Source organism: Amblyomma mixtum, chromosome 3 (genome assembly GCF_055824585.1).
Source record: "Amblyomma mixtum isolate Tamu chromosome 3, ASM5582458v1, whole genome shotgun sequence".
In the NCBI taxonomy this organism is placed as follows: Eukaryota; Metazoa; Arthropoda; class Arachnida; order Ixodida; family Ixodidae; genus Amblyomma; species Amblyomma mixtum.
Window position 1 is genome coordinate 256420807 of NC_143014.1, and position 123193 is coordinate 256543999.

Sequence of the window (123193 nt, forward strand, 5' to 3'; positions counted from 1 at the left end):
AAAAGAACAACTAAGAGTATGCATACTCTAACCTCTGACTCCGAGTGGGATTCGTACCAAGGCCGGCGCAAGAGAAAACTGTGTTTACAGATGCTTTAGGCTACTCAGCTATCTTCTAAGCTTCTTTTCATGGTTGTTGCATAGAATATTTTGAACCTCTCTGACCCTCCTCATGCCTTACTTGACCGCGTCGAATTCAGCGATCTCGGCGTAAGGCCTTGTGCCACCATAACTCCCTTTCTCCGGCCGCACATGAAAATTCCAGACGGTGCACACGTCAAGAAAGGGGAACCAGTCAGGAAGTTGAACTTGCGCAGCGTATTCCTCCTGCGCTGTTGTGCACTGTTGTCTGAACAGTCACCTCGTAGAACGCGGCGGTTCTGCGCGTTCATTCATCATGCGGGTTTGCCACACGCTAAACAGTGCTATGAAAAAATGAACGGCGGCGCAACAAGGACACTAACAATTAAGGGACACCACATGCGCATGTGGTGTCCCCTTTCTTGTTAGTGTCCTTGTTGCGCCGCCGTTCATTTCATCATGCACCAACTCGCCCCTCAGGCCATTCTTCTGAAACAGTCCTATGAAAACGAAGAGTTCGCACGGAATTCCGGAGTTTTTCATCGCAGACTAAATGTTATAATGAAATGTATGATATCAATGGGTTTTTTAAGAGAATGCTTAAGTATGTCCCAAACGAACGCTGCATCGAGACAAAAGTATTATTTTATTGCTGAAATGGTTTCTCGTTGCTCGCACAGGTAGAAATGCACTGACCATGGCTCAAACGTACCTTTGGCGCGAAAGTATGTACGCCCTAACATGTAAGGTCCTTGTCTGAAGCGTTAAAAAGGTTTTTTTGGTCAAACTACAGTCCAGCCCACTTAATGAACCTGACGGTCACGCATGTTCCGTGCGTTATATCTGATGTTCGTAGCAACTGGATTCTTCGTACAACAACCAAAAATACTAAGGCCGCTAAATGTTTCGTTTATTTCTTATAAAACTGCGTTATGCGTGCCTACTTGTGCACAGCAGAGACTGTCGCGGCTCTTTCCAGGCCATCAAGGGCGGTCATTTAATCCTCGTCGAGACCTTGTTGCCAACTATAAAATTTCGGGGCGGGGTATAACTAATCATGGATGAAGTGTGCATGGCAACTTGTGACAGGTCGGCTACATAAATGAGACTCTTGGCAGTAGGTAGAGCTCGCACTTGGTGTTGAACGTCTCCGTCAGAGCAGGCGCTTCTGCGATTTTGTGGTCCGCAGGCACGTAGTTATCCGAGGAAACATCTGATCGGCTATGGATCAAAGAAGCGTTGCCAGAAATTTGCATGCGTCTGGTCACGGGTGTTTTCGAGCTTCTTCTCTCGTTCTTGAGCTGATGCAGCGGCAAAGTAGCGCAGCGCTTGTGACGCAGAATGCATCCGTTGCACTCTCCGCTGTACGACAATGCCTGCACATGGTAGCGGTGCAAAGGATGGAGACGAATGGGCAGGCTATGCATACCACGTGTCCGGCATGGCCAGCAAGGATTTCAGAATTATGAAATTACTGCTGTTAGTTGATTCGCGACCATGGTCAGTAGCTTTGCTTTTGACGATGCCCCTTTCTCACGCGCACCGCGCTTCTTCCATTCGGAATGCTTTGCCGAGACGGCGAACGCGTAGGCAATGATTGCCCTCGTAGGCCATCGACGCGGATTTGGCCGGCGGTTACTTACTATTTCAATAGACAGTTATAGTATATCGTTACCATGTTTATTTTACCGTTGACAGTGTTACCGGACGCCGGACTTTCCGATTAAGGTCGGTTCACACGACGGCCCGTTCGCCCGCGGCCCGCGCACTACGTGTTCATGTGTCACCATATTGAGAGGAGCGCTGTCGGCCCGCTGCCTGGTCAGCGCGCCTCTCAATGTGGTGACGCTTGAACACGTGATACGCGGGCCGCGGGCGAACGGACCGTCGTTTGAATCGGCCTTTAGCGCTGCGCACGGCAGTGCCGCCCTTTAATTCCATTTCTGGGTTGACGTGTTCTTTCCGGGGCGATGTCGTGAAGGTTGAGAGGCCCTGTTTCATCTGCTTCTTAGCGAAAGAACGACCTCTAAAACCTCGGCGTAGTTCACCGCGCCACCTCGTTCTTTATAACCGAGTGGTGTGGCCAGAGTTTTTCGCTGTATCTGACAAGAATTTCCGTTACCCTTATGCAAATTTTCACGGTAGCACTACACCCGCTCGTAATAAGCGAACGTTCGTTATACCTGTGGCCATTAAAGTGGTTTGCACTGTCCATCCGCTGACTTCGCTTTAGTACACTAGTATGAAGAAAGTCTAGATAAGGCTGTAGATGTATGGGTAGAGGAAGTAATGACCGATCGCAAAATTTGTCATCTTCCTTGTGGAGAGGCCGTACAGGTAAGTAAAAGCGAAGAGTGAGAAAAACGAATGAATCAGCACAAAGTTTTCTCACGAGCACGTCCAGAAAAGACAGGCGAGCAGTTAGTCGCCTATTAAGCACAGCTGCCAGAAAGGGGTTGGCTGTAGTTTTGAAAATAAATGCCTGAAACAAGTTGGTGGACAAATGGTGCACGCCAGATTAACCACTTTTTATCACTCTATCAAGGGCGCAAGAAATTCTATTGACGCAAAGGTTGCCTTTGATAGCGCCCCAGGAAAATTCGCAAACACTCTATGTAGTCCAAGTATATCTTCTTCCTTGCACAATGCTACAGTTGCAAAAATGTTTCAGCTCAATGTCGCAACGAAGAAGTTGCGAATTTGTGTCCGCGCAAAAACAAAGCGTTCTTAACTCATCCAAGCGTGTGTTTTTTATCATATTCTTTTTATCAGAAGAAAAGAGGTTGACGTCATCATAATAAGCCAATTTCGTAATTTCTTACTGCACTATAGTGAGAAGCGACGATTAGCTGTGTTTTTGAACTATAGGGGCCCGGGATATATAACGTGAGTCACAAAGTTGATGTCGAGTAGGTGATTTAAATAAAATGTTTCGTAAGTTCTGGATGTTAGGGAGAGCCAGTGCTCCCACGAGGCTGTCGTTGGGCGGCGGATGGGCGGTGGAGGGATTTTCGCACATTTTCTTACCATGTAGTAAAGGAAGGGGGGGGGGGGGATGGCAAGTCGGTTTCGGAGCGGCGGGAAGGCGTCTGTAGGTAGGTGCCGATACTTGACAGTTTAGTTTCTCAGTAAGGCGCAGGAACGTAAAGGGCGCGTGCTGCGTCAATTTTGAGGCCCCGTAAGTACACTGCGTACGAGAAAGTCCAAACTGACTCAAGCTTCAAGGGAGACCTATTACTCGCGCGACGGGGCCTCCCAAACTGCTCAAGCGGAAGGGTCTTGTAGATGCAAAATACACCGGCTTTTCGCCTCACACCTCATAAGGTGGATTATGGCGTATACATAGCCGATTTTCATTAATTTCGACTTCATTTCATTTTGCGGATCTTGCCGTAAATTCGTCTTTTTGCTGCGGACAATAAATAAAATGGTGAAAGTGAGAACACCTCGCATTAAACATTTTTTTTCATGCTTAAGTAAAGCAGTAAACACGACAAAAGGAAGACGGGAGACGACACGAGCGCTGACTAACAACTGGTTATCTTATTCCGGGAAAAGTATATAAAGGCGCACGACACAGGAAACAATGCCAAAAAACAGAAGAACAAAGGTTAAAACTTAAAAACCATACTGCGCATGCACTTCACTGTCAAATCATTACGTCTTTTTCAACAAAATTCGAAGGCTATCTTCCACAGTAGACGGCACTCCCCTATCTCCTGGAACTCACACAATTGCCAAGAAAGCCTGACTCCTTAACTACCAAATTGATAGATGGTGAAGCAACACACTCATATACTTCCTTCCTGATCACATAGGCCTCGACCAACTCCCTACAGATGCAAAGAGGGTTACTAAACAGGACACTTCTCTTATCTACTGGAGTAAGCAATCGTTGCACTCGCTGCAATGCAAAGCCGAGTTGTACGACACCGCTACTTTTTTCACCCATCAGTGATGTTCGAACAAATGCTCATTGCTTACCCACTTAGAAAGGCAAGTCTCCTCTTTAATCAACCTGATCGAATTTGTAGGGAGATGGTAGAGGCCTTTATGATCAGGAAGGAAGCAGATGAGCGTGGTCCTTCACCATCCATCAATGTCGTAGATAGAGTCTGGCTTTCTTGGCAACCGTGTGAGGTCCAGGAGATAGGGAAGTGCCGTCTACTACGGAATATAGTCTTTGAATTTCGTTGAAAAAGATGTCATGACTCTACTATGATGCGCATTCGCAGTATAATTTTTTAGTTTTCATCTTTGTTCTTCTGTTTTTAGGATTGTTCACTTTGTTCAGCGCCTTCACTTTTCTGAGAATGCAATAACCAGTTGTTAGTCAGCGTCTGTGTCGTCTCGTCTTCATTTTGTCCTGTTTATTGCGCTGCTTAAGCGTGAACTACCAACTCGCCCAGTTTTATGTTCTCGTAAACAAATCTTCGCATTTTTTATTTTGCATACCAATGTGCCAGCAAAAAGAAAACACATAGAAAGGTTGGCTGAAACCCATCAGCGTTCTAATTTTTTTTTGTCCTGAACCCGTTTGAACCCATTTGAACCGGTTCGAGACGGTCCGAACCGGTTCGAACCGGAACGGAATGGTCATCTGGAGCCGAACCCGGAACTGAACCCGAAAGGCGTGAACCCGAACCCGAACCGAACCCGAAAAAATACCGGTTCGACACCCTGGTTCCCACATTAATAAATTCTATTTTAAAATGTTCTACCGCACTCCTTGGCACCACAGCTGGCTAAACGGTAATTTGAGTAAAGAGCTATCGGTTGCCGCAAAGAAAATATGGTCGATAAAATTCAGTAGACTGACCCTTTAAAACGGCGTCCTTTGCCATAGGCCTGGCTGACTAACCCCAAACCGAATCGGTTGTTTAGGATTCCGGACACCTTGACCTGCAAAGCAAGCGCCAGCGCGAGTGGGCAGCGTAAACGGCGGGTAAACGGCGCGCGAATATAATTTTATTTACCTGAGCTAATTACACAAACGAAATACGAACTTCTTGCACGTAGTGCTGCCAGGGAATGGACACCTGGCTTACTACCCGTCGTGCGAGGTACTGTCGTGCTCTTACCTCGCACGCAGCTGGCGTTGCTTTGGCTTGGCCTGGCCAGTTATCGGGTTACATCTTCACAGCGGCGCGGCCGGCGTCCCCTCGCTACTCGCACCTTTCACAGCCGTACAGAGCAACGCGTTCTTCCACAGCCTGCCTTGGGTGCACCCGCGTGTACGCTGGTGCATTTTTTTTTCATATATGCTTGGGTGTTAAATTCTTGGTGCGCATTTACGTGAGGACGCAAATTATGTGAGTACCTTCTTGTTGGTTTGGCTGCAACAATTTTCCGAATTTTAAAATCCACTGGTTGGCGGGTATTGATTCTTTTTTTTCGGTCCTGACAGTATATTCGAGATTCTGCAGCACTCTTTTGACGGTTTTGACGAACTGTCGCCAATATGATGTTTTATTTTTTTTCAGAACTGAAATTGATGACAGCTAATTTACTGCAACTGCTGTTTGTAGCAGCTGCCACATGTCTATTTTTTTTATGAACTCTAGCAAATATCTTTAGAGCGATTGCAGTCCTTTTAAAGAATTCTGGCCTGTAGGATTGATGATCAATATTTGTGCAGTTTTTGGGCGAGTTGCAAACAAAATTGCTCTCAGTCGCATTTAAATGTTGCCAGTCTGTTCCAAAAGTGCTCCCAAATAGCCTACAAATTGCTCCATAACTGCTCCAAAATGGGACTTTTGCAGCTCCAAAGCTGCTCCAAAATAAGACTTTTGCTGCTCCCGTGCCTGCTCCAAAAAGCTGGAGCCTGCTTCCACCCCTGTGTACCGTATATTGCCGCGTATAAGACGACATTTTTTTATTGCGAAAGCAATGCTGCTCACAGTTTGAGCCCTTCAGCGTAGCGCGTCGGTGGACACGTTTGACCTTTAGCATGACCTTAGACGTGACGTCATACTAGCTGCGAAAAACCAGGGCCCCAGCTCGGCTCGTCAGTGTAGAGCGGCGGTAGACACGGCAGGCGGTGAGCCTCTCGCTTCTCCCGCTAGGAGCGCTGCGGTCGGAGTGACGTCATACCAGTTGTATAAACAGAGCTCCAGCTCGAGGTGGTTCTCGCTTCGGCGAGCGCGGCTTCGGCCGCTTATCTGTTTTTTCAGCAGCGTCCGCTCCGACGGACACAGTTGTTGCTGCGACGCGCGTCTTTTCTTTCCTTTTTCTCATTTCCTCTGATCTTTTAACTCTCCTCTATCTGCACGTGGCAGCGGTGGTGGCTCGGCTCGAGCCAGTAGGCAGGCCCGTGAAATTTCCTTTCATCCTTCTCTCAGTCGCAACAACAACGTCGGCGCAGAGCGGCGGTAGACACGGCGGATGCGGGCTGAAGAAACCGATGAAGTTGCTTTCGCAATTTCCGGGCTTAGCCAAGCTGAGCCTCTGCCAATTTTTTTTAAATGTCTTTCCAAAGTTGAGGGTCGACGTATAATCGGAGTCAACGTATATGCGGAGTCTTAAAGTCGGCCTATATGCGGGGTCAAAAGTAATTTCGACCGAATCGCGGATAATATCACGCCCCGTGCGCTCGTAATACCATAATAGTTGTCAGACACGGTACGAAAGTAGATCTGCTTAAAAACACTTGAATTTAATTGAGATAAGCACCAAAGGTTTGTTTTAATAAGATAGCAACTTCTTATCAACAAACCGTGGGCGTTCCATAGAAATATGACCAAAGCCGGTCGGGCTGTCAATGTTTGATACAAATAGGACAGCTACAAATCCAATCCAAAACTAGACCCCACGTGACCAGTCACATGAGCCAAGAAGCATTTTCGCGTGTTGTGCAACGTTGTTGTGTGCCTTTTGCCATTTCTGCACATCGCACCGCCTACGTGACAGCTAACAGCGGTACAGTGAACTAGAATATTATTCTAGTTCACTGTAACAGCGGTGTATGTGGTTTGTGTCACTGCCGGAGGGACGCTTTGCAAGATGCCACGGCAACAGTACAGCGCGGCTTTCAAGCGGCAAGTCGATCCTCTATGCCGAGTCGAAAAACAACGTCGCAGCGGGGCGGAAGTTCGACGTCTCAGATAAGTGCATGAGAGGCTGGAGAAAACAAAGAAGTAAGCTTTTTGAGTGCGCTGCGATACGCCGTTCCTTTCACGGGCCGAAGTCCGGACAGTACCCTGCTGTTGAGGAGGCGCTTCGAGATTGGATTCACGACCAGAGAAGCAAGAGCCTGAGTGTTTGCTACAATGACATTGAAACAAAGGCACGCGCTGTCGTGGAGGAGATGTGCATCCCACGTACAGAGTTTGAAGTGTCTAAGAAGTGGGTGACGAATTTCATGAAGAGGAACAGCCTAAGCCTAAGGCGATGAACAACCGTGTGCCAACGGTTGCCCGAAGCCTACAAAGAAAAACGGAGCGCCTTTCTGTGCTGCGTGAATGATCTGAGGGCAACACATTCATTCCTGCTTGGTCAAATAGGCAACGGTGACCAGACTTAAGTCTGGTTCGATGTGCCTAGCAATAGGACCGTGTCCGCAAAAGGGGAGCGCCAGGTCCGCCTGCTGACAATGGGCAACGCACAACAGTTTCACGATCGTGTTATGCTGTACAGCAAATGGGCACAAGTTACCGCCATTCCCTCTGTTCAAGAGGAAAACGATTCCAACGAAGAAAAAGTTCCTGCCAAAAGTCATCGTGAGGATGAATGAGAAGGGATTTTTTAATGATGAAATGGTCCTCGAAAGGTTTCGTCTCGTGCGGTGCAGGCATCCGGGGGTACTGGTGAAGCCTCGCAGCATGCTCATCCTGAACTCTTTCCGCGGCCACATAACCTCCCTTGTGAAAAAAGCGGTAGCGGATGCGACCTGCTCGTTATTTCGGGCGGTGGGGAAGCCATTCAAAGACCGCATCGGTGCATTCTACAACGAGTGGCTCCACCAAGAAAACCCAGACACCAACAGGGCGGCTGAAGCAAGCTTCTTTGGGCGAAGTGGCGCAATGAGTCAACGATGCCTGGTATGGACTACCAACAGACAGTCTCTGCGGCGTTTTCCATGTGCGGCATCTCAGCACCGCTTCCGACGTCCAGCGGCAGCAGTGGCTCATAAGATGATGCTCGCGACTGTGTCCTCACAAGCGACGAGTGAGAGATGTCTTGAACGAATAAATGTTTCTTTATGACTTGGCCTTCTGGAAAACTTTTTAGGTGAGCTGGGACTGCAGGGTGCTGCAGCATCGACCTAAATTCGGAGTCTCAACTTTTTTTGGCCAAAGTGGGTCGCGAGTTGGGGGTCGACTTATAGTCAGCAATATATGGTAACTAGATTCCCTACTTCCCCCACGACTGCCCGGCAGTGGCCGGGAGTGCTATGCATGGAATTTCCATGCCAATTATCTCATGCTGTACTATGTTCTCATTTAGCTCATCTCTTTCTGGGTTCACACTGTGGCTACACAGAAAGCTAATGAGAAGAGAGGTTGTCTGGCACTCTCACTTGCACTGGCACTTGTGAGCGTGGCAGGCTGTGGGTAGGCCATATACAAGAGCTCGAATAACAGCTTCACAGCCACATACTCAAGTGCTGAATAAGTTTACTTACCATGCCCAAGGAATAGTTTGAGAATTGATCAAATAATGGCACTCAACAGCACAATTGCGTATTTGTTTTTTTTTATTTAACTTCCTAGGCACATTATGCATTAAAGCTCTGGAACCTCAAATAAAATCGAACAACTGCATTTGCTATACATATTACATACCTCAGCAATTAAAATGCAATGCAGCTAAGGCACTTGACTCTTCTGGAATTCAGAGTGCTTGTCACTGCGCTTTAACAGTGACACCTTTGCCTTTTCCCGGATTTTCCATTTCAGACTTGCACTTATCATATGCTTTTGTCAACAGCATGTAGAGTCGATGGGAATGTCCGTGGCTGGTGGCCAGTACATGTTCAGCCTGCAAACATACCAAAATCACACTCAGCAATAGTAATGCTCCCGAAAATCTAATGCAGCAGAAGCAATATTTTTTTCTTTTACTTAAACCCAGACTAAGAAGTATACATTCATGTTCATAAATACACTTCCAGGAAAACTCGCATGCAGGATAGCATATTTGCAACTGCAGTGATTTGGTGATGACAAAGGAAAAGGTAGCACAGTCTTCACGAGTGACATCTTTCTGTCAACAAAAAGGCCACTCCAACCGCGAGTTTCAGTATGTCACCGCTGCTGCAGAGAATTTCGATAATTGTAGTTCGTAGCAGATGCCAAACGGCAAGCATGGTTGGAAACGCAGATCTCGAAGTAGCGATTTGTAGGACGCCCCACAATGGTATATTCGTAATTATCAAGACATTTCGTTGCAGATCAGGAGGCTCTGTCTCCTAGCTGAGTACTGTCGACTAGCATATAGCGCCGTCTACTCAGTATTATCACCAGCTTAGGGCAGTTGCTTGGCTGAGTAGGTTTTTCCATGCACATAAGGACACTTAGTACAACTCTCGTAACTGTATTAAGAAACCGCAAACACAAAACCATGTAATAAACGGCAAAACACTGTCATGTGGGTAGCGCTGCTTCTTTGGAGGGCTATTTGCTACAGCAGGGGCCACAGCTGGAAGTGGCTCAGTCTAGTACAGTTCTCTCCACAAGGCCAGTAGTGTTTGGGTGGTATGCTGCACTCATTATATGACCACCAAAGCCTTTGACGAAGCTCATAAATTCTTCAAAACAAACTGTGGTCCGTTGTCAGTCACGATGGTCCCCGATATGTCAAAACGGGAGAACAGGTCATGGAGACACTGGATTGTGTGATCCGCCGTGGTCTTCTACACAACGTAGACTTCCGGCATTTTTGAGTGTGCATGAACGAGTAACATTTTGTCTTTCAAGAGTCCAGCGAAGTACAAGTGAACTCTCTGCAAGGACAAAGTAGGCCATGACCAGGAATGAAGTGGAGCTCGCGCTGGTTTGTTGCACTGCTGCTGACACCCCTGACATCTCTTTTGCTTTGCTCCACCATCTGGATCAATTGCCTGCCACCAGACGTAGCTCCTCGTGAGTTCTTTGATTCTCAAGATACCAGGGTGACCCTGATGCAGTTCCTCAAGCAAGAAGTCCTGTTGTTACAGAGGCATGACTACTCTCATGCCGTACATCAAACACCCTTGATGGACTGCAAGCTCCAAATGCTTGTCGAAGAAAGGTTTCAAATCCTTCCCAGCAACAGCCAGATCTGCGACGGCCAGCCAGCACTTGTGAATTCCAATACCTTGCTCAGTAAAAGGTCATGCCTTGTTTCATAAGCTCTTGGCCTGTGATGGGAGGCGTTTCAAAATGAAGAAAATGGAAAGTCTTGCTTCTTCTACCAATTCCTGTTCACTGCTGTTGAGCAGCGACCGCAGTTGACAATCTGCTTCCGTGTTGTCACTAGATTCTTTTAACTCAAGGGTGTAATCTTAGGCTGACAACACAACCGCCCACCACTGCATAAGTACAGCTGCCAGCATAGGAATGCCCATTTTTGGGCTGAAATTCGCTTACAGTGGTTTATGGTCAATAACGAGAGAAGAATGTTCCCGTAGACGTAGAAATTAAACTTCTTTTTACGCCGAATACGAGGGCAACGCCTTTTTTCTTGATATGAAAGTAATTCTCTCGGCACTTGATAATGTGTGCAATGCATATGCAGCTGGTCGAACTGATCATTTATTCTGTTCAGAAGAACTGTGCCTATGCGGTATTGGGGTGTGTTACAGGCAAGTTCAAGGGGTTGCTTCAGATTGTAAGGGGCAAGAACTGAAGGGGAGGACAAGCCATAGCTGCTTTTATCTCCTTGAAAGCAAGCTGGCAGGACTCATCCCACATCCACTCTGTTGTTTGCTTTAGCAGCTTGTAGAATGGGTGTACCAAAGTCGACAGATGCTGAACAAGCTTGCTGTAATAGCTGACCATTCCAAGGAAAGACTGCACTTCCTGCTTGTGTTTTGGAGCAGGCGCACTCATCTAAGCTGATACCTTTACAGTAAAAGCTCGTTAATTCGACACTGACAGGACCGCGAAAAATTGTGCAATTATCTGAATGTCAAAATATCGAATGAACAACAAAAAACGTTTGCCGCAACAGGACGTACCTTTATTTGGCAAAGAAATCTGTTATTGTTGTCTTCTTTTTCGAGCAAATTTGAGAGACTATGATAGCTCTAACAGCTACCAGGTGCTCCGCGACACACGCACCGTCAGGGATTTGTTCACAGAAGTCCCCCCGCACGGAAAAGGCTTCTGCGGCTTCTTTCACCGTGCACTTAGGCATTTGGGGCAACTGCTCACAATCATCACCTTCCAACGAATCGTCGTTGGCAGCGCCTGTCACTTCATCAATTATTTCATCCTCGATGAGATGACAGGACACAAAGGCGAGGCCGGTTGAAAGCAGCGCAGTAAACACGCTGGCGAAGCGCGCAATTGCTAAAAAAGACGCCGCCATACGGTTCATGAACCGCGATTGTGGCAGAAAGAACAAACGGAAACGACGACACACGCCAAAACGAGACTTGCTGTCGATAGGGTTAAATGGACGACACCAACACGACGGCTGCGACACAACAAAGCACAAAGACGCCAGCCACTTCGGCGGCCGCTAACCTCACTTCCCTCGCCCTCTCTCACGCTGCTGATGGCGATGACCATACGGATGGTCTATCAGCCGTACAGTACACTGATCTCCACTAGGGGAGCTGGATGCCGCATCGGGCACCCAAAAGTGAAGCCACCGGAAGTAAGCGCCCTTGTCCCGGAAGTCAGCCTTTGGCAGTGCATGAAATCGGGCCACAGCACAGTTTTTCAGTTCCAGTTTTGTTTTCCTACTTAGCATTTCGTCTTTTCGTCGTTCTCGCCTTTTTACATGACAATGCCTACCTGTTGTGCCGACAAATGAGCGAGGAGACCAGCAAAGTCTTCGGGAAAGGCGTTTCAAAAATAAGGGTCCATTGCATCACAATGGGACGACACTAGCAGACGACAGGACGTCGCTACACGCAGCAAGTATGGAGCCTCGTCTACTCGGCTCGGTGTCGTCAGGTTTGCCTAGCTTCGCCAACTCTGCTCTTTACTGTGATGCTTGTTCCCATGCTCAAGCCCAAGTTATGCTATCAATGGCGGATAAATATAAGAAAGAATAGGTTGAAACATTCACCAGGCAGCTTACTTTGCAGCGACCATTTTACTGAAGTATGTTTAGTCCAAACCGGAGCGAGCGCTAGGCTACTATCTTGTGAGGTGTCGACGGTGATCGGTTGGTTCACATCAGCGCCTCCAAAAGGTATGGTTGGTTGGTTGGTTTATGGGGTTTAACGTCCCAAAGCGACTAAGGCTATGAGAGACGCCGTAGTGGAGGGCTCCGGAAATTTCGACCACCTGGGGTTCTTTAACGTGCACCGACATCGCACAGTACACGGGCCTCGAATTTCTCCTCCAAAGAAATTCAACCGCCACGGCCGGGATCGAACCCGCGTCTTTCGGGACAGCAGCCGAGCACCATAGCCACTAGGCCACCGCGGCGGCTTCCCAAAAGGTATGGTACTGCTTTGGTATGGTACAGCGTGTCATGTACTGTTTCGTATTGGAGTAAGTTAAGCCTGAATGGGCTTTAATTCGTGGTGCTTGGTGCAGTCGACTTCTAACAGCGCTTCTCATGCGCACTGAAGCATTCGTCTTTCTTGTCAGTCGTTCCTCTCGCGCTGTTCCTTTTCTTTGCTACACGAAAATTCGGTTTTAGGATGACCTATCCTCATCGTCATTCCCCTACTTCTCCTTCACGCTCGGAAGACAAGAACCAGGCAAGAACATAGTGTTTAATGCACATACTCCTTTGCTGCGGCAGGGTGAGACCTGCATGCCTGTTTTCTTCGGTTTCTTTGAAATTACAGGTCTCTGCACACAATGCTCACATTTCTCGCGTTCAGCTTGCTTGTTTCTTTCATATAACAGCAGACATTACACCAAAACAATGCAAAAAACTGAGAACGAAAGGGCGAAAGACGCGACTTTTTGCATTGAAATACACAGCAGACACCCGACTTCCGGGACAAGCTGTCCAACTTCCGGTGGCTTCACTCGCGCTCGTCTCGGAAAGCGGGAATGCGGCATCCAGCCCCCTAGTGGAGATCAGTGGTACAGTAGCGCCGCTTGTGGCAGTGTTTTTTCTTTTTGCTCTCGGCGCACCGGCTTGGCGGGCTGCGGAGTGAAGTCAAATTAACCGACACACGGCAAAATTTGTTCGAATTAACGAGAATTTCGCCCCATAGACTGTTATGTATAATTGTAGGGACCTCGCGTACGCGTCGAATTAACGAGCTTTTTACAGGGGACGTGCAAACCCCATTGCTACCAGATAACGGAGATATCTAGAAATCTTGATAAGACGGCTTCCAAATTGCGCAAGTGTTCTTCCTTGGTCTTGCCTGTGACCAGAATGTCATCAAGATAGCAACCAGCTCTTTCCAACCCTTTCCAAGTATTGTCCATGATTCTTTAAAATATGCTTGGGGTAGACGAAATGCCGGAAGCCAGATGATTCATGCTGTACAAGCCCTTGTGTGTGTTTAACGTCAGTAGCTTCCAGGAGCATAATGACCTGCTGGTAGGCCCTATTAAGGTCAATTGGGAAAATCCCTCGCCCCCCCACAAGCACTACTAGAAGGTTACCTATCCAAGGTAGTAGGTGGCGGTCTACTTCCAGACAGGGATTGCTGGTGGTTTTATAACTGCCACACAGCCAGAGGCTTCCACCCCTCTTTACCACTGGTACCAAGGGCATCGAGTAGTCACTTGTACCAACAGGTGTTATGATGCCAAGCTTCCAGCCGAATATATTGCAACCATTCTCCGCCGAAAAGTGCTGGTTCTAAATGTCCACGGCATACAGGAGAAGCTCCGTGGTCTGATCATTGTGGTTCATAACTCTCACCAGACTCTTAGATTTCACCAGCACTCCAGTATATGTGCACAGTTTTAATGAAGTTGGCTGTAGTTGCTTACATCCCTAAATTCGGGCCACGAGATGACAGATAGAGCTGCGCTAGTGTCAAGCTCCATTGTCAGCAGGATGCCGTTGATGTTCAGGGCCGCTGTAACTGGGGCTATGTTGACTGCTTGAAGTGGGACAGATGACTTGTTTTGGATGGATGCCAGCCTCTTCACTCGTCTCCATGGTTTTGTCTCCCTAGCTTTCTTTCCTTTGCGGAACACACGCTGAATGTGCCCTTTGTGGTTACAATTGTAGCATGTATCGCCATTATGAGGGCACACTTCACTAGAACGATTGGGTGAGCCGCATCAGAAGCAGACTGTTTTTCAACTCAAACCTTTTTCACATCTGGCGCCACGGGCGCGCTGTTATGCATGAATGCCACATTTTTCATTGCAGTTTCCATGGCTAGAGCTCTATCTACGGCCTCCTGGAAGGTTAGCTTTTAGTTCTCCATGAACAATAGATGCTGACTGTCTTCCCAGAGCAGGCTGTGGACAAAACAGTCCTGACGTACTTCATCCAGGAAGCTTCCAAATTTGCAACTCTGCATCAGGCTTTGAGGTTTAATGACAAATTTGGCACTGCAAAATTTCAGCACGCTCTGCAGTGACGGACGGTTGCAGCGTCAGGCAATCACCCAGGAGTTTCAGAAGACAGCCAAACTCTTGCAAGGACAGTGCATCCAGTGCTGCCAACAACCTGATGGCACATGGGTATTTGCACTGATGAGACTAAGAAAAGCAAGAACCTTCTTTTCGGTGGGAACATCGTTCACCAAAACGTAAGCCTTCAGTCTTTCCTCATACGAGCACCAGTTGCTCGTGGTCGTGTTGAAAGCTTCAAACTGACCGACACGACTCATGACTCACTTCAAGTTTCTGCTGCCGAAATGCTGATTTCAGGAATTCCACCGCTGGGTAATCTTCAAGGCAGGAATCTCTCTACAATGAAGCCAGTTTCCTCATGCTGAAAATTCTATACGATGCTCCCACACTCATCGCCAATATGTCACGTTTGGCATCCAGGAATTGGGCAGAGTAGGTGAAACATCGAACATTGTTTATTCTTGCTACTTGGCAGGCTGCAAATAGGTTACATTACTGAGCACGGTGGGTCCATACAAGTGGTCTTTTAAAGCCAGCACAGGCTATCAGATGAGCAACAGCCAAACAATGCGCATGTGCGTACAGTATGCAATAACACGTGTACGTTGTTTCACGTGCACACAACACCTCTTCATAACAATTTTTTTTGCCTGGCCCATAAACTTAGCAGTGGCCAGGTTCACCTACATCAACTAATGATCTCTCCTACCTTCACAAATGTGCTAGAGTTTCAAGAAGGCAATGAGAGTTGACACACTGCAGACTATCCTGGACATGAGATATGGTTGAAAGTCTTAGTGCGAGCAACGTGAATTTTTTTCTTTTATATTACCCACAAAAATGGGTGTTTTAAAGGGGTCGTGAAATGTTTCCTGAAAATTTTGAATGACGTGCGTATTTGGAACTCTGACCCTTCATTCTATAGTATACTTTGGTTTGTTTCATCATCTGGGTTGCCTGAATAGCGAAAAAAACTAAATTTCAGTTTCCCAGCACACGTCCCCCTGAACTCACAGCAAACGTCATCTTAAGAAGCCAATAAGAGGCGTCTGTCGTCAACACAATGTCGTGGCTTAGCGAGGCCTGTTGAGCCATAGTTGACCGAGGTCAGAGCACTATATTGACCCGAATGTGGTGTCAAAATGACTGTCGCCTGCTCAGAATGGAGTCTGCTAGCTGTTAGGCTGACACATGTGCGAAAACTTGGCCGGCGCGCCACACCAGTCGCCACTTGTGAACTGCCGCCTACTGCAAGCAGGGACACACGGAGCAGCAAGAATCTTTGCGCCGCTAGACTCAAGCCCGGCCCACAGCCGGTGTAACACTTTGCCACTGCACAGCAGCGCCTGCACGCTGCTTGACTTCTGAAGTTCACACCAGAAAAGGAAAAATAGTGATGTTATCAGAAAGACTGCCTGCTGTACTCGATCAGCGACAAAGCATGCCTGCCCATGTAGCGCGCTTTCGGCAACGGCACTGGACACGGGCACACCGGGCGACGAACTGCACTACTCTCTGGCTGCCCTGGTCGTTGCTAGGCCTGTTTCGCACCGAAGCCGTGGTGGACAGCACTTCGGAAGTAGCCTGGGTTATAATAAAATGCCTACTCGTGGCATCGCTTTACTGTCAACAGCATCGTCTCATCAAAAAATATGGTCACTTTTGTGATGCGCTCGGTGGCAGAGCTAGCAGCGCACGAGCCGGACCGTGACGGCCGGGCAGCAGCAGCTGAGCAGCAGTTGTAACAAGAAATTTGATCGTATTACAGTTGCTACTTCTACCAGCAACTCGGTATTGTTCAACGATCCTCAAAAATGATCTATTTTCCATACTTCTTGTTTGTTATTTACGTGAAGAACAATCTTTAGCTCATTTTTATCACGCCAGCAGACGGGATCCAGGCTGGCCAGCCAGCCTGCACACTCGATGTATTTCATATTCGCACCAGAAAAAACAAACAAGCCATGCTATCAGAAACGCTGCCTGCTATGTTCCAGCAATGACAGCATGCCCGGGCGATGAACTACGAGGCCCTGGTCGTCGCTAAGCCTACGTATCGATACGAACGATAGCCGCCTCGTTCGTATCGAGTTCATGCAAACAGAAAGTCGTCGAGATGGGCTGACCTTGCTCAGCTCGATTCTCTGACTCAAACCGCCGTTGTCAAGAAACACCACCTAAACAAGTTCACGTAAGCAAGGCAACATCGAGCCACTGATACTGGAGCCACAGAGGATAGAGAAGCAGAACAGGAACCGAAATTGGTCCCGGGTCAGTAATAGATTTAAGACCACATGCTGGAGCTTAACATAGTACAATTACGTGTGCAAATAATTGGAAAACTTTGTTTTACTTTCTGATTCTTTTATAAAGCTATTAATTTAGGGTAAATGAAAGTTAACGATTAACTCTACATTTCTAAAGATCTTAAAATGACGTAGTTGAGTAGTGCGTGTGCCGGCGGACGGCACCGCATGGTCGTTTCGTGAGTGCAAAAAGGCAGCGATTTAGGAATGGCTTTAATAAATGCAGACTCAATAATGAGCCGAAAATATCTCGGAATCAGCATGTCAAATGTTTATGGAAGCAGTAAAAATTAAAACCGGGCAGCTTCATTTTCTTTTCACAACCCCTTTAATGCGCTGTGTATATATGTTCCCATCCATTTATTTGTTTTATGAGTTTGTCATCTCTGCTGTTTTACAATTATAAATAATGGCGAAAGAGGCAGAAGTGGGAGATGCAAGAGATGCACTGGCGGAAAAGATGCAAGAGCAGTACACTGGATTCCTTTCTTTACAAATAAAGCATACCTACAACATGAGGGCTACCTTTGCTTATCAGCCTTAAGCCTTGGTTGGGTAGGACACTGATATTTTATACCACATAACAAGAGGGAAAAGGAACGACAGGAAGTGGACACACAAGTGCTTGTATGGCAATTTTCTGTTTATTCTCTGTCCTCGTTTTTTGCATTGCAGTGTATTTGTATTGTAACCCTGCATCAATCAGCAGTTTCCTACTATGATTCCTTAGGATTTAATTTGGACTGTCAACAGATGTTAAATTTGTAGGCTTCTGCATTTTATGAGTTTATTTAGAAGCAAAATCAGATTTTCTTCATTGAGTGCATCTCCCCATAGCAAGAAAAAAGAACGGAACTTTTCAAAGCTTTTATCTATATTACTCAGGAATTCTGGGTTTTCTGGGTCTGTATTTTCACTGAGTTTTTGGCTTTTGGCACACGTCATTTGAACATAAATAAGGATACAGAGTACAAACAGGAATATATTTATCACAGTCAATATCTACTGCAGAGTTCACAACTATATAGATTAGTACTTCAACAATGTAGCCATCGTGGTGGCTCAGCGGTTATGGTGCATGGCTGCTGTTCAAAAAGACACGGGTTCAATTCCGGCCGCAGCGGTCTCATTTTTATGGAGGTGAAATGCTAGTGGTCCGTGTACTATGCAATGACAGTGCACATTATAGCGCCTCAGGTGGTCTAAATTATCCGAAGCCCTCCGCTACGGCATCCCTCATAGCCCAAGTCACTTTGGGACATTAAACCCCATAAACCAAACAATTTTCATAATTTATGCCGATTCTTCAGTGTTATGGCTAGTTATTGCAGCAGTCACCTCAAATGGCAGAGTGAAACATTGGAACGAGTCCCTCACTGTTTGAACTAGATATGTGAGTGCAGAGTACATTCAGCATGCAACGTGAAAGAAACAGCTAGCTTTCTATCCTAGCTAAAGAAAAAAGCTAATCCCGTTTATGCACACCGAAATCCTAAAACTGGGAGTATTCCCATTAAATCTGAATCAATGATATCTCTACCAATAAAAGGTTTTCAAATTTTATTGAATGCACCATACTTATTTGCATAATGGACACACCTTCACGATTAAAATATAAAAAAACTGAGGTGCGCATTCATTGCACAGAGTAATATATTTAAAATTCCAACCAACCAACATAGATGGCATGCTCATTATGAGAGTGTGTCTGCTAAGCAAGTAAATACAGTATCGAAAAATGTAGAACCATATCAATTTATCACTAGAACACAGTCGGCTGGACACGTGCCAAAAGTGAAATCAAGCTCTAATGACATGCAGGGAACATTTCCCACAATGAAAAGCTGCAAGATTTATTCTATGTGGAGCTTTTGGGCAGCTCACCTTCTTAAAGTACTCCATGGCCTTCTCAAGTTGGGATGCGGCATGATACAGCTTGCCTATGCTATACAACAGCACAGTGTAGACAGGATTGTACTGTCCATAACACTCCCTGCAAAACAAAATACAGTGGTATAAGCTGTTTGGAGGCACTACTAAAAGATATTATCTGCACTCTTCTCAGAATTCACACCCATTACACAATAAAACTTTCAAAAATTCCCATGAATTGACCATACCAGCCGGCCAAGTGGCTTCACTGGAATCACATCAATCTCAGCAGCAGAGATTACTAAAATGCCTCAATGAATTGATTAGTAAGCAGTGAACTGAGAGGCCCTTCAGTTCCTACTGGTGTGCTCAAGTCAAGATACTGACCTGTAGCACGCCAGTAGGAATGCAATGAATGTTGGATAAGGCCTTCTGCCGCATTTTCTCAACTCTGCAGCTTTTTCACAAGGCTCAGAGGAGGAAAATAAGAATTTTTTAGAGATATAACAGCTACATTTTGGGAGAGTGGTAAAAATTTTTTTATTTTTGCCCACCCCTAAGCAATACCTCTAACGGGGTCTTTAAGGTAATAAAATGAAATGAAATGAAATTGCTAATATGCTCAAAGCATTTCATATAAATATACCAAGAAATAAAAAAATTTTCACTGAAAGCCGCATCTCTTCTTAAGATGGTTGAGCACCAACAGCACCAGCTGTTGCCTGTTCATGCGAAATACACTCTTTACACACAGTTCAAGTTTTGAGTTCCAACTCTCCTAAAACTGAATGAATCACACCAACCAGAGAAATCACATTTTTGAAAATCTAATTACGATTTTATCCGGCACACTTATGAACTTAATTAATGAGCCTTAGTTTTTAGCCGACAAGTTAGTGTGATGGAGGAATGCAACAACTTCCTCTATTGTGATTAAAGTAAGCATAATGAAGCTGCTCAAGTATCCGTTATGGTTTACTTGAAAGCATTTATAACATATCAGTTCAGATTCCTTCCACAAAGCCTATCATCACCGCCACATACTACTATCATAAACTTTTTTCACTACTCAAATGCAATGTCTTGTTACTATTCCTTAATACTGTACATCCTGATCAGTTGAAACAGCCACTTTCTTGCATGTGCAACACTGTGTGGTAAACTCCACGTTATCGAGCACTTCGTAAATCGCGCATGTCACAAAGCTGGGACCCACACTGAGGCCTCATAAAATAAGGAAAAAAGATACAATAATAATAGTAATATATGGCCATTCCACACCAAACGTCCAAGACGCTGCGCTCGACGATCTCCGATTTGTAAAAAAAAATTCATGGAAACTTAGCACAACGTGCATAATATAAGCTTAAAATATTGTTATGTTGCCCGAAAGGCTAGAACAAGCAAGGGTGACCAGAGCGCAAAGCGAACAACACAGGAAGCACCGAACAACAGTGCGCGCACACCAGTCAGGCACTTCAGTCACATCGTCTTCTGTGAATATCCGTTGCATGGCCCCCCGTCCGGAAAAACACCGTTACAGTGTACTGGAGCCGCTGCGGTGGCTCAGTGGTTATGGTGCTCGGCTGCTGACCCAAAATAAGCGGGTTCGATCCCAGCCGCGGCGGCTAGAATTTCTTTGGAGGAAAAATTCTGGAGGCCCGTGTACTGTGCAATGTCAGTGCACGTTAAAGAACCCCAGGTGGTCGAAATTTCCGGAGCCCTTCACTACGGCGTCTCTCATAGCCTGAGTCGCTTTGGGGCATTAAACCCCCATAAACCAAACCAAACGGTGTACTGGGTTACGTTGAGGGGCATGGCGAGAGGTAGGCTTTCAGGCGAGAGACTTGGACGATATCATGTTGAAGGTGGCGGGAGGAAGCGGCGGGACAACGTAGCGACGCACATGCCGGCTGGAAGCAGCTGGGAGGAGAAGCCGAAGTTCAAGAAAGGTAGAGACAGGTTGTTGGCTGTGATGGTGGCGATTGTATGGGGCAGGACAACACTGCGGGTCAGTGCGAGGTCAAGGATTGGCGCAACGATGTAGTCACCATCGGGAATAGGGCGAGAATGTGTGAGGGAAATGAAAGATAAGGCTTGAGAGGGCAGGTGGGCAAAGTCAGGGCAGGTCTACCGAAGCGATGAGTTGATGGGGTCAGGATCGAGTTGGGGAAGCTCAAGGTGAAGGACACCCTGCGAGCAGTCAATGATGGCAGAATGATCTGACAAAAAGTCTAAACCGAGGATGAGGTCATGGGCGCATGGGGTAAGGACGGTGAACTGAAGCGGCGTACTGTGGTCACGTATTGTCACGCGAGCGGTGCACAGTCCCTCGACAGCAGGTATGACACCATCTGCGACGCGCACACGGGACGTTGCAGGCGTAAGGACTTTGCATAGGTGACGGCGGAGGTCAGCACTCATCACGGAAATATGGGCACTGGTGTCAATAAGGGCGCGCACAGGAACACCGTCAACTGTAACTTCTAGTAGATTGGGTCGAGTCGTTAGTAGAGGGTTGGAGGTCCGAGTCGTTGATGCGGCGTCCCCTCTGGGAGCTGCATCACTTCGTTTTCCCGATGAGAGGGACGGTAGGACGCAGCAGTCGAAACACGAGGCGACTGCGGTGAGTGTGAGCGGCGGGCTAGCGGCGAAGGCGAACGGGAGGACTGTCGTTGGAGGTTGATCGGCGGCCTTAGACGTCTCTGATGGGCGACGGGGTGAAAAGCGGCGAGTATAGTTGGGACGGTAGTAGGAGGTGTCGCGTGGGGGTGATGTCCAGGGGCTGCGGCAGTGGCGGGCAATGTGGCCGATCCGAGAGCATTGAAAACAGATTGGGCGGTCATCTGGCGTGCGCCACTCATTCGGATCGCGGTAACGCCGTGGGGAATAATAGGTGGGACGGAAAGGGACTGGAGGTGGTGGCTGTGGGGACAAGTTTCCAATGGCGCACAAAGCCGGAGAGAGGTTGAGATGGGCGAGTTCTTGCCGCATGACAGCCTGAATAAGCGACACGGAAGGCAGTGTGTCACTAGGTGTGGTCGATGATGTTACCACAGGGGCTAGGGCTTCGAGTTCACGACGAACAATTCTTGTCACTGTGTCGGTGACAGGAGGAGAGTCTGAGGGCACTTGAGTTTGAAGTCATTGGTCCTGGCAAGAAGATGTAGCGCCTGTGTTAGGAAGTCGGGAAAACTGTTGAGAAATGCGACGGCTTTTGACTTGTTCAAATCGATGGCACTCCTTAATAATGCTGTCAACAGTTGTGCAGTCTTTGCAAACGAGCAGATGAAAGGCATCGTCAGCAATGCCTTTCAGCACGTGGCCCACCCTGTCGGACTCGCTCGTGGTGGCATCGACTTTGTGGCAAAGCGCCAATACGTTCTGTATATAAGCCATGTAAGTTTCCGTTGACGACTGCGCACGAGAAGCAAGTTGTTTTTTCGCAGTGATCTGCCTATCGTCAGGTCTTCCAAACAGTGCTCGCAATTTCTCTTTGAATATATCCCAGCATGTAAGTTCTTCTTTGTTGGTTTCAAACCAAACCCTCGCCGTTCCATTCAGATAGAAAATTATTTTAGCAAGCATTAACGTTTGATCCCACCGGTTATATGCGTTTACTCTCTCGTAAAGGCTTAACCAGTCGTCGACATCGGTGCCGTCATTTCCCGAAAAAGTACCAGGGTCGCGGGACGAAGCCATGACCATGAAAGGAGCAGCAGAAGTGGTTGGCGACTCGCCTGGTGGGGCCATGATGGTAGTAGCACCGGTTTGACGACTGCTTCAGAGCTCCGTGGCAGTGGGAAAGATACCCGCCACGCTCCAACAAAGATGTTATGTTGCCCGAAAGGCTAGTCACAAGCAAGGGCGACCACAGCGCAATGTGAACAATGCAGGAGGCACCGAACAACAGCGCGCGCACACCAGTCAGGCACTTCCTTCACATCGTCTTCTGTGAATATCCGTTGCAATATTTTTGCTGAAAAATATTTATTCGTGAGTTCAGCTTGGTTTAAATGTTTCGAAAAGGCATGAAACCAGGCAATGCTCAATAACTGATAAAAGGCCAGAATATTTAGAAAACACTCCACAACAGACCTCTCCCGGCCAACATCATTAGCGTACATGTTCCTGGTCTGACGGGCAAAACATGCGCCATACCGAGGAGGCTCTCACCGGGACAAGAAAGGCTGCGGGGTGTCTCGAATCGGGGAGCCAGGGCAGCGGGGGAGCGCTCGACACCAGCAAAACCAATTCAGAACTGAAAATGGACGATTTTGCTCATCGGGCCACACCTTTTTGACGTCACACTGTTTACACCAGGGAGAGGTCTATTCTTTTAATGACATTTGAACAGATTCTATCTTTCGATGTAATTCATATTATGTATTTTGGACAGTTTCAATATTTATTTTAAAATTTTAATGAAATGCAAAAATACTATTTTGACATTTTTTTAAATATCAACTTCCTCTCAGAAATTAAGAAATGGCCATCTTGCTTCCCTAGATGTCTTTACCTATAAACAATGTTACAGCAGATGGAACTCTATGTGTAGAAGCGAAATAAAATACTGAAGTTGCAGAAAAGTGCGTTTTGAACTATAAACACCAATTTATTTCACTCTGCAGTGGTCCAAGTAAAGATAGAAAAGCTGGCAAGTTTAGTAGAACCGTTTATTGTCTTTCATTTCTGAAGGTTCAATTGAGGTGATTTTTGTTTAAAGCGAGAAAAAAATTTTGAATGCCGTATTTATTTTATTACGCCGTAAGTTGTGTCATCTCTTTGTGCCTCTTCACCGCAGAGCACAGCACCGTCAGCATTGTGACCAGGTGAAATCTACAGTTCTCATTCTTAAGTGACATCTCCACTGCAGGCAGGCATCAGAACATTGGGTAGTCAAACAGATATTCATGGGAAAAAATTGTCTTCGCACTGCCGTGGCGGCACATGCACCAATGGGATTGTTACTCCGTGTGTTCATGCTGCACTCAGTCAATGTCAGAGCCATGACAGATGTGTACAGGGCGCGAGGAGGAAGCAGTCACGGTATCGCAGAATGTTCAGTCATATGAGAGTGAGGCACCTCCGTGCGATCGGGCCACGCTAACCGCTGGGCTGTCTCACATTACCTGAAGCCGTGGTGAGGACTCCACTCCATCATGTGCGCTCTCCGTGATCTTATTCAGACATAAATAAAGGACTGGTGCTACGGTTGCCATGCCGGCTGGTCGTTCCTTCCTCATGGTATGCATGAGACAGCACACTGAATACCCTCGTTTTTGTGCTCTTGACTGCCTGACGCCACAGCGGGTCCGTTCGAATTTCGAAAGCGAAAATGATCTCACTTATCGCATACCACCCACCGAATGGTACGCGATATCTGCCATACCTAGGCCCTAAAGATGCCCAACTGCAAGTGAGGGCAAACCGTAGTGGTTATCTGGCCACAAATGTGCCATGCCAGGTGCTGTGCTATGCGGTGAAGAAGCGTTAAGAGGCAACGCAACTTGCAGTGCAAGAGCTTCACTTCAACATTTTTTTCTCTCTTTAAACAAAAATCACCGTGACTAAAACTTCAGAAATGGCAGGCAATGAGCTGTTCTACTAAACCCGCCATCGTTTGTATTTTTACTTGGACCACCTCAGGGTGAAATGAATGAGTGTTTATGGTTCAAAACGCACTTTTCTGCAGCTTCAGTATTTTATTTTACTTCTATATATTCAGTTTCATCAGCTTTAACATTTTTTTATAGGTAATAGACACACAGGAAAACAAGGTGGGCTATTCTTAATTTCCAAGAGGAAGTTATTTTTTTTATGTAAAAATAGTATAATTTTTACTTTTGATTTAAATTTTGAAATATTTATGCTGTCTAAAAATACATTATCTGAATCATATTGAAAGCCAAGGTCTGTGTAAATGTTATTAAAAAATTTGTGGAGTGTTTTCTAAAAACTTAGATTTTTCATCGATTATTGAACGGTGCCTTGTTTCACACCTTTTCGAAATGTTCAAACTGAGCACACCTGATGAAAAATTTTTTTTCGGCAAAAGTATTTTAGGCTTATATTACGCACGTTGCGATAAGTTTCCATCAATTTTTGAACAAATCGGAGGTGCTTGAGCGCAACATCTAGGACGTTTGGCATGGAATGACCCAATAATAATACCGTATTTACTCGCATAATAGGTGCATAATAGGCGTCTGCTAGCAATCGTGTGAATACAGTATTTGTCACAGTGCGATTTTGGTGTGCGCCTATTATGCGCGGAAATAAAAAAACTTTTTTTCGCGACCAAACTGGGGGTGTGCGTATTATGTGAGTGCGCTTATTATGCGAGTAAACACAGTAATAATAATAATAATAATAATAATTTATTCACAGCCAGGTTTACCTATGCCACCCGGGAGAATAATAATAATAATGCAGTAGAGCCCCTGGATAGTAAAGCATCTCGGACCAGCAAAAATCTTATATCAGTTTTTGGTGATGGCATGGCTCTGAGGATGCTCTCTAGTAATTAAGTGGCTGCTTACTAAACACAGTGCTGGTTTACAAAAAAAAACACTCAAAAATACCTTCCGTCCTACTCTTATTGTCCCTTTATCTGATAATTATTTATTTTCAGTTGTCACATCTCATGTTACAGCATTTTCGATTTTCTTTACTTCTTGTCGAAGTACTGCATTGGCACACATAACCAAGGCTATAAATATAACACACGAGTTTGATTTCATGTGCAAACCAAAGTTTTGCATGAACACAACATCATTCTTCCGCAGCCTCAGCATCGTTTAAGAGGCAATCGTTAAGAAACATATACGACACAGTCGAAGCGTGGCAGTACCGTTTGCATAGTGCTGCCGCGACTCCATTTCTTTGCGCTGCCATGCTGCCCTGCGCTTCACGCTGCTGAGCTGCGAATGTTCACCCCATTTCTACCCTTCTGTACTGTACTTTTACTGTCTTTCCTTTCTCAGCGAATCGCACTGCTTTCTTTCTGCGTTCATAGCTAGCCTTACTTTTCTTTCCATGCGCGTCGCACACTTCACCTCACGGCCCCAAGGACTTCCAGAAGTTGACTTCTCCTCACAACTTCCGAGCTTGGTCTATATCGCACAGCATGGCTTTATTGTCTTTGGTATCCATTTGCCTCCGAATGTTGGCCTTGTGAGTGCCATGTCATAATTGCACAGGAAGTACGTCACCACGGCTAGACGCTCTTTACTATAGCCGTTTCTTGGAAAAAAATCTTTACTATAACTGAAAAAAAAATCTACAGTCTTCTACAGAAGGCGAAATGGGACCACAGTTTCTCTTTCAGAGTTTTTGTCATATCTGAATTTACTATAGCAGGGTTCTACTGTAATATTCAACACCACACAAAACCACCAATTGAACTGTGGCAACTCATATCGTCTCTACCATTCAGCAACACCATGAATCAAGCACACACATTAAGACAGCTGCTCAAGGTGCTGTCACCAACACACTTTGATATACAATTCTAATACCAGTGCCACACGAATGAATTTAATGGCATGAAGTGCTTACTGCTTTAAGTTTTAATACCATTCGTGCAGTGCCACACACTCAAATTTAATGGCACTAGCCTTACTGAGTTCGCCCCAACTCAGTTGCCTGAGCAATACATACTTTCGACCCTATTCTGCACACAGAAAGGCATGCAACTTTGTCACTAACTTCCTATCCAGTAGCAAATGGTTTATTCATAACTTTCACTCCCATGAGGCTTTAATAGGCAATTATGTAGCTCCCACCAATAGAATCAACAAAAAAATTACATTCTGGGGGATTATAGGGCGCATAGGTCTGGAAACCCGTGGCTTTTTGAATTCGGTGAACTCTTCAGCATGATTATGAAGCATGGTTATATTTCACTTAGTGCAAGTGTAGAAAAAATGAAGCAGCCAAAAACAAATCTCTGCAGGCTTTAAACTTAAAAGAGCATTAGGCCCCAAAACTTCATAGAGTGACAGAATAATGAAGAAGCCAAATTGTTGTGCGCCCTGACCTAGCAGCCCAGAATTGAACTCATATGTGCTGCTCACACACTGCATCGTGCATTCCAAGATGGTTGTGTGAGACATGTGACCTTTCTTTCCTTGATTCAGCGCCCCATGAACTTGTGGCATTGATAATACATGCTGCACGCTAAATGCATCATCCAACAAGTTACACAAAGTTATAAAAGTGCCACATGGCCTTTTGTGCTCATGCCTCCAAATGGGCTCTTGTTGAAGGTAAGGAGTCAGTGCAGCCTTGTAGTCCTCCAGGCCAAGACAGCACTTGGAGAGTAGCTCCATGGCATTTATATGAGCGTAGTCTCGCTCTGGCAGCTTCTCCTTGGTTAGGAAGGCTTCAGTCCACTGGCGCAGCTGCTGGAGGGTTTCCTTTTGCTGCAACACTGCAGCAGGGCAGAAGCACAACAACAGTGACCCTCTGTCTCAATTCAGTTTCCTGCCTCTTGAAAAGCAATGAAATCAGTGATTTTACTCATTTTTACTCCACCGATAATTTTTCAGTTATTAAGAGCACAATCACATAGATGGCACCCATTACATACCCAAACTCTTTTACTTTATTTCCATTGCAGTTACCATAATCATTGTGTGTTATTGGCTAGCACATAGTGGCTTCAATGCAGTTCTTCACAGATATCTGTGTGTTGTTGGCTTGGCTGAGCAGCATGCATCAAAACAAAAAACGGTGGGGGGAGGGGGGGGGAATATAGAAAATCCAACATGAAATCATGAGTACATAAGAAATTGGCAGGATTGCCTATTCTTGGTCTCCATGATTTAGCTGCACTTTCTGCACTAGTTCACAAAAATGAGCCAGTTCTTGTGTCGTGAGTGTAGACTGACACTAGTACTGTCGATGCTGTGGCCAAATTGAGTACAAAAGTGCAGAAACATTAGTCTCCTACGGTTGGTCGTTGGTGTTTGTCACATGGTTTGACATACAGGCAGGGTTGTGCTATCGGTATTGATCATTGCGTATTTGTTTGCTAGCTGTATTGATCATTGCATCTCGTGGAGCAGCCATGAAATTTATTAATTCGAAAAGGGATGAAGGCTTTGACACTGCCATTTCAGTTGTGTTGTGCAAAGTGGGGTGGATCAACCGTCAGAGTCAACGATTACTTTAAAGAGGCAACAAACGAAATACTTGGACTTTGAATTCAAGAGGTTATTAATTCAGACCCTCACTCAAAACGACCCTTGACAGTTTATATGACTGGTTCAGGCTGTCGCCATTCTATCCAAAAAGAGTTGCCTGATAACTTGGGCTTGTTTAAACTCCACAGCTCGCGCTCACTGTTGGCAGACGGTGTCGATGGAGTGACCATCACAGACTGGCTGGCAGGTGAAGATGTGGGCTAACAGGCGACTTCAAAACCAGTCGCTACTGTAAGCAGAGTTAAGCCCGTTGTGCTTTAAGTGGTGTGGGCTGAGTGCTGTTACTTTTCATTCCTTTTTTTACTCGCCCAACCTAATTTTTGTAAGCAGAGGTGCAGATGCCGCAGCGAGTCATCACAAACATTGTGATCACCCACATAATTAAAAACACCTCACCTTCCACCTTTTATACAAATGCTCCATCATGCTGCTTATAATAAAAATTACCGTCTCTCCCGTTATCGAGAGTTGAGGTAAGCATGAAATGGTTATGGGTATAGCAAATCGTACCACTGCCTTCAACCACATTTCTTCTTCCAACAGGGCAGTGCGATCAGCGTCTCTCACAGGTTTTTCTTCTTGTTGCGTTGAAGCGATCACCTGCAACTGTGTGGCAGTCCAGGTCCATGGCCGCCTTGTCACTTTCGTGAACAGCCGCATAATCATGGCACTGTCGGCCAGGGCGAGCAGTCTTCTGCTGTGGTGCAGAACTCACAAAGCAATCACTTTACGCAATACGCTTCCTACCTCTCCTTTCATCAGGCTCCGTTGCTAGGCTTAAGTAGCTGTGACAGTAACAGCACTGAAATGCAGAACGATGCAGAAGCATACGCGGCCACAACGCGATGCAGGCCTTACAAGTATGTAGAAGCAGTGCATTCGAGTGCTCCCCGAGCGTGTATACCTCCGCCTGCCAAAGGGGGAAATGCCATGAGCTGATGTTGCAGCACAGTGACAGACTTGATTTCGAATGCCCGAACGTGCTTCAAACTACTGCTGCCTCGACCGCCGGCATCAGGCAGTCTTCATGCATGAGTATGTCGGGCCGTGGCGCCATCCGTAGGGACAGTGCGGAAGCCGTTGTTCTAGCGTTTGTACACCGGTACTGTACAAGGGCTTAGAGAGTGGAGAACTCGTCTCGTTAATCTCGTTTGGTGTCTGGATGATCCCGTTTTGGATACCGGATGACTGAAAATTGGTGCCCGGATGACTGGAAATTGGTGCCCAGACGCTCTGTGTTTTGGCTTGACGTCACCTCAAGGTCGCCGACAACGGAAGCTAAAAGCATTTCATGCTTGATGTGTGCACACAAAAATGGTGTAAAGCAAAGTGCGAGATTGAACAGAAAGATCAGAACCCATATGTAGTATGCCTGCCAGCCAGTTGCTTACACGCATGTACAGACACATGCAGACACACACGTGCAATGTCATTTCAGCTGTTTGCTGAAGGCATGGCGCAGAAACCGAATCTAGCACGGGTATGCTGGTGTCTCAATGCCGGTCACTAAAACAAGCATGGATGCAGAGCCACCTGCCATGCCAAGCACCTTACACTACTTGCACGAGAAGATAACTCGCCAGGAGGCTAATGCAGAACTGCAGAACTGATGAATCTAGTGCCGAAGTACAAGCGGCACTAGCTGCACTAACAAATCAAGTGCAAGAGTGCTGCAAAGCCTGAACTGGTGCAGAAAGAGCAGCCAAATGGAGGAGACCTTCTGCATGCACAGCTACTAAGCTCCATCCATGATCTCACACTCAACATTTCACTCATTTCTGTTGTGCTCAATGTGGCATAATATGTTCCAGAAGCCATCTTTCAGCTTAGGCACAGTAAGTGCCACACTAAAAGGAGAAAATTTTGGAAAATAAACGTTTTTTAGGCAGAATTTGAATCACTCGCATTATTATGCAAAAAACACAACACAGTGATAATTTTGGCGGCACAATGTTTAGGCTTCAAGTTACCTAACACCAGCCTTCCCATACTGGTGCCTGCATTATAATGTCATGCAGTGAAGATGACAGACAGTTAGGCTGGCAGACAGGTATAGATTGTTGGTATCAGAATGACCAGGACTGTCAGACATGCTCTATTTAAAAAAGACTTGAAATTTTCCCGCTAGTCCACTTGGAGTGTCGTGAAGAGACCCAAACACTGCAGAATCATTAAGTGCGACCGCAATCTTTCGGAAACAATCCAGTCACATCCGTAGAATACATGCAATACAGCTAATCCTGAATAGCAAACAAAAATTTTTAACCACGTGTGGCTGGGTTATAATACGCTCTTTAGTATGTAAATGTAATAAGACACTGTAGCAATATCTACCATTGCTATTTGTGCTAATGGTCAGAGGTAATAAATGATAACAAAGAATCCAAGACAACTATAGGTTTATTCTTCTGATGGTTACTGCAACCCTTTAGATGTGCCACATTTACTAACCACCTGCACTGCACACAAACACAGCAGTGCTAATGTTGTTCAGTGATTTAGATTTACATATACAGCTGAATTAAAGAAAAAGGGGGGGGATGGGGGGGGGCAATCAACAGAGGCTGCTATAAGTAAATGTAGAGACCTGATCACTGAAGTTTGAACACTTAACAAGCCACTACTGCAGTGCATGCACAAAACCACTAAAAACCTGTCTTTGGAATTCCATTTTTTTTATTTTTTTAGAAATGTACCGCAATGTCATGAGGGTAAACCTGGTGGCATTACATTATAAATGAAAGAAGTCAAAAGGTATAATAGTCAGCCCTCACCATTTCCTTCGAGCTCCTTCATCTTTTCTTCCACAGTGGCGGTAAGTGTAGAAGACATCTCCGTTACACACTCGGGTACCTGGGTAGTGATCACAGACATTTCACAACTTAAGGCCCACAGTACATCTTAAATTTTGGTGCCATGTGCGCATACAGTGCAATGATTGCTTTTAGTCAAACATGGTACAGAAAAACGAGAGAATACAGACTGCCGTCATGCAGAGGATAATCCTATCCTGTGGACACAGCCTGGAGTTTTTTGGGTTCCAGGCTTCTAGGCTTGCATGAAAACTGTTCATGCAATGAGCCTGTCATAACATCTGGGATTCAATCATTGCATCAAAGCTGTGCTAATGACCCCCACATAGACATTGCATTGGAAATAAAATAGAACTTCACTGCTTGTCCCCAGTTCATATGTCCAAAATCATAAGAAATAAAAACTGGAGGGGATGTTTAAGCTCCGCCTTAAGGGTATGACGCAGTAGTGTTAATGGGTATGCCCACTTATGGGGAATTGGCCAATCTCTACATTACATTCACAGATTGCTGGGAGTCCTCATACCACTCCTGGTGCAGTGGTGCAGCATTTAAGCGATGCGGCACTGCCCCCGCAGGTGGCTGTTTCAAACAAAGTCATCAGTGGGGCTTGTCAGACTCCAGATGAGCAACACCTCTTGACCAATCATTAATGTAAACTGTCCACCTGCCCCGGTGGACAGTTTACTCACAACCTGGTGGGCAGGTTGTGATGAGATCACAAGGTCACATGGCCTAGGTTGCTTGTCCGAGGATTTTTCTCTCATGCTGTCGCCGCTGCCAATGACACCGCCCCCAAAATGTCAAGTAGGGTTACTGTTTTTCTTCTAGTTGTAATGCAGAACAGCGCCTCAAGAAACAGTATTTTCTGGTGTGCTCTTCTTCATAATGGACAACTAATTAAACCCAAACTTCAGTATTAATGGTTCTTCTGGTTAATACATTCCCATATAACATATCCCGAAAAGTATGTTCATGATGTTCCCAAATGCTGACTGTGTGATACCTTTAGCGACCACCAATAGTTGTGTTAACATATGAGCAGGCCAAGCCTGGGTGCATGCGACATCAACAGAAACCCAACAGCTGTACCATGGCGGCTGCTTAGTAGTGCATCAGTGCACGGGCCAAGCGTAAGGACATGCAAGACAAAAAGAAGCCCAGCGGCAGTCAGATGCCAGGGCGGCTTCTCTGTGGTACACAAGGGCGATGGGTCAAAGCATCCGAAAACGACGACAGTAAGACTGAAGATATTCAGGCTACTTTTGGCCCCGCCATCGTCAGACTGGATATGTTATAAAGTTTCTTTCAGTGTGGATAGAAGTATACAAGCATCAGAAGAGCTCTTCAGATCCTGTGCCAACAAGCACTAACCAGCCTTTATAGGAGGCGAAAGAAGCAATAAGTGCCTTTGTTCTGAATTCTTGAGTCTACTGAAAATCTTGGATCACAAGTTTCCCAAGGTGATACAGGAGAACCTCGATTAAACGACTTTGACGGGACCGCATGAAACCATCGTGTAATCCAGGTGTCGTGTAGCCTAAAATCTCGCACAACTGACGCATTCGCGTAATAAATACGTCCGCTACTGTGGCTTTCAAAAATTAATTAAAGTTCTTTCTCCGTGCGCTACAAAAGCACTTGTTTTCGTCCTGCGAGAATTAGCTCTGAGACCACACACAGCCGCCGGCTTTCTTCTAGAACCACTGTCACTCCGCAGCAGCAGGCAGCTGTCTGTACTAAAATTTGCTTCACAAAAGAAAAAATTGGTGTGGTTTAGCTCTGGTTAAACCTGGTTGGTTGTGAAAGCAATACAATGTTATGCTTGGTCACATCCGCTTGGCTTCATTCTGTTTAGCTTGCCTAATCCCAGCTCCTGAACTCGATACAGCTCATTTAGCTGCTTCGGCTTCTTGTCGTTTCCGCAGTCATTCTTCTCGTTGTTCCTCCGTTTCTTAGGCACGTTGTAACCTCTCTCTTGCATTTTTCCTAGCCTGCTTGGCTGTCACCTTAGAGTTAAACTGTTCAGAGGCAGTAGAGCAACTAGATTCAGATATGGACTCTTCGTTGGTTACTTCCATGGCGAGACTCCTCAAGGAGCACGGCACGACCGGCTGCTCCTGGCTACGGTAGAGAGAGCAAGCTGACGTCACGCGTCGCAATGGCAACGGAGAGGCTGACGTCGCACCATCTGTTAGGCACGGCGGTGGCTCCTCGAGGAGCAGAGGGGTCCACGGACCACGTGATGAGTGGTTAGACCTGGCGTAGTATTGCTTACGCAATCAACAAAAATTAGTTGCAGTTTAACTACTACTTAACCTGGTTAGAAAGCAAAAGCTATGGCGTATTGGGCAGCTATAAGCGGCTTGGCGTCTGTAACGCTGAGTGCGTTCCGGACACTGCAGAGGCAGCGCACCCACCCTGTCACCCTGGAAGGTGGCAGTTAATGGTTGATCGCGAGAGTTTGCTCACCCAATGAACGATGCGGCCTATTACAGCAGTGCTGCGTGTCTGCGACAATGTTGTCAGCACTAACGCATGCAGTCCACGTCTCCCTCTCATCACCCCATGTACCTATAAGTACGATTCAGTCATCCACTGACCAACGGAGCCAGTTATGTACACTTGCTTTCCTTAAAATCATCGAAGTGTAAAACGCTGTCAACGCCAACGAACACAATGAACGCCTACGGCGTATGGCTTCAGTGCCGCATTTCTGGCACAACGTTGTCAATGCCAACACATGCAGCGCACATCTGTCACTACCGCCACGTAGCTTAAAGCACGACTGAGGTGCCCACTGCTCCAAGAGGGTAGTTATGCGCCCTTCCTTTGCTTTCCAAGCTCCTGCTCCATTGGTTTCGTAGCTTAAAGTGTGACTAAGGTGTCCACTGTCCCAGGGACCAGTTATGCGCCTTTCTTTGGCTTTCGAAGCTCGAGGTCATTTGAAGGTAAAAACTAGGCAGCCAGCAATCAAAGCACGAGGTCCCGTAGTGAAGCTTTCACTTCAATAAAACACGATTATCGCCTGCAACACGAATGTGCCGCTTACTCCTAGCTCGCTCGACGTCGCTAGGCCTAACGTGCCCCGCACTGAAGCCGCAATGGAAAGCGCTTTGAAACTAGCTGCCGATGGTCACAGGAATGTCGAACTGTGTTACCGCATGTGCAATTACTTCATGCTGGAATGTAGTAGTAGTAGTATGTTTATTTGGTCATATTATGTACAATATGCCCCCGAGGTGAGATTAAAGGAGGTAGACTAATCATGCCTCCTGACAAAGCCTACACCCCGATTAACACATCATGGAAACGGTGGCTGAATGGACAAAAGATAAAAAACAATGAGCAAACATTATCACAATAGAAAATAGTTAATGATAGACAATAATAAATATCAATTAACAATAAACAAAGCATTTTATAATATGCACATTCAAAAAAGAAAAGGAAGACAAACAGACACACAAAATCTAAGTATACAGTTAGCTGAAATTTAACTGGGGGGAAAAAGAATCGTCAGTTTTTTCTTATATACAGACACACTATAACTTTCTAAAGCAATCTGAATAAGAGACTGGTAGGCATTGCACAATGATATAATTTGATAATCTGTTGTTTGTTTACCATAATTTGTTCTGGGTCTTGCAGTAAATAGGGCAACGGAACGTAGACCATACGCAATGTTTCTTGAATTGTAAGTATTGGAAAAAGAGCTAAAGTCATGCTTGACTTTATAAAAAATGTGAAGAGCCGAACTAAAATTGTATGAATGAAAGAAATTGCGAACATGAAATGTTTCGAAAAGATTTGCTTCAACAGATGAACTTGAACTTTTTAAACGTAGAGCTCTTTTCTGGAGTGAAAGCAATTTGTACCCCACACTAAGTTGCAATACACCAGGTGAGAATGAACAAGGGCAAAATATAATTTATATTTATATATAAAAATATATATAAATATAACTTGTAGTGGAAGGAGATGCCTAACACGATAAATAACATAAATAGATCTGGCCATTTTTAATATAATGTAGTTTATATGATCAGTCCAACCCAAATCGCTGCGAAAAAACACACCAAGGAACCGGCAACTATGGACTTGCTCGATGTTAGTCATTAAAAAATAGTTGGATGTGATGATCTAATGGTTTGTTTTTTGGATGGAAGAGCATAAATTTTGTTTGTTCACGTTTAATTGAAGTTGATTAACATAGAGCCAAACCGTTAACTCCTCAAGCCAGGCATTACACTGGTGTTCAAGTTCTAGGAAACTGGAGCCGCAAAAAAAGACATTAGTATCGTCGGCATACATCATGATATTAGGAGTTAATGGAATGTTTACAATGTCGTTAATATAGAGAATAAATAAAAGTGGTCCCAAAATTGAACCCTGCGAGACACCGAATTTTATCATACCAAAACTCGATTTTACATCATGAATCTGAGTAAACTAGATCCGTGCAGTTAGATAACTCTAAAAGTGAATTTGCCACTCCATGGATCCCGTAAGTCTTTAATTTATGGAGTAGTATTGTTTTTTGCACAGAATCGAAATCTTTGCACAGATCAAGAAAAATTCCAACAGAAGAAAGCTGATTTTCAAAATTGTTAATTATAGAGTTCTTAATATCTAACAGAGCAGATTCTGTTGATTTACCGGCCTGAAAACCGTACTGTTGGGGACAGTGAAGATGTTTAGCTTGTAAGAAATTGTTTAGTCGCCTGTAGAGTATACACGCTCAACTAACTTCGAAAACAGAGGCAATACCGAAATAGGACGGTAATTATTTGGGTCATTTTTATTGCCTCCTTTGAATAAAATGGTAACGCGTGCGACTTTTAATTTGCTAGAGAATACACCAGAAAGCAGTATTCTGTTACAAATATGCGTAAGAGGTCCAGCAATAATATTTACAGCACATTTGATAGGAAAAGCAGCAACTTCGTCATCTCCAGGTGAGCAGGTGTTTCTAAAAGAATTAATGATAGAAACAACTTCATCCACTGAAGTTACAATTCTCGAAGTTACAATTCAAATGAACGTACAATTCATTTCTTTAACGCTTTCTTCAGCGAAGCACGCGGAAAAACTGGCCAGGTGAGCCGTCTCGCACCGACGGCCGCCGGTCGCACACACAGAGTTCGGGTCCAAGCCGTCAGCAGGACCGTGACTACAGACCGTCGCGCGCTCACTCGCATCGTTGCGCGTACGTTTCTATCTTGATTCCGATCTGGAATCATCTTTGTTGACGTCACGGCTGCCAATAAATTGCTCTGCCAGAGTATCTCAATCCGGACTGTTCCCACCAGCCGTCGTACGAAGCGGGGCGTGCATATTTTCCGTCGTATAATCGAGGTTTTTAATGCATTATACATACCAGAGGTTTGCCGGGCCCATGCCAATTCGTCGTAAAATGTGGGTCGTTGCATGAATTGGGGACGCATATTTGGTTTTCTACTGTACGCCTTTCCTCAGCATATCTTGGAAAACCTAACAAAGAAATTCTACTGTATCCTTAATTTCTTCAAATGGACAAATGTTCAAGAACTTTCAGCAAGTCACGCATGTAGCAAAGTAATTCATGCTAGTAAACTTGAGAGTTGCTTTGGATTCCACGGTCAGACGTGTAGTGTAAAGAGGCACGTCTTTCCTCAGTTTGCCTCATATGATGACCAGACTGCGCCAGTAAACACAGTTCTGAACTCCTTTCTGTTTTTGCGTACCCGATACCAAAGGGCGCAACAGCAGCAAGTAAATTCCAGTGAATGATTTAGGGGGCTCCTCAGTCCTTCCGACAACTAAAATGCAGTTACAAAGAAGTACAGAATATAAAAGGAATATAAGGACAAGGAACAAAGTTAGCAACAGAAGCACATTGCCGCTTTTGCAACAAGAGATTTTGCATTTTTTAAGAAAAAAATGGCCGTATTCAGTCAGACAGAAATGTAAACATGAAAGGTAGTTCCCACTTCCTCTGACTTTACACTAGACCTGTGTGAACATTCGATATACTCTCAAATATTGGGTCAACCAGTGAAGTATTTCCTATCCAATTTGATCTGAATATTTGGTGCTCGAAATATTGAGATATTCATATCAAGACAATCATGGCTCTGTGATGCTAGCTTCGTGTGGTTTAGATTCAACCTCTGGACACTTCCTAGATGTGCGTGCCCTCTTCTATGCCAGAGCCAGTCAGCACGTGCACACAACAGCAGACGCGAGCAGACGCAAGAACAGCGCCCAGAACTGTACCTGGCAGGTGGCAGCCCCTGCACTACCCGTGATGCACACAGGCCAGAACTGGCACAGCAGCTCATATGACTTCTAGGGGACAAGTCTGAGCTGAGTGCAGCTGTCGCAGCCGCTCTTCTCTGCGCGAAATTCGCTAATCAAGCGCGATGGCATGAGACGATGCCAGCACGAGACACATGGTGATGGGTGCCCCTTTCCGAAGTCTGACGCGGGGTGGCACTGGGCGCACGACACATATGCCACACAGGTGCCCACGAATCACCACTTAAAAGCAACCGCTGTGCAAAAAGGCAACCGCCAAGACCAACAGTCAGAGATCTCACAAATAGGTCCCACACCTCACAATTAGATTGGCACCACATGTAGGTCTCATCCCCCTAATTTCCTATGCGTATTTTTACAACAGGTCGACATATCGTCAATGAGTGCAACAAAGCTTCAGTGCAGTCTGTCTTTCTTTCATGCAATGGCCTTGTGTGTTAGAAAAATACATGACATTGAAAATGCCTACTGTGTGCCAGTCAGACTTTTTTGAGTGCTAGAAGTGTTCAAAATATTCACTTCAAAATTATTCTAAAAATATTATTTTTTTCGAATTCACTTCCAACCAAAAGCCACTATTTGAACAAGCCTACTCTACACACTAATCTCCTCGGCACAGCATGCACATGAAAGCAAAGTAGCTGAAGCTAGTAAACTTGAAATAATAAACAAAGCAACTAAGCTTGCCGATGTAACTTATACTTAATAAATTCTTTAAGAGATATTTAACAGAGCAAAGAATAACAAAATCAGTTGGCAGGCTGCTTCATGATACTACCAATGTGACAGCATCAGAAGCTGCAAGGATGGTTCAGGCCTAGATATCGAAATCTTGAAACTAGACCGTTAAACAAACAGCCCTATGGTGCATACTTCTGCAAAGACACCTATGAATACAAAAGGAGGCTGAAAACTGGGGTATCTGTTCTAGGTTTCCTTAGCAGCTGAGAAATGTGACCATGATACAGCAGCAGCTCTAATGCTAGTGCCTGACCCCAACCCAGTCGAAGACTGAACACTACCAAAGAGGATGTCAGCAGGGCCAATTCAAGATGCGACAAGAAGCAGAGAACTGGGTGCTCCATAGACCCCTGAACCACGTCTCGTTTACCAGTGCAAAAGCCCCTTGCATGCAAATGCCCAAGTGTTGCTTTCTCCAAGTACTGACTGAAGCTAGCATCTAACTCTGGGAGACTGCACACAGTGTACATGCACATGACCAGTAACAATGAATGAGCTCATGCATAATGGCTAACGCAGTAAGTGCCAGAGTAGTAAGTGCTAGCATAAACATCAGTAATAAACCTATGCACAGAACTGCTTGCTACATAATCGAAAACAACCTCTTTGTTAACACTTTCAGGTACTAGTATACTTACCATTTCTCCAGAATTTTTTTTTTAATCTAAATAGTTCATGCAGACCTCAAGGTCTGAAATCCAAAACATCAATGCTTATTTTTTTAGAGGCATGTACAACTTTTCATACAAAGTGTTACAATAGCTGGAAATAGAAACACCGAGTACCAGGATCTGATTTGTCAAATGAGTACTTGAGGGGATCATATCTTTTTCAAAAGGTGCACATGACACTAGAAACACAGAAATAAATTATATTATGAGTGACAAAACCTGTCTACATAAGTATGTCAATGGACATGCTGCCAAGCTCACTGTGTTCAGAAATATTATGTACTGCACTCCCTGGAAAACATTAAAAAGCACACCAGTTGCAATAAGAAGAGCGCTAAATTCATATCAAACAAAGAAATCACTGTTAGCTGTAGCACACTCCCAGAAAAACTTGCAAATTCGCAGTGTAAGCAGTCGTTTGCGTAGCACCTGAAAGGGTTAAAGGCTGCAAGCTTCCTTCAGTCTGTGACCTCAAAAATGCAATTCACAGCCCCAAGCCTATGTCTGAGCATGTATTTTCTTGCTTCCATGTCAGCAGTCAGGAGAAGCAGATGTACTTAGAATCTAGAAGGTTATGCAAAACAATGGTAGAAGGGTTTTTGTTTTGTTTTTTTCAAGAACTGTTACTCTAAATATATTTACGATTCCCGGCCACGTCAGTCGAATTTCAATGGAGGCGAAATTCTAGAGGCCCGTGTACTGGGCAATGTCAGTGCACTTTAAAGAACCCCAGGTGGGCGAAATTCCTGCAGCCCTTGATCATGGTGTTCCTCATAGCCTGAGTTGCTTTGGGACATTAAACCCCCATAAACCATAACCCACCTAAATATATTTAGAACTCCCCTATGTACTAGGCTTCTTTTAGTCACAAGTTAACAATGAAAACACTGCCCAATACTGTTACCTTTTAAAAACCATACATAAACAGCACTCTGAGACCACTCCTCTGAACAGCACCTTAAAAACAAATTCCCACTCCAGTTCCAATTCATTTAGATCACAAGCAAAAGAAGAAAAAAATGATAAAAAAAGCAATCTGACACAGAAGATGTTTGTTTCACTTACTTCTTCCTGGAACAAGGCGTTATTCAATTGTGAATAGGAAATGAATGAAAGAAAAAAAATCTGTTATACTGTGGCAAACATGAATTCTTGGTTCGAATAATTGACACAGACAGCTACAGACAGTAGCAGAAAGATCTAAAGAACATAAAACTACAGGGAAGGAAAACGGGTTGTGCTAATCAGCTCAATAACCTAAACCTAATAAGCTGCAACCCTGCTGCTTGCGGAGATGACCATGAACATGCACAAGATACCAGAGAGGCATGTATTTCCCGCCACACTACCAGTACTGTTAAATGATGGAGTCATGAGCTCGACAAAGTGCATACATTCCTGGGTAGTCAAAAAAAAATTCATGCATGTTTTCAAGGTCAATGTATTGTCTGCTTAAGCTTCATTTATGATTCAAACATTTCAATGGTGAAAAAAATTATTTCGCACAAGGATCACTTTCCACTTGTCAATAAAGCAGCCTTGCACATAGCTTTGTATAATTTCTTGGGAGTGATCTCTTTACACATATTTTGACTGCATCATGCTTATTAGTGACAATGAATGTACTGGTTTGGTTTTTGGTTTGGTTTTTGGGGTTTAACGTCCCAAAGCGACTAAGGCTATGAGAGACACCGTAGTGAAGGGCTCCGGAAATTTCGACCACCTGGGGTTCTTTAACGTGCACTGACATCGCACAGTACACGGGCCTCTAGAATTTCTCTTCCAAAGAAATTCTAGCCGCCGCGGCCGGGATCGAACCCGCGTCTTTTGGGTCAGCAGCCGAGCACCATAGCCACTGAGCCACCGAATGAATGTACTGCACCTTTTTGCAATCACCACCTACTTCCTCACATGAAATGTCGACTACATAGTATTTGTGAAGCAGAAAGTTACATTTAGTGACCAGCTCGCCTGTCAGATCACAACAAACCATCTCTTTCATACATTGGCCAAAGTGGGCATCTAAAACATGGCCCAACAGCTTCCTTCAGGTCAGATTTGCAGAATGGTATATGGTAGTACTACAACATTAATATGAAAGAAGTGCTCTTGATAAGAAAGCAAAAAGACAAACGCACGCTGCTGCACTGGCTGCATGCTTCACACATAGCAGGACTGGCCGCAGTCGCTGAGGCCTTTCTAATGAACCATGTTAGTGCACCACTCCATGTAGTAGCTACTAGCAACGAAGCAGGCACACAAACAGTCAAAAGAAAGTGATTTCTCAGGAATAGAAAGCACAGAGGAGGAGCTGGAGGGCCAAAGGCTACCCATGGACTTGCACTCAGAGCATAAGAGGACAAGTAAGAGAGAAAGGAGGAGCTTCAATTCCATGTGGCACATCATGATGACTTTAAGAATTAAGGGCACATGAGCTAAAATACTGACCTTGAGAACACAATGCAGTGAGCAGAGAACATACCTTGTCGCAGCACCTCTCACAAGAGCAGCAGAAGTAGTACCGGCTTGATAACTCCTGCATCCTCACTTCCTTTGGAGCCAGCACATCAATGTAGCTTACTCTGACCTGCAATAAAAATAACTGGTATAAAATCATTATTACAATCGCACTACAAATGGCTGGAGAGAGTAAACGTGTTTCAATTCATTAAACGAAATGAAAAAGAAAGAAAGGCGAAGATATTTAGTAAATACACTGCAAACCCCCTCATACCACATATTTCAATAATAACACACACAAAATACAAAATATTAGTGAGTGAACATGCATCATAAAAAAATAAAAGTGCTTCAAAAGTGAGCACACAAAAAACACACAAAAAAAGATGGATGATTCAGTGTGGTTCAACAAATGCGAATTAGGCGTGCTAGCACTTCAGTTTTCACTTCGCTTTCAGTTTTGGTGCAAGTACTGGTTTGCAAAGTTCTCTATTTTACATTCATAGATTGCTGGGAGTCCTCACAACACTCCTGGTGCAGTGGTTAAACGAAGCGCCATTGCCATGCAGTGGCTGCCACCATTGGTGCTTGCAAGGTTGCTCTTCCCAAGTAACCTCTTGCAACCAATCATAAATTAATTGCAGCCTGCCACGGTAGGCAGTTTTCTCACAATCTGGTGGGCAGGTTGTGGTGACATCATAGGGTCACGTGAGCTAGGTAGCCCACCTTGCACCTAGGGGGGCAACCTAGGTTGCTCAATGTCAAGCAGGCTTCAGACAAACATCACCAAAATCACTGATTGCAGACTTAAGTGCTAATGCACTTTCCACAGCTGGCCATAAAGCCTGCCTGCAGGCTGCCCACAACCTGATGGGCAGGTTGCCACTTGCCACAGGCTTCAGACAGACAACAGCGAAATCAGCAAGTGTGGGCTTAAGAGTGCGGGCTTAAGAGTGCGGGCTTAAGTGTGCGGGCTTAAGTGTGCGGGCTTAAGTGTGCGGGCTTAAGTGTTAAGTGTGCGCTTAAGTGTGCAGGCTTAGGTGTGCAGGCTTAGGTGTGCAGGCTTAAGTGTGCAGGCTTAAGTGTGCAGGCTTAAGTGTGCAGGCTTAAGTGTGCAGGCTTAAGTGTGCAGGCTTAAGTGTGCAGGCTTAAGTGTGCAGGCTTAAAGGGGCTGCAAAACAGTGCTTGAAGGAATGCTGGCTATACTTCAGGTCGATTCTTTATGTCACACAGATGCTGACTCAAAAAGAATTGCAGGAATCGATGCATAGGAACAGGAGCTATTCAATGAAGAAATTTCAAAATACAAGCAAACAAAATGCTGCCCTCAACTCAATTTCGGCGGGGCTTCCCATTCCCATTCCACTTTCCTAATGACGACATTGGGAGGGGACCATTCACAACAGCCTATCTGAGGACGTTGCGGAAGTTTGCACACCATGGTTGCCAGTTCGCTGTAACTCATTCTTGCCAAGGCTGGCAGAATCGTTTCTATGGTTACAACTCAACCATGTGGTCGCCCAGCTGGCCCATCGATGCTTAATCGCCAAGTGGATGGCGCAGAAGGGAACATTGATCAATGGCCTTCCCTGACTTATCGAAACTCGAATGCGAGATACTTTCAGCATAGCGCGTGCCGCTACCGCCACCGTGTACCGTGCCCTGCCACTGCATGCTGATGACGGGAAAGTGGTGCCATCTGGTGGCCATGCCCGGTGATACTCCTCAAGCTGTCGATGCGCACTGGTAAATGTGAAACGAATGTCTTTTTTTCTGTGTGTCCTTCCTTGGAACCGATATGAACGCTTGTAGAATGCAATGGCTCGATCAGATCAACTCCGCCAAGCCGTTCTCAGATGTATAAAATGCGGAGGAATGCCTTAAATGCTGTTTTCTATTTTATAGATGTGTACAGAGAGATGCAAAGTCCTGTGTTGCGGAACAATAGCCAGAGCCTCTGGTGGCGTTTTTTTTTAAGTTTTGCTCCTTTTGAAGTGCTTTTAATTAAGGCAAACGAGCTGGTTTTTGTTGATCTAATATAAAACCCAAAAACATGGCAAAACAATATTCATTTAACACAGTTTACAGTGTATTTACCGTTTGTCCAATCATAAGCTACCGCCCGATGATGTCACATCCACTGCTGAAAGCCGCCACTGTGTGGTGATACCATCAGTGTCATGAATTTGTTTTTGCGAGCTAATTAAAATATTCCAGTGCTAATACAGGGTTCATAGCCACCGTGAAGGAAAAAAATTCAAGGGTTTTAAGGACTTTCAAGGCCCTTACAAAGAATTTTCAAGGACTTGAAACAAGACTTTTTGAGATCATAGAAAAAGACCACAACATGTTTTACAGCAAGGAAGCACATCTTTTACTGCACACAAGCAAAAGTAGGCACATTTTCCACAATCAATAGCTAACTAGCTTTTTTTCTCAAACGTATTGCCACAACCCACAAAAAGAGCCCCATTCTCAAACAGTGGACTCGTGATTAAGTTCCTGAAGCTTTCCCTTGAACTTGTCATCAATTTCTGCAAGCTCCAGAGTCTTTTATTTTGCTGTTTTTCTCAAACTGTTGGACTTCACAATGAAGGTGATGTCGCTTGTAGCTTCTGCCCGCTCAGCGTAGTTGTCAGCACAAGCTGTTAAATCGGCAATTGTTGCCTCCAGCTTCCTCCTCTTCACCTTCATGCCGTGTATTTCTTCTTCAATGTGGCTTCTCTTTGATGCCTTTGACTGCTCAATCGCTTCTTTTTTTTATCCTCCAAGTAGGCTCGATAGCGGTTGTGTGCGGCCAAGACAGATCTACGCAACTCCTTCGTTATTACAATGTTCAGGATGCCACCAGCCTTGCTTACTGCATCGTAAACGATTCGCTGCGACACATATGAGATCTCCTTCAGGTTTTCGACAGAGACGTGGCGGTTCACACTGAAGCCTCTTTCGACAGTTGCCTGCCCATGGCTCAAGACGAGAAGAAGTCGCACAACTTTCCACAAGTGCTTATAGGATGAGTCAAAATTCAAGAGCTCAAGGTAGAACTCGTCTAGGCTAAAAGAATGTTTGTCAAACTGCCGCAGGTTGTGTTTCTTCTCTTGCAGAAGTTCTGTGTATTCGCCTAGGACCGAATCGCGCTCATGCTCACCCAATCGTCTCACCGCAATGAGGGCGTCTAATACTTTCCTGAAGCCTGTGAGGCACTCATCTGGTTTCGAGGTCATTTGGCGAGGGTCTAGCGAAGACAGGCTCCTAACTAGATTGTATGCCAGCAGGCTCTTTTGCAGAATTTTCTTGACGGTACTAATAAGGAACTGTTTGCATTCCATCCTGAAGGCAAATACGTCCTTGGCGCTCACCTTTGCGGCTTTGACCATTTCTTGAGCTGCATGCCCAATGTCAACTTTCTCTGAAGATACATGGTTATTTGGATCTGCGAGATCCATTTTGAGCAAGCCAACAATTCCTGTCGAAGCTGACAGCACTGAGCACTTCATGAATCTCGTGAGAAGTTTCCTCACGAGACACTCCACATCTCTTTTTAAAGAGAACATCAGCGGTTTGTCCATTTGGTATTCCGTGAGGAATGGTTTCAGAATCATCGCAATGCCGAGAGCAAAGTTCAGTCTGGCCAACAGCAGAGGGTCCTGGCAAAATTCGCAGAGCTGTGTAAATGACGCACACTTTGGCAAGTTTACCTCTTTCTTTTTTGCACATTCCACATACCTTTTCACATCACCCCACAGCGCAATGGCACGTTCGATCACAACAACATTTTCTACCCAGCGATGAGCAACAAAGTTGAGAGGAAATGTCATTTGGCCTGTCACAGTAGAGAAGTCTTCCCTTCAAGCTGGCGCATCATGAAAAATGGCACTGAGGCTTGAAAGAAGATTCTCTATGCCCCACTTGCTGGCAACAACACCCGCCCTGTAAGCGTTATGTATTGTGTGTAGTCCGCAAGTGCCCAGGTCCAAACACTGAACTTGATGATTCGGCTGCAAGTGTTCTTGCATTTCCCAAAAACACTTTAAGTTCACATTGGGGCCATCCATAGAACGCTGGACAGCTTTCGCTAGCGGCAAATCTGCCAAGGCAGCCAGAAGCTTCTCCCGAAGGTCTTCGGCAGTCAAATGTCCCATGAACACCGATGTATAATATCTCGTGGTTACACGCTCGGGCATGGTACTCCAGTACCGCAAATGGATGTCCATTTGTTTTTTCTGCAGGCATTCATTCAAAGACTCATCAAACAGAACGGTGTAGCCATCAGATTGCTCCAATTCACGTTGTAGGCACGAGAGAAAAAATGGTCTGAGACCATGGCACACTACGTATACAGATTTTCTTTCACTGCAGGAAAATGATTTCGCGACTTCGCTATCAGGGAACATTTTCTTGAACAATAGACGATATGCGAAATGCGCAGCGCCATCTCTTGGCGCTCCGAGAACTAAGTCCTCCATGTTGGCTCGGTACAGAAAACGAAACTGCTGCCCAGCGTTGGGTTAAAACGGCTGCGCTTCGTTTGAAAAGTAAAATGCCGATGCAGTGTTGCGCTACCTTCTCCACTGTGAAAAGACACTACGATGCGTGCCAGAACTAGGTGCGTTCAAGCTTTTCGCTTTTCTATTTTTTTTACTCCGTCCCAACGTTTTAGTAACACAAAACGCCATGCGAGGTATCATGTGTCAGCACGCGGAACAGTGCGCAGCTTTCGCTTTCTGCGCTGATTTTTGACAAAGCTTTCGAGGTGATTTTCGTTTAAATTAAGATAGGGACCACAGCCTTTGTTGTCTCTGATCAAAATTAGAAGCCGATTTCGTGCATTTATCAACTCTCCGGTCGGGCGCGAATATATATAGACGCATACTTGAACAACGTAATACAGACGGTAATTTTTTTGAGCGGGCCAATCGCTCGTGCCGTGGCGAATTAAGTTCACTCGAAGAACCATATGCCGATTACTGCTTAGTTTGCTACGTGTTCAGTTAAGTTTTTCCCGTGTTCAATTAGTTTTAGAAGGGCGAGCAAACTCTCTGGACCATACGCATATGTTATACGCGTTAAGGAGTCTTTGTGAAGCAATACACCCTACGTATAAAAACTGAGGTGCGAATGCTTTATTTCTTGAGGATTCCTATACCTTCGATATCTGCGGCGACGAAATTCTTTAAAAAAAAAGAAGCGAATAATATAGCTACTTTATTATGAAGGAGGGATGCATTTCGAAGCTAGAAAGTACGTGCAACAATGTTCTGAAAACGGTTCAGGCCATCAGATTTTATTATCGTTGTGGCAAGCTCCAACAGCTTGCTTCGCAACAAAGCCATTTGTCCAAGTTTGGGAGTAAGCTAATTAAGTTTCGGAAGCAACCAAACATGCTAATTTCGCCCCTGCACACACAGCTTGACCAGCGTATCGAGTCCGTGCATATGCACCTACAGCTGTAGCATCTTTCTCTAATCAAGCCGCCGCGGTGGCTCAGTGCTCATCTGAAAAAAAAAAAAGCTGCGTCTTTGCTAACAATATTTTGAATTATATGTGCATGCCTACTTTCCTCTTGTTAATGTCGACTGACTGACTGCGTCTTAAGCAGGACGCGGTTTCAACGAATTGTGGCGAAAATCAACCGACGCCGGGCTCTGAAACGGTGACGTTGAAAACCGTGGATACGCATTGCACATTACAGTAGAGGAATCGAATTACGCAGCTGGTCGAGGGTCTTGTGTGATTATACTGCAATGCACGAAGCTCCTGGCGTCGGCGCGAACGAAAATTCGCACTGTCAAAGAAGTTTGTCAACACACGTGCGCACTCACCGCAAAATAACCGCTCACTACTCTACCAGATGAATTCGCGTGAAATTGGGAATAAAATAGCCATGATAATGCGTTATGCTTGAACTCGCGCTTTAATGCGAGCATTAAAACGACAACAGCACACGGTCACGGTTCGACTTTCCAACCCACTTTCGAGTGCCGATTATTGCGATCATCAGCGTCAGACTTCAAGCGAAGCTGAGGACGCGGTAGGAGTAAGCTGGCGCCTATTGAAAGCACCTACATTTGGTCAAAGATCAGCTGTGAAAAAAACGCAGCAGCTGAAGCTTGCCTGTTCAAATTCCACTCGCATGAAGAAAGTATGCATAGCAAACGATGCACCAGCTCGACGAGCTCAACCCAGCAAAGATGGAAACCGGAAGTTGTGGGCGCGGTGTTGCCAGACCGCCAAGCAATTTCGCATATCGTCTATTCCCCTGCGTGTGATGACGAGTTGTAGGAATAATGAGATATTACCATTTTCAGGGTCCACAGTATCTCCTTGTCGGTCACACACTCGTGCGCTTTGCACAGGCTGCTCACATCCGACGACGTTGATGGGGCCGGCTCGACGCGTTGCTCAGAAGCAATTGCCGTCAAGTAGTTCCGCATGGTACTATTCGCCGTAGTCACTTTCATGTTCGCAATGTGTTTTGCGCTCTTCATATGGCATCTGAGGGCCGATTCACCCATTGATGACACATCGAAGGTTTTCCCGCATGTCTTGCACTTTGCCCAATGAGAGTTTGACGTATCTGGAGAAATCCAGTCCCTATAAGCAGCACTGTATAACCACGACTGCTGGAACTTGCACTTTCCCGGCATATTGCAGATACGAAAGACGCAACAGCAATTATTTGTGCACTATTCTCTCTCACATCGAAGGTAGGCTTAGCTGCGGTCGTTGCCGCCACTGCAACCAACTGTAATCACGCTACTGCGTTGTGGCTACAGAAACGGATTGGATTGGATGCGTTGGTTGGCTCGAGTATGTTGTTGCCAGTCGTTCAAGACGCATCCGCTAAAAACCGGCTGAACGAAAGTCTACTGAAGAAATTCAAGGATATTTAAGGCCTTGAAAATAATTAAGGGTTATCAAGGCCTTGAAAATGCTATTTATGAATTCCAGCGTTTTCAAGGGTTTCAAGGACCGCTACGAACCCCGTAATAGCATCGCTATAACTCATTCTATACAACCAACAGGCAAAACAATGCACTGAGATTGTGTTTCGCGGCCCCTTTAAGTGCTAACGCACTTAAAACCTTGGGGGCCTTTTTAATCGCATTCTTAAAGAACAAAATGTGATGGCGTTTACGTTGCCAGCTCGTGTTCCTTATTTATTTGTCTGGGTTGTAAATTCTCCTGCGCAAACTACTAGCCTCTTTGGGTTTGAGCACAGGCTGTAGAGTAGCTTATGATAACCTGCGTTTTTGAATAAATAATTTAAACATCGGAACTTGCCTGAATTGTCTGGAATCAGCAGAAAACTGCAGTCATCTACGCGGAGAATTTTCGTCTAGGTGAGCGAAGCAGCATATTTGACAGTCTGCACCATCTGGGGTATTGCGAGACCTACCCCAGCTCCAAGCAGGGGTACTGGTTGCCTCACAGTTCGCCAGATGGCGCAGCCTCTCAAATCAGCTATCCCACTTGCCTTGATGAAACTTCTGTGTGCAGACTCCAGTTTTTCACTGACTCCAGGCAGTCCAGGCAAGTTTTGATGTTAAATTATTTATCGAAAAACACAGACTATCATAAGCTACCCTATGGCCTGTGCTCAAGCCCAAAGAGGCTAGTAGTTTGCACAGGAGAATTTTTTTACAACCGGGACAGACGGAACACCCTGTACAATGAAAGTTTAATGTTTGAGAGTTTCCCACCAAAACTCCAGTTGAAATGGTTCCACTTCCCTTACGTAGCATGCATAAGTCATCACCTGGAATGTTCCAGTACCTTTCATTAGATTACCACATGAGATTCGCTAATCTGACCCACTAATCCACCTTTATCCACCCACTAATCTGTTAGTCAACCTTAATCCATTTTTTTGGGATGGGCCCACTTCCAAAATTTGAGGTCCTTTGGAATATTTGGGGTGGGCCAACATCCAAATTTTGGGGGTCCTCTGATTTTCAAATCTGGCGGTGCCTTACGACTGGTCCACAAGTGGTCACACAGTGTCGATGATGTAACAACCCTCTCAATCACATTCATAGATCATGGCCAGTCGTTGCACCACTACTGGCTCCGTGGTGCAGTGGTTAAGCACTATGGCACTGCCCCGGAGGGAGGCTGTTTCAAACATAGCCATCAATGGGGCTTGTGAGAACCAGGTTGCTCTTCCCGAGGTCACCTAAGGTTCATGTGCAGCGCCACGGTGGGCAGGTGGCAACAGCATTGAATTTGGCAGCGATGAGCAGCTTGCTCACTATCCGATGGGCAGGCTGCCACCCGTCCCAGTGGGCCGGCTGTGATGATGTCACAAGGTCACGTAGCCTCTCTCTACCAATCAGGGAATTTCATGGGGAATTTCAAATTTGGCGGTGCTCTCTGACTGGTCAATTGGGGTCGCATGACACTGATAACACCATCAGGGAATGGGCTAATCAGGGAATTTAGTTATAGAGAAACCAGATACTTTTTCTGGGATGGCAGGCTAAATGTTATCGCATTAGAAAGGTGAAAAATAAAATGAACTAAAATTAAAGCGCCTTAATTAAAAACTTGAGAGGGCACTTAAGCTCTACCTTAAGGGTATGATGCAAGTCTTAATGGGTGTCTTCACCAGCCTGGGTTCCCCTCTGAGTATCACTTCACAGACATGCACACAATTCTTTCTTTCACCATCAGATAGCACTTAACCTACCCTTGAGAGCGCAATGCAATAGCATTAGAGATCCCTCTCATGCAAGAACTCCTTCTCTGTCGCCTTGGTTCTGCCCACATGTCCATATATGTGGAATTAGCCATGCCCTACTTTACATTCACAGATCGCGGGGAGTCCTCATGCAACACCTGGCACAGGGGTGCAGTGGTTAAGCAATGCGCCATTGCCCTGCGATGGCAGGTGCAACCACTGGTGGGGCTTATAGGACCCAAGTTGCTCTTCCCAAGCAGCCTCTCACCAATCATTGATTTAACTGTCACCTGCCACGGTGGGCAGGCTGTGATGATGTCACAAGGTCACGTGACCAAGGTGGCCAGTGGGCCACCTGCTTTTCTCGACATGCCGACGACGCCAAGGTTGCCGGTGAACGAGACCCTTGAAGCTATCGCGTTGAAATCTGTGCACATATCAGCACTGCAGTGAATGTCTTCACAAGGTGGACAGTCACATGCACCTTACAGTGCCAGCAACAGCTCGGAGCCTTCAGTGCATAAGGAATGGCAAGAGGAGAAGGAAAGCTTTGAATGTGCTGAGCAGCAATTTTTTTTGTGCTATCAAACTTTGATATAACAAACCCAGATATTACGAACTATTGGCCATATCAAACTCTTCCCAAATATTTTTTAACAAGCACAACCAATTTTTACTTTATATATTAAATGCGGCTGGCTATAAAACGGATAAGCGGTGCCTGCTGAGATGGCAGGCGGAAGGCTTCGCCGCACTACACAGGTGACTGATGGTGGTACGGCAAGTGTTCGTGGCACTTTTATCACGTACCAATGTTCCTTTATCGCAGTTGCCAACAGCGCCATGGAAGATAGAGCGGCGTGGAGGGTGCATAGTCACACTATCAGTTCGCATTTACGCCTCTCTTGCCCATCGACAGTCCCTCGAAAGCAGCGGCATCGAGGTTGTAGGGCTGTATAGCCTTGCAGTAACCATCATGCACTCGTGCCTGCTGACACAAGGGTGGTGAAAACAGCGATAGCTTTCGTTGTCGCGTACCGTTTTGTATGTGACACGGCCATATGCACGGAAGTCACACTAGCTGGTGCTTGGCCTGCTATTGCTGGCAGTGTACTGCGCAGGGAAGCCAACCTGGCACTAGGTTTTTAATAAAAGTCACCCCGTTTCTTTAGTAAAGATCGCCTTACTTAGCAAAGTGTACAAGTTCCAAATCCGAATTGGGGCCATGAATTGCAGATTTAGCAATGAGGGGAATTAGGCCTGAGTTGCCGCTCATTCACTGGTTAAACTGCACTGTTCCTGCTTGCGTTTTTTGCAAAATTTTAATGCAATACAGCTATGGGCCCTGTGTCGCAGAAAAGCCGGTGTCGTCGTCAGCTGTGGCCAAAAAATCTCCAAAGGGGAAAACTAGGGGGGACAAGGGGGGGGGGGAGACCTTGTGACTTCATCATAACTTGTCCCCAGAACTGTGTGAAAACTGCCAATCGTGGCAGGTGGCAATTAAATTAATGACTGGTCACGAGAGGTTACTCGGGAAGAGCAACCTGGGTCTCGCAAGCCTAACCAGTAATGACACCTTCCATCACAGGGCAGTGGCACATCGCTTAACCGCTGCACCATTGTGCCAGGAGTGGTATGAAGACTCCCAGTCATCTATGAATGTCCAGAGAATGACTATTTCCGTATATATGGGCATAATCCATTAACACCTTAAGTGTCCCCCTAGTTTTTATATTAAGCATCTTGGCTATATCCAACTACGTAACAATTTTTTACCATAACGAGTTTCAAATGTAAATCTAAACATAACAGATCAGCGTAACTCTGTGACTGCAGTGAGTACGGAACACATTGCCGTTGCAGAAAAAAACTGTATGTAAATACAGTTAGTGAAAAATGGCACCGAGTCAAAAATCTGGCATGAGCATCTTTCAATCAGGAAAGTTTCATGCCAATGTGTGCCTCATACATGACAAATGAGCAAAGGTGCATCTGTAGTGAGTGGTCTGAAGAACTTATGAAGTTCAACACACGCCACTCTGGACATGTTTCTTAGATTGTCACAGGTGATGACACCTGAATTTAGCACTCTGACCCAGAAAATATCATTCAGTCAACATTGTGAATTTTTCACAATGAAAATTCAAAAAAGAGTGCAGCAGACCCCACAGTATTCGCAAGAAAATGATAGTGACTTTCGTTGGCAAAAGAGGACATGCCAAAACTGCTACTGTGGAGCAGGGTTCTCCCCAGAAAATTTTGAGAGGTGGACATTTGAAGACCGGGGGGGGGGTAATAAAGAATAATGACAACACAGCAGATGTCCAAGCACAGTCGCACTATGCAAGAGGCATTTATTTCTCCATATTTTGCATATTACACCTTCAGCCGCCGATTCTTCATCTTGGCCCACTTTTCCACTACTATATTGTATGGGTAGCTGTTGACTTCAGGCCCTTCACATGCGATACGAATCAGACAGTCCAACGACTTCTCTTTCAGGCGATTTCGCAGTTGAGTCTTAATAAGCTTCAAAGCTGAGAAGTCTCTCTCGCAGTCTACTGTGTGTGGTGGGAGCACAAGGTACGACCCAGCTATGTGCGCCACAAGTGGGAACAGCTCTTTCAGTTCATGTGCCACAAAAAGCAAGAAGTCTTCTGCTGGCATCTTTTGCACGTGCTCAGACACAAGCACGAAGTTTGCAAATGCAATCCACTCTGCAAGCACGTCCTGGGTATAGGACTTGCCAAGAGTGGGGCACAGCTTCTCCAGAGCATTGGCAATTTCAATGCCATTGCCACCCACCATCTGTTCGTAGTTGCTGCGGGCAAACACAGTAGAATAGCTTGCCAGTATAGGGTGGTCTCGGAACCTGTCCTTGATATTTTCTACCAGCTTGTTAATAAATGTTGTTTTGGTGGTCCGCAGCCATTCCTCCGATTCTTCTGTGGCTGTCAGCTGTATGTCATGGATAACACAAAAGTCATTCACCTTTGTTTGACTGTTGCCCTGTGCTTCCAGGGTCTTTATGCAAGATTCGATGAGATCTTGCACAATGCCCACGTGCAGTGTCGACTTCTGAAGTGCTTTTGAAAGCCTATCAATGGATGGGAGAAGCTCACACATCATCAGTAGGGTGCTGACAAACTTCACATTCATCACAAACTTGAGCAGTCCTGCTGCCTTGATGTCATTACGTTCTTCTGCCTCCCTGGACAGGCTGACTATGATGGCCGAGAAATTACTGCGGATGGCTGTGCATGACCCTCCAACGCCTAGCCATCAGGTGGTAGATGGCTCAATGATCTTTCCTCCACCTTGGTGCTCCAGAATTTTTTGTACAGCACTCAGTCCAGCTGTTCGAACTGGGCTGAATGCATAAAAGTTGTACAATTGCTGCAACAGTTCTTTAAACTTGTTGACATATGGAACTGCTTTGGATGCCTGGCATGCTGCTAGGTTGAGCTTGTGTGCCGCACAGTGTATCCCTACAGCTTGAAAGCTCTGGGGTGCTGTTAGAGCCTTTTGCTTGTCAATTAACAACTTCACAGCTCCACCCTTCTTTCCTGTCATAACAGGTGCACCGTCAGTTCCAATTCCACGAAGGGTGTCAAAGAGCAGGCCCTTCTTGGCCATAAAACCTTCCACGGCACATGCAATGTTGGTAGCATTGAGAGCTAATGCTCTTTCATCATTAAGATGTGGTTGGAGGATGTCCAGCACATCAATCATGGCCAAGAATTTCACTTTTAATTCCCCATTGAACATGTACCTGCAGTGGATGACAAGCTGCTCCAGTGTTGCGCAGTCGGTCGTTTCGTCGAACATAAGTGCATAATGCTCACTCTGCCGAAGTTCGTGTAGGATTTTGTCCTCAATAACATCCGAAAGGCAGGTTACCATCTCCTGAATAGACCTCTGGCTGCAGTACGTGGCGTTCTTTCCGGCTGTTATCTGTGCTTTCACATCAAGCCCAAGCAGCGAGAGCAGACCGAGAAGCGGCTCGAAGTTCGTAGTGTGCGGTATCCTGTGTTTGCACAGGTAATATATAGAGGTGAATGCGTGCCTCATAGCGTCGCGAGAGACCGGCAACTGCAATTTCTCAAGCGGCGACACTGCTACTTTGCTGTGTGCTTCAAGGGCTATAGCGTCGCGGTGCGACTGGCACGCTTCGTGTTTACGAACACTTTCGAGCCGGATCCTTTTGCAAGGCTCTGCGTTCCACACTGGCTTCTCGAAAGGCCTCTTATTGTATTTTATGCACAGCTTGCAAAACATCCCACCTTTGATGTTGTCATAGCAAAGCCAAGGACGGTCAATAATCCAAGATGCGTTGAATACCGATGCGTGCTTGCTGTCTTCGCCAGTGTTTGGTACACTGCATGTTGCTTCAACGTTTGATGTTGAACTGCCATCATTATATAGATTTGATTTCTGCTTCTTCGACGTGGGCGATGTCGGGGGCTCAACAACGTCCACATCGGTTGCCATTGGCTGTGCATGTTGTTCTTCGGTACCGCCAATAACGTTTTCGGTCACTTTCGGAGAAAAAAACGACAGCACAGACGGCTGTCCAACTTTTCGCTTCGGACCCATCTTCAGCGCATGGCACAACTCCAAATACTTTGTTTCTTTCGTTCACATGTGAACGCTAAGGGCTAAGGACGCCTCGCTAGCGCTAGAACGCACAAAGCAAAGTCCGAATGCGGAGTGGTCAGTGGCGCCACACTATGGTGAAAAACGGAACGTTTTGAAAGTGTAAATGCGGAAGACAAATAGGCGCTGTGCTAATGCTAATATTGCATGAAAAGAAAAATGCAGCTGTCCAGAAACATAAACAATAATGAAATCAAGTAAAAGAAAGCCGCCATAAGCGGGAGGAGCACGATCGGTATCAGCGCGCGCGAAGGTCACGTACCCGGACGTACCAACGATCGCGGCTTTGGCCGCTTATCTGCTTTTTCAGCAGCGTCCGCTTCGGCGGGCGTGGTTGTTGCTGCGACGTGCGTCTTTTCTTTTCTTTTTTCTCTTTCCTCTTATCTTTTAATTCTTCTCTATCTGCACGCGGCAGCGGTGGTGGCTCGGCTCGAGCCAGTAGGCAGGCCCGTGCATTTTCCTTTTCATCCTTCTCCCAGTCACAACAACAACCCGTGCCGCCAGCTGTACAGCCTGCGTCTCTAGTTTGTGAGCGTGTACGAACAGCGCGCTTGTGTCCACTTTAGTCCCTAGGGACCGTATGTCCACTAGAATGGACTTGTGGAAGCCGGCGCCTCGCGCTCGTAGCGTCCACATCAACAGAAAGCGGCCCCCGAGTCCCGACTGTAGCAAAATTTAAGCCCGAGAGGTGGGCGGGTGGTTGGAGACGTAGGCGGTCGGACTGAGAGGTGGGCGGCAAAGCCACTGCCGCCCACCGTGGGGAGAACCCTGCTGTGGAGGAATGAAAGACTATTACTGCTCAGTGGTGCACAACAATTTGCTGACCAAAAGCTATCAAAATGCTGCAAGAACTGCAGACAAGAGCACGAAGGTGGGGGTATCACCTTGCACCCTGACCACGTGTCTGCGAACAATGCCAACGTCATTTATAACGGCTAAATTTCTAGCTTATCCGCTTTGTACACCTTATCTGGCCCTGAGTTATTACTATTTCCTGTTTACTAGATTCAACTGCAAGTTTAATATGAGGCGCCCAAGCCCTGAAAAAAATGACTGGAAAGAGTGCTGAAGAGTGTTTCCAAAAATATTTTGCAAGAATGCAAAAGTGCACAGAATGTCATTGCAAGTACCGTGAAGATGTGATGATTGAAAAGAGTGTATGCTCCTTAACCCTTTCACTGCCACTTGCGAGATAACTCGGGCAGCTACACATGCACACCCCCTGCTAATCCCGAGTAAGCTCTTTTTGGCTTTTTAACTCACTCTCTGCCACTCCTGATAATACTCATATAAAAAAAAACTATGCAAGCATGTTGTGCCATCTATGGAGAGGCCCCATAAACTAATTGAACTTGTAGGGCATATTTTAAACAAGAGATGGAGTGCATGTTTCCACATCCGTGTCGCTTCGTTTTGGTCTCAGAAGAGCAGCTATGGCGAGGCAGGGTGACACATGCGTCTGCGCTTTGGCAGATGAAGAATTTCAAGAACTGCAACGAATTCGGACTCTAATGATAGTGACAACAAGGAAGCAGCCCACCTAAGTGCCTTCTCAAGTGATGACAGCGATAAAGAGCCCCTGCGGCTGGAAAATCCGCGAAGAAGCGAAAAACCGATGGGTGAGATTTCAGCTGGAAGATTTCATTCAGAACAACTAATATCTATAAGATTATCCCGAATAAAAATGGCCTGTAGAGCATCCAAGTGCATTACTAGCATAAAATTTCCAGGAAATTAACATGAAAAATAAACCAGCAGGGAGTGTGCAGTGGCGAGTAAAAAAAACCCGGCAGTGAAAGGGTTGATTTTTGTGTCCATCAAAACATTCAGAGTACCTCTTACATAAAGACTGAGTAAGAACCACAGTACAAAAGCCAGCATTAAAGAAATTAAAATGTGTTTTTAAATTTTTAACAGTGGAGGTCAAACAATAAAAGCCTTGTCAAAAATTGGAAAGGACACATATCAGCCAACATAACATAACATCTGCTCTAATGCTTTGACACCTTCTGGTAAACTGCTTCGAAATGTTTCTGCAAATTTTTCCTAAACCTCACTGATATAATATCTCATCCATTAAGGTAATATCAATGGCATTAAACACTTTTGTTGTGTCCAAAAATTCATGTAATACAGTTATTGTCACAAGCTGCATACGTAATTCCCAAACTTAAACTTCATTTTTGATATGAAAGATTATAATCACAAAAGCTAACAATAGCATCTGCAAAATAATTTTGTGCCACTAGTCTAAAAACCAGCAGCTAAAACCAGCAGCTACTTCTGATGAAGTGAATTCTTCACTGGTCGTTAATGGCTCACTGGTTTCGCATGCAACACTATTTTGACCGGAAGTACCCCAAAATAAGAAAAGAGTGTGACAAGTTTTGCTGATATATATGAGAACGCAAAACATCACTTGCTTTGTATGTTGCTGTCATATGCAGCATGCGCAAGCCAGGCACACAAAACTCTCAGGGTCGTTCTTGCTCTTTTCAAATAGACCACCATTAGCATGAAGGATGATAATAAAGTGGTCTTTCTCACAAGTAGCATGGTGACACCGTCCACTGATAAATAATTGTAACAAAGGTCTGTGTGTTTGACAGGAAAAGTGGATATGTTTTGTTTGTCTTTCCAACTAGCTGAGAGATTCATCATATTCACTGGAAGGATGATGTCATTACAGCACCACTACTGCCATTTCAAGGGGGTCAATGGCGAAGGAAATCGGGGATTTCATTCGCGATTTTCTCATCAATGCAGACACCCTTTTGTGTAGAAATGCTGGTACAGTTCCTGAACGGTGACCTGTAAACCTAGAGTAGCTTCTTTTTCCTGCTTGATTTTCCTTCTAGTGACCCTTTAATGCTTCTAGAGATGACAGCAATGCTACTGCAGATTACAGTGAAGAATGACGCACGTATACTCAAGCATGCTCACCGGGTACAACTAGAGCCCTTCATTGGGTTTTTATCCGATTCTTGCACCCCAAACATATTTCTTAAAAATCTGGTGAAACCCGATTTCTCCCCGAAAATGCCCCTTGTAGAAAACACACAAGGGCAAGGCAATGAGTTGCTTATTAAGATATATGTATATATGAGAGGGCATAGAGAATGTATGCTTTTCTGAACAAAGCTGAAGATATTACTGTATGAAAAGTAGCAGATATCCCATGCTTACTTCAGAGGAATGTTTGTTAAACTGATGATCTCAAACCTCATTTAAAGCTTGTTATTCATGACATTAATTCAGCTTAAATTGAGGATATGTTCGAAAAGTAACTTTTAGAAATGAGAGGCCAAAACACGGGTACTGACCGGGCATCATGAATCACACAGCAGGGCATTTTACGAATTTGTATCATCTCGAAATTCATTTCAACAGAGACCGTACCATTGAGATTCTACTGTAGTGCAATTCTCAAGGCTTGGTACACAGGCAGCTGGTGCCGACAACTAGCTGCGCTAGTTAGCTGCCTCAGAATATGGATAAAAGCTGCATGTAAAGCAGCCAGTTCAGTAGCAGCAGCATGTTTCTTGTGGCTGAGCTTCACCAATTTTGTGGTCTGCATGGAAGGAATCCATAGGTCTATGTGGAAGGATGCACTAGATGTGATACAGTCATTAGTGTAAACTTGGTAGCAGATACTGTAGTGTCTCAAAATATGTTTAAGGGGCAAAACAAATTAAATGTGGCCCAAAGCCCTGACTTTTCTAAATAGTTAGCATTTGCACGATCACCCAGCACTTTCCTAGTATGTCTTCTTGTTTGCTATACCCTTAATACAAATGCCCAGCAAAAGAAATTGCATCTGAGTGGGAACCAAATTACAGAACTACTGGGGCCAGGTGCAATACCTTTCAATTACTGTTGGAACAGGAGCTGAAAGGACGTGTGCGCTGCTGCTCCATGGTTGCAGCATTTCAGACCATGTTCTCTTGCACAGTGCATGCTTGATACTGAGGTCTCACATGTGCCCTTACCTCTACCTAAGTAAAAAAAAATGCAGATGCAACTTACACCATCAACACTGTCACAGCTAATATCTTCTGCAGCTCTCAATAGCAGTTTCTGGCCTCCATAAACTGCATGTGCATTTGGGACACAGGAATGGTCAAAGATTGACGCACTGCAAACACAGAAAATAAGTAAAACAAAAAGAAGGCTTCAGGAGTCGGCAGTTTGCTGACACAAGCCTTAAAAAAAAAGCCACAAAATGGGTAGTTACGGAGATACAGTAATTAGTTATGATGACAAACCACATTACACAGAAAATTTCTCTTGTCAGTTCACTCAACAATTCAGCTTCCTAACTGTCACTGAGCTAAAAAGCAATCAGCTGTGTTTACATGGCACTTTTCACAAAACGTAGTTCCACTTTTTGATCATGCCACATGCAGCCTATCTATGAATAAAAAAATATGCTTGTTTTATGGTATCTTAAAAATCATTCTTTTCCCTTATATTTTGTTTAACTGTAATCTCTGAAAGCTTTGTACTCTACACATGCCAACAACAGCCAAGACAATACTGTGGAGGCGTGCTTGGCTTCAGCATTTGGTTGTAGTTTTCCTGTTGCTTCACATGTTTGCATGTTTATGTGCATTTGATTCAAGAGTTATAAATTAGAGCCTCTACTAGCCAAGACATATTTTATGCAATTTTAGAATATATGGCAGCTAGAGCTGTCACTGACTCGACCAATTCGGCAAGTCTGTCGAGTGCCAGCTTGTCAGTTAACCCATTCAACTAGGATCCCAGTCGCAGTTAAATTCGACTGCCATTGAGAGCTCAACAGTAGTTTGTGTTGCCATGCACTGTTACTCAACTGCCACTTAGTTCAACTACTGGTCAACTGAACTGCATAGAAGAATGCCTGTTACACAGGCATATTCTAACTGCGCGTAGCTATGGTGCATGACAGCCAGAACGCAAGCATTTTTGAACACATGAGCATAGCTTAACTAATCCATGTCACTATGATTGCTTTCTGAATTTTTACTCTCAATTCCAAACCCCTGAAGTCATTAGTCAATAGCAGCTGCTGTGCTTTAATTTTATCAGAATATGTACTTACACGCACAGGAATTACTTTGGCTAAGCCTAGGAACCTTGGTAAGCGAGAAACTTAGCTTGTTTCATGAATCACAGCCATGCTATCATTTGTGTTTGCTTATAAATTAAATCCCCAGAAAACTAAAGGAAAGCATATACAGTCAAGTCCACTTATAACAATACTGGTTATAACAATATATCGGATATAACAATGGTCGGTCATGGCACCATCAGCTTTGCCATGTGTTCTATGGTAAAATAAACTGCTTATAGCAATGCTGTCAAGGCACATTATTGGTTATAACAATTCAATCTGGTAATTGAGTGTCAACCATTACAGAAAAAGAAAAGAAAAATGCTACAACCACACCAGCAAAACCATGCTTACAACACAAAAGCGTGTATGTGTGGGGCCGACCAATGGACTAAGCTGGCGCAGCAACGCCCCGAAAGCAAAAGAGGCAGGCGTCATCGCGTCAGGAGAGCTGCTGCATTGCTGCATTGGCTACGCACGCCATGCGTATTCCTAATCAGTCAGTGCAGCGTGCGTGCAATGCAGCCAGCGCGGTTTTTCTCTTGTCAGCTATCACCGCACCCTTTATTCTGCATGCTTCTTGAATTTCCCATAAGAATATCTTCCAAAAAGCCGGCTTGATTCCTGTGACGTGGAGGTGCGCAAAGCTCCCGGTGGCGCAGTGATGGCGGTGCTTTGGTCATCGGTGAACATTGTTCCGGTTCCCTGAAGTTCGATTTAACGAGCTTTTACAGGCATTAGAACAATCAAACCCCTTTGGGTATTTACTGTCAATAAATGCTCTGAAGTTTGTCATCCTTTCTTTTTTTTCGGCACAATCCTGTTATAACAATTATTGGTTATAACAATGGTATTTCCATGGCACTTGAATATTGTTATAAGTGGGCTTGACTGTACTGTTGCAACATTATATGCAAAGGAAAACTTACCCAAGATACAGTCCAGTTGCAATAGCAGTATGCATCTCATTACAGATGCTATGGCTATTGATAGCCATCTGAAATGAATAATTTAAACAAGAATCATAACTTTTTAGTCACATTGCGAGACTTAAAAATGGCTGATAAAGGACGCTCCTCAAGACTCAGTATTTACGCGCTATCCCAGATTACAGTACTCCTTCCCTGCAGTGAATTTTATTTTTACATCTACTATCGATGACGAGATAGTCTGTGAATTTTTCTAGAGTTCATAGACTTCTTTCAGTATCTGTGTTGTCCTTAGGCACAGAAGAGGCTTCACAACATAATTCAGACCGATGGTGACAAAGAGAAAAGTAACTGGGACCCCTTCATTGTCACTATTGTTTTCAGATGCTTCGCATCACCACATTTATGCGCTGAGCAAAAGATACTGTGGAAGCTTATTGCCACTGCTCTTCTACTCTTCATGTCGTGTGCCCCCAGGCTCGGCCTGCCTGCATGTTCATGCACTTCATTTTATAATTTTTGATGCTTCACCCCATTGCAAATGTGCACTGCGAAGAAGCTGCCCTTGTGACTGACTGCCACTGCATTTGCCAGCTCATATATTAGTGCACCTTACCTTCTGTTCGTCGCTGAAAGTACCATGTGATCAGAAATTGACAAAACTGTAAATGCATTTGCTGGAAAAATGTATAATCTCGGAATGTATTAACCAGAGAGAAAAACCGTGTTTCTCTGTGTAACACCTTATTGCTCAGTTTTGAGCATAACCACCAGGAAATTGTTAAAACTGGGAACATACAACAAGGTTCTACTGTAATTGCTTAATGTCTGGCTAAGTCTATCACTAAAATCTGGTATCAGTACCAATGAAGATGCCCTCATATGCATATAAACTTCTGTCGCTGCAAAAAAATAAAAGTTTCATCTTAGGCACAACATTAATTGTTTTCGCCCTTCATACATGCATAAAAAGAAACTAAATAAGGCAGCCATGCTAGACCTGTCCTGCGAACCTTTGAAAGAAACTGTGAAATAAGTTAACATAAAAATCAGAGCCTATAAGCAACAAAAAACCCCCCAAAAAATTGTAATCACTAGATACGCATGCCAATCGTGGTAGAAGCACTACTCTCGGCTGATGGGGTAGCTGAGACACACAGATTACACATTATAAGTGCTTCCAAAATGTTTTTCCAATAATCAGCAAAGAGGGCTTCTTTATGGAACTCTTCACTGCAGTCATATTTTATAATTAAGAACAGGGCTGGTTACTAAACTCTTGTGGGCTTTCTGATTTTTATGATCAGTGCTTACGAGAATGACAAGTATTCCAAAGAGAAAGCTCGTTACTTCGACCCCCGTTAATTCGGAAAATCAGATAATTCAACGTGCACGCAAGGTCCCAACAATTATACATAGGAGTCTATGGGGTGAAACTCTCGTTAATTCGAACAAATTTTGCCGTGCGTCGGTTAATTCGACTTCACTCCGCAGCCCACCAAGCCAGTGCGCCGAGAGCAAAAAGAAAAAAACACTGCCACGAGCGGCGCTACTGTACGGCTGATAGGCCATCCATATGGTCGTCATCAGCAGCGTGAGAGAGGGGCAGGTGTGAAGGGCAGACCACCTATACATCAGGGAACTGGTCATCAACTATCGACTATGCAGTTGCATCCAAGCGATCGACGGGGTATCTCTCGAGGATGACCATCAACGAAGAGGGCGGATGTAGCTTGGACAGCGACCACAACTGGATCCTGGTAGAGTTTGGCGGCCTAGTCCAGGAAGTGGAGGAAGATTCGGAGAAGAGGTGTTTCCTATCGGAGAGGGAAATAGACCGAATGGCTGAGTATTTGGAAGAGACGCCAGCAGAAACCTGCCAGGGAGTGGTGGAAGCGGTACGTGCTGCCCTTCAGAAGAAGAAAGGGGCGCGAAGGAAGAGAAGAAAGCATACGCCTAAGAGGTGGTGGGACGACGAAATTCAAGATGCCGTTGCAGCGAGGAAGGAAGCCTGCCGTAACCATAGAAGGGCAGTTAAATCCGAACAACCAGAGCAGACCTGCAGTGACTTATGGGAAATATATAAGGAAAAGAAGCAGATTGCAGCCGAACGGATCCAGCAGAAAATTCGAATGGTGGACAAACGTTTTTTGGAGGACTTAAGGAAGAGTGGCCGAAATGCCCCAAGGAAATTCTGGCGTTTTCTGAGGAGAACATATGGTACCACCACAACCCCAGTTGTTACATCCAGAGACCCACAAATTCTTGTCAGTGCCTGAGGGACTGGCAGTTATGACGCAATGGGTCGTGCAACAGTTCACCAAGGGTGAGAAGGGAGATGAGACAATTGGTGAAGACAACAAGAGAGGAACTGAAGGAGACTTACGCGAGTGGCTGGGCCCCATTGGGAAGCTGGAATTCAAATGCATTATTGCAGGCATCCAGGGGAATACAGCGGCGGGCTTGGACGATTTCCCTGCGACCCTCCTCAAGAAAATGGGCCCAAAACAGGGTGAAGCGCTGCGAAAGGCCCTCAGTGAGGTCCTCCACTCAGGAGATATGCCCAAGGGCTGGCTAGTAGGCCGAATGTTTTTCTTGTACAATGGAGCTGGGGACCGAAGTGACTGTGCTTCCTACAGGCCAATCACGATGACCCCTGTACTGTATAGGGTTTTTGCCCAAGTCCTGCGTCGTCGGATCCAAGCTTGGGCGGAAAGGTCATTAATCTTGGGTGAGCTGCAGAATGGTTTTCACGCAGGACGTCGACTGGACGACAATCTGTTCATGCTCACACAATGCATTGAAATTGCAAGGACACAAGGAAGACCACTATGGGCAGCTTTCCTCGATATAGAGAAGGCGTATGATGGAGTGGACCATGACAGGCTGTGGCAGATTCTCGTCGAGAGAGGCCTGCCCACGGAGGTAGTCGATAGGGTCAGGGGGTTATACACGGCGGCATCGGTGGTGGTGGAGTGGCAGGGCCTTAAATCAGAACCGATTGTTATAGAACGTGGTTTGAAGCAGGGATGCCCTCTGTCCCTGCTTCTATTAATGCTAATGCTGAGTGACCTGCAGTGCGACCTGAGGACATGCGGAGCAGGTTTCGACCTGTCATACATGGTTGAAGGCGTAGTCCAGTCTCAAAAGCTCCCTGCCCTGCTTTACGCTGATGATATAGTGCTGGTGGCAGACTCAGGAGAGGAGCTCCAAAGGCTCCTAGACGTGTGCAGCTTGCGAGCCAGATAGCTGGGACTCCGTTTCAGCACGCACAAGAGCGCAGTAATGACCTGGGGGGCTCCTGAGATGGGAGACGTTAGGCAAGTGCTTACACTGCAGGACAGGGTGATCCCATCGATGTCGTCGTACCGCTACCTTAGCGTGCAGCTCACCACTGGCGGAGATTACCTCGTCGGCCATGAAAAACGGGTACATGAGAAGGCTCCGAGAGGCCAGTGTGTACTCAAGGCACGTGTGTTGTGGGCTTTCAGCCGCATGGAGGTGGTTAGAGGCCTATGGAAGGCGGTAATGGTACCTGGACTCACTTTTGGCAATGCGGTGCTGTGTCTGTCGTCTGCTACCCGAGAGTTTTTAGAGCGACGGCAATGACAGGTGGGCAGACAAGCACTGGGCGCCCACCGGTCGACGCCCAACGAAGCGGTACAGGGTGACGTTGGGTGGTCCACGTTCGAGGCACGAGAGGCAGTGGCGAAGCTGGGCTTTGAAATCCGGTCGTGGGCCCTGGGGCAAGAGCGCTGGGTGAATCAGGTCCGACGCTACCTCCTATACTCGAGCCTGTCCACAAGATGGGTGAAAAGAGTCCAGGGATTAGCGACCAAGTTTGAGGTCCCCCTCCCAGCTCTGTGTGACCTGAAGGGAACAAGCTTGAGCAGAGGTCAGCTGAGAGCGAGTGTCAGCAACCGAGACACAACGTTGGAGGACGATCGCGCAGAATAAGTCAGCCCTCAGTACGTATTGCGCTCGGAAGACGGAGATCAAGCACAAGAGATTCTACGATAACTCCGTAGGAAGTTCACTGCTTTTTGAGGCGCGCGCTGGAGTGCTACGGACACGACTTTGGTGGGCCAAATGCAAGAGATAAGACGCAACCGAAGTGGAGGTGACATGTGTGGTGTGCCAACAAGGGGAAGAGACAGCCGAACACGTAGTTCTGACCTGTCCGGTGCTTCAGCTACAACATCCGGTTGGAACCCTTTTTGCGCAGGCCCTTGGTTTCCCGCTGCTCTGGCCACTGGATGGCAATGCGGCTGCCATTGCAACAGCAGATATCGGAGGGACAGATGCCGTGGCAGATGTGGTGAAAACAACCAAACGTCGTTTGACATTGTGGAGAGAAATCTCCATGAAGACGAGGAAGACTCCAAAATAGGCTAGGACACTTTCGGAGGTTTTTCTACAAAGGGAAAGCCACATATCCGAATCCGAGAGGGCGAGGGAAGCGAGGTTAGCGGCGGCCGAAGTGGCTGGCGTCTTTTCATTGTGCTTTGTTGCGTCGCAGCAGTCGTGTTGGTGTCGTCCGCTTAACCCTATCGACAGCAAGTCTCGTTTTGGTGTGTGTCGTCGTTCCCACGTGTTCTTGCTGCTACAATCTATCGCGGTTATTTAACCACAAGGCGGCGCCTTTTTTGGTAATTGCGCACTTTGTCAGCGTGTTTACTGCTCTGCTTGTTGTTGTTGTCGTTGCAACTGAAAGAAGGATGAAAGGAAATTGCACGGGCCTGCCTACTGGCTCAGCTGAGCCACCACCGCTGCCACGTACAGATAGAGGAGAGTTAAAAGATCAGAGGAAAGATAAAGAGAAAAGATAAGACACACCTCCCAGCAACAACCACATCTGCCGAAGCGACGCTGGCTGAAAAGACAGATAAGCGGCCGAAGCCGCGCTCGCTTCACCTCCTCCCTGCGCTGCTTTTGAGTGTAGCGCGGAGTGCCTGCGCGCCTCGCCTTTGTGTCCTGTCAGCTGACCGAGGATGAAATAACTGAAGAAGTGACAGGCGCTGACAACGACGATTCGTCGGAAGGTGACGACTGTGAGCAGTTGTCCCAAATGCCGAAATGCACGGCGAAAGAAGCCGCAGAAGCCTTGTCCGTGCGAGAGGACTTCTGTGAACAAATCCCTGACGGTGAGTGCATGTGCCATGGAGCACCTGGCAGCTGTTAGAACTATCGTAGTCGCTCAAATTCACTCGAAAAAGCAGACGACGATAACAGATTTCTTTGCCAAATAAAGGTACGTCCTGATGCGGCAAACATTGTTTTTTGTTGTTCGTTCGATATTTCGACATTGGGATAATTTGACAATTTTTTGCGGTCCCGTCAGTGTCGAATTAACGAGGTTTTACGGTATCAACAATGTGGGAGCTCATAGATCAATGTTGTATCTTTATTTACTTGTGAAGTAAATGTCTTGGTTCTTTGTCATGCAATATTACATGCAACTGTGCCAACTGCACTAGGCTACACCATGCTTTACAACAGAGGACTAATGGTAAGGAAAACTACTGCACTTACAACTACTAATATGAAACAGCACAGCATTCTTATCGCCATCTCAAGTCCATCTTATCGTCACCCCAGTGCTACCAAGGATAGCATGGGGATAATTTTCACGTAAAATGGCCACAGTTCAAGACAGCATTACTACTTAATCAAAACTGTAGTAATATAAGCAGTAATATATGCAGTGTCAGTTCAAGACAGCATTACCACTTCATCAAAACTTTACAAATATATGCAGTCAGCAAACATCCTCTCCACATGACATACAGATAAACAGATCCCAGAAATCTTTGCCCCAGAAATGCACATAGGCTGTCAACAATCAAGAAGTCCCATTCCCATTGACATTAATTTAGGTACCATTAACCAATAGCATGTTCTCTCATTATGTGCCTCATTTATATGCTAACTGCCTTTGCGCCTAAATTTTCACCTTGCCATAAATCTCGAAGCCCACTTCAGGCTCTGGTATGTACTTCTCATCCAGGAGCACCTTTGCTGCCTCCCACAGGGCCTGAAATTGCTTCAAGCGACGCTGGTCCTTCTTGATGAAATCCACATCTAACAGAAAGGAAAAGAACAGCTACACTGTTTAGCACAAACCATGTTACGAAAGATTCACACATCCAGCCCTGCCGGATCTTGACAAGCACCAAGACAGCACTTGCAGTAATCAGAGCAAAAGCCCATAGTCAGTATTTTAGGTAGCCATCATCTCACTTGCTGCCTTATCATTAATAGATGCAGTAACCAACAGCCACCTAAAAGGTGCACTAAAGAGGATTTTGAGTTTGTCTCTTTGTTCCAGGAACTCAATCTGCACGCTGTGAGTGTTCCTAGAAGTTTCAATTATTATCCTGTGTGGCTGATTTCCCTAATAAATTGGATTAAATGTCCCGGGCCCCGCCTTTTTTTAAACTCACCGCGGTGAGTAGGAGGAGTCAACCAACATGGTTGCCATGACGAAAAGCACACGTGATGTTTGAGCAACACTTGTTGTTGGGCTAGTTGGTAATACATACTTCTGAAGGAACCAGCGCACAAAACACAACGGACAAGAAAAAGGTGGTACACGACGGACAGGAGCGCTGAACTTACAACTTTATTTCGGAAGTAAAGATGCAACGTATATATACAGCCATGTCAGGGAGGCGTGTCACACAGGGAAAGCAAGAACAAGTGAAATCTACAAGGTCTCATCATGACCTTGTAGATTTCACTTGTTCTTGCTTTCCCTGTGTGACACGCCTCCCTGACATGGCTGTATATATACGTTGCATCTTTACTTCCGAAATAAAGTTGTAAGTTCAGCGCTCCTGTCCGTCGTGTACCACCTTTTTCTTGTCCATTGTGTTTTGTGCGCTGGTTCCTTCAGAAGAAACACGTGATGTGCCTTTCAGCCAATCGTGTGGCGGCTTGCCGCTATGCTGTTGGAAGAGTAATACGCGGAGTGATCTTCGAAAATGTGTGGGTTGCTAGTTGGACTATGTTCAGCCGGAGCAGATGGTCGGGTGCATCACCCCTGTGGCAACAGATGGGGGGAAAACATAGTTTGCTTGCTTCAGGCTTGTTATTTCGATAATATGTTCGAAGAACCACAAATATGTAGCAGTTTTATCAAGCCATTATTTACGTCGTGTCCAAAAAGAGTAATAAAAATTACTTTCGTTGTCTTCATGGACTATAGTATTTTCACTGACTATCGCAGAGTGATGAGGTCAAATCTCACGAAAGCACAGTGTACCCATATTTTTATTTACATGGGATTAATTTGCAGCTATGTTGTCTGCGACTGAAACTATTTATTGACAGAAACCCAAGAAACAAAATAAAATTGATAACGAAGTTTTACAGAACGCTCTTCAGTGCACCTTTAAGGAAGGTTGCAAGGCTGAGGAGTCAACTCTTGAACTGCTGTATCAATGCTCATAAAAATTTCGGGGATGGTTTAGCTTCTTATCATTAGAATACATCCTAAATTTCATTACCTTAGCACAAACAAGCAAAAAAATGCATAGCTGTCATAAGAGCAATTATTGTGTCAACTTAGGAAAACTGTCATTTCAAAAATAATGGAGATATAATTGTTTGTGATTAGATATTTTCTAGGTGGTTCATAGTGCATGATAAGGCCTGCCACATGTTCTTTATATCATGTCTGTAAAACTCTCATCACTTTAAAAATGAAGGTAATTTTTCTTTTGCCATACGTCAGACATCTGACAATTTTTTGTGCTAAAAGACTTAGGGATCTAAAAAACGCCTCATCTTGTTTCTCACAAAAATTTCAGTCAAGAAAGCTTTTGGCAATGCAGTTCAGAAATGAGTTTTCCTCATGGTTTTGTTTTCCCAAAAAGTGCTAACTGAAAAACATAAGTTCAAAAATTTCAGAACATACATACTACCGTATATACTCGCGTAATGAACCCACTCACATAATGAGCCCCTCCCCCCTACTTTTCGCCTCAAAAAATCAGATTTTTTTTTTTCTCGCGTAAAAGCTGCATGCCGATCTCCAGGGCCATATTGGAGCATGTTCGCGTTATTTCGGCATGATTGGCCGGCACTGCTGATGATAACAAAGTTGACAGATTGTGACGTGATGCAGCCAGCTTCTTTTAATGCGAGATATGCCGGCGAGGTAGCTCAGTGAGCCCTTCACTACAGCTCTTCTACCCTTCGCTCACTGCGTAGCTCGGGTGACCTCTTAGTGAGAGTGGCAATTGCCGCATCTTTCCTTTCCCATAACCGCATGATTATTATTGTCTAATGCGAGAAAAACGCCGGAGACACGAGCGCAGGTGATGCGGAAACGAAACTTGGCGACCGCGCGCTTCTGCCGAGGATTTGGTTGTTAGTGCCATCTGTCAAACGCAAAACAAAACTTTGCTCATAGCGTCGTTTGTGCACAGCGGCAGCAAGACGAAGTAAAGACAATGCATTTGGACGTCAGCCATCCGCCATATTGCTGGAGATGCATGTGAGTGGTCTGTGTGCTCTGACTTGTGCATTGTGGTGATGGGTCGTTATGCCAGCTACACGGCGGGTTTCAAGGTAAAAGTCGTGGAGCATGCCTTGGAGTACGGCAACCGCGTTGCCGGGTGACTCTTCAATGTCGACCCGGTGCATGTTTGCTACTGGCGTAAACAAGAGGACGAACTGAGGGCTACCAGAAAAAATTGGCGTGCATTTCGAGGGCCCAAACAAGGCAAGTTCCCTCACGTGGAGGAAGAAGTGCTGAACTACGTGAAGAGGCTGCGCAATGAAGGATGTGCTGTATTTCACGAGCTCATTCAGAACCACGCACGGGCCACTGCAAGGAGTCGCAGCATTCCTATTCTCAAATTCAAAGCCAGCAGTGGTTGGACAACTCGTTTTATGCATTGGAATGGCTATGCCTGAGAAGGTGTACGACGCTATGTCAGCGGCTGCCGGTGGACTACGAGGACAAAGTGTGCGAGTTTCATCGCTTTGTGATACGTACCCGGGAGGAGAAGTTCCTGCTTTCTCAGTTTGGGAATACCGACCAAACAGCGATAAACTTTTGATATGCCGCGGAACTGCACTGTGGGCCTGAAAGGTGCAAGAAGCGTGCACGTGAGGACAACGGGTGCCGAGAAACAGCGTTGCACCGTAATGCTCACTGTAACGGCGGATGGCAGGAAACTGCTGCCGTTCGTTATTTTTAAGAGGAAAACTCTTCCTAAAGGCACCTTTCCGGCTGGGATTCACATTCGTGCCCAAGAGAAAGGGTGGATGTCAGCACAACTGATGGTCAACTGGCTCAAGACAGTCTGGAGGCGGCGACCAGGGGCCCTTCTTCTGCCGTCGCTCCTTGTCTTAGATAGTTTTCGAGGCCATTTAGACAAAGACGTCCGGCGCCAAATGAGCGAGCTGCGAACAGATGTCGCCGTAATTCCGGGTGGCCTAACCTCAGTGCCGCAGCCACTTGACGTCTCTGTCAACAAACCATTTAAGGACAACGTGCGGCAGCTGTACACTGAGTTGATGGCAGCGGGCAACCACGACCTGACACCGACTGGTAAGATATGAAGGCCAACCATCGACATGCTTTGCCGATGGATTTTGGAAGCGTGAAATTTAATTACCCCCGAGCTGATCATCCGCAGCTTCAAGAAAACTGGAATCTCAATTAGTAAGGCTGAGATCTGGGCCAGTTGGTATGCATTCATACTAGTGAACAGCGCAAAAAAGGCGGGACAACAAGACAAGCGCTGACTATCAACTGGGTTTATTGAAGGACGGAAGGGTATATATACAAAAACATAACACAAAGAAGTAAGAGATAGTGTGAAAAGGGCCGTGAAAATCAAAACTTATGTCACATGTGAAGTGATGTAAGCCAATTCCTTGTTGCTAAGTGCCACGGAAGGACTGCTGATGCATTCGACACCTTGCCTGTGGATGTGATGCGCTTCCATTATTTCGCGCGTGAGTTTATCTTTATGGCGGAACAGAACTTCGGTTTTCTTGTACTCCGGCCTTTTCACGGCCCTTTTCACACTATCTCTTACTTCTTTGTGTTATGTTTTTGTATATATACCCTTCCGTCCTTCAATAAACCCAGTTGATAGTCAGCGCTTGTCTTGTTGTTGTCCCGCCTTTTTTGCGCTGCTCACCAGTATGGAATCTCAAACTGCTTGGATGGCACAGAAGATGACGCGTTGTGGGACAACGACGACGACGACGAAGTTGCGAGCGACGCGAGCGAAAGCCTCGATTCGGAGAGCGAGGCCGAGTGCCAATGCAAGACCGAGCCAAGCAGTGTGTGAAATAAATTTTTTGTTCACATCGCATCCGTGGTTTTTCTATGAGGTAAGGTTGCGATTGCATTTTTTTATCCATGTTGTGATATGAAATTTAATCGCCTGAAAATTTTCGGAAAAAAATTTTTCCGCATAATGACCCCCCCCCCAACTTGAAGTCAATTTTTCGGGAAAAAAAGTGGGTTCATTACGCGAGTATATGCGGTATTTAATTTTATGGCCAAAAATAATTTATCAAAGTACCCTGTTGCATAGGTTTGGCCCTTCTCTTCGAACATGATGCTTCTCTATGGCAAATGCCCCACCACGGTGGCTCAGTGGTTACGGCGCTCGGCTGCTGTCCCGAAAGACGCGGGTTTGATCCCAGCCGCGGTGCCGAACTTTGATGCAGGTGAAATTCTAGAGGCTCGTGTACTGTGCGATGTCGGTGCACGTTAAAGATCCCCAGGTGGTCGAAATCTCCAGAGCCCTTCCCTACGGCGTCCTTCATAGGCTGGGTTGCTTTGGGACGTTAAACCCCCATAAACCACAAACCATCTCTGTGGCAAATGCTTCAAGCTTTCTCTGTTTTTTTTTTCAGTTTTAGAGCTGTCCAGCACTCTTGTTTGTGCTCATGAAATGCTTTCCTTGGTTGCTTGGGTGGTTGGAAAGATAAAACAACCACTGTTCAACACAGCCAAAATGAGGTCTTTCTTAGCGAGACTCCAAGTGGCACGAAAACAGCGTTGGATGGTCACGTGCTGTGTTTGTCAATGCAAGCTTCTGTTTCGGTTCACCAGCCAATCTCCGGTTGTCATGGCCAAAAATATGCCTTTCATTTTTTTAGTTTTTCTTTAGTGGTCTGGTGTACTATCAATAAGTCTCCCATGACTACAAAGCACGCAAAAAAAAAAACTTTATAATGTAGGCATTCACTCCATGTTCGCTTTACAACTAGTTCGGTCTGTGTGTTGAAAAAAAGCTTCATAGACGCTTTCGATGGCGAACATGCACCACTGTTCTCGTGAAAAGAATATATTTTCTTTTTTCCTACAATTCTGATAACAACCAACCTTGAAGAGAAGTTTCGTTATTAAATCAGGAATCCATAACAACACAAAGCCAAAAACACGTTTTTTTTTTGCGTGCAAATAGTGACTCTAGCCTCGCACCCCTACACTGAGAATCGCCAGACATTTTGACTAATTACTGCAAAATTTACACTAAGCCTTGGTGTACAGAAGTGAGCCTCCCCAATCATCTCTGGTAGCCCACAATGACACCCACTACTGACACTTATAATGGTTTCAGTCCCAAAGAGGTAAATCAGAACAAAGAGTGCAGCGTAGCCAGAAGCTTAGATAAGGCTACCATGCCCTTAAGTCAGCGTGACAACATAGTTCAGTCTTTACCCTCCGTTGCATTTATAGACAATCACACAAACACGATGCTACATTCTTTGTTAAGACAAAGTGTCCCGCTCACAGGGCTTGTTTCATGTACCAAAGCACTAAAGTCACCCTTGAGGCATCAGAGCTCTGCAGGGGTGAGGGCGACAAGGGAGGTGAGGTGGAGGTCTCCCTACAGAAGCTTGCATCTTCAGGGCTACCATAAGTCCTTTGCTAGAAGGCTCAACAACAAACCTTATTTAATGGACACTTTTGACAAGCGTGATAGCAGTGCTATGTGAAGTAGGGATCTGCATGGGCTGACAAAAATCGGAAACTAAGCCTTAAGTTTACATGGAGTGCAATTGATTAGACCACTGCCACAGAAACATCACTTTTTCTGTATACTGTCCATCATTTTTTTTATCTTTAAAAAAAAATAAGAACAGGTCACGTGCACCCCACAAAGTAAGAATTGTATTCCTACTCACGTGACTTAAGGTCCGCAAAACATCTTTTCCTTCCAAACACTGTTTCGGCCTTGAACCATGCATCTTTGTTCTGAAATTAAGAACTTAAAATGGTTTAAAGCTATCTTAGCATAGCTTGAACCATGATGCATACTAGGGTAAAGGTAAGGGCTAGTTGGTGATCCAAGACAAAGAATTGCAGTGCAACACCAAAAAAAGACAACAAACATACAGATCACCAAAAGTTAGCTTGACAATGCAAAAAAGATCACCTGTTTAAAGTCATTGGAAAATGAGCTTCCTGGCAAGCACTGAACTGCAATCATCACTCCTAATCAGCAACAACTGAATTACTCAATGCATGCATATGACTTTCTCCATTTGCATTGCATAAAAGTACTGTAAGTAACCATGCACATTCTTCTGAGCTGCCTACGCTTAGCACAAGATGAAAATTACACCTTGTATGCATTTTGCGAGATGTCTCTTCAAAACGTAGTCAATGAAAATCACGTCAACATAGTAGTTTGCCTATGCTACAAACAAGAGCTGCTTTTTACACAGTTCTGTGCTATGCACTGAGGTGGATCTTTTGTACACAAACATCTGGACAGATTACCACAGGCTAACACTATGAACTATCCTTCACCAACCTAACACTTCACAGAAATTTTCAATGTAAAGAATGAGTCATTACTAACCCTGAGCTTCACCAGCAGCTTGCAGAAATAGCGTACTAATGTTTCTGGAACATTCGGGGCTACTTTACGCAAGACAGCACACTCCACCTTGTGGTCTTGCCAGGCTTGTACCTGAGTCAACAGACACAAAAAAAGCTAAATGAATGTGGAGTGCATGTATACATGCAGAATGCCTGAAGCACACATTAAAATTCTGCGGAGTCTTAGCAAACACAAGGAGCACTATTTTTGATACAAAAAAAAGGACCGAAGTTTTGCTGTCACTGCTAGAATAAATATACTGGAAAAAAGGAACGAATGAGAGAAAAAAGAAATGCATGCTGGACAAATAAGAATCCCGCATCAATGATGCATGCTGTGCAGCTCTTCAGTCTATTGGCACTGCATAAGCACGCACAGAACTAGGAAGGAAAAAGAAAAAGAAAACACAGAGAGTGACTAAAACATGCTAGCTTGTATGTGGCAATATCCCACATACAAAATAACACCATGTAACACACATAGTAAAGCAGTGTCCATATTATTTGTTAGCTAAAAAGTAAAAAGAAAAAGTTATAATGGCTTACAGAAAAAACAAGCATACTGAACTTAATTCCTGCCCCTATGAACTGCAATGATAACATTTCTGATGCGACTGATACAGGTCATGGACATCTGACTGACTCGCTGTAAATTAGGAAGCATTAGTGCACAACCAATCGCAAGAAAACTTCATCACATTGATGCCACTGACGACTAGATGACTGTATCAGTTACAAATAGACGTGCAAATGGAAAAAATTTATAGCTGAATTAAATATGAATATTCAGAAAAAGCTTTTTTGAATGCTGAATGATCCTTTCAAGGGCTAAAGGACAAATGGCAGACAGCAGTAGAAGAGAGAAAAACTCCATTTGTATCCTACAAAAGATATGATGTTTATAGGTAAAACTATTAACAGGAACAAAAGTGACAAGAAATCATGAGCAGCAACTACATAGCTATGTTATCAGCTAACGGTTCGAGATCACACGTGTGGGGGTGAGAGCTGGACTCGCTTGCTCTCATGTGTGGGCATGAAAACAGGCAACTGATGGCACACATCCAACCTACGTGCCTTGACTGCCTTTCACGTGTCCTGTAGACATTCATCTCTGATAGCAAATGAAAGCACAATCAGCTGGGTAGTATTTACATGAGCAACACGTTGAAGGTTACCACAAGACAACAATAACGCAATGAAAGGGCTACAGACTGCTGGACACACAAAAAATTTAAACAATCAGACATCAATCTAACAGGAGAAAAAACCATTATCATCACTGAAAAGGGGAACCAGAAGTAATGCTACAAAGCTACACATCATAGTGACACAAACATGGCGAGCACAAGAAAGAAATAACTATAGTGAAGTAATTGCAGATAAACTCTACCATGGTGCAACCATATGCAATTAGTAATTAAACTCTTGCTATGTGTAGCATGTTGTTGTATTCAGCATTACTATTATTATCACACACTATGTTTAAATCTGCTATGTATACTTTTTGCCACTCTTGGTTTTCAGTTTTGATCTTAATTCTTTTCGCTTCCCAAAAATTTCATGTTTCTATGCATGCTCACTACAGGACGAATACAATGATATGCTAAATTTTAAACTATTATTATGTGCTGATGTCTGTACTTTCATGCAAGCTGTACATAGGTGCCACAATTGCTTTGTCTCATTTGGCTGCTCTATTATTAGCGAGCCAGCATCAAGACACACAGGTTGTTCCTGGGTACCAACAACACTGATTAACTGACCAATTGCTTGGTCAATTGAGTGATTGATTCCACTTTGTTATTATTATTGAAAATGATGAAAACATTATCATGGTTAGTTTTAAGCGACTGAAGCAACCACATCATCACTAGCACTATAGAAATCATGCTGTTTTCTTTTTCCTGATTTTCCTTTCAAAACTGCCAAAAGTGCAAAATACTTTTTAGGGCAATATTTTTCTTTGTTTCCCGAGATTAGATAAAAGAATTTCTTACTCTATATGTACTATCATAAACAAATAAAATGTGCTATTCAGGGTGTGTATCAGCTAGTATAAGGTGATTTCTGATGACATGCTGTTTTTTCACTCAACAATGGTTTCAGCAGAAGGTGTAACAGAGTGTGGGACACTCGCGAGTTTTTTTTAATGTCTCCCAAAGCATGTATGCTCCACCACAAGCAGATTTATCAAAGGCGACGCACTATCACAATCGTGTTTCATTACTAACAATGCACACTGCATGTATTGCCCTACAAGTACAGTAGTTTTAAAAATAAGGGGCTTAAAAAAGCATAGCTTCCGCAAAAAAGATTGAAATCAAAGCCTTTTCAAATGTTTTCAATTCTGCATAACATGAATGGTGGAAATAAATCACAAAGCTCACTTGTAAAAAAGAATACATGTCACACCAAAGTAACTTCTTTTTCCTCCGTTCAAAGGTTTTCCATAACCTTTCTTTTTGTTATGAGAGCATCATAACATTAAAAAAAACATCAGCAATTTATTTGATTCAGTCACTTAATATTCTACATGTGTATGCTTTCACTTTCAATGGCTTCAGACAGGACATCTGTTCCCAGTCAATTGTATCTGATACCAGTGCACATTCCACAGATAGAGCTGCCCGGACAAGCCTTTTCAGTGATGTACACCATTCAAAATTGTATATCTCTGAGCTTGCTTAGTAACCTAAATCAGCACAGTGGATGCCAGCGGCAAGAGCATTCACTCCAAAGCCATGAGCGAGTTACAGCACAACAGAGCTTTAACAGGGTGCCATACTACACATTTTTTTTTTCTTTTTAATAGCACTAGGAATAGAAATTCAAAATACTTTTTTTTTTTCGTATGGCACCACTAAAGCCGTGTATTCTGAGAAGAATTTCCCAGCTTTAAAATTTCCAGAAGCTCTTAGTCCCGCGACTATAGGCACTTTCAAACGGGGGTGAACATAATGCCATTTTATGCAAGCCATCAGATTGAAGCGTTTGCACGAGGTACGATGACTGAGCATTCCTGCCAGAAAAGGCGGCGACTGACAGTGCACAATGTATATGATGACTGCGCACGCTGAAATCATCACAACTAGACGAAAATAAACAGTCGCTACTTATGCACGTGACTTATCACCCTTGATATTGAGGTGATAATGATCGGGTTTACTGTTACTTGACGATTTCGTCTTCTCTAAAACGCGCTCGCGACGCTGCGGCCAAAGGCTAGAGCGAGAGCAGTGTGTGCCTTGCTCTGAGCGGAAAGGATGATTACTGAAGCGCTCTTGTTCTCGCTTCGCGCCCGTTCGTACGGGCTTCTGGATTCGCTGGTCAATCAAACTTGAAAAACCAAGCCTGTGAGTGCAGTCAACTTCGCCGCGATCGGATCCGTGAGTTCTCACCTGACACTGCTTGTTGCAATAGTAGACGCCCATGCACGCTCTGCATCGCTTTAGGTTGCCGCATCTTGAAAAAAAAAGGGGGGGGGGGGGAAGAGAGAAGGGGGTACAACACAATGCAATGTGACAAATGTGCGCACTGTCAAAAAATTAGCTGGCGCCTTACTCTGCAAGGCAGTAGTCGCAATTCCGGCCGCGGCCTTCTTTTTCGACGATATAAACAAATGGTTGGGAAGCTAGAATCTGGTCTCCAGCTTTAAACACTAGCATTGTCTGCTGCTGTGCCATTTTCTGCTGCTGAAGGTACTCCCTTTCCAGTTTGTGAACAATGACGCGCACTTAACGCCTTGAACAATGACGCGCATGAAGAGAATAGACCCCTCCTTTGCCGAATCTTCACCACCAACACGCGAGATGGCGCCACCGGTGCGATCGCTGACAGAGCGGCTTAATTTCCTTCGTCGTCGCCGCAGACGATGTGAATATCCGACTTATTCTGTTCGAATCAGGTAAGTACCCCTAGCAAACGTGGTATAAAACAATTCTACCGACCAAATGCCACTTCTCTGCGAAATTTCAGCGAACAATGCGCCCGTTTAGCTGGGAGAAGCATTCTGCCGCGTGTGTTTATTTGCGCAACACGCGATAGATAGGTCTGTCACGGCCGCTTGATGCAAAGCGCAAAGCGAGGATGACCTCGCTTTGCGCTTTGTATCTAGCGGCCGTGGGTCTGTCGTCGCTGATAGAGTCACTGGAAAAAATTTCCCAGCGGGAAGAAGCGCTAATGATAGGGCAAGTATGTGTACAAAGTGCTGCAAGGCGAAAGCTTTTCCTGGCGCACTGTTTGTTTTTTATGTATTCTTTTTTAATTTTCATATTTTATTTTTTTTTCATTTTATTTTATATTTTTGTCACTTTTCTTATTTTTAGTTTTTATTCATATTTTTCATTGCATTTTTGTTTTGTTTCTTTTCTTAATTTTATTGATTTTTATTATTTTTATTTATTATTTATTTATTATTTATTTTTATTATTTTTATTTATTATTATTTTATTTATTATTTTTATTATTATTTTTTATTTTTTCCATTTTATTTTTATTTTAGTTTCTTGTCTTATCTTTACTGTTTTTCATTTCTCATTTCGTTTTTGTTTTTATTTTTGTTTCTGTTATATTGTTTTCATTTCTTAGTTTCTCATATTTTATTTTTTATTTTGTTCCTTTCCATATTTTTGTTTTTATTTTTTATTTCTCATTTTGTTTTTATTTTTTATTCTTGTTCCTTTTCTTATTTTTATTGTTTATATTTTCTGTTTTATTTTTATTCCTTTTATTTTATTTATGAAACCCATGCATTCACTAGATGCGCCTTTAGTCACGCTCAAACCTTAAGCTTTCGTGGCGGAGTGGTAGCGTCTCCGCTTCAAATGCCAAAGGCCCGGGTTCGATTCCCATCCTCGACGGGCAAATCTGTCGACACATCTGCTAACAACAGTATGAGGCATTAAAGGCTTCTGCCTTAATAGACAACAAGCTGACCGTGATGTAAGCGGTGTCAAAACACGCCCTTACCGAGCCATCTGCCTCGGCCAAGCGGCGGCAATACCGAAACTGCCGAAAATGCTCAGAAATGTTTGCTAATGTCTTTAAAATTAGCATAAGTTTATACGCTTATTAATTTAATGGTGCTGTTGTGTCATGATTAATTTACAGTATTTTCCTCCTCGGCAGTCATTGCCTTCTCGCCGTGATTGACTGTGGCACTGGAAAGCGTCTTGCTAGAAAGTACCGCAGGAGCTAGCCGGAGCCAGCTGAGCTCGCTGCGAAACAAACACCAGTGTTCCCATGTACTGCCACTCTAGCACCTGCATCCTTCTCGGCTCTCATCGGGGCTGCTTTACAGCCCTTGGTTCATGCGCATCTATAGGGATGTGCAGTTATCGGTGCCAGGAAATGCGATAAGTGTGCAAGCGACATTTTTGCTAGCAACGCTCAATTATGTCCACTTTCCTTAGTCACTTCGAAGACTTCTACATCAGCGGCCCATATTGGGAATACTGGGAATTCATAGTGCATTCTTCATTCACTGCACTCATGTCTCACATGTTTGAGCATCACTTGGTAAGCGCATTTTATGCGATGAGCCAAGGGATGACGACACTGCTACTACGTGTTCGCTATCCTTTGCGCTAACACCTTGTGCCTGTCATGTCCCGGTGTTTCGACTCAAACCCGGTTTCATCTCCTTTCACTGTAGGTGACAATATGCACCACTGTCCTTTTGTCCGTTGCTGTCGCACTAGGAATAATTCTTTTTTATAGAAAGATAAAGAGCAAAGGTGCGCACCTCTAAGTAATACTCAGTGCACTGCTCTCAGTGGTGCTTTAGTATGTCGCTTCTGAACTTTGTTTGTGTGTTTTCTTTTTTTTTACCGTACAGTGGACGTTGTGCATGCACAAATGCTTGGCTCTTCAAGACCTCGCTTTCGCAAAAGGTACAAGGTGCTATTTTACGGGCGTAAAATGTTGAGAAAGGTAATCTTGAAATTTTGCCTAAACACTTTTCCTTGCTGAAATTTGAGGCATATCTGTGAAGATGGGGAGCTTAGTGTGTGTTTTTGTGCTTCTCACATGAACTCCTGACAACTCAAGCCACCAGTGGCAGGACATGGCTTAAGTGGTGCTTCAGTTTGCTAAGAGGTAAAAAAATGGCATAGTTTGAATTGCATGCTTAATGTAGACGTTACAGTTGGTCTCAAGTGTGTTCCATATTTCAAAATGTAGTATGTGAACAGAGGAAACATGTGAAAACTAAAGTACTGCTCTTATTTGTTGTCCTTTATCATGAGATTTTATGTTCATGAAAAATCAAAGCCAGCAGTATAGTGTGGAAAGCAATATTCACTTGATTCTTGTTATCCTCCTGTCGCAATTCCAAATTTTTCAAGACCTTTGAATGTTTGTCCTGGTGTCTGACACATGTTCAAGAATTTGCTTGGGATTTGAAGCAGCTCAGAAATAAGAGGGAAACTTGTATTAGGCATATTTCTGCACTTGCCACAGTATAGGTCTGTGCACAAGATTTCTCTTCGTTTCCTTCCACGTAATTACAGGCATTTGCATAACTCTGGATACTATGAGAGAGAGTGCTGTCTAGCAGCTAAGTGCCTGCTATTGAGACCTGGGCTGAGTGCATTCACACCCTTTTGAGGTCACAGTTTGGCTGTTTTGCTATCTTGCACACTTCTGAACAGATACTGCAGGTGTGCTTTTGTATTCCAAGATTTCATGGCAGGCTCATGGTGGGTGTTCAGATGCTGCAAATTATGGGCAAAGCACAACAGGAGCTACATGTAGGAAATGTCTACAATTTATAGTTTTGACTGACATTGAACCGGGCATGACACCTCTGCAAAGGCAGTTCTGACCCACATTGGAAAAATGTGTACTCTGTCATCCGTCGTGGTCTTGCCAAAAGCGTGGTGTATTGGTTGCTAAGGCATCATCTGCAGCTACTTTATCCTAAAGCACTCTGGGTTGAAGTGAGTGAACTGGCTTTCTTGCGAGCACATACCTCACTTATCTCAATAGCAACTGCTGCACCTTTAGCTTGTGCAGCTTGGCATTTTGGAACACTTTTTCATAGTTTTGTAATTTACGCATTTAACTGCATATTCCTGAATGAATTCATATTAGTTTTACACTGGCTGAAGTAAATTTACATATTATGGCAAATGCCTTATGTTTATTTTCGTGAAAATGTACTTAAGGACTGCGTTGTTGTTTTCTTTGTTTAGATAAGCTATGGTCCAAGACGTGGCAGGCAAGAGTAGCTAGAAGTCTTTCAGGCCTCCTTTCCAAATCAAGAAAATGGTGTTGGTGCAGTTCAGCTGGGTTTGGTTATAGCCAGGATGGCCAACGGCAGATCTCTTCAGACTTTACATATGGCAACTGCTAATATAGAATTTGTCCTTTTTGCAAATGTCGCCACATAATTCTGGCTTGCTGCGCAAGTGTCAAGCCCATATTTTTTTTGTAATATTGGGCACTGTGTCGCTATGACAGACATATACGATCGTCATTTTTGCAGCCAAAGCCACTGGTTTGTTAATGCTCATATTTTACAGAAGTGGTGGTTTAGAGTGACTCCTATCTAGTGTCATTTTCTGCTGTGGTTTTGTGTTTTCAAGCTGAAGTAGAAGTGTGTTAGTGTCAGCTGTGAGGGCCTGCTAAACTGCATTGTCGTTGTCACTCAAGTGGTGGTAGAGCGCTGTCATTATCTCTCAAGAGAGAGAAATTTCTCTCTCCCCTTTCGTATGCCAGTTTGTGCATGTGTTCTGTCAACTGGTTGCAGTTGTACAAATCTCAGGCAGTTTTTGTGTCTGCTTATGCCTTGCTGCAAACAGTGGCATGCTTAAAACTCTAGAAAAATCAAGCAAAGGCTAATAAACTGTATTGCTATCTGCACTGTAAAAGCTTTCTGTGAGAATGTTTGGCACATATGAGAGTCTGCTGGCCAGTTTTGAAATGTATTTGCACCTGTCTTCATTAGTGGTCGGTACGGGCACCTTTTCATCTTGTTAAAAGTCCACAATGTGGTCATTGGTTTCCACAACCTAGCATAGCTGACATGGTATCAGTGACATTCAGGTCTCCCCACTTAATATTTTGGTAATGACTGCTTGCAGGCTGCTGCACTTAAAAAGAGATCAGCCAACCACATTGCAGGTTAAGGAACCATCTCAGACATTCCTTGAAGATTATACAGAACAAATGGAGAAGCGCCTGCCTCTAGATGTTATCTATATGTTGCGAAGCATACGGTGAGTGCCAAACTTTCTCATATAATTATGGTCAACTGGTCTATTATGGTCTATTTTATCTATAAATAATTAAGGAAAGCTTGTAAATACTTGTGCAAAAACCTATAGCTCCTAGTCCTTTTGCATAAAGGAATTCTTCCTTGCAGCTGTTTCAAGTTTTGTTCAGTAGCTAAAAGAGAGTTTTCATATAAAATGAATAATTTGGGAAAGAGCCAAGTACTCTGCTGTGTATGAAAAGTCGTCAAATGCTACCATGACGCTTTTTGAGCCAGCTGTATAATGCACGTGTTACTGCAATAAAGGTACCACTTACGTGAGCACATTTATTGCACTTTGACAAGGAAGTTGTATATATGGATAAATGAAAGTAGCTGCAGTATACCTTTTCTGAAATTTTAGTTTTACGTAGCTCAGGACACTCGTTTTTTACTTTCACTTTGTAGCTTATTGCGTTCTTGCTGTTTTTTCATTATTATTTTATGTTGCCATTTCCTCTGCCCATACCTTGCGGTTCCCAAGTTTTGAAGAACAAAATTCCCTATATAATGCATTGCAGCTTTTTAAGTACAGTGCTGGTTTGTCAAAAATATTTCAGGGCCCTCTTAAATTACCATTATTTTAGTCGCACCCATATAAAAGGCAGTTTGTCTGAAAAAAATAGCACACAAGTTGCACCAGTGTATAAGACACCTGTTCATTCGCTTATCATTATAAAAATGCACTGAGAATCCCTTCATGTAAGAGTGCGTCGAAAATACACTCTCATGGAAGTTGTCGTGTGCAGATGATTCTTGAGTTCTGGCCAGTATGCAGTCTTCCCATGGTCTGCCTTTTCTGTTGTCTTCATCGATCGGATTGCTGTTGCGGCTTTGCGCCAGTCCCAGATAATTTTTTCATCTCAGACCGTCTCCCTGCTGCCTGATCCCCGTCCTCCAGTGCATATACTCAATGGCGCACGATTTGAATTTTGCATCGTAGCCCCTTCACCTCACATGCACCATCATGCTGAGCAAGAATGACATGTGCGAAGACAAACCGAAATCGAAAGTTTCGAGAACGCAGCTGGACCGACTGGATTGGATGCGGTCATGGCGTGTGCTTTGTGTCGCTGCCGCATCCAGTTTGGCTTTGGCAAGATTATGTGGTTTTCCCCACAAGATAACATTTTAAAGTAAAATCAATTCTTTTCTCTTTTACACAGGGATTTTATTTTTAAAGATAGTTATTGAAGATGGTAAAAATGACGTGGTGCCGCGTCATTTTTCACCGGATATAAGTTGCATCGTTATATAAGATGCATCAACGAAAATATTTTTTTAAATGCGACTTATACACTGGAAAATATGGTAACTGTATGTAATTGGGCAAACAGAAACACAGATAGTAATCTGTGCAGGGTAGAGTGAGTGTGTGCACAACAGCAACAGTCTGTCTTGCTTTGCTTCCATTCCAGATGTTCTAAGAGCAGGTGCCAGAGGAAGAGTTGAAGGGGAAATACTGTATTTACTCGTGTAATGAACTCACTTGCTTATTGAACCCAACCCCCAGTTTTGTTGTTGAGAATTCACTTTTTTTTCTTTTTAACGCATTTGCTTCTCTTAACACGTTTCTAAATTTTACGCTGTCCTCAGCACAGACCTCAGCAGAGCGCCGATACATTCACGGCATGTTTATCGTTTGAGGAGACCTCCTGGGGGGGGTGGCACGCTTGGCGAACTTGGTAGAGCACCAAGACGCTATGCGCCCTTCACAGTAGCACCGGCAACAGTTACACACTAATTGCACTACTGTGTGCCAGTGTATGCCTAGGAAGCTGACAAATGCTCAAGCATTGGCAAGGAGTGTAACAGTTGAAATCACAACACTGTAAAACATCTACAGTGAAATGCTACGGAGGAAGCAGGACCTTCATACGACCCCTCAGTGGTCTGGTGAGCTCGAAATAAGGAGCGAAAATACCTAACCCCCTCTCGCACCGCAGCTGGTGCTTAAACATTCGCATTACACACTCGTAACCGTTCTGCGAGTTTTTTGGCCTCACGTAAAAACGTGCACCTTACCTTCAAGGCCGGTGTTCAGCGTGTTCGCTTCATTTCACCGCTACTGGCTGGCACTGTTAACTATCACAAAATCATCAAATTGTGACATGATGCAGCAAACACGGCTCAGAGCGAAAACACGAACGCAGATGACTGTGTGATTTTGTGGATAATGAATGGACTCTCAAAGATATTGCTTGAAACATTTTTCCCTGTGTAATGAACCCTGCTCCCAAATTGATACCAACTTTTCTGAAAAAAAGTGTGTTCATTATGTGACCAAATATGGTATACTATGTGATGCCCTTCTCCCTGCAGGATTCATGCAGCCTCACTCGCTTGCACCTTAACATATAAAGAGCAGACCAGTTGTGTGGTGCTAGCAAGAGTTTTTATCACACGTAATTTCCTCTGTGCTGTGTTATCGATATGAAAGCAGCTAGGACTGCTCTCAGCTGCTTTTGGCACAGTAAACCTGCTGCTGCTCACCGAATGGATAATGGTGCTCCCCACTTCTGCTTGAGCACTTGTACACTCTTACAAGAACAGTTCAAGCATGAATCCTGGTGCTTCTGTTCAGCCATTGGAGGTTGCATGAATAGGCTGCCAAAACACATGCTGGTAAAAGAATCATAGGTTTGTTACATGCAATTCGGCATGCGTTTCTACCAGTGGTTGAAGTTACTTGGCTCATTTGGGAGTTGCTATTTTCACTCTTCACAGGGTGTTTGGCTCCTTTGAGAAGCCCCTGTTTATGGAGTTGTGGAAGCGCATTGAAACACTGTTTGTGCCACGGGGAACTGTGCTGTTTTCACTGGGCGACAGCGATGACAGCATCTATGCGGTGAAGTCAGGCCGTATCCACGTTCACATTGTTGAGCCCGTGAACTGTTCTGTTTATCATATTGAAGCAGCAACAGTCACAGCACACTGCTACTTTTCTTAGGTCACGAGCCTGGCTCTAAGTTGCTCTCATCCTTCAGCTCATTCCTGCTTAATGCTCCGAGTTTGGTTTGGTTGAGTGAATTATTTTGTCAGATTTTTATCATGCACGAAGCAAGCTCTGTCAACCCTTAGGCTATAGGCAAAATGTCACAAACCTTTAGAGGCCTAATTTCTGTGAGACACATGTACTGTAATTTTCACTTTGCCTCATGTATCGTCATTAGGTTTAATGTGCCATTGTTGCATGTGAATCCTGTGATGTAAGATGTGTGTGCATGTGTGTGTTCAATACTGAGTTTTATGTGTGAGAAAGCAAGGTAATTGCTGGCAGTCTTATTCAACTAAATGGTGAAACGGAACTGAAAAAAAGGGAAGAAATAGAAAAAAATTCCTGTGTACGTACAGTTGCTGTGTTAAATTTTTTTTACAGTCTAAGCAGGTCAATTATGTACTAAATATAGTTCTTGACTGTTCTTTGTTTCTAGTGCAGTCTAAAGGCAGGCCTTTTAATGCTTATGGGGGTGCTTTTTTCCGCCTAGGATGTAGTACTAGTAGTTTTGAAAGCAGATCTGTTTCTTCACTTTTGGCAGTCAACAAAATTTAACAAATGCAATCATGCTTGAATTGTATTAAGCTGAAAAAGATTGCGGATTAGTCGCATATACAGGGTGTTCCATGCAACTGAGCGAGGGCTTGAAAAAAAGTGTTACACTGCAGATGGATGAAACAAAATGTTGTTTGCCTTTGTGTGGCTTAACTTAGAGTATTCTTTTTATTCTTCCTGATCAGTTAAGTAACTTTGCCGTCGCGGTGGCTCAGTGGTTACGACACTCTGCTGCTGACCCGGAAGACGTGGGTTCGATCCTGGCCGTAGCGGTCAAATTTCGATGAAGGCAAAATTCTAGAGGCCCGTGTACTGTGCGATGTTAGTGCACATTAAAGAGCCCCAGGTGGCCGAAATTTCCGGAGCCCTTCACTATGGTGTCCCTCATAGCCTGAGTCACTTCGGGACATTAAACCCATAATCCAACCAGATAGATATTTGATAGCTCTTCATGAATGACTTAATGAATCAATGACTTCCTGAAAGCAGTGTAGACAATAGCCAAAGAAACTGCGGATCATCACACACATTTTTCTTTATTTGCATAAACTCCCTAGCCAAGCGCTGTGGGACCCAGCAAGCACAATTTTTCTGTATCACAATCATTTGTATAGAGTTAGTTCGGATACCTGTGTGTTCCATGATCTGTCTCATGGTGATGCATTTGTCATTTCGAATGAGTTCATCAATAACTGATGCATTTCTGTCTGCTGTGATGTTTTATGGTCTACCTGAATGTGGCAGGACCTGGATACTGCAGTCACTACGCCGAAACATCTCAAGCCATGAAAACACAAAAAATTTTACACAGGCAATCCAAACTGAACCCCATTTTTTAGACAAAAAAGGCTCTTAAATACATCGCCCAAATGGGATTCTCCCCCCAAACCACCTGCTCCAAGAATGACCCATAAGCCTGCCCCTGCTTGGCCCATGCCCATATTCATAACTAATGCCAATTAGTTGGGGTGTACAGCTCCCTTCGTGCCAGATGTGATTTTTGTTTTAGAAAGGGGCGGGAAACCAAATTTAGAAATCAGCATTTTATTTTTGTCACATCATATGATTATTTTTTACACAGCGATTACAAAATGGTATTGTGAACTTGGACATTTCCCTTTTACAGACATCAACACTTTTTTAGCATCAAAATTTGCCCCGTGTTTAGATACTAGTACGTTGTTTATGTTTCCCTTACGGTACTGAGTTTGCGTAGATTTGGGTTCAGCCCAACAAAAAAGAGATCACTTCTGCAGCCAAATTGTTCTTGCTTTAAATTTGCCAGCCCGCTGTATTGGGCAAGTTGGACCTAGTCCATCTTGAACACCAGCCCGAAACAAAGGACCAATGAAAGAGAAGCTGACAAGGCGCTGCCTAACAAACTGAAGGTTTAATGGAAAACTCAGGAAATAAATAAGGTGAAAACGTGCGAAACCTAAACCGAAACAAAAAACAGAAAAACATCAAGGATTACACTGCAGAGGACAGACACTTATCAAGGACCACTGTCTTCTCTGCAAAGCAGCAGACGGTTTTGCCACATGCGTGTCGGAGTTCTTAGTGATGCAATATTTATTTTATTTATTTATTTATTGCATACTGTTGGCCTCTCTTTGAGGCCGTAACAGGATTGGGTGCACATATGCATGAAAAAGTACACAATAAAAGACTGCAGAGAAGGAACTTTTCACTCTCATAGAAAGACACATGGTAAATGACACATGGTGACAATGTTAACCGTTTTGAAAGTGGTTTGCTACCTTCGACACGAATGCTTCAGGAGTGAGCTGGCTTACAATTTCAGAAGGCAACATATTCCACTCACAGATTACATGCGGGAAGTATGAAAATTTGAATGCATCACTGGGTATCTATATTCAGATAGATGTTTTTCATGTTTTGTTCTTGTGACACGTGTATTAGGCATAAGCAGGTATCTGGTTTTATCAAGTTTTGTGTCGTTATTCAAGAGGAGGAACAAGAACTTAAGCCACAACAGTCTAGCTCGTGTGTGAATTGTAGATAGGCCGGCTTTTTGTAAAAGCAGTGAGGGAGAGTCATGGCGACTATTTGTTATAAATGAAGCGGACAGCTTTTCGCTGAACACTTTCTAATCTATCAATATATTGTTTAGTGTAGGGCAACCAGGCAATACCGTATTCTATAACTGAGCGGACAAGTGAAATGTAGGCTAATAGAAATAAGAATAATAGAAATAATATTAGAAAATTTCTGCCTATCTGGTTACTACTCTTGCATGCTACTGACGTATTATGCAAGTCCGGCAGGCAAAGATGATCTTCAATGAAGATCATGAAGAACATGAATCATGTTCTTTGCATTCATAGCAGTGCAGTGCGAGGTTAGAAGAAGGGCAATTTTTTCTTGTGAAGAGAATTTTTGTGCCCTTTCATTCTGACATTTCTGCACCTAGCCATTCGACCATAGTATATCTTTCCGCATGACAAAGGAACCCTACACACCCCCCCTTTTCTGCAACTAATGAACTTGTCTGCATGCGACACAGTGCACCTTTGAACGTCCTCTCTGGAAGAGGCCAGTCCCAGCTTCTTATTCACTGCAGCACACACTCTCCCAATTTTATGATTGGCGGAGAACTCCACCTGCACACTGTATCACGCTGCAATCTATTTTAGATGATGAGAGACACTGTGCAGATACCCAGATGGACGTGACCTTCTGTGTCTCTTCCTGGTGCCCCTGAGGAGAATGTGTAGCCTTTTCAAGAGCAGATGCTGTCTAAGCCACAGGCTGTGTGGCTGTGTTCACAGCAATGAGGTCAGGGATAAAGGAGAGAGTGAAAGAGGAAACTGAAAATTGTTTTTTTGAGAAAAGGAATAGAGTATCTATCTCACATCTGGGTGCACACCTGAACTCCCCCATAAGAAAAGGGATAAAGGAGGGAGGGAAGGAATAAATGAAGAAAGAAAAATTGGCTTTTGAGGAAAGGATCGTAAGGGAAGGGAGGAAGGTGGGAGTGAAAGAGGTGCCATCTGGTGCCAGCAGGGGTGGCTGTGTTGTGTTATGCAGAGGACAGCTGTTGTATTAGTTGTGACACAGGGGGGGAGTCAGGTGTCTGTCTGTGGGTGGTACAGAAATAAACACAACACTTGTAGGTACTGATGACTGAGTGGTCATTGATTTGGGGGGGGGGGGAGGGGGTAGTACTATAGACAACATAGATATAAATGATAAGTATAATCATGGTTAACTTTGTGGAACCAAACTCAAACAGCATCGCTGTGTCATCAGTCTTACAGAGGGAGTAATCTGCCTTAGTTTCTTCTTCAGCTTTCCCAAGAGTCTTTCCGCCAACTGAGCAACGTTCTTCTCTTAAATTTGGCACTACAGGTGTACTGAAGGGACTATAAGAACTGCAAAATATCATATGAGCACAGAATTTTTGGCTCTGGGACTCAGCTAAAGTGCCTTAGAACACAGATGTTTCAGGAGCTTTCTTTGGTCTGCTCTAACCGTTCGAAGGACAACAAGGATGAGAGAATTAAGTGTTCCCATGCAGTTTTGTGCTCTACAACTGGTCACCCACCATACATTAAAACTCTTAAACGTGAATGTGTAAATGCGTCCCTACTCTCCGATGAGGGGATTGTACTTTAACTTCATCAGACACAAGACTAACTTGACCTCCCTAGAAATTGGAAGAAAAATTAAATTGTAAACTATGTGACTTAACATCCCTCAGTGACACGTTAGCTATTAGGAACACCATAGCGGTGGACGCCAGATTAATTTTGACCAGTTGGGGTTCTTTAGGGTGCACGTGCAATGCACAAAAACTGAGGATTTCTGAATTTCTTCTTAACTTAAGTCCTACCAACCTAGCCAGGTGCCGCAGTAGGCCACTGACCCAGTGGTTCAAATTGGAGGAGCTGATAGAACAGCAGCAGGAAAAACAATTTTGCGAAAAGTACTCAAGAAAGAAAAAAAACTTGCATAGACAAAGCTAGGAAAATGTGGTACATAGCTTTTCCTTGCTAATACCCTACAAGAATCTGCTCGAGCATTTCGAAAAACAGAACCCAAAGCTTTCTGCACCCAGTTTACATCAGCACATACATCCTCATATGTGCAACCAAGATATGCAATGCACCATTTCTAACTGCAGTTCTCACTTTGTCAGAGTAGAAATAATGATCAACACAGACGTAAAAGGATAGGGTTTTCACATAGTTCACCTGAATAGACGTGCAAAGGCATGTGTTAGGCCTGATTGGCTCATGGTCTTGTTTTGCTGGGTCGTCGGCAAGTCTGGCAAGGATAGTTGACTAGGTGGTAAGCTCTGATCGAGACTAAGGTGATCCAATCTATTCGCGCCTGAAGGCTGATGAAGACGACAATGTGCAATGCAGAGTGCAAGAGTGTGTTGCAGTTTAACATGAGGCGTGATCGGCTGTGGCAATAGCATAGTACTCTAGAACACTTGCCAGTGAAGCTGATCTGTTCGTGCCGCTGTAGGTTCGAATTCCAGTCGCAGCAATATTCATTTTATTATTTATTTCACACCCAACAAACTTAATGTGGTGTCGCTGTTGCTAGGCAACAGCTCAAGACCAAAAGATCGGTTGACAAGATTCATGGTCGGGGGTTGGTGAGCACATGAGGACGTGCAAAGGATAAGTCAGAGGCTGCCTTCGTTTGAAAACAAAAGTTGGATAGAGAGGATTTTATTCCAGGCCGCACTGCTGCTGGAGAGCTTAATTACAGAAACATGCACAGATATGCACTTCCCTTTATGTGACAGTAACCAATGAAAGCCAGACAAACGGTCTGGCTCCAGAGCACTTCAGATCTTTCATATTTGAAGGCGTCACGGAATCTTCATAACCACCCAAAAAAAAACAAATTTTGAGGGGCGGGCACAGGGAACTTTCTTTGCTTTCAAGAGCTTGAAGCATCACAGCGGTATCGAGCGTAGTGCGGCATCGAAGCCCTGTATGTAGTTAAAAATTGCACTCCATGAAATTGCTATGCATGCCAAATCTGAGATCCTGCATGATAATTCTTTCACCCCTGTGGAACATTCCACAGTGGAGAGCTGTTAGTCGAGACAGCCTGATGATGACTATGCCCTTCACATTCGAATCAGATGGGCACAGCTGGTGTCTTGCCTAGCCAGAGTACACAAACACATGCACACAGCACACACAACTAGTCACTTCCGACACAGAATGCATGCATATGCATGAACACACACATACAACTGGAACAGCAATGACAGCAGCACATCGCAAGCTTGCTGGCAATTTCAGTGACTGCTGCCTCATGATATCCTCAACCAGTGTTTTTAGAGGTGCTCCTAATATCGCCTGTACTCAGCACCCACCACCCAGCAAGGTGCTTCTCGTTGGTCTCCACTGGGGCTCAGATATTACATTTGCTGCTATGATCGCGACCCAGTACCTCTGGCTGGGCGGGAAATGGAGAGCCAAACGCCTGTAGAATTTGTCATCCGTGGTGGACTAGAAAGGCCTTGGCAGCAGAGAGCCAGGTGTTCCGCAGTTTTGTCTGCTTGCCCACACATTGAGCATAGCGTGCTCTCCACTGTTTGATGAAATCGGCGCCACGGAAGGTAAGGGCAGCCTGTCAGTAGCCTTGTGAAGGTCGTAATGGATTTTCAGCAAACATCTCCACTCCCAGACATCGGAAATATAAACTCTGGGCGAAGGTCTTATTTTCCAAGGTTAATTTTTAATCCACCGTGTTTTTCCAGCCAAACAGACCACAGTCTTCTTGGAAATGAGCCGTGGGTTCAGACGAGTAACCACATTCTGGCAGTTGTTTAGCAGAAATTGCAAAATCCACAGGCAGTACTAGGTTGTCCGCGAATGCTTTCCCGGCAGTCAGTAGTCATCATCCATGCCAGCTGAGGCGGAAACCATCTGCGACCTAAGCAGCTCTCGCTTCATGCTCGCCATATAGAATATACGAGTGGCGACAACAGACACCCTTGGTGCCGACCTTTGATCACTGCGATGGGGCCGATCGAGGACCCGAAGTGCGCGACGACCGTGTTTTCCTCACAGAGACATGGAATGTCGGCCAGCAGAAGCTCCGGAGGCCCCAGGTCAGAGTCAGACAGGGAGGTAAAAACAAGGCATGGGGTACACTGTCGTGTACGCTTGCTCGACAATGAGTATAACCGTATGGGCAAACTAAATGGCTTCGAGCCGACGGTCTGGACGAAACTCGTTCATGTGTGCGAACTCTGCTTCACTCCATGGCCGCCACCTCACCTGAACCCATGCACTTTAAATACATTTCAACTAAATACAAGAACAAAACCTAACAGTTGTATTATTACAGGTGAGTATTTAAGCTGTAACTGAATGTTACAAAAGTTTATGTCGATTGTATGCGCCCTTTTGTTTAAATATGTTGTCACGTGGTTATGACAGACTTCCATGCGCGTCACGAGTGATCTAGCCCCCCTCCCCACCTCGTTGTTGTGACAGGCACGGCCTATCGAGAATCGGGCTCAGTGTTAAGGCGCTCGTCTACCGAGCTGGCATACCCGGGTTCGAACGCGATCGACCACGGCGGCTGCATCTCGATGGAGGCAAAACGCGAAAGGCGCGCGTGTGCAGTGCGATGTCAGTGCACGTTAAACATTCCCAACTGGTCGAAATTATCCCGGCGACCTCCACTACAGCACCTCTTTCCCTCTTCTTTCACTTCCACCTTGTGCCCTTCCCTTTATATGGCACAGTTCAGATGTCTGCCAAGATATGCGAGACAGATACTGTGCCATTCCCTTTCCTCAAGAACCAATTGTGTTTACCAATTTGCCCCTGGACGGTCTGGACATCACATTCTGACCATTATACTACTCTTTCATTCAACGAAGTTTTTACTCACTCCACCAATTTCTCTCTCTGTGATGCTGATCTCATCTCGCAAGTTCGGAATTGCCGCATGTGGCGATAGTTCGAGGCGGTAGGCTACGCAATGGCTTCGGGCAGCAATCTGGGGCAGTTTCCTCGAAGCTGCTGGCGCCCGCTTCGTCAATATCCAGGGATCTAAATAGCGTGTAAACTGTGTGCTGCCAGTAGCCATGCTTAGCAGTGCAGAGGTGTTTTCTTTCTGAAGGTCATTTCAACCAATGCAAGATCAACTGTTACGGACACTGAACAACACTGGGAGGAGCAAATAGATCTTGTTTCAAATTGTTCTCTTGTGACCGGTTCTCGTTTTTTTTTGTGTGTGTGTTAACGCATGCGTGTCGAGTGTAGGTTTTAAATATTGTATTTAGTAATTCCTGATCTGGCGTGTTATTACAATTCACACAATCCTATACCTTTACAATAACCCCTTTGTCACCTTTTCAACGCCAGCAATGCACCTCTCATATAGCTAATTTATTTGTGAAGTGATTTTTGTATCCTTCTTTCTACTCTGCACATTTGTCAACAGTTCTCAAAAAATTTGATGGCAGGGTAATAACATGCCTGACCAAGCATTAACTAGCAGTGACAGGTGATACCACACAGAGCATGCAAACACACAATAAGGATCCGTGCTTTCATTGTAGCAAAAACGTTACCAGGAACTTGCTGAAAAACCCAAAGACACGTACAAAACATTTAATTACATTTTGAAAATGTCACAATCAATCGCCTAAGACAAATAATTCGATATAATAAAAATATGAACATCAGCAGATTCCAAGTGTCCCTGGAACCCCCAGCCCCCTGCAGTGGACATCCAGCACAGTAAGGCTGGCCGCTACCTGCGCCTGGCAGGCACTGCGTAAAAAAAAAAACATTGATGCGGCTTTCACGCCCTCCTCTAGCTCAAATATATCTCTTCAAAAGAACAAACTGGAGTTCAACGATACATACGGCTGTTTCATATTGAGCGACGTGATGGAGAAAGTTGCCACCCTCTAGCACGCTTAATAGCTCATCGGCGGCCAACAGAACCTTGCAAAACAATGTCTCGAGCGTGTGCGTGAAGCCTGAGGTTCATTTGGCCTTCAACTGACCGTGATGATCCAACACCTCCACACCGCCACACCTGAGACATACCTCGCGGTCTCACGACACTAGAGGGCTAGGAAAAAAATTCAGATGGCACTTTGTTTACCTAAAGTGCGGTGAGGCGAAAGCATTAAGCACGGTGTTGCTCCTTATGTTAATGATGTGTAGTTAAGATGTCAAGCTTGGCGTCTAAGAGTGGAACGCAACAGTGCCTTGCAACGCTGCCAGCGAGTCCACAGAACGCCATCGCCCGGACGGCTCTACACCTTGCTCGTCCGTAAATTGGTTTTTGAGGAAAGGAAATTTATCTGTCTCACATATCTTGGTGGACACTTGAACCTCACCGTAACGGGAAGGGAGGAAGATGGGAGTGAACGAAGAGACCGTATTTACTAACGCTGCTTTGTTCATTCCAAAGCATCGAGCTGGCATGGTGGAGTGGTAGCGTGCTCGTCTCGTACTCCGGAGACCGGGGTTCGATTCCCCAACTCGACCAAATTTCTATTGGGTTTCATTTATTTATCGTGTCCTCTTGTCGTGACATCACGCGGTCATGTGGTAGCGCGCCGCAGCTCCGCCGGAGTGAAGGATGAACCTCCATCGATGGCAGAAAAGTACAAGCAGTACTTCTTTCGCAATGAAACTTGGGCAACGCCTAACCTACCATTAACAGTGCAATACGATCGCATTACAGATCCCTCTCGTGTAAGTGCCCCTGTTTATGATCATAGAGTCATAGATTGCGGGGAGTCCTCATACCACTACTGGTGCAGCGGTTGAGCGATGCGTCGCTGCACCGGCAGATGCCTGTTTCAGTACAGCCACCGCTGGGGCTTGCGAGACGTACAGTGCTGTTCCCGAGCTCGCGTCATGCTCAGGCAGTGTTTCGTGAGGCTGTCTATCTCTCCACGAATGAGCTGATGCACAGTGCTGTGGTGGGAAGGTGGAAATCGCATTGAATTTATTAGAATTCCAATGCTGCCTGACATGGCGTGCAGGCTGCCCACAACCCGGTGGGCAGGTTGCCACCTCTCTTTCGTGACGCGGACGAAAGCCGGCTGTTCTCGTGAATGGGACGTCTAATGCTAGCAAATTGAAAGCATTCCCGATGCACCAACATGCCGGTCACCCCGGTGTAATCCACTCTGCGCCTTATGTACGGGCATTTTGGGGCTACACCTTCAGTCACTGCATTCTGGTTTGTCTGAAGGGCTCGATGAGCACGTGTTCCTTCACTATATGTTCTCGCTATCTTCCTCCTCTTACTATCCGACCACAATCTTACTGCATTGATAAAAATCGATGCATTTCTGAGGTCAAGATACCTAATCTCACTGCAATGTAGATGGTGCCCTTATCGGTGATGACTGCATTTATCATTCTTCTACGCACTCAATGTTCTTCATTCTACTCATAGTCGCTAAATATTGTTTGCTGTTCTCTAGAACAAAGAACACAGAGAACACATAATCTAAGAACTTAAGTAACACCCTGGCCGTTTTCTATCTCCTAATAGCAGAATTTACGGTACCATATCAAAAAACCATCTTTTTAGGGTCTTTTCAGGTGAGCTTTATCTGATTCTCCTACCATCGTCCTCACAGCCGCCCTGCCCCGCCTTCAATTTATTTTCTACAGTTACTGGCAGTATACTCTGAATGTATTTATGATTAACACATTGTAACATACGAGTAGGAACACATAGACTTCGAAGTAAGTGTAACAATTCAACTGCGCTTCAACATCACAACAGTCAAATGTCGCTTTAAATCCTGTGCTACGGACCATTCGAGATCTCTTAACATAGGTGCCCTATGCACATATCGTACCAAGAACAGAATTCCCTCCTACAGCATTGTTCCGTGTGTGGCCGGCATAAGCGGCAAAAGTGTCGGTGCCTGGCAGCGATTAAAAATGCTCCCTGGCGTCATTATGCTTTCTTCTTGACATTTTTTGCTTACAATGTGGGCACATGGGAATAAAGATCTCCAGTTGGTCGAAATTATTCCGGAGCCCTCCACTACAGCACCTCTTTCTTCTCTCACTCCCTCCTTTATTCCTTCCCTTACGGCACGGTTCAGGTGTGCACCGAGATGTGTGACAGATATTGCACCATTTTCGTTCTGAAAAAAAAAAAACACTTTTCAAGACCAGCTGTAGGACAAGCTTCAGAGTCATGTTGGTTAACTCTTCAGATATTGGAAATGACCCATCACATGGCCTTGTTTTCTATGCTTCTCATTGTACAATGCGCTAGACTCCTTAATGGCACACTACCAAACATTGCCGGAATAGCAGTGGCCTGAGCCTTGGTGCTACAGAACCGCAGCCTGAACGTATGCCGTCTTACCCCTTATCTCCTCGCCTAGGTCGATGCGGCAGAAGAGGAAGACGAGCGAAGGCCGCATTCCGGCGATGGGAGCCATCTTCCACAGTAGGGTACATGCTGGGAAGCACCCACGCCGCAAGGAGAGACACCGACGCCTGCGAATGAGGAAACACAAGTTTGAACAAAGAGCCGTGCACAAATGGCGCTCCTTCGCAGCAGTCGCTGCCGTTGATATGTTGTAGGCCTGTTCGCCATTAGTGCGACTGCAATTAGTACCACACAACAGCTTCTATGGATAAACGTAAGTATCACAGTTTAGACATCTTTCTCTTCCCTTCACACCGAGCTGCATCTCCTAGAGATATATCTTGTGAAAACTCAGGCATCCATTTAATACAAACCTTTAATTCCTATCGGACAAGCGCTGGGAAAACAAACTCACCAGCACCTCTAACAAGCTTTCGCATCATGTTTGCGCAAAGATGTACCATTTCTCCCACCAGTCTACGTGTATGCATGAACACTCAGTTTCTTATGCACACTAATCCCGAAATATATGAGTGAAGTTAACACATGTAAGAGAGAGAGAGAGAGGGAAAGGCAGGGATGTTAACCAGAAAGGATTCCGGTTGGCTACCCTGCACAGGGGAAGGGAATGAGGGGAATTAAAGAGGAAAGAGAGAAGTAACGGGAAATAATCACAGTCTGTCAATTAAGGCAGTCGCTCTCAAAAAGCGAAAGAGTGCCTTGTAAGCCTTGATGGCAGTTGACTGTTGTGGCCACAGACTGAGGATCTTGGCCTCTGTGAAAGGGCGAGGGTCCAGGCGGTCCAGAGCACATCGCAGCTTATGTCTTTCGGCTACAAAGGCAGGGCGCTCACACAAGATATGGGTGATTGTCTCATCACAGGCGCAGTTCACACAAGAAGGGCTGTCGGCCATCGCGATCCGGAAAGCATACTTATTCGTGAAGGCAACACCGAGCCATAGACGACACAGTAGTGTTGCTTCACCCATGAGTATGCTCATAAAATTGTAGTAGATAATGCTGTTTTCAACGTTTTCATTTATATTTTCTTTTCTAAAATGGCATGTTTAACAAGATTCCGCTAGACACTGAAGCACAAAGCGCCGGCCTTATTTTCTTCCAATTAATACATCGTGCTACTGTATTTCCGAAGTTAAAAGCCATTTTTCTTCCCTTCAGGCTATACAAAGAAAGATAACCACATGCGAGAGCAGCTAAGCAATAAAACACACATCGAATTAAAAAAGGTAAAACAGAACATGTAGCAGTACAAACACTCAAACTCCTATGGGGATCAGTTTTTCATTACAAGAGAGCTGCTTTCCAAGACCAAAAACTTTGACACCAGTGCTGTATTAAAGATGCAATAAAGAGAATTTTTATTTCATCTTTTTTTTCACAAGAGCTTGATCTACACGCTTTGAGCATTCTCAGAAACTAAGAATTAACACCCTGTATTGCCGATTTCGCTAATAAATCGGATTAAACGTCTCGGCTCTCGCCATTTGTTTTTAACCTCGCTGCAGAGAGTAGCAGGGGTCAATCAACATGGTTGCCAAGGCGAAAAGCATGTTCGAATGCCCAAATGTGCAAGTTGAAGGCTGCACTATGTTCTGCCGGAGCTGACGAGATGAGGAGAAAACACAGTTCGCTTGCTTTGGGCTTCTTATTTCAGCGACATGTTCTCTTAACTACAAACATGTAGCAATTTTACCAACTACTGCTTACATCGCAGACAAAAAGAGTAATACAAGTTACTTTGGAAGCTTTCATCGATTACATTAATTTCTGTGGCCATCGCAGAGTAATAAGAATGTCTTCACAAAAGTCCATGCATATATTTATTTCCACAGCCTCAATTTGCGGCTATGTTGTATACGACGAGCTATTTATTCACAGAACTGCGAAAACCAATTTTAAAAAATTGCTGGTGGTTTAGCATAGCTAACCACGAAATACTGTGTGGTTAGGATTGAAAGTCGTTTCCTCTCGTGACTTGCGCACAGATGGAAGTTGATGAAGGCAACGACGTGCCCTGCACAACGCGAGAGTGCAGCAGTTTAACACGAAGCTGTGGTGAAAGCTTATTGCTTTCGTGCACTGGCCAGCGAACTACAAAGTTCTATGTAATGAACTGCCCCAATTGGTTGGGAGGGTCGTGAGATCATTAACACCATGTGACCACCACTGGACCAATCATACAGCACTGCAAAACCAAAATCTGAGCACAGTTTTTGTTCATTTGTTTTGTTTGTTTCATAGGGTTTAATGTACAGAAACGACTCAGGCTATGTTTATAAAAATTGGTCAGCCCACGCTGCAGTTCTAGCTTCAAAGAATGGTGCACAAAATGAAAACACCCCAAGAGCTGCACTCACATTTCTCATTTCAAAATACCGTAATTGTCGGCAAATTGTTTGGAGTAAACAGCACTAAGTACAATAGAAACAATGAAAATGTCTCTTTGGTACACATTGCATTTCTAAAGGACACAGCATAGAGCCACTAAACTATATTTTGCGGTGTTTGAGAAGTGACATGCATGCCACATCATTTCTCGTAGCACTACTTCTATCAGGCTTTCACTTAACAGCTTTGAATCATGGCTCATGAACAAGCAAGCGTCAGCAGCATGGACACTGTTGGCAACTTTTTTTGCAGAAACCATGCTAGAGAAACAAACCTCACTCACAAAATAGACACTGCTATTGGCTAGACTCACGAGCTACTTCCATGCGATAGGTGAAATTGTCTGCAAATCCAGAACCCGAGAAACAAACTGAGTGACAGTGGTTTGGCAGCTGCCAGCCCACTGCTCAAAGGCTTCACGCAACAGCACGTTGCTGCAAATCATCGCCTCTTGCGGTCAGTGCGTAACAAACTGCTTTAAATAGCTTGCCTCGCTCTTGAGTGAGATCTCCTAACGGATAACTGCGTCGTAGTCATCGTGCACTTTCTCCAGGCAGCTGGCCTTGTCTTCCAGGAACTTGTTCTGTGCCTGCAGTCTATGAAAAAAAGTAGAAGGAACCCGTTTAAGAAAGGGAAAGAAAGCGCTGAGACCCCCCTCCCCCACCTCTACGTCCAGAAGCAAGACAGAGTATGAAAGCTAAACTCATTCATTGCATTTTTATTCAGACTACATCTCACTTAACCGGGAGCCTCCGATGCCGATGCTAATGCTACTCTCGCTGCTACCATCAGATGCACCCCATCATAGCTATGTGATTTCTTACAAGTGCCGTAGCAAAAAAAAGGTTATAAATAAGCAGGGTTGCCTTAACTGCTTGCTCCAGCACAAAAGGATTCAAGTATTGTATGCTACCACTCAGCAAAGTTATGCGATTACCTTTTAGCAGATATTTTTTTTAAACAGTCAATGAAAAATTAATTCACGAGCCGCAATTTCACCAGTGTTTCTTCAAAAAATTGGCATATATTTACGCCTTTGTAATGGCAGATATCCACAAAACATCTGGTTGATATCATTCAACGCTCCGTTCTTCAACAGACGACTCGCTTTATACACAGTTTTGGTAGGGAACCAGCGTCCACATTAATGAGGTATGATTACAGCTGGAAATGCCTAAGAATTAAGGGTGTGCGAATAGTCGAAAGTTCGAATATGAATATGCATGGGGTACATTCCAAAGCAACTCAGGCCATGAGGAATACCGTAGTGAAGGGCTCTGGAAATTTCAACCACCTGGGGATCTTTAACGTGTTGCAGACATCACACAGTACATGGGCCCCCACAATTTCACCTCCATCAAAATTCGACCGCCGCAGCCAGGATCGAACCTGTGTCTTTTGGGTCAGCAGCCTTGACTACTGAGCCACCGTGATGGCCTACATTGCACGCTGCATTGCATCCTGCGCACCTCCTAACTGCATGTTACAGCAGGCATAGCCACAATTGGAAGTTCCCCTCCCACTTGACTGAAAAGCAGCCTGGCCGTTTCGTAGTTGCGGTTTCTAAACTTTGCCCCTAGCCCGTGGCAACGGCGGCTGTCTGCCGTGCATTTCTTCCTATGACATTTTTTCTGGCCCCTTCAAATGGGAATAATGAGGTTTTATTAGCACTATTGATATGTTTAGTTGACAGTGATGTGCCAATTTATGGGTTTCATTTTGTTACTCCTTTTGCATGACCACATTGCAGGTTTCATACTGTTCTAATCAAGTAGTGTATATTTCCGTACTTATGTTTTCTTTTTTCATGTCATGCTGAGTCCGTAGTGTTTGATTTACTTCAGTTGCAAAGACCGTACAATATTTTGAAAAAAAAAAGAATTGGGGCAATGACGTTTGCCTGTATATCTTTTGTGAAATATTGTTTCATACTGAACAGATATTAGATACCTGAAGCAGTTTTTTGCTTCATACCCGGAAATTTCAACATTCGCAATCCCCCCTACAAAAAATGAACAGGAAAATGAAAACTCATAAATGAAGAGGAAGTGAAAATAATCCATTGCACAAAAAGAATGCCCAGAAAGAAAGCCAGAAGCCAAAAAATCCGTACTGTGCCAGGCTGTCCTGCAGAGCAGCGATGGTGTGGTTCTGCTCAGAGTTCTCTGCCTGGAGTCCCTGGATCCGCTCGTTCATGCTCCTGATCTGCTTGTCTACACATGGAAACAAAAGCACAGATTAAGGAATGAATTTATTCATCTTTATTTTCAATACCCTCTAGCAAGCACCATGGCATTATAAGGGGAGTGGGGAAAAAAAAGGCGAAGAAAAATGACAAAACTATGCAGCTGAAAGCATACCATTTCAATAAAGGCAAACCGTTTCATGATTGCACAGCACGCAAGGGATCATTTGTTTGCAACCAATGTTACTAGAATAAGCATTCAGTTCTATTAACGTTGCTTTCAACAACGTGAAGAAATCAAGGCCGCACATCTATAAAAAAAAATAGAAGCCATTTTTGCCACCCCCGCTCTCCATTTCCGCTACAGACTCTGCGTCGAAAGTGACGTCATGTCACGTGATCACACTTCTCGGTGGTGCCTCCTCGAGTGCGCCTGCGGGATATGGTTTTGCAATACGCAGCCCGGAGTTTCGCCCTGTTAGTGTAACCCAAGGGTCGACTCTCGTAGTAGCACCGCAGCAACAGTACACAATCCAGACCTTCGCATTGTAACATTCAGCCAGTTACACGAGAGCACCACTATCCTCATTTCGTTCTAGCCTTGCCTCTTTCCCTCCCTGTTAAGGTCCAGCTGAATGGCGTCAGTTGGTGCAATTCTTGAAATACAGTGCTGCTGGCGCAAGAATGTGGGTAGCACAGCCATCTTGGTCACGGTGTCTGCGCTTACAATGATATAAAGTTCCGTTGAAATGGTCTTAAGTCCCTGATATTTCCACAGTCCGTGCTAAGTAACATAAAACCACGCAGTCCCATGCTTTCACCTGGCACTCAAAATAACAGTTGCCTGAATGTAAACCTGCTTACCGTTCATCGCCATGCTGAGGTGGGCGTAGCAGAAGAGGACGACGAGCGAAGGCCACAGGCCAGCAGTGGGAGGAACATTGCGGTAGCGGGCGATCTCTGCTGTTGGGTATATGCTGGACGGAACCGGGACCATGAACTTCGAAAGCTGCGCACACGGAACACAGGCTCAGACAAAGAGGTGTGCACCAACGTTGCTCTTTGCAAGTTGTCGTGGTCTATCCTAGAGGACGCGGCAAGCGCGGGCACAGTTGGCATTGAACTATTCGCAACCAATGAAATGCGAACAAGAGAACTGAAATGCCAACACAAAAACACAAGCAATTCCTCCTGGTGAAAAAATACAAACGAGATAACACTTCTGAAGGGAATATTTCCCGCCATCGAAATGGCATCAACCTACGCTAGTATTGATCTTCTCCCGACTAAGATCTCGTTTTCCTGTTCATGTCGTAATTGCATTGTTCGCATTTCCCTTGTTGCTGACAATGCAAGTCCTCAGCACAAAGATGCGAGAACATCAGTTCTGTCATCCTTCCCCTGCCTTCACATTCAGCTACATCTCCAACCGAAATTTCATTCAAAACATTAAGTGCACTGGAAAGACCAGCTTTCTTGCTCCAAAAAATAGCTGCGAAAATAAATTGGCAAGCAGTGCAAAACACAATTGAGGATATCGCACGCCCATGCTTTGGAACATTACAAATTAGAAAATTAGAAACCATGCTGAGGTGTTGATCAGAAGGTGTATAAACAACAGACATTCAAACAAAGAATTCAAAGAAAGTGTCAACATCTATAACCTATGAACAACAACATGACCCCTTTAATGTGCACGTCTTTGCAATGTAGTTTTGGAAAGGGAACCAGCTTGAAATAAGTACCACCCAAGAGATTTGCAATCCCAGAGGGAGCCATGGTCGACTGAGATGGTAAACCTTCCAAGTGGTGAGCATGACAAGATACAATGTACACAGTCAAAGCAGGAGCTTTATGATGCAGTGACAATGGAAGACTGCTATGCCTTGGGCTACAGATGATATGGACAGAGCCGGATGGCAACAAAGGAATGATGACCACAAAACAATGGAATGACAAGCACTTGACTATCTTCACTGTACACAGCAGATGCCCTGCTAGTAAAAGTTATCACGCCTCAAATACAGAGACACTAGCTTGCACATCTCAGCTGCATTTCCATGACCGAAAGTCAGAAGAAAAAAAAACTGAGAAAAGTACAGAATCACAGAAGAAAATACCGTAAGTGAAACTCCACTTTAGATTCTTACAAATTCTAAGTGAGCAGATGGCAACGGCACCAATGCTTTACTACTTTCATAGGCAACTTAATGTGGGAGCATTTGAAAATGTGTGCCTCTGTCATTCCTTTGCTTGCATGCATTGGAAAAAAAGACCATTCATTTGGAACCCTTCTGCACTGCTCTGTACAGAAAATTAATCATCCTAGTAAAACCACAGGGCCCGAAACTGAAGTATTGTTGTGTATACTGCGTATGCAACAGTTAAATTCCCTCCTCACTGCTAAGCTGGGGCTTCACTGAACGTTTTTCAATATTTTATACCTTTTCTGGCTGCACAAAAATATGTCACTTCTCACTGCACAAAATTCAGAAGTAATGTTGAGGTGTCAGCTCCATTTTTGTGAAAACAAATGAAGCGCAAGGAAAGGTCAGCAGAAAAATTCTCAAATGCTAATGCAAGTCATGGAAATCATTCATTTAATCAAAACGATTTTAATTTTTCTACAAAGCAGACTTCACATCTGTGTAAGCAGTCGGTATTTATCAGTGCCCAATCAATAATAAATCACTCCTGCTTCAGTCTCAGCCACACATGCAACATCAGTTCAAATACATCAGAACTGTACTTGACGATAGACAGTTTGCAAATCAAGGAATGAGAGCTGATCTGGGTTGATGTGGAGCTATCAACATTACATCCAAAAGCTTAATTCCCAAAATCTGCATATTACCTAATGGTCTAACCATGCTGGTGCAGGAAGTGTAGAGATGGAACAACCCATTGTTCGCATATCACTGAGACAACAGGCAAGTGTTACCCACCAGGCATTGAAGCACAAACAAGGAAGTTGCAGGAATGCATCAGTCTTTGGGGGACATACTCCTGAGAAATGAAAGTATAACTCACTAAGAAATTATTTTGCTGCTCTTTATGATCTTTTGAGACGTCTGCATTTTTGAAATAACTACCGGACCCCTTGCCCCTCTCTGGAACTACAGCAGTATCATGCCCCCAACTTCTCAGCCCACTTGAACACATCCCTCATGCGCTAGCAGGTAAGCACAGGAGTTTTCATTTATGACATTATAACACTGGTGACGATGAAGCTCTGCAAAATGCTCAGAAACCTGCCTATTATTTCTGACATACCAAGCTGTGCAATTTCTTCTCAATAACACACTTCACTGCATGACTAGCTTTGTTAAGATACCTGTTCGTCGTACCATTAATTTAGTTTGCATGGCCAGTTCCCCATACCTAGAGTTGCTATTTTACCTCAATTTCAGCTTCTCTTGATTCATGTAAGCTTAAGTGTAGCAATCCAGAAAACTTGCAAGGCCACTGCAGTAGCTCATATCCAAGTTTGCAATAGTTAAATAAACATCAGCAAACCAAATATTTATTAGATCTAAGCTTACTGGCTTAGCACATTACTCGATGAAAGCTGATTGGTATTAGCAGCCAAGAGGTCTGGAGCGGCAGGCCCACTTTGACATCTCACAGGCCCGATTTGGCATCTATATACTCGTGTGCATACTTGGCCTTCTTTTGCTCGCGGTCTTCGGTTAAATTGCAACACCGGCACACTTCACAGATCCTAGGGTTCACTTACATGAAGCAAACAGTCTAGTTCCCAGTGTTGTCTTATTAGCAGTCTAAACCCTCCGTAGGTTTTGAGGTAAACAAAGGCACATAACTGGCTCATTGGGATGCCTGGATGGCACTGAGAGGTGCCGGTGGCGTTCACCTACAGATTGATACCGGTGTGGGCCTTTTCTTTCCTCAAAACCATTGAAGGATTTAGACTCCGTTAGCTCTGAGGAAAGAAAAGGCACACAACTGGCTCCGTGGGTCAGTGGACACCTACATCACACTATGAGGTACGTGGTGGTGGGGTCCACCTACAGGTTATGTGTAACAAGCTTCCCGGCAGCCGCTGCATACCTTAAATTACTTCTACAAGATGTCTTGTACAAAGCTATTACAGCTTTCGCTGCAAAAAAAAGCAAAATGATACCCCATTTCTTAGGCATGTAAACATACATCAGACAGCAGTAAAACAGTTGCAAGGACAGTCATCGCCATGCAACATAAATTTATTTTAAAAAGTTTTGTTTTTGCAATTTAAGCTATTTTCTTTATTTTGACTGCCTTTATTTCATCATCGTCATCATCAGCCTGACTACACCCACTGCAGGGCAAAGGCCTCTCCTATGTCTCTCCAATTAACCCTGTCCTTTGTCAGTTGCCACCACTGTATCCCCGCAAACTTCTTAATCTCATCCGCCCACCTAACTTTCTGCCGTCCCCTGCTACGTTTGCTTTCTCTTGGAATCCACTCTGTTACCCTTAAGGACCAGCGGTTATCTTGCCTTCGCATTACATGCCCTGCCCAAGCCCGTTTCTTCCTCTTGATTTAAACTAAGATGTCATTAACCCACATTTGTTCCCTCACCCACTCCGCCCTCTTCCGATCTCTTAACGTTACACCTATCATTTTCCTTTCCATAGCTCGCTGCATTGTTCTTAACTTAAGCTGAACCCTCTTTGTTAGCCTCCACATTCCTGCCCCATAGGTGAGTACCGGTAGGATACAGCTGTTGTATACTTTTCTCTTCAGGGATATTGGTAAGCTACCATTCATGATCTGAGAGAACCTGCCATATGCGCTCCACCCCATTCTTATTCTTCTAGTTATTTCCCTCTCATGATCCGGATCTGCGGTCACTACCTGCCCTAAGTAGACATATTCTCTTACTACTTCCAGCACCTAGCTACCAATTGCGAACTGCTGTTCCCTTGCTAGGCTGTTGAACATTACTTTGGTTTTCTGCATGTTAATGCTTAGCCCCACCGTTCTGCTCTGCCTAACTGATTGATCATGCTTTGCAGTTCTTGTCCTGAGTGGCTTAGCAAGGCAATGTCATCAGCGAATCGCAAATTACTCAGGAATTCTCCATTAACTCTTATCCCCAACTGTTCCCATTCCAGTCCCCGGAATACCTCCTGTAAGCAGGCAGTTAAGAGCATTGGCGAGATCGTGTCTCCCTGCCTGACACCTTTCCGTATTGCAATTTTATTGCTGACTTTATGGAGAACTATAGTAGCTGTGCAATTGTTATATCTTCCAATATTTTCACATAACACTCTTCTACACCCTGATTCCGCAATGCCTGCATGACAGATGAGGTTTCCACTGAGTCAAATGCTTTCTCGTAATCAATCAAGGCTATATATAGGGGTTGGTTATATTCTGCGCATTTTTCTATCACCTGATTGATAGTGGGAATGTGGTCTATTGTCGGGTATCCTTTACGAAAGCCTGCCTGATCATTTGGTTGATTAAAGTCCAAGGTTGTCCTGACTCTATTAGCGATTACCTTAGTAAATACCTTGTAGGTAACGGACAATAAGCTGATTGGTCTGTAATTCTTCAAGTCCTTGACGTCTCCTTTCTTATGAATTAAGATAATGTTAGTGTTCTTCCAAGCTTCTGGTACTCTCGAGGTTACAAGGCATTGCGTACACAGGGTGGCTAGTTTTTGTAGCACAATCTTTCCTCCGTCCTTCAACAAATCTGCTGTTACCTGATCCTCACCAGCTGCTTTCCCACTTTGCATTGCTCCTAAGGCATTTTTTACTTCCTCCTTCGTTACTGGCAGGATGTCCCATTGCTGTGCTCGACTGCCTCCCTCTGTAACTTGATGACTACATTCGCTACTGTATAGATTTGTGTAGAACTCTTCAGCTAATTCAACTATCTTATCCATATTGCTGATGACATTGCCCTGTTTGTCTTTTAGCGCATACATCTGGTTTTTACCTATGCCCAGTTTTCTCCTCACTGATTTTAGGCTACCTCCGTTCCTTAGAGCATGCTCGATTTTCTCCATGTTAAACTTTCTTATGTCGGCTACCTTGCGCTTATTTATTAACTTCGACAGCTCTGCTAGTTCTATCCTGCCTGTGGAGTTGGACATCCTCATGCTTTGGCGTTTCTTAATCAGATCTTTAGTCTCCTGAGATAGCTTGCTGTTATCCTGTCGAACCATCCTACCACCTACTTCTGCGGCGCACTCTGTAACGATAGCTGTAAGATTATCATTCATTGTTTCAACACTATGGTCGTCTTCTTCAGTTAAAGCGGAAAATCTGTTTTGCAGCGACATTCTGAATTCCTCTACCTTCCCTCTTAATGCTAACTCGTTAATAGCCTTTCGCTTCACCAGTTTCCTCCGTTTCCTCTTCAAATCTAAGCTAACACGAGACCTTACCATTCTGTGGTCGCTACAACGGACCTTACCGAGGACCTCCACATCCTCTATGATGCCAGGGTGTGCACACAGCATGAAGTCTAGTTCATTTTTAGTCTTACCATTGGGGCTCTTCCATGTCCACTTCCTGTTTGCTCGTTTGCGGAAGAAGGTATTCATAATCCGTAAATTATTTCTATCTGTGAACTCTACTAATAGTAACTCTCCCCTACTGTTCCTAGAACCTATGCCATAGTCACCTACCGCCTTGTCTCCAGCCTGCTTTTTACCTACCTTTGCATCAAAGTCGCCCATCAGTACAGTGTACTGTGATTTTACTTTGGCCTTTATTTACTCCTGACAAAAGTGAAGTCTACTCATTTCTCTATAAATGAAAAGGTAGCATCAAGCCATTGGTGCACTAATTACCATTCATGAAGTACCTATCAAGAAGTACCAAAGTACCAATAAAGAAACCTTGCCTCTTGAGCTTTCTCACCCTCACAGCACCACAATAAAGAACTAAGATAAATAATCATGAAAGCCACTCACAATATAATGGCAGCTGCCAAATGAGAAACTTGAACAAATCTCTGCTTTTTCATTAAAAGGCCTCTCAGTGCCTTATGGCAACATGTGGTTGCAGATTCCAATAATATAAATGATTTGGTTTATAGTTTTTTAAGGGGGTTTAACATCCCAAAGTGACTCAGGCTATGAGGGACGCCGTAGTGAAGGGCTGCGGAAATTTTGGCCACCTGGGGTTCTTTAACGTGCACTGACATTGCACAGTACACAGGCCTCTAGAATTTCACCTCCATCGAAATTCAACCACCACGGCTGGGATCAAACCCACGTCTTTCGGGCGAGCAGCCGAGCGCCATAACCACTGAGCCACCACGGCGGCCTCCAATAACAGAAATGAATAAGAAACAATTTATTTTTAATTTGTCATCTCACCTACATTTTCATACTTTGAGTCCATGCAATTTTTGCACTGATGGATAAACTTAATGAAATCATACTTCTGATAAATTAAGCATGTTTCAATCTATTTCGTCAAGTGATACAGTGAACAAAATAAATCTCCTCAGTATCCATAAAAAACACACACGTCATAGACGACTTTGTCATAATTTCAATAAGTGTGCTTGGGAAGATGAAGCTTCAGTTTGAATGCCACCTGTTCCCTGTAAAGAGCAAAAGGAATTCCAGGTGTCACTCCTATGGCCTATATTTAATCAACCACTTTCTAGTAGCAGTCCTGGACCTTTTCTCTGATTTTTAAGTTTCATCTTGCTATTTAGGTGATGTGTGATACAGTAACGCATTAATCACACATTACCGTGCACCACGTTTGTGACAGGTGCCACGCACAGGCATGCACGGCTGCTCATCCATCCATATGAGGCTGGAGTCCATTGTGACAAGGGCAGTCAGCGAGGGTGTGAGGGTGGGAATATAGCATTCACAGTGTTGGAATATCTGGGCGCAGTAAGCAGTCATAGGGTGTGCAGTAGGGGATTGGTGGTGGTGGGGTGCGGTAGCATGGATGACAACGCCGATGAGAACACCATGATTCTATCAAATGTTCCCAAGCGTGTGGCACTGAAAAGCATTACTGAGTGACAAACAAGCAAGCAAAAATTGCAGGTGATATTCGAACCTGTCCTTGAGTTCCTTGTACACTGGGCCCGCTGGAGTGCAGTCCGCATAGGGCACCTCGATTCCAGCGACTGACTTGATGGGGTAGACGAAAATGTTGGCCAAGCGTCCCACGGGCACAAAGCTATTCCTGCTGGCAGCCCTGTGCTTCAGCAAAAGGTAAGCTGTGGCTGCAGCAGCTCCACCCACTGCTGCAGCTGTCAGGGCAATGGCACCTATCTGGGGGGATCTCAAGACTGAAGATGCCATTGCACGCTGTGAGGTCAGAATACACGGGACCCTCCTGAAAAAGAGAACAAAAATAGTCTTAAAAATTTTGACAACAGCACGCAGCCTTAATTAAGCACTGAAATTTTGCTGAGGGATTTGGTGGCTAAGAACCAGAGATAAATTCTCATTGTAGGGGAAGAAAAACATCAGGTACACATGCCTTATGGTGATGGCATGATGTCATACCTGGTGTTGTATAACAAAGATGACTTGAAAAGGCTGCCTGAATAAAGCTCTACACATACTCCTTGAAGCTGAGAAATGCAGCCATTATAGCGTGCAATGAATACTTGCACCATGCACCTGCAGTGATTGGCAACCTCACTGAGTGCCTGAGAATGCCTTACAGCACATCCCTGTGCAACTAGAAGGTGTCTCATCACCCGTGTATGCGGTAAATATAAAAACACATCTTTTTAAGTAAGGAAAAAGCATTACAAAGTTGACAACAAAGCACTGCCAACGGTACCAGAAGTAGCGATGAATGCTAGTCTGGTTGTCTCGGGAACAGCAGTCTTATTACCCATTCCATTTAATTATAACAACAAAATAAAGCGAAAAGAGGCATGCAGCAGTGGAAAGCTGAATGTAGAGGCCAATTTACTCAAGACTGATCCCTCATTTTCTCAGGTCACTAAAACTATAAACGCACAGAGTAGCGCTACTGAAAAATGTAAACTGGCACCCCCTAAAGAGGAACGTCTCAATAAAGTTAGCACAAGCATGAGTGCTGTGTCGCAATCCAGTCATCAAGTAATGATACCAGCAGAGGCAGCACACACACCCCCTTATATTTGAAGCATTTCAGGTGATCATGACTGGTACGAATGATGGAGCCGAAATAAAATTTTTTCCCAACAACATGTGTCCTTTAAACTTTTGTGGCCTGGTCCAATGTGGCACATACACATTCCAATGGTTTTATGCCTGACGTCTTTCAGTTGCCGCCCACCTTATCAACCCGTATTAGTATAAATGATACAAAAGAATGCTGAAGGAAAAGTAACAGCTGGCTGAAAAGAAACTGACATACCTATTACCATAGTCCTTCAATGTTTTTTTCTGGTCACGAAACTCCGGCCAAAGTTTCATATAGGGACAGCGCACGCCGCTAGTGGCGCGGCTGTCGGCGAGGGGGCACGAGTCGCTGCGCGAGCCCTGCTCACAGCGGCTGTTTTCCGGCCAACAGGCTCATATTCGCTTGGTAGTTGTGCTTTCTGGAGATCGGTATTTGGCCTTAGGATGGACGCTGCTTTACCGGTTATCACCTGAAAGCTTGGCTGCAACGTCGAGACACTAAAAAGCCTAAGCGATCGACGACGGCCACTAGTAAACCTTGTTAGTGGCTGTTTTCTGGCAAACGATTAGCGCGCTTACTTTCTCTCGTTGCTTTTTACAAAAAAAAGTGATTTTTGTACATTGGTCCAGCCTTCGCATTCATTTTTACCGCAACTTGCCTGCAGCGTCATTCTGGAAGATCTAGCGTAGCGATCCGTAACATATCTACTTGTGTCTGAGTTGCGCCTGTCTCGGCCGAGTCCTCGCTTTCATCTAAGTGCACAAGGCTGCTTAAGGTTGGCGTTTACCTTGTGAGAAATACTGCAATCTCAATAATGCTGAAAACAAGGCGTTATGGCGGCATTTTAAAAACTGGAGTGCGCGCTACAAAAGTGATTACATGACGAATGCGCCAGTAGTTTATGGCGTTATCTCAATTTTTTTTTTCTGACACTTTCAGAGGTGGCAAAGCCAGCTGCTGAAGACTTTTGCTACATAAGCCATTTATTTACACTTTGTCACGCTGTGACTACGGAGGCGCTGACGAGTGCAAGGAAATTGTGAATTTTTGTTGTTCATTGCTCATGTGATGACTTCGCGCTACCAAAATAAGACACAAGCTGTGAGCGGCCATGCAATCAACCAAAAATGAGCAATAAAATTCATGGAGAAAAATGTACAAAAAAATAAAACGCGCTAGGGGTATAACGCGGTTAAACCGAGCAGACGTGCAAACGCATGTGTTTAGCCTGTTTGGCTCATGGTTTTGCTTTGCTGGGTTGTTGGGACGTCTGACGACGATATTAGACTGAAGTTAAGCTCTGATCGAGGTTAAGCTGGTCTGATGTGTTCGTTTCGAAGGAGGACATTGATGAATACGACGGTGTATAATGCGCACAGCGCGCGAGAGTGTGTTGCAGTTTAGTTTTTTCCTGTTTGGCCAGGGTTTCGTGCGGACCCAATCTCCCACCGTGGGTATGTGCCATCGTTTTTTAGGCAACAACAGCAACAACAACACGAGGCGTGATCGGCTGCTGCAATAGCACAGTGCTCTCGTGCAGTGACCAGCGAAGCTGATCCGTTCGCGCCGCCGAGGGTTCAAAATTTCCAGTCGCGGCAATATTTATTTTATTTCTGCACCCTTAAATTCAGGGACGCCACAAGACTCTTGGTTGGGTATGACCCCGTGAAATAGTGCTTTCGCACGAAAAGCCATCAGCACATTGAAGAGTACGGTTGTCTGAAATGCAACATCGTCCAGATTTGTGCTCAAGTACGCTGGTTGGCCTTCGAATATCCGTGGGACGGCGCCGTGCCTTAGTGTCAGCTTCTCGCGTTGCGGCGACACTGCTTCTGCGTTGATCATGAACTCGTGAGGCCGAATTAAATCCTCGGGGCGAAATGCCTCTCGCAGACACGGATACGCTTGCAGTCTAAGCTAAATCCACCGCTTTCCTGTCGGGGTATCGCCCGCTTCCATATTTTACGCTGCTCGGCGTCCCACGTCCGTAGCCGGAGCGGCAGCCCGTCACGCGGAAAGTATTCGGCATCGCAGGCTTGCACGTCACGTCCACTGTACTTATTTCGCAAACGAAGGCAAAGTGAAAAGAGAAAATAGTTGCAGCCGCACCGCCGGCGTCCCATTCCGCCCGTAGACTCGCGGCCGTAGAGCCGCTCGCTTCCTCGCGTCGTTGCCCCCACACGACTCTCAGCGCCGCCTCGTGGAAGGCGCGGTCAGCATATGAAGCTCTCCCATAGAGTTACGGAGAAGTTTCATGACCATAAAAGCATTGAAGGACTATGCTATTACTCATATTTCCAGGAAAGACATGCATGTGTCAATCAATGTCCTGATGGACAGTGCGTGAATGCGGTATAGACCTCATGCTTTATCAGGATGATTTGTTCACCTTTGTGCCCAGAATTATTGCCCATGTGGTTTAGGTGCCTCACAATAACTCTTCATTATAGAGTATCACAAGGGAAACACAAATTCAAAACAACAAATAGATGATTTCAAGCTGACAGCTGTCTTCTTCAAAAGAAAAATGCAACACTTTTCAGCTTTCATTTCTCCAAAATATCTCTCAATAATCTGCTTCAATAATCACCTTTCCCACTAAGGCTATCAGCGCTTCATGTGAAAAGCTGAAAAGCTTTATCATGGCACATATATGTATTAGGGAAGAAACAGCAGATATCTTTACAAGGCAGCAAACAGTTTTGCATAATAGTTTGCATACACCTTGGGTCGTGTACTAAACAATGATGACGTTCATGTTTTTAGATATGACGAGGATTTTTTTATACTCATGAAGAAATGGAGTGATTTTTTGTATGACGATGCCATTGCGGATATTTTAAATCTTATTAAGGCTAACGCCTCAGGTTTAACCTTTGCTTCTAGTCAGTAACATTATCCAGTTCCTGGTCCTTAAGCTCACCTTCTCTCATGACCATGTGTGTTGGTGTTTCTGCTCCTGCAACCTAGCGATTCCGCACACTCTGAAACAATTAAAAGTTAGTTATATGGGGTTTTATGGCGCATAAGCAACTATGGCTATCATGCGCCAAACACAAGAAACCACTAAAAGGGCTGTTGTTAAACAGATTCCTGAGAAGGCTTTCAAAAAGTCCTGTACACATGCCATGCAAACCAGCTTCGACATGCAAATTTCAAGGTTGAAAGAGGCTGCTTTTCTTAAAGTGATTGCCCTGGCAGTAGCTCAAACGTTGGCAAAGAAATTAAAATCCAGTCAGAATGTAGACACTGGTGTAGTTACCAAAAACAGCAGGCCAGTCGTAATTCCCTATGTCCACTGAACTGCACACAATCTTAAGAAAGTAGGAAACAAGCAAGGCGCCCCACTAGTTTTCTGGCCACCTAGAAAGCTGAGTCACCTTTGCGCCAGCATTAGAGGGCCCACCACCGAAAAGAAGCAACGTGGCTGCGGTGTTAAGCACAATAACCCCTACATGGCCTGCCAAGTTGGCGTTGTTTATCTGATTCCCCTCACATATGTGGCAAAGCCTACATGGGGCAGACAGGCCGCTTCGTCAATATTCGCACTCGTGAACACGAGCGGTCTATTGAAAACAAGGAGCAGCGTCATCCAGTGATGCATTGCCTTGATCACAAATGCATGGCTCTGCTCAAGCAAGTTAAGATTCTGCGCAAGAGCAAAAATGAGAAAGCATGGGAACTTCTAGCACCGTTTTTCATAAAACAGAAAGGACAAGAAGTGATGCATCAATCAGACTATACAAAGAGAGCACACTTCCTTGAAAGCATCATGACATAAGACATATTTTTTTAACACTCTGTGCGATTGTTGGTTTATTTGTTGGTTTATTGGGGTTTAACGTCCCAAAGCGACTGAGGCTATGAGAGACGCCGTAGTGAAGGGCTCCGGAAATTTCGACCACCTGGGGTTCTTTAACGTGCACTGACATCGCACAGCACACTGGCCTCCAGAATTTCGCCTTCATCGAAATTCAGCCGCCGCGGCTGGGATCGAACCCGCGTCTTTCGGGTCAGCAGCCGAGCGCCGTAACCACTGAGCCACCATGGCGGGGTCCTCTGTGCGATTGTGATACCCGTGTGCGCCTGCGCCGACATGCATATATATTTAAATGTCTGCTCTTTGAGTAAATCAGTTGCTAGTTTGCGCTTCCCCCTCTTCTTTCAAGTGATTGTCTCTTTTACGCAACCCATCTTTACCCTACTATGAACCAACTTGCCTAATAGCTCATCTTGCTGTTCAGCTCGTTTGTCGGTCTACTTCCTGCCCCTGTAATGCTTCGCTAAAAAACAGCCACCCAAACGGATCCCGCACAGAGTAGCTCGCCAACACTTGCTGACAACGCCTCAAAATGCAACGCCAAGGTCGCGTTCGTTACCGCCTGAGTGCAGCAGCCAAATTTTCTAACAATAAGATGGTCAGGAAAGGTTTCAAATAACCGCGCCAGCCAAATGCCGTCGAAGAGCCAGTATAGTCCCTGCACTCCTGTGCTAGCGCAGATGACGCAGGCGGTCTGTGGTGAATTAGTGACCTGCAGACGTCCCCTCTTCGCTGCACGATAGCAACCAATGATTACGTAAGCACACAGTCGTTGATCCAAAGGTGAAGGCACTTACGCGCAGACGACTGAGGGACGAAGGGCGCAAGCTGTGGTAACGCGCTACTAGTGCTACTTCACACACACACACACAGCGCACGAACCGTGGGCCTTGCGCACTCTCTGTTGACGCCCCACACAAACACAGACGTCAACCTCATCAAGGCAGCATCAGGCGGCGCTTGCTTCGTCAATAGCAGGTTTAAAGATAAAAATGGCCACGTAAATATATAACAAAAGGTTGTCTCATCCAGTGTACTGCACCCATGCTGTCATCCTGCAATTGCGATGATGTACCTAGCGTAAGCGTAATTGCATGAAAAATATTCTTACCCTTGGTACAACAAGATGTTTGTACCAGAGGCAGTTAATATAGTCACACGTTAAGGAATAAAAATTGTGGGGTCTGCAGCAAGCTTACGACAGACACTTACGAAAAAGCATGCTTTCTTGAGGGGGTCTTGAATTAACACCTAAGCCGATTGAAATCAGACAAAGCCAAAAGTTGAAAGCCCTGCTTACATATCCTTTTTGCGGCATTTTTGTACGGCTTATCTAAAATAAAAAATTGTTTAGTCGCTTCGCCACTGCAAGCATTCTGAAATAATGGCTACAATACTTACTAACCTGTAGTGGTAATAATATACAATACTTTAAACTCAAATGAAGCTATTATGCCCAAGCTCTCCAATTATGAAGCTAGCGCTATAAATGTGAATAAATGAGTTTTGTTTTCACTCCTACTGCACAAATAGTAAGCGTAAAGAAATCCAAAACATAAGAAAACTCAACGCACCTGCTGTCCCGTGGTATACAGAAGAAACTAGTCCCTGGCTTCTTGTGCATTCTGCCGTTGTTCTGGCACCACGACCCAGAGCAGTAGCTACCGTAGGAAGGGCCGCCGGATGGCATGGCAGCGTGTTCTGAAGGATGTTAATGCATGCATGTATTATTCTGAATAATCAAAACAATATAGCAAGTCATAACTACGCTAAAACTGATTTCAATATAACAGCAAATCGCGCCACAATACAATATCGCTGCCACACAGATACACGCAGTACACTTTGAGTCTAAATAGGAGTTGAACGCAGGCACAGTTAACATATACCCGAAACATACAAATACGAGCCCTTTCAGGATTTGAAATACGCGCCACGCCGCGCCTGCGCAGGGATACGGGAATACGGCATGCAATGCGTAATGCGCATCACCACGAGAAAAACAATATATCCGCATTTGGCACAGTACTAAGGACCAAGGTTTCAAGACTGCTCAGCAATTTGGCTTGAAACTGCACCGCGCAATGAGTCTATGCTGTATTCATTCGGGCTCTGGGCTACCATGCCTCCCCTATACCACTCCCTTACTTTTGTAAACAAACCACCCACACGGCCACCGCGCGTCTTACGCCGTATGTTAACAGCTCACTGCGATGTAAAAACGCAACAGTTGCTTGTGCTGACTCTTTATGTCAGTGTTTTCAAGCATAATTTCTTTAAGAAATGTGTCTCACCTGCTGTCCAACACGAGAAAAGTCGCTTCTGCAGCAGAGCAACACCGACACAGCCGTCGCCCACAATCACGTGCAAATGACAGTGCAGACGACGGTCGAAAAAAAAAAAAAACTTTGGAACGTTTTTCAATAAATTGCCTCTTCATATATATGTTAAAACAGTAGCGTTGAAGCAAAACATAATTATTTAGCATCAAGAAGTTTGTTTTCTTTAATATAAGAGCATTTATTTTCGCGTTTGCGTCCTCTGGCGTTGGAAAACAGTTGGAAAACTTGCTCCGGGTATGCGGCCCCTTTCTGTCGCCGATTTCATCTCAAAGAGATGCCAGCGTCATCTCTCGGGTAGTAGGAGTACCGCGTTTGTTTTTCCATGGCCTCCGTGACCAGCTCAAGCATCAGCGCGCTTAATCTCAGAGGCCACGATTTCTCTTCACCGCCGCGGCGCCCATTGGCTGCGCTTGGTCACAGTTTGCTGCGCAAATGATTACCGTTAGCTCGCGCCTCGCATCGTCTGTGCCGGGGGGGCGGCTGCTTCTAGACGCTCATCTACGAATTGCGAAGTCCGCGTGCGCTCTACGTCTGGGGTATGTGAGGGCAGGATGCTCGAGGTTGAGCTTCTGGCTGCAAATATCAGAAAAAACTGGAAGCCCTTCTTTCCGCGGTTTAGAGAAACATGACGTGCCGCTTGCCTCCTCGTAGTTTATGCTGATAATATTATCTAAAAACGTTGAGCTGGGAGTAGCAGACGACGCGCTCATCCTAAAGCGACCGCAGCGCCACCGCCTAGACGGCGATCGCGTGGGGCCGCTCTGCTCTCTGGCTCGCCGGCGCAGTTTCCCCAACTGTCTTTATCTAGAAACGTTGGTCATGACGTACTTCCTGAGGCCAGTTTCTGCCGAGTTAGGGTAGGGAAACTCATGGCGGTAGAAAAAACTCCATGGAAAACTAATAGCATATTCGATAAACAGCACCGGTGCGTACCGGTGCGAAGTGTTTTGCACCGGTGTTCACCGGACATCTTCGATAAATGGGGCGCACTGTCTGGGGCACTTTTTTGTTGTCCCATGGCGCACCGACAAAATCGGCGGTGCGCAGGCGGTGCGCATGGGAGCAATCCCAGCAGGCTTTGCAGCAGACAAGCAGACGACAAATAGCGTCCGCTCGGGAAAGGCCTGATCTGCTTGCCGCGATCGTAGATGATTTCTTTTCAAGCACTTTTGACAGCGAAGATGAAGAAATACTGGCATTGATAAAAGAAAATGAAGGCAATGAACGGCCAAACTTTGTGAACTTTATGGACAAATAAAATTAGGATACAAAACCTCATTTCAAACTTGTACGACTAGGCAGCTGCGACCGCGGTTATCGGCCCGCAGCAAGTAAAGCGCATATACGCTCGAGACGCGAGGATGGCAGTTGCTGCAGCGCGTTAAAGCATTATATGGTGTTTACGTTGCAAAATATATCATTTCCCTAACATCATGAAAGCTAGGTACCCTTGCATTCATATGCTAGATAGCAGATTTCAGTTGTCTTGCAACCACACATTGCGCAGCTCGAACCGGAATACGAGCGTGCCGATCTAGGGCGTACTGCGATTTTCTTGGAAAAAAATCGACTCACCAGCCATCAGCTCTTTTAAAAGCTCATTTGACATGGCAAAACGGCGCGCCTTGCCGTCCATAGCGATGTTAACGGTTACCGCTGACATTTCAGAAGAAAAAGTTGCCTCGGGCTGTCGCTGCATGCAAAAGCGCCAAGAAAGCAGACGACGGTATTAGCAATTCCGGGCCAACGCCACCTACGCACGCAAGGCGGCGCTCGAAACGGGCACCGGCGCAATGCAGTTTATATTCGATGTTGCCCCGGCTTGGAGCTCCACTACTGCGGGTCCTTGAGCACCGCAGTGGTTTTGGGGCAATTCTGGTGCGAGTTTATAGAAGATGCTATAAGGAGAGGCCATGGAGGAGGAGAGGCCCTTCGTATTCCCCACTATAGTATTCCAATGCATTGACGAGAATGTGGCGGAAGTGACGTCAAAATTTAGGCTTAAAAAGTTGGGCCACTAGCAACGACGTATGGCGTCGTTAGAGTCGTTGTTGCTAGGGGCCCGAGTGTTTCTCGGTGGCGGTGGACGGGCTTTCGGCACGGTGTGTTCGGCCTTGCGTGTTAAAGTCTACATGCCTGGCGTCGTGACGTTACGCACGCATCTCAGATTGCTTTTAAATGCAGCAAATAACCGCTCATTTGATATTTTGTTCGTCAAACTTGGTGTCGTTACGCGGAGCGATCGATGCATTGAAATGAATCTCGCGAAAAGGTGACACTCCGGAACCGCGCTTCGACACGCGAAGAAGCGTTGATTGTTTTGATCAGCGAACTTTCGCACCCCACCAAACAGCACAGAAACATGAAGCCGCTCTCGGCGATGCTGAGCTGCGTTTCGAAGGCCACACGGCGGGTGTACGGTAGCCCGAGGAGGATGGTGAGCTGAGCTATAGGTGGTATGCACTGGCACGCAGCCGCGCCGCGGCGCTGCGGTGCGCCGCCGCCGGCCGCCATGATTGAGGTGCACGTAGCAGACGAACTCCTGCTCCGCGAGCTCGTTTTCTTCGTGTGTCGCGGTCAGACTGCCGTTTGGAACCCGCGTGCATCGCAGATTCGGCCGGTAGTCGCCGGGCGCGATAGTCGCACGTAACTACGTCGTAAACGAACGCCACTTCTATTGAGCAGCTGTGCTTGTTATCGCGCTGCTCGAGCCTGTCGAAGAAACGGGCGCAGGGACGAAAGTTGGTCGCTGGTTTGCTTCCCCACGATTCTGGGATATAAGCTCGGATAGCAGTCAATGACAGCAGCGCTTCCGTGAAACCGGAGAGCCGCATGTATTTCAGGCACATTCGCGAGGAAGAGATCGGGGACCCGGCACCACTGGGCAGCTGCGGTGCGTCTGCGGTTCTCTTCGCATAACTGGAGACTGCGTATACATGCGTAGAGCCATTGATTACCGAAATGCACTACATATCTGACCTTGATATAATGCTTCGGATTTTAATTTTAGGTTGACCTGCGATATTCTTGCACGAAGCACACCCTAACAAAGCGCAAGACGGCCAAAAAAGTTTGCCAAAATGTTGAATGAAATGATGTGACCTCGTGTGTTCTCTTATCTTGAAATAGATTCTTGGGACATGCGCTTCGTTTTTGGGTGGAGCCGTGGCCACCCAGGCGGCGTCTTTTTATCGTGGACGATGTGAAATCTGCGCTCGCGTCGGGGTGGTACTGCAGGCTCGCGAGCCGGCGCGGCAACCTCGACCCTTACCAGAACGGCTCACATATTAGCACCGTGCGCTGTGCTGTGAGATGCTAACGAGAAAAAGAGACACGACACTGACGAAACGTAGACTTTCAGGTGTAAGCTAGCAGGTACTCTCGGGTCGAATTTTGTCAACACGGCGAGCACAGTGCAAAAGTGAACTACCTAGCCCCGTTTGCTGCTTTATGCATGAGCGGCTGTTGTGACAATCTATGACTACTTTTATGTAGAAGAAAGACTGCTCCTGAGCGGTAACAAGTATTAGGACTCCAGAGGACTCCCACTCAGAGGACTCCTTTGCTTCGGCAGAGGATTCCCACACAGGACATAATCGGCGACAGGCTCGAGCAGCGCGATAACAAGCACAGCTGCTCAGTCGAAGTAGCTTTCGTTTACGACGTAGTTACGTGCGACTATCGCGCCCACGACTACTGGCCGAATCTCCGATGCATGCGGGTTCCAAACGGCAGTCTGAACGCGACACGCGAAGAAAACATGCTCGCGGAGCAGGAGTTCGGCTGCTACGTGCACCTCAATCATGGCAGCCGGCGGCGGCGCACCGCAGCGCCGCGGCCCGGCTGGGCGCCAGTGCATACCACCTATAAGCGGCGCGCAATGTCGTCTTTCTCCGCCTGGCGTCGGAAAAGGTTCACCGCACCTGTGCGCCGGTCTGTGTCTAGGTACGTGTTTGCGGGGAGGGAGCTGTAGGAGTGTAGCGGCGAGCGGCGCGGTTTTTTTGATACCTTTCTTTTACGAAGCGCTTGCGAGCCGCGCGCGATCCCCGCCCCGTAGCACGGTGGAGAAAGAAGATAGTGAGGAGAGCCTAGCCAACTTCCGGTTGCCGGGCGGCTTCACAAAAAGTGACGTCTCTTTCCTTCCTCCATGTGCTGGATGCAAAAAAACTAGGAGAGAGTGCGCTCAGCCTCTGCAAGCCATCCTCCTCTGACGCCGCTGCCGAGGGCCCTTTTGCGCAATGACTCTTGGGAAATAGGCCCTCCTCCACAGTTACCAGACTGCCAACCAGCGGTGCTTTTTAGTGAACGTCCGTGCTCCGATGTAGCGCAGAAGCGCAGCGCATGTGTTGCAGGTTTGGCGGAATGCATACCGAGCTCGAGGTTGTCTGAAGGCTCCGCGTCTCAACTCTGCTGTTGATTACACTCTCGAGTTTTTGGGTGCACTGTAGAAAACTGCAGGTAAACTTTTCATCAAAGGGTGCGGCCGCGACCTCGTCACTGTTCAGCTGTGGTTCATAAAGAGAATAGAGAGGAATTCCTTTCGTCGTTATAAACACATACGGAGCGTTTATTTCAGCACATGCTATAAGCGGAGAACTCGACAGTAGGCGGAGAAATCGAGCCTCTAAAAAAGGGCGCAGTGGCTTCCAGAGCGCTCACGGCGCACGGACGTGTTTAACGAGCGCTCCGGCGCGCTGCGCAAGATTCTATTTCTCGGGCAGGCGGACTTCGGCCCGCCCATGGGCCCGCCGTTCTCCGCTATTCTCGAGGCACAAGTCGCGCCGAGTACGCTCGCGCACATACGCAGTTCCGGCGTGAAATGCAGCAGTGAAGTATTTCTCTCTCTCGCTGTCGAGAGAGAGTGCCGGCGGCTTTACGTCTGCCCCTGCGCGGGGTCTCCCGGCCACTGCGCACAATCACTTACAAAAAGAAGTAAACTGTATGTACTACGTAGCCGCGCGCACGCAGTGTCCTGTCTCGTACTAATCGCGCGCGCGGCACACTGCACTAGCGGCCGGGGTGGGGCGCCCGGCCGCGTATACCGTCCGAGGTAGCACCCACGGAGCGTTCGTGTCACGCGTGCACAACCTGGCGAAGAGCGAGCGGGAAGTCAAGCCCGCCTGCTTGATGAACGCACAGAGGCTCACCATTGTTCTGTCACGGGTGCGCGCACTGCCGCGCGGCCACAGGAGCGCTTCGAGACTGTCCGGGATGATTTCCAGGCACTGCAGAAGCGGCACAGCGAAGAAACATGTGCTCCAATGGCTCCATGCGCCGCAGTCAGCGCACGCGTCGCTCGGGGACGGTGGCCGCTGCGGCGAGCGAGCAGTTTGCGCTTACCACGGAGCCGTCAGTGAACACAAGCAGATGGTCGCGCAGTTGCTCGTACAGCGAGAGAGCGAAACCGAAACCGAAATCCGGCTAAGAGCTACCACCGCCTTGTCACGTGAGGGCCTATTTCCCATGATTCTTCCCATTATATTTTTTATGACTAGGCTTCAATATTGTGACGTCATGGTCCCTCCTAGTTTTTTCTTCCTCCATGGCTGGATGCACAGAGCGGTACTGATGGTCCACTATACTGCGTCTTCACAGCGGCAAATTTGAACCTTTTGTCCGCTTATCGGTGCACATTTCGGCGCCGAACATTTTTTTTTTCCTTGACAGCATTCTGTATTGCACCAGTGCTGTGATATATGTGCGAGTACACCTAGTTGTGCGCTCCTTGCTCCCATGGTCTCCGTCGGCGGCGAGTGGTAGGGAATTGATCTGCAGACGAAGGAACGGCTCGAGGTCGTTTCGGCGAACCTGTTCCCAAACTGTTTTGGTCAGCTACTCCTAACTGCAACGGTGTGAAGACTTCTGTCTATGGATCTATGTCGACTAGAGTCTTTAAGACAATACAATACACCCAAAGAGCAGAGAATTTCGTCTGCAGACCCCGTAAAGTTATAATGTCATTCTAACCATGCAGGTTCCAAGTCAAAGTGGAGATCGACGGTCTCCGTACGCTAGCGCAATGGTTTCTGTCTCGCATTGTGATGACGCTGCCGATGTTCCGCCTTCAGAGGAGAAAAATACGGCTGCTCCCTGGAACAGCCTCGTAGCATAACCGATGAGCATTTCGCCGTCGGTGATCCGGTCGCCGGGGTACCGCATTCCGGCTTGTTTGAAATGCACCGATCCTCCGTGGCACTTAAATGCCCCAAGATGTTGCACACCTGCAATTACCGCCACACAGTGAAAGAGAGCCCGTCCAAATAGACCGGCCGTCGCCTCTGCAGCAGCAACCACCGTTTCCAAGTCAGTGCACTAGTCTCAGAGGTAGTCTAGGACGATGGGAGAGTTCCAACTAAGCCAGCACTAAAAACATCCCTTCCGAGCAGGACAACAGCGGCACCGTCCAGCGTTCACATGACTCTCCAGTGAAAAGTCACCAAGCCATCGATACGCAAAAAGTGCGCGGACACACGGCAGAGATAAAAGCCGTGCTGACTCTCGCAAGCATCTATCACGCTCCGATAGTTCAGCCACGGCACGATGTCTCCTCGGTAGAGGAGTGAACTGTGTCGCGAGCCGCGAAAGCTGCGTTAGTTGCGCAGCGGCTTCGCTGTGGAGTTCCTGCGGCGTCGCCTCCAGGCCAGCTCATATCCCTGCCCCACTTACGCGCTCAAAAGTGATAGCCCGCACGCAGTGGCCTAAGTAATAAGTACAGTTGGGTGATACCGAATATGCGCGGTTTATGTAGACTCCATATGTCCTGCGGTCTAGGAAAGGTGTCTCATGTATAAGAACAGGAGGGCGTCAGTCATGCGCAAGAGAAAGCGGGGCACAGTACGCTTGTAGTGGGAGTATATAGGCTTCGTGCGGACGCATGTGCTCTCGCCTCGTTCGCAGCTGGGACCCACACGCGGGGTTCATTGAGCAGTCAGTCAACTTTCGCGGTATTATTAACATTTTGTTAGGCTGCACATGGGTGCAAATAAATCGAACGCACTTGCAGCTCAGTGGTGTCGCGGTGTCTTATCTTTTAAATAAATGCGCAACTGCTCATCATTGAAATTTGTTGTGCGTTGATGGCGAGGAAACCCAACGGACGAGCGTACGTGTTTTAGTGTGATTACATATCCTGGGCTTCGCCTTGAACAGGGAAGGCTGAAGACAACGCTGCCACAGAGGAAGAGTGGAGAAAAGGCCGAGTCGGAAGGATACGACTACCTCTATTATTTCGGATGGGGTTAGGTTTTTTAGCTTTGCGACTGCGACTCTCAAACGGGTAACCAATCAGCGGCGCCGTGGAAGTGAACGAAAGCTTTCTCTACATTCGGCTTCTCGTTGGCGGCAATAGTCAAGAACGACAACTCTCCTTCCGCATGAAAAAAATTCGGGAAAGCAACCCGCGTGCCGCCTTTGCAAATGCGAACGTCAGTATACAGTCGGCCGCTCATTGGACGCAAGCGGCAGCCAGACACACACCCTTCGCGGCTCGTAAGTTTCACTGAGTCTTGAGCATTGGCTTAATTATGTCGCCCGACTGTCGCGTCAAAATTAAGCCGATTCGTCATGGAGGGGAACCCTTTTGGGGCAGCCTTCCACTAACATATATATCTTGCAGCGCGACCTGATGGCGCATGGCTCTTCATCCCATCCACAGCGTCATGGAGTCGTAGGTCAAGTCACGTGACATCCGGGTTCTTGCTCCGCCGGGAAATTCAAGCCACAGCGCATAGCAGCTGCTTCCGCGCGCGCCTGTTCTAGGCGTCCGGGTCGAGACATACACGCTTCGCGGGCGCATTGCGCCTTC

At 45.3% G+C, this 123193-nt stretch overlaps 2 protein-coding genes and 4 pseudogenes across 3 annotated transcripts; 1 reads left to right on the top strand and 5 right to left on the bottom strand.

Moving 5' to 3' along the window:
• Positions 1-8786: 8786 nt before the first annotated feature.
• LOC149354471 (histone-lysine N-methyltransferase SMYD3-like) lies at positions 8787-77109 on the bottom strand. 2 transcript variants are annotated; one of them, XM_089583338.1, is made up of 12 exons: positions 76903-77109; positions 76740-76803; positions 73319-73429; positions 72639-72708; positions 66427-66554; positions 60474-60541; positions 58476-58584; positions 41136-41240; positions 30903-30981; positions 27167-27353; positions 18932-19040; positions 8787-9060 (listed from the first exon to the last, which is right to left on the bottom strand). In XM_089583338.1, the coding sequence occupies exons 1-12, from the start codon at positions 77022-77024 to the stop codon at positions 8926-8928; spliced, it is 1287 nt and encodes a 428-aa protein (XP_089439464.1). In that variant the 5' UTR covers positions 77025-77109; the 3' UTR covers positions 8787-8925. The 2 variants fall into 2 exon arrangements, 1 of the variants encoding a protein (XP_089439464.1); XR_016291331.1 differs by lacking the exon at positions 8787-9060 and having other exon boundaries at positions 25948-27353.
• LOC149354472 (uncharacterized) lies at positions 19024-23081 on the bottom strand (annotated as a pseudogene).
• On the bottom strand, positions 43421-45668 carry LOC149354473 (uncharacterized; annotated as a pseudogene).
• LOC149354474 (zinc finger protein 862-like) lies at positions 52168-54808 on the bottom strand (annotated as a pseudogene).
• Positions 62177-64575, top strand: LOC149354475 (uncharacterized; annotated as a pseudogene).
• A 13332-nt stretch (positions 77110-90441) lies between the features above and the next one.
• On the bottom strand, positions 90442-115407 carry LOC149354476 (uncharacterized). The gene is made up of 8 exons (XM_089583339.1): positions 115342-115407; positions 114622-114748; positions 108160-108441; positions 100981-101093; positions 100045-100144; positions 98422-98527; positions 95517-95650; positions 90442-92932 (listed from the first exon to the last, which is right to left on the bottom strand). The coding sequence occupies exons 2-6, from the start codon at positions 114735-114737 to the stop codon at positions 98443-98445; spliced, it is 696 nt and encodes a 231-aa protein (XP_089439465.1). The 5' UTR covers positions 114738-114748; positions 115342-115407; the 3' UTR covers positions 90442-92932; positions 95517-95650; positions 98422-98442.
• Between the last annotated feature and the right edge of the window lie 7786 nt (positions 115408-123193).

Coding starts and splice junctions, on each gene's coding strand:
- LOC149354471 (XM_089583338.1), bottom strand. CDS start 77,024: ATGGCACAGCAGCAGACAATGCTAGTGTTTAAAGCTGGAGACCAGATT. Junction 66,555..72,638: donor TTTTGCGGACCTTAAGTCAC/GTGAGTAGGAAT, acceptor CCTTTCTGTTAG/ATGTGGATTTCATCAAGAAG. Junction 19,041..27,166: donor CAACAAGAGCCCATTTGGAG/GCATGAGCACAA, acceptor TTTGTTTTGCAG/GGAGTGTTATGGACAGTACA.
- LOC149354476 (XM_089583339.1), bottom strand. CDS start 114,737: ATGCCATCCGGCGGCCCTTCCTACGGTAGCTACTGCTCTGGGTCGTGG. Junction 108,442..114,621: donor TGTATACCACGGGACAGCAG/GTGCGTTGAGTT, acceptor TCTCTTTTTCAG/GAGGGTCCCGTGTATTCTGA. Junction 101,094..108,159: donor TACAAGGAACTCAAGGACAG/GTTCGAATATCA, acceptor GGTTCCGTCCAG/CATATACCCAACAGCAGAGA.